Consider the following 144,179-nt stretch of genomic DNA (forward strand, 5'->3'; position numbering starts at 1 on the left):
TATTGTATTGTTAGCTTACATATTACACAAAGCCAGAGAAATTCTTTGTGAATAGAGCAAGAGAAATTTGTGAAGTCAGAGAAATTTCTCTGGGTTGACTACAGTAGAGGCGTTGGTGAAGTTGGCATTGATAGAGAGAGATTTGTTGATGGCGTTTAAGGTGCCATGTTTGAAGACAGTTGATGTTAGAAATTTTGATAAAGTTTGAATTCATTTTGAGTTTTTAGATTATGAATTTGGTTACTTGAAATTGTGGATTGAAATTGAATGTGTGATTTGATCACAGTGGGAGAGTGATTTGGCTAGAGAAAATCAACAAATTTCTCTGGCCATCACACAGAGAAAATTAACACATAAAAGTAATAGATACAATTTTCTCTGGTTTGGTTAAATATAGAGAAAATTATGAGTAAATCGGAGAATATTAGTCAAATATACAGAGAAAATTGTGAACAAATCACAGAGTTATTTGTGAGCAAATAAACAAAATTCAACCTTAGAGAAATTTCAAAACATAAAAAATAAAAAAAATTGAACAAAATCTTAATATTTGACTAGTTTGAAATTTCAAATTTCTAGAGAAATTTCAAATTTCTCTGGTTTGAAATTTCAAATTTCTTTGGTTTGAAATTTCTTTGGATGGAAATTTCTCTAGTTTGAAATTTCTCTAGATCAATTTGAGGGACCTTAGATATTATGAAAATATTAAATGTCCTTTATACTATAAAATCTTAATATTAGGGATCCTAAAAAAAAATCCCCTTAAAAAAACTCCTTAGCGTAATATTTTAATATAACACACAAAAAAACTCCTTAGCGTAACACTCTAATGTAACACACAAAAACGCTTTAGTATAACACTCTAATGTAACACAAAAAAAAATTCTTAGTGTATTTTTCTTAAATGTAACACTCTAATATAATATTTTAAAAAAACTCATTAGTGTAACACTCTAATGTAACACACAGAAACTCCTTAGTGTAACATTCTAATGTAACACACAAAAACTTCTTAGCCCTCGTTTGGCATAAGTTAAACAGGGACTTTTTGGCTAAAATAGTTACGAAAAGAAAAAATAAGTTTTCTAGCCAAATAAAACAAATTGTCACATTCAAACCATAATCATTTCATTTTTTCTCTCACAAAAATCAAAAAAGTCAAAAAGCCTATCACAAACGAAACTTTTTAGCCCCAATCTAAAATAACCAAAAAGTCAACCCATATTCCAAAAGTAACAACACTTCAATGTAACATTCCAAAAAAAATCATTAGTGTAATACTTTAATGTAACATACAAAAAAAACTTTTTGATATATTTTTTTTCAAATGTAACGCTCTAATGTAACACAAAAACAAAAACAAAAACAATTTCTTAGTGTACTTTTTCTAAACGTAACACTCCAATGTAACATTGAAAAATAAAAAAGAATGTGAGATTTTTCAAACCATTCCAAAAGGAGAACAAATATTCCTTAATAAGTTTTGGATAAATGTATAATTTCAAACTGTGAGGGTTATGTTTGGAAAAAGTAAACTAAGATTTTTTTTTTTTTGTGTTTTTGTGTGTTATATTGGAGTATGTCTTAGAGTATTACGTTTGAGATTATACTTATTGGAGTGTTACGTTTGAGAAAAATACACTAAAGAATTTTTATTTTTATTTTTTTTGAGTTACATTGGAGCGTTACGTTTGGGAAAAGTACACCAAAGAGTTTTTTTTAAATGTTACGTTGTTACGTTTGGGAAAAGTATGCCAATAAATTTTTTAGTGTGTTAAGTGTTACATTAGAGTGTTAGGCTTTTGTTTGTAATGTGAGATTTGTTTTAGTGGAAAAATCCAAAACTTCTATAATACAAATTTGCCTAAATGTGTAATTTACATTTTAAGAAACGCACTTTTATTCCTAAAAAATTAAATCCAAACATGTAAGTGACTACCCTTTAATGTAATTTCTACTTTAATAGGACCTTTAACTTCATAAAATAAAAATAAAAAAACTCTAAACAATTCATAAAATCAATTTTTTAAACTTATAAGTCCTCAAAAATAAATTCCAAAAACTTTGGGTGTGTTTGGTTTATGTTTTGAGATAAATTTTCAAAAAAAAAAATTGGGAGAGAGAATTTAGAAATTTTTTAATTTGTTTGGTTATATATTTTGAAAATAGTTTTGGAATTTAGAAATTTGGGATGATTTAATATTTTGTTATAGTTGAGTAGATATGTATAAAAGAAAAAAATTATTAAGAATGAGAGAGGAAAGAAAAAAAATGATTAATTAATATGTACTAAAAAAAATAATTTTAAATTTTTTTTGAAAAAAATTTACAACTAAACACGTTTTTAAAAATTTCTTCCAAAAATATATTTCAAAACACCAAACGCACCCTTCATTTTTCTTTTTAATTATAAATTGCAGCACAAAGTTTTCTAATCAATATTAACGAGTGTGCGACATATTGTGTCCTAATCAATATTACGCGCTTCTTGCTGCGCGCTCGGCGAAGCTTCCAAAGTCCAAACTCTCTCTCTCTCTCTTTCTCTCTCTCTCTCTCTCTCTCTCTCTCTATATATATATATCTCTTGGAACGTAGACGCTGTCAAACAAGTGACAAAAAATTTGGTGGACTTGGGTCTAGTCGTTGGAATTTGTGTGTCTGTATGAGCATTTTCTGATCAAAACTTTTTGAGGCCTTTCTGGGTTTCTGAATCTGATCACCCATACAATTAATCAGTCAAGATGGATGAGAGAAAGAAAGGAACGCCATCAATGGGGGTGATTTTCTGTGCTCTGTTCTTGACTGCAACGTTTCAAGTTTGTTTCTCGGCTGCCAAACAGCTTCAAAGTAACATGACGAGGGAGACCCAATCGCCCAATAGTTTTGGATCCTCCTTGCTTTTTCCTGTTCAAGGAGATGTCTATCCAAATGGGTATGTGTTGCTCAATCATTTTGAGTTCCATTCAATACGCTTAGTTGAATTTGTGTGTATTTATTACATAAACATTGTATAATCTTTATGTAGATTTTATGTTTGGTAATTAATTAAATTGTTGGGATTTCTGGGATTGTGTAGTTTGTCTGGAATAGCTTCTTTTTTTTCCTCATCATTTTGTCTATATATTTGTTTTCTCAATTTCTTAGAAAATTTTATGACCCATTTGTTCCATGTACAAATTATTTTGCTGCTTAAAAAAAATATTTGCATTCAAGCTTTTGGATTTGGTACGATTTTGGCATAATTACTTGAAGGTTGTTACAAGATTCCCAGAGTTAGAAAAGGGTTGCCACTAGTCTTGTCTAGTAGATAGATTGCTCGAAAAATCTATCTACTAGACAAGATAGGAATGGAGATTCATATTTCAGTTAGATTTTCCCAAGTTTATGGACATGAAGAAGCTTTTAGAATTGAGTAAACATTGCTTTAGTCATGTAAGACTATAATTAATTGATCCATATGTTTTTCTTTTTTTTACACCATTGTTATACTAAACTAGAATAGCTGATTGTTTTTCTTTATGCTAACATGAATGATTATCTATGTACCCGCCAATTCATTATCAAGTTGTATTGATTAGTGGATAATTCATTATTTAATTAATCTTGATATGATTCCTTTGAAATATCCAGTTGATATTTCCCAGAATTGTATCTCCCCGCAATTGATTTTCTATGTACATTTTTGATTGATTGATTGATTGAAATTCATGAAATTTTCATTATAATGCCTTTTTCTATCATCAATCCAAATATGCAGGTTCTTTTATGCCACCATATATATAGGGAACCCACCCAAGCCCTACTATCTTGATATTGACACCGGCAGTGATCTTACTTGGGTCCAATGTGCAGCTGCACCAAATGCCAAATTGCTTAAGGTAACAATTTTTGTTTTTTTATTACTATAAATACCCAAATAACTGTTCTTCATCCTTTGCTCATCGTTTCTCTCTCTGTTTCTCTCCGTGCGCACACACATACTTCTAAATGCAGTCCCCTAACAAGCCATACAAGCCAAACAATAACGCATTGCTCTGCAAGGACCCATTATGTCCCTTTGTTGACCAACCAACATGCAAGGCACCAAATGATCAATGTGACTACGAGGTTGAGTATGCTGACTCTGGTTCATCTCTTGGTGTGCTGGTTCGGGACTCCTTTGCCCTAAAACTCACAAATGGTTCTGCTTATAAACCCTCTATGGCCTTTGGGTATGTAATATGTGTTTTTTGTTTGTTCCCCTGACCTGAATAAACCTTTATTTGAAATTTGTTGTCAACAAATATTTAATGGGTGAAACATGTCTGCTAAAAGCTTTTATACTCAGTGCTTTTCGGTTCAGTTTAATTAGCACTTTGGGACTTATGTTTATTAAAATGAGTTGTCAAAATTTTGTATTGCTTAAAGCCTCATAACAAAATATTCATTACTTCGACTTAATTTATTTGTCATGTATCTGATCCACTCATTTCTTATCTGCAGATGTGGATACGATCAAGAGTTTTCAGGTCCATTTCCTCCTCCTTATGTAGACGGAGTGCTCGGCCTTGCCAAAGGCAAATCGAACGTCGTGTCACAGCTACGCAGTTTTGGCCTAGTAAGGAATGTGATTGGCCATTGTTTCAGTGGGCAAGGGAAAGGATATCTCTCCTTTGGAGATGATCTCTTGCCTTCTGGACTTGTCTGGGCACCAATGTTGCCCAATTCCTTGTGAGTTAGCACTCCCATAAAACTACTCTTGGCACATATTTCTTTAGATTGCCCTACTAATGATTTATTTCAGGAACCACTATGTGTTAGGACCAGTGGACCTCCTCTTCGGTCAGAAGGCTTCCGGTGCCAAGGGTCTTTCTGTAATTTTTGACAGCGGGAGTACCTACACTTACCTCAATCCCCAAGCTTACCAAGCCACACTTTCCTTGGTGAGTTGGTATTTGGTAACTGGGCTGTTTGCTGCAGCTTATAAAGGCTGCTACTAGGTTTTTTTTGTTTGGGAGTCTGTGCTAGAACGTTTAGTGCAGTTTCTGCTTATAGCTTAGAAGGTAGAAATAGTTTAAATAAGTTGGGAAAAAAAAAATGATTATTTGAAAGTTGTGTAAGAGGTGCTTTTAACTTCTACTTACTGAATATCAATTTCAACTTGAGAAAAACTGCACCAAACAGTCCCGACAAATACAGCTTTCCTTCTTTGTGAGAAACTAATCAGTGATAGTGTCTTCAGATAAAGACAGCATTATTGGGGAAGCAGTTGAGTGCAGTAAAGGATGGAAACCTCCCGGTCTGTTGGAAAGGTGCAAAACCGTTTCAATCCATTGATGCTGTCAAGAACTACTTCAGTCCCTTGGTATTGAGCTTTAAAAATGCCAAGAATGTCGGTTTTGTAATCCCACCTGAAGCTTATCTCCTTGTCACTGTGAGCACCTCTTGAGACCGTTTTACTCATTATTTTGGAACAAAATAGAACAAATTGTACTTTAAGGCTGTGCTTAGATCAAGGATTTGAGGAAGGTTTTGGAGAGGGAATGGAAATATGAAGGGAAACGTGAATGAAATACAAGCTATATTTTTGCCACATTCCTTTCTCTCTCCAAATCTCTCTTTAAATCCTAGATCCAAAACACAGCCTAAAGATGATACTAAACAAGCTGTTCCTGTGCAGTCTAAAGGCAACGTGTGCTTGGGTATATTGAATGGAGCGGATGCAAAATTGGGAAATTCAAATATAATTGGAGGTACGAAAAATACAAAAAGAACAAATTTCCGATACATGAAAGTTTATTTACTCAGTACAACCCTCAATTTATATATTTTTTTGGCATTTCACAGATATTTCGTTTCAAGACAAATTGGTGGTTTATGACAACGAGAGACAGATGATTGGATGGACTCCTTCTAACTGCAATAAGCTTCCCAAGCCTTGAACTGTTTTTTTTTTTGGGGGGGGGGGGGGGGTAGTTATCCTTCTTTTCAATATGAGTTTAGAGCGTTCATTTAGTTGAAATTATTTTTTCTTGGTTGCCATTATAATAAAGGTTGTTTCTCGGCTTTGGGCAGCCGTGTTGAGTATATTAACAGATCATTGGCCTCCATTTAGATGCTTCCAGAGAAGAGGCTGAAAAAATAAAAGGCTATCAAGGCAATACAGATGCTTGTTACAAGAAAACGCTCATATATGATGATCGCCTTGATGACTTTTTCCTGTAATCAACTTAGTGAATATGAGAAATAAGATTGATCATCAGGGTTCTATATAAGAGTTACATTTGAAGTTAACTGACTGAGATCGATGAATTTGCATACTTTTTTTGTAGGACTAGATAACATTAGGACTCTTTGTTCTCTGTTGTCATTCATTTTTAGCTGGGAATCATTTCCAGCTGCTTCTCTCTCTCTCTCTGTGTTGATTTCTGTTTTGTGCAAGCTGGGAGAGGCAAATAGAGAAGGGAGTGTTCTGGTGAAAAAAAAAGAAATTTGAAGCAAGTGTGGGGGGACATTAGTGTCATTTCCGTTGTTGACAACATATATTGTACTGTAGTCCTTTGCATAGAGCAGTTTGCATGACTTTGCGAGTTTATAAATGATTGAATCTCCTCTGCCATCCCCTAGTCGTGTGATTTGGAATAGTCTCATCTATAACAAATTAGAACTTGATCGTTTGCTTTATCAAGTGATGTTCAATCTCTTCAATTGAGCTTTTTTATTGAAGTTCTTCTACTTGTACAGAAATTAATCACAGAATCAGACATAATTCTCTTACACGGTTGTCTACATTGAAGTTGTCCTAAGATGCGTAATGCATATAACAAACTTTGGTTTGGTGCTAAAGTAACAGTGAGGACTTGTTTGATTGGTAGAATTAATAGTAAAAAGATTAATAATTTATATAATTAATGTAGGATTAGATATCCAATTAGATTAGTTGGATAAATACTTTTCTCCTGTCCACCTTTGTTTTGCAATGGACATGAAATATATAATCTTAATTATATGTTTTTATTGCATTATCAGTTGTGGGATTAAAAAATTAGTCAATTTTGTTAAATAGAATGTCCATTGAAATCTAATTTGAATAACAAAAATTACAACCAAACATTGAACTGTGAGTTTTATGAATTAATAATTTCAATCATATGTTATAATATGTCTAATCAAACAGTCTTGAATGTATTTTTTATTTTGTGTCTAGATTGGTCAGAATTACGAGAAGTTATGACAAAATCTTATTAATTTTATAATTTAACCAATTAGTCTGAACTTTTGTTTAATCTTTTTCATTCAATAGTCCCCAATATGGGAATACCATGTGAATGAATTATTTATCTAAACTCTAATTTTCTTAATCAAATATAAAATAATGTATTTATTGATTTCCAAATAATAGCCCCAAACAAAAGCGACCTTAGCAACTAGTATTTATCATGGGCCTTTTTGTTTGGAACATCAGGAAACGTTCAGAGTTGAAGCTGGGCCAGGCCCAGCTTTGAATTACAAGTGTTCCCAAGTCCAATAGGCCTAGCCGATGTTGGGCCAGACCAACCGTTGGTTGACGACTCCACCCTGTTTGGTTTTAAAACTTTAATATTATTTTTAAATTTTTTATTTTTCGTATGTCTAAACTTTTATTTCACTTTTTTTACATTATAATTAATTATTTTTACTTTTTTAGATCTATTTAATCCAAATACATTTAAAATTAAAATACTTACGAAAAAATTTATAAAAAAAAATAAAATTGCTAGATACAAAAAACTACTAAAAGTTAAATATATTTTTTGTATTTAGTATAAATAAATAAATTTCTTCATAAATATTTTATTTTTGAAAATGCATTAGCTTAGTGTATCAAAAAGTAATAATATGATATTAAAATACGAATTTTTTTTGCTAAAGACAATACGAAAAACAAAAAATTCAAAAACAAAATGACAATCTAAAATGACCCAATTTAAATCCAACACGATTTCCACCCCATATGGAAGTTCTTTCAGCATGCAAATGCTTCTTTCTTGCTATCCACAGAATAGCAAATTGGTGTTGTTGCAAACTGTGACAGGCTTCCCAAGTCCTGAAAATCTCTTTCATTTTCTTACCTCCACATGAAAACTCAGCTGAGGGCATTCTCACCGGGTTTTTCTCTTTGCTTCGTTTTCTACAGCATCGATCATGAAGGGATTTCTAAGCCTCATCTTTGGAGAGCCTTCTTCTGCAACTCATGGTTTGGGAAAAGAATAAGCTGGGCAGCAAAAGGAGCTCAAAATAAAAAATCAAAAATAGCATAATGCAATTATACATGACAAATACATACAATTGTTCAGTTATAGGAGGTTCATGAGAGTTTTTTGTTCTACTGTCACAGTAGGACATGTACATCAAGGGTATATCCCAAATACAAAGGCAATACAAATTTTATAAGAGGATGTCTATGTTATACAGTCACTTGGTTCCATTCTCACTACAAGTTAGCTGCACAATCTTAGCTTCCAACAAGTTCATCTCCATTGTTGTTGGTTGCACAAAATAACCGAGGACCACAGACCTCTTCGAGACATGAATGGTTATCATTCTGAATTCACTGTACAGGAATGCATTCGACCTACATAATACCTGTGAGACATGCCAAAAGGGAAGATCATCAGATGGATCACACTTGCGCATAATCTATTTAGTTAAGATTGTTTCTCATCAGATAGAAGCATATACACCATTTCCTCACTATTCCAGAAAACAATGATTATTCAGATATACCAAGCATGCATGGAATGGAAGAAAGATGACTGCCACAAAGAAACAATTATGGTGGCCTATTTACTCACTCACTATATGGTGCCTCAGTTTCATGGTTTTTTAATTCTACAAGAACGCAAATTAAGGTTGACTACACATTTTCTGCAGCAACAATTCATATATACATTCTTTACTCTTTGTTTTTCTTTGTTTCTTTTTTGGGGTTCCTTTCAGGTACACATACAAAAGACAGGAAAATGCTCAACTGCACTCAGATCATCAATAAGGTACACAGTAACTGTTAAAATTTACATCACCTACCACCCATTTACCATCACCTACCACCACCTACTCCTCACCTACTCCTCACCTACTACACTCACCCTCTCCTATATAATGAGCCACTCACTATTTGTAATACACACAACATTCATCAATCAATAATATATATATTTTTTAACATGGTATCAGAGCAAGGTTGAGAAGCTAATAATTCTGCTTCACCGGCGGGCGGCAGCCTCGCCTTGGCCGCCCGCCGGACCTCTACTGGTTGCGTTTATCCACTAGCACTAGTACATCTCCGATGAGCAACACATCCTCATCCTGCCACCCCAGGCTCTTCGTCGCCGACCTCGCCCTTGGGGTTTCCCTCTGCCTTCAGGGACTCTGGGTGCTTCAGACCGTCCTCCCCCCCAGAAAATCAACACCAGCTGCTATGGCAATACTTCTCCATTTCATATTCCTTCTTCGCCTGTGGTGTTGCAGTGGAGCTCGTAACCTTTGGGCTGTAAACATGCTTTATCTCACCACGGCTTCTGGTAATGATCTCATCTAAAATCTCTCTATCCTCTGCAAATGAAGCTCTTGCACCTAGCTCTGTCTCTGTAGCAAGAGTGAATGGTAAAGCCGGTGCCTCTTCATACTCCGCCGCATCTAAATCTTGAAGTTGTGCTCCTTTGAAAAACTTGGGAAGAAAATATTGTCTTACAGGAACCAAAAGCATGATCATCAGAGGGAATAAAAGCCCTGCGATTGGAACCCATGTGATCCCAAAACAAATAAGCAAGTACGTTGTTTGGAATATTGTAAATGTCACGCTTGTCTTGAATGGCACAGTTTCCACAAAGGTGGTGTGGTACTCCTCGAGAACTTTGAATCTTCTGCTTGGAGCAGTGAATAGTAATAATATTCTTTCCCAAAACTGGTTACCAGGTAAACTTTCAATTGCCATAAAGGCAAAGTATCCCCAGAGCACTGAGGTTGGAATCATCTTGAGGAAAGGCATGGCAGCAACACATCCTGCCACCATTGTGGCTTGAAGCAAGTTACTAACACGCTGTTCTTTGAGAATGGTACCCACGTTTCAGTATCTTTACAACCAAACCTCTCTCTTTTTGTCTCCCCACCATCATTGCATCCACCTCCCCACTTTCCTTTCCTTTCTTTTTATTTTCTTTTCTTTATTCTCCACTCCCAAAAACATTATCATCCACGTTGCTCCACTTTTTCTCTTTTCTTTTATTTTTTTATTTATTTATTTATTTTATTAAACAAAAAAAAAAAAAAAAAAAAAAAAACAAACAAACACGGAGGAAGAAGACGAACTGCAAAATTTTATTCATATCGGGCCTCACCCCGATCATCATTTTACACAAAAAAAAAAAAAAAAAAAAAAAAAAAAAAATACAAACAAAACAACCACACCCACAGTGGGATTTTTCTTTTCCCTTCTCTATTCTACTGCAGGTCTCTTCTTCTTACTTTTATCTTGGGTGTCCCGTGCCAGTCCGGTCTCCGTGTTTCCTTGTCCACTGAGCACGTTCACTCCCCCATACTCCTCCACTGCAGCATATGGAGGACCTCCAAATCGGAACATCACGGTGGCCTTCCGCTTCAGCTCCTTGTTTTCTGCCCTTAGCACGCTTATCTCTGCTCGCGCATCCTTATACATGCGTTGGAGCAGAGCCAGCTGGGAGTTTAAATGTTGCACCTCATTTGTTCTACTCTGCAGCCGGTTCGACAAATTTGTAACCGCAGTCATGGTTTCCACACATGACTTCAATGTATACTGATTGGCTTCCACATCCGACTGCACTGCCATTCTTTGCTCCACAGACCGCATCGGAAAGTTCAGCGGAGCAAACTCCGGGGCACTTGGTTGAGGTTCCAGTGCCACCGCTCCAGTTATCTCTCTTGTTGACTCATTGAGGTCGGGAAAGAGGGTGAGCAGACCGCGGGAAGATGAAGCCATTTTTCTGGGCAACAGCGTGTTACCGAGTGTTACAGAGTATCTCTCTCAGCAAAGGACGAGTTTTTCAGGGGATTTTCAGAAGTTTTTTTGTCTGCCTCCGCCTCAGCATCCACCTTGGTTAAATAGCCAAGGCAGCCACGCGTATCGCGCGCCCCTTGCGCCAGACGACAAACGGGCGCGCCAGCCAAGACGACAAACTCACGTGCCTCGCCATCATGTCCGGCACACCTTTTGATAAATTGGGCACGCTTTTTGATGGCACGCCTTTTGACAGATTGGGCACACCTTTTGAGGGTGCGCCTTTTTCAACGGTCCGACATGACCCTATAAACTGTCCCGACATTTGATTCCGGTTAGCATCCAGTGTCCTCTACACCGTTATGACACCGCCATCCAGTGTCCTCTACAACGTTATGACACCACCATCCAGTGTCCTCTACAACGTTATGACACAACCATCCAGTGTCCTCTACATCGTTATGACACAACCTTCCAGTGTCTTCATCAACGGTCTGACACGACCATACAGTGTCTCCTATCCTTTTTTTTATTATTTTTTTACTTTTATGTATTTTATTATTTTGTTCCTCTCTCCAAACTCAAGTTGGTTAGTTTCTATCCTCCTTGAGTTTGCGGGGGACTGTTAAAATTTACATCACCTACCACCCATTTACCATCACCTACCACCACCTACTCCTCACCTACTCCTCACCTACTACACTCACCCTCTCCTATATAATGAGCCACTCACTATTTGTAATACACACAACATTCATCAATCAATAATATATATATTTTTTAACAGTAACCCCAATGGATATCACAAGGAAATTCCTTTATGCCTCAAATACAAACACATTGTGAGGTTCCAAGTCCACACGGCTAACATTTTGGTTCCATAAAATTACAATTATTCTCACGATGTCTGGAACTTCAAAGAAGTTCGAACTAGAACCAAAACTTGGGCTTCCCATGAGCTAGTTCGAGAGAAGGCATCAAAGTGAAACAATTTGATTGAAGCTCATAGATATCAGAACTGTTGGATACGAGCCCAAAATAATTAAGATGTCTCAAATTGAAGTCATTTTTCATACATGTTAACAGAGATTCAATTCAGTAAACAATTAAGCCATAGAACATTGACTCAAGATTCATAGGTGTCTAGGTACAGGTAATTTATCATGTTAAGATCAAATTAAAATACCACCTGACATAGGAGCCCAGTGACTCCCCAGACAAGAAACAAAGGTGGTGAATTAGTGGTTACATCTGTAGCCATATATGCATTTCAATACAAAATTGAAAGGGAATGAAATGGATAAATTTGCTTATGAAACAAGTTAATTTAATAGAAATGTCTAAACAACCTTTCATGTATTCGACAGCTCAGAAAATATCAATTTTATTTTCACCAACATTTGCAAAACTATAAAAGCATAATTATTGTCCATTTGCTAGGGAAGCCATGAATGTGGACTCACCTATGCATCAGAATCTCCACTCCAGCATGTTAGAAGGCATGATTTGAGAACTACATATCATAAACCAGAGAATATTAGCCATAAGGAAAATATATGTAAAAAGAAGGGCAAATTACATATACCTTCCTCGAGGTTTAGCTAAATTACAGATACCCTCCTGAGATTTCGGAAATTACAGATACCCCCTGAGGTTTATATTTTCATGACAAATTACCCCCTGAGGTTTATATTTACATAATAATTTGTCCCCTAATTTGTTATGCAAATAGTACATTCAGGGGGATATCTGTAATTTTTCAAACCTCAGGGGGATATTTGTAATTTTGCTAAACCTCGAGGGGGGTATATGTAATTTGCCATTATATAAATAAAAATTAAAAAAAAAAAAAAAGAAGGCAACAAAGTCCCAGCAGAAAAGATGGCGTGGAATTGTAGATGAAACTGCCATGACACATCAAGCCTCAAAATAAACTTCATGTCACATAATCCAAGGATTACAAATGTGACCTTGAAGCCAAAGTCATTTAGAAGTCACAACAACTGATGATTAAATGCAGACAAATGGCACAGATTGAGAAGTATTATATTGCAGTTAACATTTCAGCAGGACACAGTACAGTACTGTCAAAAATGGAATGCCAAAACTCAAGGAACAAAATGAAGTTAATAATATAAAAGATGATACTTATGAGGCTTTTTTTTTTTTTTTTTTTCTCAAAAGCAATGAAGAATTTTATTAAGCATAAGCAAGCAAAAAGAGAGGACAAGGAGTCCTCGTACAAGGAAAGAAATCAAAACAAAAATCGGGAAATAACAAGAAAAATCCAATCACCAAGGATGGCAAATAGCAGCCTAATCCCTAGAAATCAAGAAAAATGGAACTCCTTTAAAAGGAAGAGACACAAAAGCCCAAAACGAAGCCAAATATCCCGCCTTATCCCATAGAGATTCTGCATCTGACTCCTTTCCATCAAAGATCCGTACATTTCTCTCTAGCCAAATAGACCAAAAGATAGCTAAAACAATACAAGACCACGATGTTTGGGCTCTCTTATTGCAACCCAACCGTTCAAACCTAACAAGAAGCATGTGTGTGCACTCCCTCGGAGCAACCCACTAATCATCACACAGACCGAAAAGACGCTGCCATAATAAAAGGGCCACCAGACAATGGAGAAATAAATGATCCAGTCTTCTCATTATAAGAAATCATAATCTGTAAATTTTCACCAAGCACTTGCACTTTTAAAGTTTCATTGGCCTTGTTTCAGCTAAATTTCTTGATCTCCCAAAGATAAACTGGCAATGATCCACATCAAAATGTTTCTCCATTAAAATTAGGACACTGAACGTATTAACATGCTGCTGAGAAACCCAAACCAAACAAACCGAAACATAATTATGTTATGACCATATATGTTATATTATATGTACCCAACAGTCATTAATTTTTTTTAAATGAAGCGGGCTAACAGACAGGCTTTTCAGGTGGCCTCTCACAGGCTAACAAGTTGGGCTAACAGGCAGGACTGAGTCCAACAAGCAGGCCCAGGTCTAAGCCTAAGTACCATTCAGGTTAGTCCAACCTGCCTTGGGCTGGGTTGCAGGCCTCCGGACCGAACGATTACTCTTACTAACAACTTAAGTTTTTAGGACTAGTAGTGATCTAACAGAGAAAAATATCACAAAGACCATACACATTATAACTCTGGGCAAAGAAAAGATGCAATAGAAGAAACGCACGACATTGTAAAAAAATCCCACAATAAACATGTGAGACATGGCTACATCGTAAATCAGACGTGGCAACATACAATATTAGAAAGCATTGACATTATACAAAATCCATAGATAGAAAACAAACAAAAGAAATAGCACCTTCACATGGCAAATCTTCGTAATAGCCTCAACATGAAGGTTTTGAAGTTCTTCAAGAGAAGTGATATCGAGACCAGAAATATCATCTCCCTGAAATGAAGGAATTTTTTCTTTGGAATTATTGTTCATATAGAAAGAATTTCATAACTACTTGGGCTGACTGAGGAAACTGCAGGAATTTAGAGCTAACAGGAAAATTTGAATGTTTTGGTATAATTTTGGTAAGTTCAAAAATTGTGTACATGTACATAAATACTAAATACATTTCAAACTGAAGGTTATGTAATTGGATAAAAATGCTGAAAAAGTTGAGTAAATACATATAAAAATTCCAAATATTTTTTAACAGGAGTTCATGTCATATAATCACAAAACCTGGAAGGCACATACCTTCAATCTCAAAACCAAACTTTCTAGTTCTTTGCACCTTCTCCTTTCTCTGTGGTAATTAGCTTTTAATTCTTCAAATGTACTCTTCTCATCCATGTTTCCACATTTGTTATCTTGTTCATATGGTTTTTTGGAAACACCATTAGATGAAGAAAATCTATTTCCAACTACTGTTTGCAAATTGTTAGAAACATGATCCCCCTGTGAAGAAATGTCCTCATAATTCATGCCAGACTTCCTCATCTCTGCAACTAGCACCCACATATTGGCCAGCTCATTTTCCAGATCTTCTTCACGACACTTTGCTTCATTAAGTCTTTTCCGCAGCTCATCTGCTATTTCATCACTCTCAGATAATGCAGTTACCAAAGAAGTTTCTTTTTGGTATCTTGTGTTAAGTTCATGCTGCAACTCCCCCACCAATACATTGTCGGGTTTTCTTGAGCATGCATCAGGTTGAGCATCATTGCCACTATTTTTCTTCACATCAAATGAAGCAGATCTTTGAAAGGAGTTAGATATACAACAAGCCTCCTTTGCAGCAGCCAGATCAGCAGTCAGTTTAGCATTTTGGTAAGTAAGTTTTGTCACTTCTTCAGCCAAGTTACGCAACTCAACTGCTGCATCTGCAGCCAGCTCTTTTGCATAGGAAGCTTCCTCAGTCAGTTTTTCGCAGTGAATTTCAAGCTTGTCCTTTTCTTCAGTTATTTTCACCTTTTCTTGGCTCAGTGTCTCTATTTCAGCAGCCTAAGTCAAAATAATGAAAAGTATACTCATCTTTAGAAGCATAACATCACAACGATGTAGTACCACAACAATTACCAAAATGATAAGATAATGCTCAGGACAGAAACAAGTAATAGACATCCATAGCAGCGAAGGACAAGAAATGGAAAAGAAAAATAACCTGCATAAGTAGCTGGGAATGCAAAGTAGTATCACTATTGCACTCTTTGGACTCCTCTTGGGAGAATATTCTATTCAAACTCATAACACTTGTAGGAGTACTTTCATCAATACAAGTTTCCCCATATCTCCTCTCCAAAAAGTCCTCAGCACAAGTATTGTGTCTGGTGACTCCAATGTCTGCAGGGTGTTGTAGACAGCCATACGTTTTCTCTGGTAATAAAGAATCAAGCTGTTGCCTCAGTAGAAGAATCGTTTCTTGCATCTCAGCATTCTCTGATACCTTGTTAAAGCAACACAACTTTGTCAGAACATTAAAAAATGTAATAATTTAAGAAGATATCATGCAGCAGTACTGTTTACCTTCAATTGTAGTTGTTCTTGGAGTATTCTATTATCAGCTGTTTTAATCTTGATTAGCCATCCCACAACAAAATGATCAAATTAGTACAAATGTTTTCCATTTGATAGCAAAATATTTTGCATCAAACAAGTTCGTAGATTAAACATACCTCGAGATCGAAAGTTTTTTCGTTTAGCTGAGTAGTAAGTTTGGACAAAGCCTACATCAGAATGAATAGAAAGCATATTTGATTCAGTAATAAGAACAAACCACAATGCAGAGATGATAGAGAAAGAGAGAGTTCACTTACATTACTAGTAGCTCCTAATGATTAGAAAAACCAACAATGAAAATTTATCAATTTATAATTTCTTACTTGAGCAACAGAAAATTTTCATTCCAAATGAACTCTTTCTTGCATTAATTAACTGCATAAAATTACCTGAGACATTTCGATGCTATTTGAAGCATGCCGAGTCATCTCTACTGACCCAACCATACGGTGCTCTAGCACTCGTATTTGGAGTTTTTTTTCTTTAATTTCATCCTTCAGTTTCTGCATTTGCTCCTGTATGATAATTACAAGCACCAAGAGGTGAATATTAACATCAATCACATTTACGCATTCTTTCTTAGAGTGAGGAACTCTTAAGAGGTGACTAACCTGAAGTTGTGAGTCTTCAGGGTTGCTAACTGCTTGCTCTGACAGTCTTTTCAGAGAACTAGTACACAGTGCCACTTCCCCAGCTAACATTTTCACCTGCTCACGGAGAAGATCCATTTGATCGATAATTGTTGTCCCAGTCTGCAAAGAAATCATTCAGCATTCAAGTTAAATTCTAGCTTGAAGCCAATACTCTTAAAAGATTCAACTTCTATTAAACCAATAATTTGGATAGGAAGGGGAACTAAGGAACATTAGCAGTGCAGGTTATGCAGAATCTGCAACATTACTAGTTTTCCTGGCATTAGATCGCTTTTGACATTTTTCTAAATTTCAAACATCTGTACACTTCAAACAAATCACAGTAAAGAAATCCATTCCAAAGCAAATTTAATATTAATATACTATGGACTTTCTGATAGTTTTAAAAAATATATATAAATTTCAGGATTACAGTCCTATGAAGGTACAAGATAATCTTACACTGGAGGCCAATTAAAACCTTTCAGCTATGGTTCTATCCCCCAAAAAAAACTACTGCACCAAAAATTAATTTGGGATTCGAAGTGGATTTTTGTAACCCTATTCATTTATAAATGATTACTTTGAAGGAAGAATATATCTGCCAAAAAAGGAAAGGAGAAAGCATGACTATTATGCCTCTATTCTTGGAGTTACTGAAAAAGATCCAATTGCTACAAAGAGACTAATGAAGAATGGGGTAGGAGAGAGAGAGAGAGAGAGACGCTCAATCAGCCACAGCTGATAATACCCAATAATATTATAACCAAAACTCTAGGAAACATAGGTGCGGATACGGATGCGGGTGCAGGTACGTTACAGGTACACCAATACAAAAAACCAAAAAAAACAAAGTGTGGGTACGGTCCAGTACATCTATAAAAAAATGGGAGATGTGGTCAAAACCCCTTCATAATAAAATTTTAATGTATTAAGGACAAGCACAAAAAAATTTCCATGCAAAGTCCAGGATATACCACTATTACCAAAATATCTTTATTGACTAGTTTAATATTTTTAACTTTAAAATGATATAACTTTTGATCTAGATACCAGTTTTTAATAAAATTAGTATTTTTAGAATCCTTCATCAAAATCTATTAAACAAGATGCAGGTTGACTATAAATTCTTTAAATTAAAAAAAATAATTACCATCAAAATTAACTTATACAGCAACATTTTACTTTTTTTGACATTAACATTTTACTCAGTTTCACAGTAAAATGTTACCGACTACTAGAGTAACACTTTACTGTCTTCTTGAACATGGCATCAGTACCAAAAAACAGAGCACAAACTGAAGGAAATTTTACGAGTTCTTTCACTACAAGTTCATAAACAAATCAACAACAAACAACAATTCAACCAAACTCTCCTTAATCACACGGATTTCTACACCCACCACCACTTTCATCAAAACCCAACCAAGACCCAAACCCAGACCCACTTTCACTGCAACGGTCGGCATGAAACGTTCTTCCTCTGCTGTTTCCTCACGGAACTCTTCTTATTTTTCTTCTTCTTCTTCGTTTTGGTTCATGAATTTTTGGAATTGGATTTTGATTCAAGTCATGGATTGGGTCTTGCAAGAGGATTTCCATTTTAATAGAACCACCTGTGAAGAGTAAGATTCCGAAGCAGTGGGAATAGCTTCTTCAATCTCATTCAAATCTCTCACGTATATATGGAAGGGTAAGATTATCAAAAAAGAAATAGAAAATTGTTTCTGTATCCTCCATCAAGTATGAGCCTCCAGGGAAGGGGGTTTATGAAAGAAAAATTTATGGGTTGTCCTTTTCACCAAAGAAGGGCCCAATAGAGGGTTTTTGGCCAAATTTCCTATAGAAAATTGTTTCTGTATCCTCCATCAAATATGAGCCTCCAGGTGTGGGGGTTTATGAAAGAAAAACTTATGAGCTGTCCTTTGCATCAAAGAAGGGCCCAATAGAGGGGTTTTTGCCAAATATCCCTAAAAAGAATGTATATTTTATAAATTATATTAGTACATGACATTTAATAATTAAAAAATCAAAGGTAAAAAATAATTAAAGTATATTTATAACTGTTAAAAAAAGAATTCTAAGTGCTTTTTAATTTTTGATAATTGGAGAAATACCCTATATTTTTAAATTTTAAAAAAGTATGCACAACATAATTATTCAAGTAAAATTTAAAAAATAAAAATACATGCATGTCCTATAGTACCCATAGAAGTACCCAACCTATACCCAGGCCGTACCCATCCCGTACTCATGTCATTTCCAAGTCGTACCCATCCCATACCCAAAGTATTTCACGTACTAGATACATATTTTGCGTACCCAGTATGCATGCAGTCATACTGGTACTTGTATGGCAATATTTTTGGAGTAACCATGCTTAGCCAAAACTACATATTACAATGCCAAAAGGCTAATATTTATAGGCCAAAGCCTTAAATTAATATAGGAAACTAAACCTAGTATAATTTGAAAACATAATAAAAAATATCCAAACCAAATATTCATTTTTAATCCTAGTTAAATAATGATATTACCAATTACATTTATGGGACCAAAAAGTCTTTAGCCCCACAAGTTCGCCCTGGGCTTCCAAATCAGATAACAGGCTTCCAACCAATCAAGGAATGCACCATCAATTCTTCCCCGTTCAAAAAAACTCGACTCTGGCAAGTTAGAAGCACATCCAAGAATACCGTCTGAAGGAGGAACATGCCAAATCAACAATGAATTTTTCTTCAACTTGACAATGTGTGAATTGGTGGCACAAATAAGATTGTACTTTGTGTTGACATATTATAATCACCGAAAGGCACTTAGCATATTATATTAGCCGAAAGTCTCTAGGATCTGTAATCATTTTTACGCACTCAGGGATTATCTTGTAATTGTCTTCTTTGTAAACCCTAAATCTTCATTTATAAATAAGGGGTGATATCTCATCATACCCTAAGCTGGTTACCCAAGCTTCATGGTATCAGAGCATCACCTCCAGGGCTAGGGTTCAAAGCATACCTAGTTGGATCATCTGCTGAATCGATCTTCTGCCATCATCATCATTCCGCTTCGTCTTCGTCTCTGCCATCATCATCATCCCGCAGTTCGTCACTCGTCTTCATCAATCGCAGTTCATCCCGCAGTTCGTCGCTCGTCTTCATCAATCGCAGTTCGTCGATCTTCATCGCAGTTCGTCGCTCGTCGATCTTCTCCCGCAGTTCGTCGCTCGTCTCAGCCCTCGTCCTTGTCGTCCTCACCCTCGTCCTCGTCGTCCTCTGATCTAGGTATATATATATATATATCCTGATATAGATATATCACTATAGTCTGATATATATATTTATATATAAATAGATGTATATATAAATAACTCAACATAAAAAAAATAAAAAAAAAATAAAAAAAAAAATAAAAAAAAAAATCAAATTAAAAAAAAAATCAAATAAAAAAAAAATAATAATAAAATAAAATAAATAAAAAAAAACAAAAGAAAAAAAAAAAAACAAAAAACAAAACAAAACAAAAAAAAAAAAAAAAAAATGGTTTCTTAATTTTGTACTTTGTATGTCTTTATAGTGATCATTGTGCCTGTTATCTCACTACCACCTTCCGGGTTTGTGATTTCCACTAATTTGTTGCGGGTTTGGTAGTATTGTATCCATGACAGATTCCACTAGTGTGTCCTCTTCGTCTCAAACACCAAAAAGTGAGAGTCTCATTCTACCTACTACCATGATTGAGAACCCCAACCCTAGTCTGAAAATCACCACCTCTCTATTTAATGGTCAGAACTACCTAGCATGGTCTCAAAGTTTGACTTTGTTTTTAAAGAGCAGAGGGAAGATGGGGTATGTTGATGGCAGGATACAGGCACCTAGTACCACTGACTCAAGTTATGACCAATGGGAGATTAACAACTCTTTGATTATGAGTTGGCTTATCCATTCGATGGTTCCAGAACTTGGTGAGGGCTACTTGTCTATGGAGACTGCCCAGGACATTTGGGAGGCTGTGGCTGTTACCTATTCCCGCAAAGGAAATTTTTCACAGGCATTTGAGTTGCGTCGCTCTATTGAGAGCACACTTCAGGGGGAGCAGACTGTTCTTCAGTACTTCACTTTCCTCACCAACGGCTGGAAACGCCTTGACCACCTGGAAGACTATAAGCCCGTTTGCCCTACTGATTCTATCGGGTACAAGAAGTTCATCGCACGGGAACGGGTCTTTAAATTTTTGGCTGGCCTAAATATGGAGTATGATCCAGTTAGGGGTCGAGTTCTGAGTATGGACACTCTTCCTTCACTGCAAGAGGCATTTGCCTATGTCCAAAATGAGGAGAGTCGTCGGTCTGCTATGATGTCCCCTGTCTCTACTGACCGTTCCGCATTACTGTCTACTCCTCGAGATAGCCTCAGCCTGCCTCCTCCGTCTGCTGCTAAGGAGTCTGTGTTCTGTGATTATTGCAAAAAGCCGCGGCATACTCGTGAGACATGTTGGAAGCTTCATGGGACTCCATCTGGGGGTCGAAATGATCGGTCGGGTTCTCGAGGAGGTCGGTCAGGCCACTCTCGAGGACGTGGTTCCTATTCCCGGGCTCATCAGTCGAGTGCCGTTGATACCCTTGATTCTAATTCCCCTTCTGCTACCCAAGCTTCTGATACTGAGCTGGAGGATGCTTTGCGCCAATTGTTGGACCGCCGATCTTCTACTGCTCTCAGTACCGCTTCCTCGTCCTTTGCCCGCTCAGGTAACTTAGTCCCTTCTCCTTGTGCTTTCCTGTGTCATACATCTTTGCCTTGGATTATTGATTCTGGTGCCTCAGATCATATGTCTGGCTCCTCTGATCTTTTCTCTGCCTATAAGCCCTCTTCAGGTCAGGACAAAGTTAGGATTGCCGATGGAACTGTTTCTTCTATTTCTGGAAAAGGTTTAGTCCAAGTCACTCCTACCATGCATCTATCTTCTGTTCTCCATGTTCCCAAGTTTTCTGTTAATCTGTTATCCTTAAGTCGTCTTACCCAGGATTTGAATTGTTGTGTGACGTTTTTTCCTGATCATTGTCTTTTTCAGGACCTTGTCACGGGGAGGACGATTGGCAGTGGTAGTGCAGAAAATGGTCTCTACTTCCTAGATCAACCGGACAAACTTGCTTATTCTTCCACCCCGTCTTCTCCTACCCCCGCTGATGTATGGCTGTGGCATCGACGTCTTGGGCATCCCTCATTTCATTTACTTAAGCATTTATTTCCTTCTAGTTTCGCAAATCATCATGTGTCTGACTTTCTTTGTGAGTCTTGTCAACTTGGAAAACAACATCGAGCTTCTTTTGCTCCCAGTTTGAATAAAAGCTTAGTTCCTTTTTCATTAATACACTCTGATGTTTGGGGTCCCTCTCGTGTTCTGTCTGTGAAAGGTCATCGCTGGTTTGTTACATTTATTGATGATTTTTCTCGTACTACTTGGGTGTATCTCATGAAAGATAAGAGTGAAGTTTTCTCTGTGTTTCGCACTTTTCATAAGATGATTTGTACTCAGTTTGGGGCCACTATCAAAATATTTCGTTCTGATAATGGCGGGGAATACATAGATTCTGGGTTAGGACAATATTTCTCTACTCATGGCATTATCCATCAGACCTCTTGTACCAATACCCCTCAACAAAATGGGGTGGCCGAACGCAAGAATCGGCATCTTCTTGACATGGCTCGGTGCATGTGTTTTTTTATGAACGTGCCTCGACCCTATTGGGGCGACGCCGTTCTCACCGCTGCCTATCTTATTAATCGTCTCCCTACCCAGGTTTTGGACAAACAGGCTCCGCTTCACGTCCTCCTCGGTTCTCAGTCCTTGTTTTCTATTCCTCCCAAAATATTTGGTTGTGTCTGTTTTGTCCATAATCACTCTCCCTCTCGTGGTAAGTTGGACCCTCGCTCCCTCAAGTGTGTTTTCCTTGGTTATTCTCCTACTCAAAAGGGGTATAAATGTTACCACCCTTCTTCTCGTAAGTGGTTTGTGTCCATGGATGTCACTTTCTTTGAGTCCCAGTCCTATTTTTTGTCCTCTCCGGTGTCCCCGACCTCCCTTCCGGGGGAGCCTTGGTATGAAGTGAGTCCTGTGCCTCCTATGGTAGAAGTCAGTCCTGTGCCTCCTATGATAGAACCAGTTGTTCTTGCACCACCTGGAACTATAGAACCCACACCACCTGGAACTATAGAACCCACTGTCACCAAGAATAAGGATGGACATGTTTATATCCGGGACATCGACAGAAAACAAGTTAACTGGATACACGGGACCGTTTCTGCTACTCCACTGTCATCTCCTGCTTCTGATGAGAGTCTAGGTAATTTTGAATCTCGTGAGTCCATTGATCTTGATGTTCCTATTGCCAAAAGAAAGGGTGTGAGATCTTGTACTCAACATCCTATCTCACAGTTTGTATCATACTCTCATTTGTCATCCTCATATAAAGCATTTGTGTCAAATATTTCCTCTGTTAGCATTCCTAACCATTTTCAGGATGCTCTTGCTATCTCTGAGTGGAAACTAGCCATGATTGAGGAAATGAAAGCACTTAGGAAGAATGGCACTTGGGAATTGACCGAGTTACCTACGGGCAAACGACCTGTGGGCTGTAAATGGGTATATACTGTGAAACACAAAGCAGATGGGTCTATTGAGCGTTACAAGGCAAGACTTGTGGCAAAAGGGTTCACTCAGACATATGGCATTGATTATCAGGAGACCTTCGCACCCGTGGCTAAAATGAATTCAGTCAGAGTACTTCTTTCTCTAGCAGCTAATCTAGATTGGCCGCTTTATCAGTTTGATGTCAAGAATGCTTTTCTCCATGGTGACCTCGAAGAAGAAGTATATATGGACATTCCTCCGGGTTTTGAGAATCATCAAACAGAAGGGAAAGTATGCAAACTTCGGAAGTCGTTATATGGTCTCAAACAGTCTCCAAGGGCTTGGTTTGAGAGATTCACTCAGGCTATGATTAAATTTGGCTTCAAACAAAGTCAGGCAGATCACACATTATTTGTGAAACATTCCTCATGCGGTAAGACTACAGCACTTATTGTTTATGTAGATGACATAGTTCTTACAGGCAATGATAGTGGGGAAATACCTCTGTTGAAGAAATATTTAGCCAAAGAGTTTGAAATCAAAGACTTGGGAAGCTTGAAGTATTTTCTGGGAATTGAAGTTGCTCGCTCTAAGGATGGGATATTTATCTCACAGAGAAAATATGTGCTTGACCTGTTGAAGGAAACTGGGATGCTTGGCTGCAAGGCATGTGCCACCCCACTGGAACCCAATCAGAAATTGGGGGATGATGAAGGAGGAGAAATTGTGGATAGGGGGAGCTATCAACGTTTAGTGGGTAAGCTCATTTACCTATCTTACTCACGTCCTGATATTGCTGTTGCTGTCAGTATAGTTAGTCAGTTTATGCATGCTCCTCATCAGATTCACTTTGAGGCTGTCATGAGAATCTTGAGGTATTTGAAGTCTGCTCCTGGTAAGGGTCTGTATTTTTCAAAGTATGATCATCTTCGTGTAGAAGCCTATACAGATGCTGACTGGGCTGGGTCAGTAACTGATAGGAGATCAACTTCAGGGTATTGCACATTTGTCGGCGGCAACCTAGTTACTTGGAGGAGTAAGAAACAGAATGTGGTTGCCAGGTCAAGTGCAGAAGCTGAGTTTAGAGCTATGGCACAAGGTGTGTGTGAACTTTTATGGATCAAATTATTGTTGAGTGATCTAGGTATTGCTCAGACGGACTCCATGCGGTTATACTGTGATAATAAGGCCGCCATCAACATTGCTCACAATCCCGTTCAACATGACAGGACAAAACATGTTGAGATTGATCGCCACTTCATTAAGGAGAAACTCACTAGTGGTACCATTTGTACTCCTTTTGTTCAGTCTGGTGAACAACTTGCTGACATTCTCACCAAGGGAATTGGGAATAAACCGTTTCATGACATATTAGGCAAGCTGGGCATGACAGATATCTTCGCACCAGCTTGAGGGGGAGTGTTGACATATTATAATCACCGAAAGGCACTTAGCATATTATATTAGCCGAAAGTCTCTAGGATCTGTAATCATTTTTACGCACTCAGGGATTATCTTGTAATTGTCTTCTTTGTAAACCCTAAATCTTCATTTATAAATAAGGGGTGATATCTCATCATACCCTAAGCTGGTTACCCAAGCTTCACTTTGTATTGTCGTTGATGAAGAAGTGGGTATTGGTGCGTCCAGTGTGAACAACATCGAGATCCCATATCCATGTACAATCCAAGAGAATATGACAAGGTTAAAAGGAAGAACATTTCACAATATCATCTCGTTGAGCTTGCCAATGTTGAATGTTATGCGCACTATTTATCAACCTTAAGCTTTGTGTGGTTATCCATGCCACTAGGGTCGGCTCTGACTTTTCTAGAGCCCAAAACGAACCCTAAATATGGGGCCTTTCATATATATTTTAGGGGGGAAAAAATTGATCAAAAGATTATATATCGAATATTGTTTTAAATTTCTGCATTTAATAGTGCTCACAAAAAGACTATTAAAATTTACTTAAATATATAACAAAGTTTATAATAATAATAAAAACTAAGATATAAGTTGGAGTACCAAATAAAAAGTAAACTAAGTCTTCTATTCTTTGTTTCTTTTTTTCCTTTTTTTTTTCCATGTCCAAAATTATACTTTCTAGGAATAGTGACATATTTGATATAAACCAAACCAAACCAAGCCAAGCCTTGAGTCCCATCAAAACTGTAAGAATTTATGTATTATTGATTGATATTGATGTGTTACAAGATTAATTAATTACAATTCCTATACAATCTATATATAGAAGAAAATGTGGTAGTAGGTGTAGTGGAGGTGATAGTGGGTTAGGTGAAGTGGAGTGTGTGGTGAAGTGGAGGTAGGTGAAGTGGAGTGTGTAGTGGAGTAGGTGAAGGTAAAGATGGGAAATTCTAACAGCCCCCCGCAAACTCAAGGAGGAGAGAAACGAACCAACTTGAGTTTGGAGAGAGTAACAAAACAAGAAAATACATAAAAATAAAAAAGGATAGGAGACACTGTATGGTCGTGTCAGACCGTTGGTGAAGACACTGGATGGTGGTGTCAGACCGTTGTAGAGGACACTGTATGGTGGTGTCATAACGGTGTAGAGGACACTGGATGGCGGTGTCAGACCGATGTAGAAGACAGTTTATGGGGTCATGTCGGACCGTTGTAGCAGACAATGCTGTGACAGTTGTTGTGACAGTTTACGGAGTCTTGTTGGACCCTTGTAGAAACTAACCGGAATCAATGTCGGGACAGTTTACAGAGTCTTGTCGGACCCTTGTAGAAACTAACCGGAATCAATGTCGGGACAGTTTACAGAGTCTTGTCGGACCCTTGTAGAAACTAACCGGAATCTATGTCGGGACAGTTTACAGAGTCTTGTCGGACCCTTATAAAGTCGCACCCTCAAAAGGTGTGCCCAATCTATCAAAAGGCGTGCCCAATTCATCAAAAGGTGTGCCGGACATGATGGCGAGGCACGTGGGCGCCTTGGCTTGCGTGCCCGTTTGTCGGCTGGTGATAAGAGGCGCGCGATGCGCGTGGCTGCCTCGGCTATAAGACAGAGGCTGAGGCTGAAGCAGATAAAAGCTGCGAAAAATCTCGGAAAAAAACAAAAACTCCTCTTCATTTTGCTGAGAGAGATAGTCCGTAACACTCTGTTTTCTGAGAGAGATTCTGTAACACTCTGTGGCCCAGAAAAATGGCTTCATCTTCCCGGAGTCTGCTCACTCTCTTTCCCGACCTCAATGAGTCAACAAGAGAGACAACTGGTGCGGTGGCACTGGAACCTCAACCAAGCGCACCAGGGTTTGCTCCGTTGAACTTTCCTATGCGGTCGGTGGAGCAAAAAATGGCAGTGCAGTCGGATGTGGAGGCCAATCAGTATACTTTGAAGGCATGTGTGGAAAGCATGACGGCGGTCACAAATTTGTCGAACCGGCTGCAAAGTAGGACAAATGAGGTGCAGCATTTAAACTCCCAACTGGCTCTGCTCCAACGCATGTATAAGGATGCGCGAGCAGAGATAAGCGTGCTAAGGGCAGAAAACAAGGAGCTGAAGCGGAAGGCCACCGTGATGTTCCGGTTTGGAGGTCCGCCATATGCTGCAGTGGAGGAGCAAGGAGGAGTGAATGTGCTTGGTGGATTAGGAAGCACAGAGGCAGCACCATCAAGGACCGCCCAGGACGGAGGCAAGAAGAAAAGACCGGCGGCAGAGTAGAGAAGTAAAAAACCCGCCTGCTTTTTTTTTTTTTTTTTTTTTTTTTTTTTTTTGGATGTAAAAGTGTGATCGGGGTGGATCCCCTGAGATGAATAAAAGGACGTTGAGTTTGGTGTGCAGTGCATCTACGTCGTTGTATTTGTATTATTTTTTTTTTTTTTTTTTTTTTTGGGTGAAAAAAAGAATAATAATAAGAGATAAAATGAAGTGGGGGATAAAGGTGAAGAAAAAATTTCGGAAGGTTAAAGTAATAAAAAATAAAATAAGGGAAAGAAGGTGATGGGTGTGCAAAACAGTGTGTGGTTCGTGTCCTTAGCAAAAGAGGGAATAAAATAAATATAAAAAACTATGAGTGGGGAACAAGAGTGGGTGGAAAGAAGGAAATAAAAGAAAAACATAAAGAAATGGAGTGGGTGTGGCGTATGATAATACTGTGTAAGAATGACATGGATCCAATAATTTAATTAATGGATAAAGCAGCAACTAAAGGTGGTGAAAAAAAAAAATAATAATAATAATAAAAGAAAGGTGCACATGGGTTGGTTGGAAAGTAGAAAAGGAGAATAGGAAAAGAAAAAGAAACGAAAAGAGGGAGACAAATCTGCTGTGGTTATATGGGTTTATGCAAAAGTGGTGGATGTGGGTCGGACACTTGACCTCTCAGCCCTTGGATCATACGAAGAGCTTTACAGAAATCTGGCCAACTTGTTTGGCATAGAAAGATCAGAGATGTTGAGCCAGGCATGCTCACTTTGGACTATCTTCCGCATGCTCACTTTGGACTATCTTCCGCAGATCTCCACTTCAACAAACTTCACTCGGGTCTGTTTCCCCTTGGATCGCAGCGACTTGATTATGCTGTCCAATCACCTAGAGTTCCCATTGGCAACCTTACGGACAATCCAAAGGACAACAAGAATTTATCTTGCTGGCTCACCATGGGAATTTCTACCCAAAATTCAAAGAAAGATAACGAAACAAAGACACCTATGTTCTTGCTATTTGGCCAGCCCATTCTAACAGAACAGCAGATCTCTCAGAGCTGCTCATCTGATGAGAATCCAGAGAAGACACCAAATTTTTCTGATGGATCGGGATCAGCGGTTCTCCAGAATGGTCCACCGGAGAGTGCATCTGATGATGGATCGCCCTGGTACAAAGATCACCAAAAATCTGAGTTTGGATTGGAGACTGGTCACTGTAATGTGTTTACAGCAGAGTCCTGTGGGGAGTGGCGGTAGTGGCGAGCAAGATGAGAAGGGAAAGGGTTCGACGGCTGAGGGTGTGGTGAATTCGGGTGCTTTGATTTGCTTCCACCTCCGAGGGAGGTTGCGAGACCGGAAACACACAACGGCACCGTCAGTTGGCGAACCCAGATCGGATCCATTTGAAGAGAAGAATGGTGTAGAAAATTCTAGCGGCATAGGTTGAGGTCCGGCGGGCGGCCAAGGCAAGGTTGCCGCCCGCCGGTGAAGCGAAAAATACTAATTTCTTAACCTTGCTCTGATACCATGTAAGAATTTATGTATTATTGATTGATATTGATGTGTTACAAGATTAATTAATTACAATTCCTATACAATCTATATATAGAAGAAAATGTGGTAGTAGGTGTAGTGGAGGTGATAGTGGGTTAGGTGAAGTGGAGTGTGTGGTGAAGTGGAGGTAGGTGAAGTGGAGTGTGTAGTGGAGTAGGTGAAGGTAAAGATGGGAAATTCTAACAAAAACATATTTGATATAGTTTATCAAAAATTATTAACATCATCATAATGATAACTTAATCCTCAATCATTACAAATCAAATAATCAATGAAAGGAAACATAAAAAATAATAAAAATATGTAATTGTAATAGACAATATATATAGTCAATGATCAAATAAATATTTAATCAAACAAAAATTAGAATTCATCTCTATAACAGAGTTTGTATCTTGAAACCCAACTTTATATTACAAATTTAAGACTTTCCATCATAGTTGAACAAATTAAAAAACAAAACAAAAAAAATATAAAAAAATCAATACATAAAAAGCTAAGAAATATGATAGTTCTTCAATTAGTTTTTTAAAAAAAATTTAGACGAATACTTCTAATTCTCGTTGCTAACAGAAACCAACTGGTAAAAACATGATTTTATTATATGTTTGTAACTACATCTCAAATGCATTTAAAATATAAATTGAGGCCTCAAAATGTAGGACCTTTTTGTAGAAAATTTAATGTATAAAGAGAAATAGAGAATTGTATAGATATTGATTGTATTATTGATAGATATATTGAATGTTACAATGATTCCTATATATAGAAGAGTAGGTGGTAGTAGGTGGTAGATGGAGTAGGTAAAGTGGAGGTGGTAGTGGTGTAGTGGGTTAGGTTTAGTGGAGTAGGTGAGGTGGTAGTGGTGTAGTGGGTTAGGTTTAGTGGGTGAAGTAGGTGATAGGTTTTAACAGCCCCCCGCAAACTCAAGGGGAATAGGAACTAACCAACTTGAGTTTGGAGAGAGTAACAAAACAAGAAAAATACATAAAAATAAAAGAGGATAGGTGACACTGTATGGTCGTGTCAGACCATTGGTGAAGACACTGGATGGTGGTGTCATAACGTTGTAGAGGACACGGTATGGGGGTGTCATAACGTTGTAGAGGACACTGTATGGGGGTGTCATAACGTTGTAGAGGACACTGTATGGTGGTGTCAAACCGATGTAGAAGACAGTTTATGGGGTCATGTCGGACCGTTGTAGCAGACAATGTTGTGACAGTTGTTGTGACAGTTTACAGAGTCTTGCTGGACCCTTGTAGAAACTAACCGGAATCAATGTCGGGACAGTTTATAGAGTCTTGTCGGACCCATAAAGGAGCTAACCGGAATCAATGTCGGGACAGTTTACAGAGTCTTGTCGGACCCATGAAGGAGCTAACCGGAATCAATGTCGGGACAGTTTACAGAGTCTTGTCGGACCCATGAAGGAGCTAACCGGAATCAATGTCGGGACAGTTTACAGAGTCTTGTCGGACCCATGTAGAAGACAGTTTATGGGGTCATGTCGGACCGCTGTAGAAGACTGTTTACGGGGTCATGTCGGACCGGTGTAGAAGACACTGTATGAGTGTGTATATAGGCTGCCCAAAAGATATACATGTAGATATATATATCGAGCCCGCAAAAGTCGCGCCCTCAAAAGGCGCGCCCACTTTATCAAAAGATGTGCCCGACAGAAATCATCGAGCGGCGAGCCATCAAAAGGCGCGCCAGACACGCGGCGATGCACGTGACCGACAGAACGCGTGTCGGCCTCTTCGTCAGGGTCTTTATAAACCGAAGCGGAGGCTGAGGCTTGGAAGCATAACAAACCAGTTGAAACCTCTGCATTCTCAGAGAGCTTGTCGCGAAGAGCTGCAAATCTTGAAACACTCTGTAACCAACCCTGTCTGACAGTACCAATCGGTAATCGCTGCTTCTCTGAAACACTTAGCAACCCAAAAACATGGCCTCTTCTTCCCATCCAGCTACCCAGAACATGGCCTCTTCTTCCCGTGGTCTGCTTACTCTCTTTCCCGACCTCAACGAGTCCACAAGAGAGATAACCGGTGCGGTTGCCCTTGAACCTCAACCAAACGCCCCTGAGTTTGCTCCGTTGACCTTTCCTGTGCGGTCTGTGGAGCAAAGAATGGCAGCGCAATCAGATATTGAGGCGAATCAGTATACTCTGAAGTCATGTGTGGAAACCATGACTGCAGTCACAAACTTGTCGCACCGGCTGCAGAGCAGAACAAATGAGGTGCAACAGTTAAACTCCCAGCTGGCTCTGCTCCAACGCATGTATAAGGATGCGCGAGCAGAGATAAGTGTGCTAAAGACAGAAAACAAGGAGCTGAAGCGGAAGGCCACCGTGATGTTCCGATTTGGAGGTCCGCCATATGCTGCAGTGGAGGAGCAGGGAGTAGTGATCGTGCCCAGTGGAGTGGGTGCAGGAAACACAGAGGCAGCACCGGCAAGGGCCGCCCAGGACGGAGGCAAGAAAAAGCGACCCGCAGCAGAGTAGAGAAGCAAAATCCCGCCTGTGGATGTGGTTGTTTTGTGTGTGTTTTTTTTTTGTTTTTTTTTTTGGTGTAAAATGCTGATCGGGGTTGATCCCCGGCATGAAGAAATGACAAGTTTGTAAAATGTTTTTTTTTTTTTTTTTTTTTTGTTGTTTTTTTTTTTTTTTTTGGGAGTGTTGTGTTGAAAAAATAAAAATAAAATGAAAGAAAACAAGGGAGAAAGAAAATAGATAAAAAAATATGTATAGATGAATTATATGAAAAATATCAGGGTGATTGTTTCAAAAATAAAGTGGGGGTATGTAAAAAGGAGGAAAAGTGATTTGGAAAAAATAAATAAAAAATAAGTGATTTTAAAATCAAATGGAGGAGAGTTTGAGTAATAGAATATAATAAAAAGAGATATATATATATATATAAAGTAAAGAAGGTGGGGAACAACATGATAAGGGTGTATTTTAAAATGATAAATAAAAGAAAGTTGAAGACAACATGATACCGGTGTGTATGAATGTGATAATGAGAGTGAAACAAACTTGGTGAGTGTGATTAAATAAATAAAAGAAGAATGGGTGTGCTTTCCTTAGTGCTCCTCTCTCTGCCTTCAAAGTCGAGATTGGTCTCTCCAAACGAAGGCTCAACATTCAAATCATTGTAGTCCTCTGAAAAGGTTCTAACCATGTGCCACAAAATTGGCCCCACCATTATTTGCCTGATAGATAGATGGCTGGAAGCCCTTGACAACACCAGCACCACATATGGACAAATGCATACACACACAATCACAGCGCTGGCACCACCGATGAGTATGGTGGATAGCCTCCTGTGGGCCATCTCTAACACCTCATCATCTCTATAACCAGATACTGATATTAAACAGAATGTTAATATAAATATCAGCAGCCCATAATCGTATCTTGCTTTCATTCTTGGAAAAAATCTTATGAATGTCACTACTGCAGCTAGTATGAAGACGAAAAGCCCAAGTAGTATGGGCTCACATATTTCTCCAGAAAAAACTAGCAATTCGATGAGCTCCAACGCCAAGAGTACCAGCAAGCAGTGTTGCAAAACCCCTATTTACACCCCTTCCAAGTGTTGCACCCACAGAGAAGTCAAAGACAACAACAATAGTAAGAACAGCCCACATTGCAGAGACACCAAAACCATCATAGAGAGGGTCACAGTAGTAGAACTAAAAGGTTGAGAAGGTGGTGTAGAGAGAAACCGAAGAGAGAGTTGCCGAGAGAGAGAGGTTGGCCTCTTCATCTCAGAGAGAGATGAGAATGGTTGATCTTTGTATGTAGAGAAGTCGCCTCTGGTGGCGGCGAACTGGAAGCTATATGTATTGATAGAGATGACAGCGGAATAGGTTGAGGTCCGGCGGGCGGCTAAGGTGAGGTTGCCGCCCGCCGGGGAAGCGAAAATACTAGGTTCTAAACCTGCTCTGATACCATGTAGAAAATTTAATGTATAAAGAGAAATAGAGAATTGTATAGATATTGATTGTATTATTGATAGATATATTGAATGTTACAATGATTCCTATATATAGAAGAGTAGGTGGTAGTAGGTGGTAGATGGAGTAGGTAAAGTGGAGGTGGTAGTGGTGTAGTGGGTTAGGTTTAGTGGAGTAGGTGAGGTGGTAGTGGTGTAGTGGGTTAGGTTTAGGGGGTGAAGTAGGTGATAGGTTTTAACACTTTTTATTCAGATTGGGCCTCTTCTTATAAGAAACTTTAGATCTTTCTAAATCAAGTAGGCCTTTTTTTTCTAAACCAATACAATACCTACTATAGTTTTGGGGCCTTTTTTTTGGGCATTTTTTGGGGGCCCAAAGCAGCTGCTTTGTGGGATTTGCCCCAAAGCTGGCCCTACATGCCACATAATAAGGCTCAGGATGTGTCTCAACCTTCAAACACAACTTCCTTATGGCTTCCTCAAATAACATCACTAAAAACATTTGTTTTATTAAGAGGGAAAGGGAAAAAAACAAAAGGGCACCACAATGGGGGCACATCTCATATGCTAGGGATGAGGGAAGGTGTAAAGCGAAGTCCCACATTGCCGGGATACAAAGGGAATGTGCAATGCATAAGCGTGAGGGCACTCTCATCTCACAAGTTAGCTTTTGGGGTTGAGTTCTACCCAAGACAATGTCACAATTTCATGATATAACTTTGTAATCACTCTTTATGTCTCCCTACTATGTAACTTCATTACATTGTTTCACTGCACTTTCTCATTAGGCTTCTCTTTATGTCTTACAATACCACCTTTCAATTTACGCCCTCTAACAACCTTAAGCTTTTGAAGGAGTTGGTTGCAAACATCCTCATTCAATGGAAATTCTCCACCCATCAGACCTCCACGTAAAATAAAATAAAAAAAAAAAGAAAGAAAAAGAAGAAGAGAGAGCATAACTTGATTAGGAATGTTCCCATGAACAGTTCAGACAAGCTGTTCAAAAGCCATATACAACACCCAGTAGGAGTAAATGGAGCTAACAGAACAAACTCTCATTAATATAAAACAACCTGCAACCATCACAGTACCCCCTTAGTATCACCATCTCCCTTATAGCATCATACTATTCCATGTAACTAAATATTGAAAAGAGGACCAAAACCCTCTCCACCTGTTACCAGTTGACAGCTAAGAAATAATTATAGGTTCTGAAATTCATGTAACTTCATAATTCTCACCCCAAATGAGAATTTACCTTGTGCTTTTCCCGAAAGGTATTGTGATCAAATATGAATGCTTGGAGAACAAACATAGGAAACATCCCCACCGTATTGCTGCTAAACATGTTCATAGAGAAATAGCAGCCGAATAATCATGAAAGCAGGAAATAACTGCCAGACGAAAAAGAAAAGGGACAAACTGTTCTAAGAAAGTAAAAACACCATGTGAAGGACTGGCCAGAATAAAATAAAAGTATGTGAATGGCATGTTGTGTATTCAGCGCTAATGGTAATGAGCTTAAAAAAAATATCATCAGTGGAGTTCAAATGAGAAGAAAGCTCACATGAAAAAATGTAGTCTATCAAAAAATCAAAGTACAAACACAAGACATAAAAAATAATAAAAAACAAACAAACAAACAAATTAGCTGCTTGGCTTCTTTTTGCATAATTAGCTCCATGCAGTAGGCATTAATTAACTACTAGTACACAGACCATGAAGCAGTCTCTCACCGGCAGTAGATGACGACCTCCAACTGTAGCACTAAACAAGTCGCCAGCTTGGGTTCTTTCCGGAAGAGAGTCAACGGCCGAAGGTTCATCCCCCCTCCTACTAATTGATTTTCTCCTTACATCTTTATTATCAGTAAACATGACTCTATTTTGCGATGGTTTTGGACGGGATGCTGGTGACCCACTTGCAGAACTCCCACTCTCACTACCAGGTGATAAGCCAACCAGATTCTCAGGCTTCTGCAAAATAGAGTGATCTATTGAAAATTGATACATTTTGATGAGTGAGGTCATAAAAAAATTAATTCGCCTTTTGCAATAGAAAGTGACTACCTATATTATGGAGCAAGTGAAGAAAAAAATAATAATCACTTTTAATTTTTTATGAACAAGAATATCCTGAAAATAAAGTCATCTTACCAGAATTTACCTTTCACCAAATCCTTTAGTTCAAACTCTTGAATTGTTTGGTGCAAATGAAGAGTGAAAATTACATTAAAGTCGAAGGCAATTTGACGTAGAACAGAGAGAGAAAAAGAAAGGGAAGAACGGAAGAACACAGGAAGGTGAGAGAGGAAAAACACAACAGCTACAACCCTAATCACATAAACGTTATCAATCTTATTAATCAACTCTGAATAATACCATGCCAAACATCTTTATGTATAAGGTAAAAACCCTAATAGAAAAAGAAAGCTAGAATCCTTAAAATATTAATAAATCAAATAAATAAAAATACCAGGGACATAAAATTTTAAAATTGTAAATAAGCTTCCTTGCCAAAGTTGCTGCACACAAGCATGAACATTAAGCTCTATGTTCCGTATCACTCTCCTCGCTTAAGAAAAAGAACCTGATCTTTAGTTCCCTTTTAAGTATTGAACTCGTCTACGCCAGCGAATCAAGTACTTCGAATAAGCTTGTTGCTTTATTTTCTTTCAAATCCAACCAATCTTGATTCCCAAGTTGTTGACGGGATTCACCAGGCATGGATTGAATTTGCAAAAAAATTCCTCAACATCAACAAAATCAATCTAGTCTAACTTCATCAAAAAATCAGTGGTAAGGGATCAATAGGAAGCTTTTCTTTTGGTAAAACCCATTTTTACATGGCCTTTCAATTATTATTTCCTTACCTTTGGAATTTTCTATCAAATACACATCATTGTTCTCTCACTTGGGAACTTCAAGATCAATAAATTCCATTTGATCCTTGCAATCCCATTATGGAATTCATTAAGTATTCCCTCAAAAGTAAGCCAACATCTTGTCTGAAGTCCCCTTTAATGGACGAGATTCCCTTTGCCTTTAGGCAATCCAATCTTCAGTGTGTAAGGCGGAAGCCCTTTGTCACGAATCACGATGCTCCGGATTTCTCATCAAAAGGGACCTTGCCTCCTAGCCATTAGTTAGCCTACAACAATTTGTCTAATATTGCTTGGATATGACTTGTTGAATATAGGAATTAGAGTATATAGAATCTTTTTATTTTTAGTATTTGTAAAAAATAACTGATGTATTATTATTGATTGATATCTTATTGATGTCTATTACAAATGATTCCTTATATAGATGTAGGTGTAGTGGATGGTGGTAGTGGGTTAGGTTTAGTGGAGTAGGTGGTGGTAGTGGTGTAGTGGGTTAGGTTTAGTGGAGTAGGTGAGGTGGTAGTGATGGTAGGTGATGGTAAATTCTAACAGCCCCCCGCAAACTCAAGGAGGATAGAAACTAACCAACTTGAGTTTGAAGAGAGGAACAAAACAAGAAAATACATAAAAATAAAAAAGGATAGGAGACACTGTATGGTCGTGTCAGACCATTGGTGAAGACACTGTATGGTGGTGTCATAACGGGATAGAGGACACTGTATGGGGGTGTCATAACCATGTAGAGGACAGTTTAGGGGGTCATGTCGGACCGTTGTAGAAGACAGTTTATGGGGTCATGTCGGACCGGTGTAGAAGACAGTTTACGGGGTCATGTCGGACCGTTGTAGCAGACACTATTGTGACAGTTGTGGTGACAGTTTACGGAGTCTTGCTGGACCCTTGTAGAAACTAACCGGAATCAATGTCGGGACAGTTTACAGAGTCTTGTCGGACCCGTGTAGAAACTAACCGGAATCTATGTCGGGACAGTTTACAGAGTCTTGTCGGACCCTTGTAGAAACTAACCGGAATCTATGTCGGGACAGTTTACAGAGTCTTGTCGGACCCCTTAAAAAATCGCATCCTCAAAAGGTGCGCTCAATATTTTTAAAAAGGCGTGCCATCAAAAGGCGTGCCCAATTTATCAAAAAGTGCGCCGGACATGATGGCGAGGCACGTGAGTGTCTTGGTTGGCGTGCCCGTTTGTCGTTTGGCGTCAAGTGGCGCGCGATACGCGTGGCTGCCCTGTCGTCATGGTCTTTATAAGCGGAGGCTAAGGCTGAGGCAGAGGCGGAGACAAAAAAACTTGCGAGAGATATTCTGAGAGAGATTTCGAAGAGAGATATTCTGTAATACTCTGTTGTCTGAGAGAGATTTTTGAGAGAGATACTCTGTAACACTCTGTGGCCCAGAAAATGGCTTCATCTTCCCGGAGTCTGCTCACTCTCTTTCCCGACCTCAACGAGTCAACAAGAGAGAGAACTGGTGCGGTGGCACTGGAACCTCAACCAAGCGCCCCGGAGTTTGCTCCGTTGAACTTTCCGATGCGGTCGGTGGAGCAAAGAATGGCAGTGCAGTCGGATGTGGAGGCCAATCAGTATACTCTGAAGGCATGTGTGGAAAGCATGACGGCGGTCACAAACTTGTCGAACCGGCTGCAGAGTAGGACAAATGAGGTGCAGCATTTAAACTCCCAGCTGGCTCTGCTCCAACGCATGTATAAGGATGCGCGAGCAGAGATAAGCGTGCTAAGGGCAGAAAACAAGGAGCTGAAGCGGAAGGCCACCGTGATGTTCCGTTTTGGAGGTCCTCCATATGCTGTAGTGGAGGAGCAGGGGGGAGTGAACGTGCTCGGTGGACTAGGAAGCACGGAGGCAGCACCGTCAAGGACCGCCCAGGACGGAGGCAAAAAGAAGAGACCTGCAGCAGAGTAGAGAAGAAAAACCCACTGTGGGTGTGGGTGTGTTTTTTTTTTTTTTTTTTTTTTTTTTTTTTTGGTAAAATGGTGATCGAGGTTGATCCCCAATATGAATAAAATATGGTGTGTTGTGCAAATATGGAACTTGGTTTTTTTTTTTTTTTTTTTTTTTGGTAATAAGAATAAGAAGATGAACCAAGGCATGGACAGCATCATTATGGCAAGTGGAGAAGGTTGGAAAAGGGAAGAGAAAAAATAAAGAAAGGTAAAGTGATTTTTAAAAAAAAGGTAAATGGATGTATGTGCGGTGGAAAAGTGAGGCACTCATCTTATTAAAATATAGAAAGTGGTGGAAAAGTGAGGCACTCATCTTATTAAAATATAGAAAGTGGGAGTGTGTGGCAGATTAAATATATAAATAAAAAACGTCTGCAGATGGACAGTCAATCAGTGGGCTTTGAGGCATGGGTGATCAAAAGCTGGTTGATGAGAGATGTGTATACAGTCAATGATATCCCCATCTGGACCCTTAATGCTTTTAAGGGGAGGTTTGTTCAAGCGGCTTAGGTGCTTCTCGACCTCATGCTTCTGCCTGTAAACAGGCAACCTAAACATGCGCTCATAGGCTCCTCCTTGGTACACAGCCATCTTCTTCATCAGCTCGAGTCTTGTCTTCTGGTATGAGTGGCTCCCGGTGGAGATCAAACGGCGGCGTTATACATACGCTCGGCGCAGTACAACCCAGAAAAAAAAAAAAAACTTTAAACCCGAGGGTTTCCAAGTCAGGCTTCGCAGCCCGAATCGCATTCGCGAACTGAATCGTCCCGGCCAAAACAATCTGTTTGTGGATAAACGAATCGAAATTAAGCTGGACTGTTTCGATCAAGCGATTCACATTGATTTTGATATCGACGAAGACATAGAGGCAAGGGATCGAAGTGTTGTCAATGGGGACGAGGCAGCTGTGGCCGTAGTGAATGAGGAGGTCGGCGGAGAGTGCGGCGGCGGAGAGATCGTCGACGCAACAAGCGCCGTAGGTGACGTCGCCGAGGATGAAGCAGGATTCGACGGCGGCGAAGGAAGTTGCTGTTGTTGATAGTTCTGTATCAGGGTTTTGAGGTGGTGGTGGTGAGAGCTCTGCTTCTGCCTTGTTCTCCATTTTCAGTCGCAGTTGGGAGGGAGAGCGAGAGAGAGAGAGAAAAGGCATGTGTAGAGGTCCGGCGGGCGGCCAAGGCGAGGTTGCCGCCCGCCGGTGAAGCAGAATTACTAGCTTCTTAACCTTGCTCTGATACCATGTAAAAAATAACTGATGTATTATTATTGATTGATATCTTATTGATGTCTATTACAAATGATTCCTTATATAGATGTAGGTGTAGTGGATGGTGGTAGTGGGTTAGGTTTAGTGGAGTAGGTGGTGGTAGTGGTGTAGTGGGTTAGGTTTAGTGGAGTAGGTGAGGTGGTAGTGATGGTAGGTGATGGTAAATTCTAACAGTATTGTGTATACAATCCGTGATTATGTCAATCACTAATTTTGTCAATCACTGATTTAGTGCCTTGTTAATATCATTTCCTAAATTATACCATGAATCTATTATATATCATGGCTTCTACCTCATTCATAGGTAAGCCAAATAATTCTTTTCATTCTTTTTGGTATCATCCTTCAACAGCCTCATCTCTCCCTAAGCCTCCGACAGTCTACCCACCCTTTCTCTTTCACTCGCCCAGCCTGCCCGACTCACCTAGAACCCCCGACAGCCCCTACCTCTATTACCCCTATCGAGGCTATAGCAGGTGGTCTTTAGTGCTTCAGCTACCCCTCTAGGGTGGTCTGTGGCCTCTTTTTCTCTTCTTAGGTGTTGTGCTAATGTATTAAGCACCTTTTTCTACTCTTTTGTTCCTTTGGTCTACCGAGTTTATTCGGTAGCATTTATTTGGATAAACCGTTGAGTTTTTTCCAACTTCTTAATTTTTTCTAGACTGTGTCGCTGTGTCTTTATGTATTTCTCAACCCCTATTATCCCACCATAACTGATCTATCCCTTGTTGTTGCATTTGATGTACCCATAAAACTTGTCCCAGTGAGTTCTGATTTTTCTCTTTCTCATCACACTCTTGTTCACCATATTACGAGTGTGGTGTTCAATGGGAATAATTTTACTGCTTAGGGCCGCTCCCTTAAACTCTATTTAGGGAGAAAGGAAAAGGCCCATTGGCTCTCATCTTCTACCCAGCCTACAGCGACAGATCCTACACATGCCCAATGGGATATAGATAATTGCACTATTCTGGGATGGATGTTCAACTTCATGGAGGACCGTATTTAGCACATGTTTCTCTATTGCGACATGATTTCGAGTCTTTGGTGTGCCTTGTCTCAGGTGTGTGCCCATGCTGGACATTGTTCGTGCCTCCTAGTCTGCTTTGGGTTTCTCTGTGTCAGAGTTCTTTGATACCTTTAGGCTTGTTGGGAGGAATTGGCTCAATATGATCCCTTGACTGAGTTACCAGCAGACGTTGCCGCTCGTGTCCGCCTTGCCCTCCAGCACATTTACTAGTTTTTGATGGGTTTAAACTCTGAGTTTAAATCTCTTCGAACTCAGATTTTAAACACATCACCCATACCATCCCTCTATGAGGCCTTCGCCACCATTGACAGTGATGAGTGTCGCCGGCATCTGGTTCAACCTACCACTACTCCAGTGACTCCTATCTTATCTGACCATATGGCCCTTGCCGTAAACTCCGGTGATGGAGACAAGTGGCAGCGTAGTACTAGTCTATAAACGGCGTAGCATAGATGCTTCTAAGGATCAAGTTTTGATTTGGCATGTGTTGGATGATGTCGGGCCCACTTGGGAACTTGAATAAATTAATTTGAGTCTTTTCTCTATTTATATTTATGTTTTAGGGTTAAGGGTATTTTTGTAATTTGCTGAATTTCTGAAGTGGGTCTCAGTAAAGGGTCGTTGGGTTGACCCATGGGTCTTGGTATTGGTTTAATATGTTTGTGAGTCTTATTTGATATTAAATAAGTTTTAGAAGTCAAAGATTTTATAGTAGTTTTAGTAGTTTCCTATTTTGGTCCTAGTTGGTTAAGGAAGTCTTCTAGTCCAATATAAAGCAATCCATTGCTTCTAATAAATAATCTGCTGGAAATTGTGTTCGTGTATAGAATATGATAGTGGTGTTGGTTGTAGATAGTGGCATGTATAGAATATGATAGTGGTGTTGGTGGTAGATAGTGGCATGTATAGAATATGATAGTGGTAATATATAATATGTAAGTGGCATATAATGGGTTATGATGATATTTGTAATATCTCCTATATAAGGAGTGTCATTTGGTCTTGTAAGATAAGAAGTTTTGAATATAACAGAAATATATTCCTTCTTCCTCATATTTTTCGGAGTTCTTCTTCTTCATATTTTCTAAGTTGGTATCAGAGCAACAAAAAACACAACAGCCCTAAAACCGTCATAGCCATGTCGGAAGTCACGTCCGGAACCACTTCAACCCCTGCCGCTGCCATTCCGGTGAAAACGTCCAACTCTCACTCTGTCCAAATCACCACCATCCGCCTAAATGGTGATAATTTTCTCCGCTGGTCACAATCTGTCCGGATGTATATCCGTGGGCAAGGAAAGATCGGTTACATCACTGGTGACAAGAAGGCTCCTGCTGTTAATGATCCGCTGTTCGACAATTGGGACGCTGAAAACTCCATGGTTATGACATGGTTGGTCAATTCCATGGAGGAGGATATAAGCTCTAATTACATGTGCTATACTACTGCACAAGAATTGTGGGATAATGTTAGTCAGATGTATTCTGACCTAGGAAATCAATCTCAAGTTTTCGAATTAACTTTGAAGTTGGGAGAGATTCGTCAAGGAGATGATTCCGTCACCAAATATTTCAATTCGTTGAAAAGGTTGTGGCAGGATCTTGACATCTTCAACACATACGAATGGAAATCGGTTGACGACTGCAACCACCACAAGAAAACTGTGGAAGACAGCCGTATTTACAAGTTTCTTGCCGGCCTCAACATTGAGTTCGATGAAGTGCGAGGAAGAATTATTGGCAGACCTCCTCTCCCATCCATTGGCGAAGTATTTGCCGAAGTCAGAAGGGAAGAGAGCCGAAGGAGCGTCATGCTTAAGAAAAAAGGTAATGGTGAATCAATTGAAATTTCTGCTTTAATTAGCGATGCTGCGGCCAACAAGGCTGCAAATTACCAGCGCAGGTTTGATGATAAGCCACGGGTCTGGTGTGATTTTTGCAACAAGCCTCGCCATACACGCGAAACGTGTTGGAGGATTCATGGCAAACCTGTCAACTGGAAAAGCAGCAAACAAGGAGAGAAGAATCGTGGCTGTCCTACCGCTAATGAAGCCGATTCAGGTCCCTTCAACAAAGAGCAGATTGATCAACTCTTAAAGCTGATAAAATCCAACTCCTCAACCGGTACTCCTAGTGTTTTGTTGGCACAAACAGGTAGAAATCCTAAAGCCTTCTCTTGCCTAAACTTCTCTCCGTGGATCATAGATTCCGGTGCCTCCGATCACATGACTAGTTTTTCCCATTTATTTAGTACCTATTTCCCTTGTTCTGGTCATGACAAAATCAGAATAGCCGATGGTAGTTTTTCACCTATTGCAGGAAAAGGATTTATTAAACGAACTGAGAAAATTAATCTCAATGTTGTTCTTCACGTCCCCAACTTAGCCTGTAACCTTTTGTCTGTCAGTAAACTATCTAAGGATTCTAATTGTCGTGTTACATTTTTTGAATCCCATTGTGAATTTCAGGACCAGAACTCGGGGATGATGATTGGGCGTGCTAGGATGCTTGAAGGTCTTTACTACTTTGATGAAGTACCTGTTAGTAATAAAAAAGCTCAGAGCTTTAATAGTACCAGTTCAATCTCTGTTCGAGAAAAAATAATACTATGGCACTATAGGCTAGGACATCCTAGTTTTCTTTATCTGAAACATTTATTTCCAGAATTATTTAAAGGGATTGATTGTTCTTCTTTTCATTGTGAAAGTTGCATTTTTGCAAAATTTCATCGCTCTACTTATTTGCCAAAACCTTACCAGGCTTCAAAACCTTTTTATTTGATTCATAGTGATGTTTGGGGCCCTTCTAAAATCACTACTCTTTCTGGTAAAAGATGGTTTGTTACATTTATTGATGACCATACCCGCTTATGTTGGATTTATTTGATGAATAAAAAATCTGACGTGAAAAATTTATTCACAAATTTTTACAATATGATTGAAAACCAATTTCAAACCAAAATTGGTATTTTACATTCTGATAATGGAACAGAATATTTCAATGAGCAGTTGGGTGAGTTTTTGGAAAAAAAGGGGATTTTTCATCAATCTACATGTCGGGATACCCCTCAACAAAATGGCATTGCAGAACGAAAAAATAAACATCTACTTGAAGTAGCACGTGCTATAATGTTTTACATGCATGTTCCTAAATATTTATGGGGTGAAGCAATTTTAACAGCCTCTTATTTGATAAACAGGATGCCTACAAAGGTGTTAACATACAAAACACCTTTTGATTGTCTCAAAACTTTTTTTCCTGACACGAGGTTGTTTTCTGATTTACCCGCCAAAGTTTTTGGATGTACTGCCTATGTTCATGTTCCCAGTCAATTTCGTTCAAAACTTGACCCCCGTGCTATAAAATGTGTTTTTTTGGGTTATTCCTCAAACAAAAAGGGGTATAAGTGCTTCGATCCTCAAAACAAGAAATTTCATGTAAGTATGGATGTGTCATTTGTGGAAACAAAATCCTATTTCCCCAACACTTCTCTTCAGGGGGAGACAAGTGGAGTAGAAGACCGTTTTTGGGATATTTCTATCCCGCTCCCCAATGTCATTTATCCTACACAAAAACCACATCTGTCTGATAATGATCACTTAGGAGAACCAAGTTCTATGGTGCCTAGTCAAGAAGATTCTTGTTTAGGGAGAGAAGTACTACAAAATGATATAAATCCTGAGCTTCAGGTTTATACTAGGAAGCGATTTCATCTGAGGAATAATGACCCGAATGTCCATCCTAATGACCCGAATGTCCACCCGAGTTCTGGCATCGAAATTTTAGGTAATCCTATTCCTTCTATTTCCGACCTTGATGTACCTATAGCAATTAGGAAAGGTGTCCGAAATTGCATTAAACATCCTATTGCAAATTACCTCTCCTATCAAAGACTGTCTAAAAACCATAGAGCTTTCACATCTAGGATTTCACACTTGTTTGTTCCAAAGAATATACAGGAAGCATTGGATGATCCGAATTGGAAATTAGCAGTCATGGAGGAGATGAATGCTTTAAGGAGAAGTGGTACTTGGGAGATAGTTGATCTACCCAAAGACAAGAAAACAGTTGGGTGTAAATGGGTGTTTACGATAAAATGTAACGCAGATGGAAGCGTTGAGAGATACAAGGCGAGACTGGTAGCTAAAGGCTTCACTCAAACTTATGGGATCGACTATCAGGAGACGTTTGCTCCTGTTGCTAAAATAAATTCCATCAGAGTACTGTTATCTCTTGCAGTAAATTCAGATTGGCCTCTACATCAACTTGACATTAAAAATGCATTTCTCAATGGTGATCTTGAAGAGGAGGTGTTCATGAGCCTACCGCCGGGATTTGAGCAGAGACTTGGAAGTGACAGAGTATGCAGATTGAACAAGTCATTATACGGACTCAAACAATCACCAAGAGCGTGGTTTGAACGCTTTGGGAAGGCAGTTATCAGTTGTGGCTTCTCGCAGAGTCAAGCAGATCACACAATATTTTATAAACATTCAAAAAACAGTAAAATTGCAATTTTGATTGTTTATGTTGATGACATCATTTTAACTGGTAATGATGAAGCAGAGTTAGCAGCTCTCAAAGAGAAACTCGCAAAAGAATTTCACATTAAGGATCTGGGAGCCCTCAAGTATTTCCTCGGAATGGAATTTGCAAGATCCAAGGAAGGTATATTCGTTAATCAGAGAAAATATGTTCTTGATCTCCTTGGAGAAACAGGTATGCTTGGTTGTAAGATGGCGGAGACTCCGATCGAGCCTAACTTGAAGTTACAAGCTGCTAAGGCTGAAGAAGTCAAAGAGAGAGAACAATATCAGCGACTTGTAGGGAAATTGATTTACTTGTCTCATACGCGGCCTGATATTGCCTTTGCAGTCAGCATGGTAAGTCAGTTCATGCACTCACCAGGGGCAGAGCACTTTGAGGCCGTTTATAAGATCTTAAGATATTTGAAAGGAACTCCAAGGAGAGGCTTACTATTCAAGAAACATGGACATCTTCAAGTTGAAGTATACACAGATGCAGACTGGGCAGGAAGTGTTACAGACAGGAGATCAACATCCGGATACTGCTCCTTTGTAGGTGGGAACCTAGTTACATGGCGGAGTAAAAAACAGAATGTGGTAGCTAGAAGTAGTGCAGAAGCAGAGTTCAGAGCTGTTGCCCATGGAATCTGTGAAGTAATGTGGATTAAAAGAATTCTTGAAGAATTAAAGCTTTCTCACCCGACACCTATGAAGGTCTATTGTGACAACAAAGCAGCTATATCTATAGCTCATAATCCAGTTCTACATGATCGCACAAAACATATAGAAGTGGATAAACATTTCATCAAGGAGAAAATCAATGCTGGCATAATCTGTATGACCTACCTTCCAACAGGTGAACAATTAGCTGATGTGCTAACGAAGGGACTACACAAGAAGCAATTTGATAAGCTGACTAGCAAGCTGGCTATGGAAGATATCTTCAAACCAGCTTGAGGGGGAGTGCTGGAAATTGTGTTCGTGTATAGAATATGATAGTGGTGTTGGTTGTAGATAGTGGCATGTATAGAATATGATAGTGGTGTTGGTGGTAGATAGTGGCATGTATAGAATATGATAGTGGTAATATATAATATGTAAGTGGCATATAATGGGTTATGATGATGTTTGTAATATCTCCTATATAAGGAGTGTCATTTGGTCTTGTAAGATAAGAAGTTTTGAATATAACAGAAATATATTCCTTCTTCCTCATATTTTTCGGAGTTCTTCTTCTTCATATTTTCTAAGTTAATCAATAAGAATTTATACAAGTTTCAGAGCTATGAGCCTCTTTAGGGTTTGTGTGATGCAACCCAACCCTAGGTGTGATGCCTAAAGGATTCTATGAGTGATTCCTAGTCTTCTTCATCTTTTCTCTTTTCCTATTGCCTCTGTTCATAGATTACCACTTGCAGCCCATAAACAGTTAGCTTAAACTTGCTTCAAACTTGCGTGTGATGCATCATCTGGTTCTCGGGGTTCTACTAGTTTAGTTACTTGTCGTCATTGTGGGGCTCCTAATCATGTCAAGGCTCACTGCTTCAAATTTCGTCCTGAGTTTGAGGTTACGATCTTCTCACCCTCGTGGTTCTAGCACACCTCGCACTGCTGCTTTAGTGGATGCCACTCTTGCTTCTAGGTCTCCTAGTATCCCTACTTTACAGCAGTTACAGACTCATATTGGCCAGCTTCAGACTCAGCTTGGGACTTTTATCACTACTTCTTCTGGCCCATCATCCTCTACTACTGCTACTCTCGCTACAAGTACTTCTACTGCTTTTAATGTTTAATCTACTAGTCCCTCATGGGTTTTGGATTCTAGGGCTAATGATTATATAATGGGTGACTTTCCCTTTCTTTCATCTCCAGTTTCTACTACTATAGACCAATATGTTTGTCTTGTTGATGGGACTTTATCCTTTGTTTATCATACGAGTCTAGTGTCTTTATCTCTAGATATTACTGTATTCTTTGTTATGCACGTTCCTAATTTCGCATATAATCTACTATCAATTAGTCAGCTTGCCAAGACCTTCAATTGTTCTGTTAATTTTCTTGCCTCCTTCGTGTCTCTTACAGGACCTGAGTTCGAAGAGGATTTTTGACAGAGGATATGAGCGTGGACTTTACTACTTTAGGGATCCACTGGACCAACTTTCTTCTACTTTAGCTAGTTTTTAGGCTTCTGTTTTGTCTGCTTCTATATCTTGTGTTTTTAATGTTCGAACTTTAGAATTGTGACATGCACGCATGGGTCATGTCAATTTTCAATATTTAACGTCAATTTTTTCCTTTATTAAATAAAGGCTACAAAGGTTTTAAGTTTTATTGTGTGGTTTGTGAATTATCTAAACATACTCATACCAATTACATACCTCATATGACTCGTGCCCCTAGTGTTTTTGACCTTATACATTCCGATATTTGGGGTCCAACTCCTGTCCCTGCTTTTTCTAGCTATAGATATTATGTCACCTTTATTAATGACCACATTAGATGCACTTGGGTATATTTGCTTCATCGTAAGTCTGACGTGTTTCCCATTTTTTGTCCAATTTTTGCAAATGGTTAACACTCAGTTTTGTACAATTGTTAGGAATATCCGTTTTGATAATGGTGGGGAATATATTTCTAATGCATTTCGTTCCTATATTAATCAGACCGGTATTCTTCAACAACTCACGTGTCCATAGACTCCTGAGCAAAATGGTGCTGCTGAACATAAAACCGTCATGTCATGTCTGTTGTGAGGTGTCTTCTTCGTCGTATGAGTGTCCCTAAATCCTACTGCCATATGGTTGTCTTCACTGATGTCTACCTTATTAATAGGACCCCTAGTCGTGTGTTGCAAGGTCTTACCTTGTTTCATGTCCTTATACCCCCCACACTACTCTATTTCCTATCCTACCTCGTGTCTTTGGGTGTACCTGTTTTGTTCAAGATCGAAGTCCCACTCGCACAAAGTTAGATGACAAGTTTATTCATTGTGTCTTCTTGGGGTATTCTTCCATGTCTAAACGGTATAGGTATTTTGATCCTGTGTCTAGTCTCATTAGCCCCCCCTTGCCGCCTCGCCAATCTTTGGGTCAGGTACTACTCTAGTAATCATTCCTATAAGCCTTAAACTAAACATCACACCTAAAGTTTGACTACATAAAACAATTTCAAAGTGGCTTTAAAATAGCTTTGAAATTTCTCTAAAACTAAATAAAACCCAAAAATAAAAGCCCTATTACATAACTTGACCCATATATGATGATGATCCACGGGCGTACAACCCATGTCCAAAAAATCTAAAATTACCAAAATACCCCTACGCTGTAAAACTAAATAAATCATATAGAAAACTAAATTGAGTAATACCTAGCCTAAGTAGTCATATAATATAAGACTCCACTAAAACAAAACCTAATTGTACATTGATCCAATTGATCACAATTGAGTTTTATTTGAACGAACCAATTTCCGAACTTAGCTGTTCTTATATTTTGATTTTTCTTACTCTTCCCACAGACAGCATCACAAAGTCATCCTCCAACTTTCAAAATTAAATTTGATAGGGAAACAAAGACATTTGAAAAGGAAGCAGTGAAACAAGCTAACAGATCCATGATTTCTACTTCATATTATTTTCTAGCAACCTAAAATCCACAGACAATCCAATTGCAAAATGCAAAGCAAGTTGCAAAAGAATGTAGAGGGAGAAATGTAAGAGAATTTACTTTTAGTTTAAACCAGCCAAGCATTCCTCGCCTTCTATTTCTTCTGTAATCTTTAACCAGGTCATCTAGATTAGCGACGTCACTTCTTCCATCTGCTGAAATTTCAGAAACATGACTTCCAGCATCATCATCAATCATATATTCTCGTTTTCTATCTGGCAGATATGCTAGCTGCATCAACAATGGGGTCAAATGTAGGCAAGGATGGCATGGTTATCACTACAAACTTGGCAAAGATAAGAAATCTAAATTATAAAGTAACAGCTTCATAAAATTAAAAATCCAGGCATTGCATACAGTATTGCCTTGCAGGCTATCAAGAAACTTCTGTCAGCCTAAACTGAGCTTATATCAATATATCAGGTACCTCATCTTCCCCAAAAGAATGCCTTCGTATATGGCCAGCCTTTTCAGGAATATTTGACTGCATTGTGTTTTTTGTCGAAACTAAGATTAGTTTAGTTAGTCTCTGAATTCTTCCCATCAAAGCAGCTTTGGCCTGCTCCTCCTCTTCCAATCTTGACTGTAACTTGACCTGCCCAGCTTCTAACTGCAACTTAATAAAGCAACACATTAGAAAGAAATCTAGCAGCACATAAAACTACTTCAATGAATAAAACATACAGAGCTAAAAATTACTTTTTTTCTTCGACAGAGGCAAATAAATAACTATCCCTAAATTCTACCTTCTAATTGCTAAGTATCAGCAATCATGCATCAATTTTTAAATTAAACATGATATATTCTATAGCATCAGCAGAACATAGACAAATAGAGTAGCAATCACTACTAATGGAGTGTTTATTAGGGGTGTTGACTGGGTCAGATCGGACCGGTTTCACTATCAACTTGCCACCCAACCAACCATCACGGGTGGGAGAATTTAACATCCGATTACGACCACAGACAATTCGAAATAGCAAGCATCAGGCCTTACGGTTTGTCAGTCGGAATCGGTCGAATTTTTGGGTGATTTTTCCATCAACAGCTTATCCTCCTCTCGCGCATAAACAAATATACATACAGACAGATTTGTGAAAGACAAAGAAAGTGAGAAGAGGGTTGTGGTATGTTGTTCACATTCATAGCTTTTCGATCTAATCCAAGAGCATCACAACAGAGTGATCTGGATAATGGTCGTTAATGACCGAATGGATCTAGATGCAATAAACCATCAAAATCGAAGAGGGGTTGAAAGAGAGTGTGTTTGGAGAGAGAGAGAGAGGGCTATTACAGTTTTGCAAGAAGAAACGAAGAGTAAACAGCAGACAAACAACAATACAAAAAACATGTATATATATGATATATCCCAAACACCATGTATATCATAACATCATGTATGATGATGTGACTATAATCAAATATATTAAATATATATATATAATGTTAATGTAAATTGTAAAAGTAAATACTACCACCCACTATACCACTCCACCTCCACTTCACCTACTCCACCACTCCACCTCCACTTCACATCTCCATCTCCTATATAATGTACATACAATACATCAAAACATACAACAATCAATAATACATCAATATATACATAATTGATTCTCTCTCTCTTTCTCTATACATTAATTTTTTACATATAATTATAATTAATCACATGTATCCATGTATTGAAAATATCAATCTGACTGTGTTATAGGGTTAGGCACTAGACTACCTTACTATTGGTCAAATATTTATTAAGTTGTCAAAACGAAAGGGAAAGGAAAGGGAAAAGAAAGGTCCGTCATTTTTTTTTGGAGCCATGTGCTACTTTTTTTGTAATTGATACAGAGGCTCAAAGTTTTGATTATTATTATCACGTGAAGAAGAGTAAAGATATTTAATTCCTATAAGCCTATTAGACTATTTTTCGGGCGGTTCAGATTTAGTCAGTTCCCAAGGAACACAACCATCAGCTGACTGAAAAATTGATAAATTTTACATACAAGGACCGAGCCGACCGTGGAGGCTTTTCGAAACCGACCATAATCATTCGGGTCAGTTCGGATTGGTCGGTTTTATCAGGTGATTCGGTTTTTTGAACACCCCTAGTGTTTATGATATATCTAGGCTTATCATGACTGTCATATTTGTATGTGGAACTCTGCTAACTCTTGGTGCCCATACCAATATTAAAAGATAAATAGAAATAAGCATTAAGTTTATCGATTTGCAAATTTACAATAAAAAACAAAAAATACAAAAGATAATATCCAACCATATGGAACAGCGCAAACCTGAAGCTTTAAATTAACCAAATCTTCCTGGTTAGATGCCATCGTATACGGATTCTCTATCATACCCCGCTTCAATTGCTGAAGCTCTTGTTTTAAACAGGAAATTTCCTTCTGATACTTTTTAATGAGAGACTTATCATCCATAATCTAATAGAGCAAACATTAGAGACATTAGATAGAGAGGTAGACCCTGGAAAATTTCCCATTGTTGGTAAATATTTAACACAAACAGTGATTACAAGCCACCTTATTCTGAGAAGCCTTGATTTCCACATGTTTGCTCCGATGGGCAAACTTCAGTGTATTGTGTGTTTCTTCACTATTGCTAGAGGCAGGTGTCACGGTGCAAATAAGCTACAGGTTCAAATAAGAAAGAAGATTTTAAAGCAAAGCATCAAAAGCAATTCCAGAAAAACAAATTAACAAATGAAACTATAGTGAATCAAATGAAAATTACCATAATGATAGCTAACTTGACAGCTATATCATTTATTTTCCCAAGTGAAACTACTGACCATCTAACCAACATTACTTTTTTTTATGGGGTGGGGTCGGGATGGGGGGTGAAACACAACATGTGTGCAGAGTGCTTTGTAGAAGTCCCCTACTATTAAAATATAACTTACAGAAACACGCCCATGGCCACTGAGGGACGATTGCAACAAACGAGTGAGTTTTGAATCTCGATAAGGAACGTGAGTAGCCTTCTCATCTGTTAATTTAGATATCACCTGAAATTAGACATAATCACAAACACAGATTTTGCTGATCAGAAATGGCAATCAAGTAAATGATAACTTAGACTTAGAAAATATGAGGAAGAAGAATTCCGAAAATATGAGGAAGAAGGAATATATTTATGTTATATTCAAAACTTCTTATCTTACAAGACCAAATGACACTCCTTATATAGGAGATATTACAAACATCATTATAACCCATTATATGCCACTTACATATTATATATTACCACTATCTACCACTATCATATTATATACATGCCACTATCTGCCACCAACACCACTATCATATTCTATACATGCCACTATCTGCCACCAACACCACTATCATATTATATACATGCCACTATCTTATTATATTAACACAAATTTCCAGCACTCCCCCTCAAGCTGGTTTGAAAATATCATCCATAGCCAGCTTGCTAGTCAGCTTATCAAATTGCTTCTTGTGTAGTCCCTTCGTTAGCACATCAGCTAATTGTTCACCTGTTGGAAGGTAGGTCATACAGATTATGCCAGCATTGATTTTCTCCTTGATGAAATGTTTATCCACTTCTATATGTTTTGTGCGATCATGTAGAACTGGATTATGAGCTATAGATATAGCTGCTTTGTTGTCATAATAGACCTTCATAGGTGTCGGGTGAGAAAGCTTTAATTCTTCAAGAATTCTTTTAATCCACATTACTTCACAGATTCCATGGGCAACAGCTCTGAACTCTGCTTCTGCACTACTTCTAACTACCACATTCTGTTTTTTACTCCGCCATGTAACTAGGTTCCCACCTACAAAGGAGCAGTATCCGGATGTTGATCTCCTGTCTGTAACACTTCCTGCCCAGTCTGTATCTGTGTATACTTCAACTTGAAGATGTCCATGTTTCTTGAACAGTAAGCCTCTCCCTGGAGTTCCTTTCAAATATCTTAAGATCTTATAAACGGCCTCAAAGTGCTCTGCCCCTGGTGAGTGCATGAACTGACTTACTATGCTGACTGCAAAGGCAATATCAGGCCGCGTATGAGACAAGTAAATCAATTTCCCTACAAGTCGCTGATATTGTTCCCTCTCTTTGACTTCTTCAGCCTTAGCAGCTTGTAACTTCAAGTTAGGCTCGATCGGAGTCTCCACCATCTTACAACCAAGCATACCTGTTTCTCCAAGGAGATCAAGAACATATTTTCTCTGATTAACGAATATACCTTCCTTGGATCTTGCAAATTCCATTCCGAGGAAATACTTGAGGGCTCCCAGATCCTTAATGTGAAATTCTTTTGCGAGTTTCTCTTTGAGGGCTGCTAACTCTGCTTTATCATTACCAGTTAAAATGATGTCATCAACATAAACAATCAAAATTGCAATTTTACTGTCTTTTGAATGTTCATAAAATATTGTGTGATCTGCTTGACTCTGCGAGAAGCCACAACTGATAACTGCCTTCCCAAAGCGTTCAAACCACGCTCTTGGTGATTGTTTGAGTCCGTATAATGACTTGTTCAATCTGCATACTCTGTCGCTTCCAAGTCTCTGCTCAAATCCCGGCGGTAGGCTCATGAACACCTCCTCTTCAAGATCACCATTGAGAAATGCATTTTTAATGTCAAGTTGATGTAGAGGCCAATCTGAATTTACTGCAAGAGATAACAGTACTCTGATGGAATTTATTTTAGCAACAGGAGCAAACGTCTCCTGATAGTCGATCCCATAAGTTTGAGTGAAGCCTTTAGCCACCAGTCTCGCCTTGTATCTCTCAACGCTTCCATCTGCGTTACATTTTATCGTAAACACCCATTTACACCCAACTGTTTTCTTGTCTTTGGGTAGATCAACTATCTCCCAAGTACCACTTCTCCTTAAAGCATTCATCTCCTCCATGACTGCTAATTTCCAATTCGGATCATCCAATGCTTCCTGTATATTCCTTGGAACAAACAAGTTGGAAATCCTAGATGTGAAAGCTCTATGGTTTTTAGACAGTCTTTGATAGGAGAGGTAATTTGCAATAGGATGTTTAATGCCATTTCGGACACCTTTCCTAATTGCTATAGGAACATCAAGGTCGGAAATAGAAGGAATAGGATTACCCAAAATTTCGATGCCAGAACTCGGGTGGACATTCGGGTCATTAGGATGGACATTCGGGTCATTATTCCTCAGATGAAATCGCTTCCTAGTATAAACCTGAAGCTCAGAATTTAGATCATTTTGTAGTACTTCTCCCCCTAAACAAGAATCTTCTTGACTAGGCACCATAGAACTTGGTTCTCCTAAGTGAGCATTATCAGACAGATGTAGTTTTTGTGTAGGATAAATGACATTGGGGAGCGGGATAGAAATATCCCAAAAATGATCTTCTACTCCACTTGTCTCCCCCTGAAGAGAAGTGTTGGGGAAATAAGATTTTGTTTCCACAAATGGCACATCCATACTCACAAGAAATTTCTTGGTTTGAGAATCGAAACACTTATACCCTTTTTGTTTGAGGAATAACCCAAAAAAACACATTTTATAGCACGAGGGTCAAGTTTTGAACGAAATTGAATGGGAACATGAACATAGGCAGTACATCCAAAAACTTTGGCGGGTAAATCAGAAAACAACCTCGTGTCAGGAAAAAAAGTTTTGAGACAATCAAAAGGTGTTTTGTATATTAACACCTTTGTAGGCATCCTGTTTATCAAATAAGAGGCTGTTAAAATTGATTCACCCCATAAATATTTAAGAACATGCATGTAAAACATTATAGCACGTGCTACTTCAAGTAAATGTTTATTTTTTCGTTCTGCAATGCCATTTTGTTGAGGAGTATCCCGACATGTAGATTGATGAAAAATCCCCTTTTTTTTCCAAAAACTCACCCAACTACTCATTGAAATATTCTATTCCATTATCAGAATGTAAAATACCAATTTTGGTTTGAAATTGGTTTTCAATCATATTGTAAAAATTTGTGAATAAATTTTTCACGTCAGATTTTTTATTCATCAAATAAATCCAACATAAGCGGGTATGGTCATCAATAAATGTAACAAACCATCTTTTACCAAAAAGAGTAGTGATTTTAGAAGGGCCCCAAACATCACTATGAATCAAATAAAAAGGTTTGGAAGCCTGGTAAGGTTTTGGCAAATAAGTAGAGCGATGAAATTTTGCAAAAATGCAACTTTCACAATGAAAAGAAGAACAATCAATCCCTTTAAATAATTCTGGAAATAAATGTTTCAGATAAAGAAAACTAGGATGTCCTAGCCTATAGTGCCATAGCATTATTTTTTCTCGAACAGAGATTGAACTAGTACTATTAAAGCTCTGAGCTTTTTTATTACTAACAGGTACTTCATCAAAGTAGTAAAGACCTTCAAGCATCCTAGCACGCCCAATCATCATCCCCGAGTTCTGGTCCTGAAATTCACAATGGGATTCAAAAAATGTAACACGACAATTAGAATCCTTAGATAGTTTACTGACAGACAAAAGGTTACAGGCTAAGTTGGGGACGTGAAGAACAGCATTGAGATCAATTTTCTCAGTTAGTTTAATAAATCCTTTTCCTGCTGTTAGAATTTACCATCACCTACCACCACTACCACCTCACCTACTCCACTAAACCTAACCCACTACACCACTACCACCTCACCTACTCCACTAAACCTAACCCACTACACCACTACCACCATCCACTACACCTACATCTATATAAGGAACCATTTGTAATAGACAGAATAAATAAATATAAAAATCAATAATACATGAATTTTAACTTGGTATCAGAGCAAGGTTAACAACCTAGTCATTCTGCTTCACCGGCGGGCGGTAGCCTCGCCTTGGCCGCCCGCCGGACCTCTACACATACCTTCCATCCGCTGCCACGAATCCCATAACTGAATCATCGGAATAGTCGCCGTCGTCCACGGCTTCACCGGCGAGTCGAGCTGGCTCATTCAACTCACCTCCGTCCTCTTCGCCAAGTCCGGCTTCGCCACTTGCGCCATCTTCTTCTTCCATGCACACAGCATGTTTGCCTGCCCTTTGTTGATGAGGTCAAGGATGCAAGGACACCCAATACACAAGAAAATGGAAGAGATATGGCAACCGCGCTGGCACCCATTTTTTCCAACCAGAAGCTGCTCAAGAAAACAAAAGTAGGCAAGCATGCTGACAATGACGAAAACAGGCACTTCCTGCCAAACCCTGTATCCATTAATTTCCATCTGCGGGGTTCTATTTACTCCAGTACTTGGATTTCGAACACTTCGAATCCGTAAAAGTGTGACTGGTAAGTTTTGAACCTCTTGCCTGCACACATCACAGATCTTGTTACCTTTGATGCTACACCATTTCACAGCACATTCTTGGTGAGCCAATGCAAGTTCGCCTTTACAGCTGCACCTCCATCAGAAGGATCTGCAAAACCTTTGGCCTAACCATGGTTCTCTTTTTTTCATCTCTCTTTCCTTCTCTCACTCTCTCGGCAGCTTTAACAAAAACAAATAAAATAAAATAACAATAAAATAAAATAAACAATACCCACACATCCGACTGCACACTGCTCCACGTTCCCACCAAACCTGTATATTATGCACACTGCACATTGATTTCTCACTTTAAACTGTCTCTTTTCCTTTCTTTTTATTTTACTATTTCAATCCCCTACTTTTTTGTCTTTCCAATCACGCCAGTGTCTGCCTCCACTCAAGCACACCCCACTTTCTCTTCTTATTCTTATTATTATTATACAAAACCAACACCGACAGTCCACTTTCTCTTCTTATTTTATTATTTACTATTTCAATCCACTACCTTTTTGTCTATTTTTTTTTTATTTTTTTATATCCCCTTTATTCGCTCACCGATTCCCACGCCTTCTGATATTTCCACTCTTTCTTTTATTTCCTTTCCCAAACAAAAATAAATAAATAAATAAATAAATAAATTAAAAAAAAAAAAAAAAAAAAAACAACACAGAGGAAGAAGACGAACTTATTTTATTCATGTCGGGCTCACCCCGATCACCATTTTACACCAAAAAAAAAAAAAAAAAAAAAAAAAAAAAAAACCAAACCAACACAAATCGGCACAGTGGGATTTTTCTTCTCTACTCTGCTGTAGGTCTCTTCTTCTTGCCTCCGTCTTGGACGGCCCTTGCCGGTGTTGCCTCCGTGTTTCCTTGTCCACTGAGCACGTTCACTCCCCCATACTCCTCCACTGCAGCATATGGAGGACCTCCAAATCGGAACATCACGGTGGCCTTCCGCTTCAGCTCCTTATTTTCTGTCTTTAACACACTTATCTCTGCTCGCACATCCTTATACATGCGTTGGAGCAGAGCCAGCTGGGAGTTTAATTGTTGCACCTCATTTGTCCTGCTCTGCAGCCGGTGCGACAAGTTTGTGACCGCCGTCATGGTTTCCACACATGACTTCAGAGTATACTGATTGGCCTCAATATCAGTTTGCACCGCCATTTTTTGCTCCACCGACCGCATCGGAAAGTTCAATGGAGCAAAACCAGAGGTGTTTGGTTGAGGTTCACCGGCCATCGCACCAGTTATTTCTCTTGTGGACTCGTTCAGTTCTGGAAAGAGCGTGAGCAGACCACGGGAAGAGGAGGCCATGTTCTGGGTAGCTGGACGGGAAGAAGAGGCCATGTTGCTGAGTGTTTCAGAGACGGGTTGGTTACAGAGTATTACAGAGTTTCTCAGCAAAGGAAGAGTTTGTTTCAGAGAATTTTCAGAAGTTTTTTGTCTGCCTCAGCCTCAGCCTCCGTCTTGGTTAAATAGCCGAGGCAGCCACGCGCATCGCGCGCCTCTTGCCACCAGACGACAAAACGGGCGCGCAAGCCAAGGCGCCCACGTGCCTCGCCATCATGTCCGGCACACCTTTTGATGAATTAGGCACGCCTTTTGATGGCACGCCTTTTGACAAAATTGGGCACACCTTTTGAGGGTGCAACTTCTACAACGGTCCGACATGACCCTATAAACTGTCCCGACATTAATTCCGGTTAGCTCCTTTATGGGTCCGACAAGACTCTGTAAACTGTCCCGACATAGATTCCGGTTAGTTTCTACAAGGGTCCGACAAGACTCTGTAAACTGTCCCGACATAGATTCCGGTTAGTTTCTACAAGGGTCCGACAAGACTCTGTAAACTGTCCCGACATTGATTCCGGTTAGTTTCTACAGGGTCCGACAAGACTCTGTAAACTGTCCCGACATTGATTCCGGTTAGTTTCTACAAGGGTCCGACAAGACTCTGTAAACTGTCCCGCCATTGATTCCGGTTAGTTTCTACAAGGGTCCAGCAAGACTCCGTAAACTGTCACAACAACTGTCACCACACTGTCTGCTACAACGGTCCGACATGACCCCATAAACTGTCTTCTACACCGTTATGACACCACCATACAGTGTCCTCTACATGGTTATGACACCCCCATACAGTGTCCTCTACAACGTTATGACACCACCATCCAGTGTCTTCACCAATGGTCTGACACGACCATACAGTGTCACCTATCCTCTTTTATTTTTATGTATTTTCTTGTTTTGTTCCTCTCTTCAAACTCAAGTTGGTTAGTTTCTATCCTCCTTGAGTTTGCGGGGGGCTGTTAGAATTTACCATCACCTACCACCACTACCACCTCACCTACTCCACTAAACCTAACCCACTACACCACTACCACCTCACCTACTCCACTAAACCTAACCCACTACACCACTACCACCATCCACTACACCTACATCTATATAAGGAACCATTTGTAATAGACATACACCACTACCACCATCCACTACACCTACATCTATATAAGGAACCATTTGTAATAGACAGAATAAATAAATATATAAATCAATAATACATGAATTTTAACTCCTGCAATAGGTGAAAAACTACCATCGGCTATTCTGATTTTGTCATGACCAGAACAAGGGAAATAGGTACTAAATAAATGGAAAAAACTAGTCATGTGATCGGAGGCACCGGAATCTATGATCCACGGAGAGAAGTTTAGGCAAGAGAAGGCTTTAGGATTTCTACTTGTTTGTGCCAACAAAACACTAGGAGTACCGGATGAGGAGTTGGATTTTATCAGCTTTAAGAGTTGATCAATCTGCTCTTTGTTGAAGGGACCTGAATCGGCTTCATTAGCGGTAGGAAAGCCACGATTCTTCTCTCCTTGTTTGCTGCTTTTCCAGTTGACAGGTTTGTCATGGATCTTCCAACACGTTTCGTGTGTATGGCGAGGCTTGTTGCAAAAATCACACCAGACCCGTGGCTTATCATCAAACCTGCGCTGGTAATTTGCAGCCTTGTTGGCCGCAACATCGCTAATTAAAGCAGAAATTTCAATTGATTCACCAGTACCTTTTTTCTTAAGCATGACGCTCCTTCGGCTCTCTTCCCTTCTGACTTCGGCAAATACTTCGCCAATGGATGGGAGAGGAGGTCTGCCAATAATTCTTCCTCGCACTTCATCGAACTCAATGTTGAGGCCGGCAAGAAACTTGTAAATACGGCTGTCTTCCACAGTTTTCTTGTGGTGGTTGCAGTCGTCAACCGATTTTCATTCGTATGTGTTGAAGATGTCAAGATCCTGCCACAACCTTTTCAACGAATTGAAATATTTGGTGACGGAATCATCTCCTTGACGAATCTCTCACAACTTCAAAGTTAATTCGAAAACTTGAGATTGATTTCCTACGTCAGAATACATCTGACTAACATTATCCCACAATTCTTGTGCAGTAGTATAGCACATGTAATTAGAGCTTGTATCCTCCTCCATGGAATTGACCAACCATGTCATAACCATGGAGTTTTCAGCGTCCCAACTGTCGAACAGCGGATCATTAACAGCAGGAGCCTTCTTGTCACCAGTGATGTAACCGATCTTTCCTTGCCCACGGATATACATCCGGACAGATTGTGACCAGCGGAGAAAATTATCACCATTTAGGCGGATGGTGGTGATTTGGACAGAGTGAGAGTTGGACGTTTTCACCGGAATGGCAGCGGCAGGGGTTGAAGTGGTTTCGGACGTGACTTCCGACATGACTATGACGGTTTTAGGGCTGCTGTATTTTTTGTTGCTCTGATACCAACTTAGAAAATATGAGGAAGAAGAACTCCGAAAATATGAGGAAGAAGGAATATATTTCTGTTATATTCAAAACTTCTTATCTTACAAGACCAAATGACACTCCTTATATAGGAGATATTACAAACATCATTATAACCCATTATATGCCACTTTCATATTATATATTACCACTATCTACCACTATCATATTATATACATGCCACTATCTTATTATATTAACACAAATTTCCAGCACTTAGTAATTATAGGAATTGGGAAGTTAAGCAAATTAAAAATCTCTGGGTTTATGGTACAGCACTTTGCACAAAAATATACCCAGATGATCCAGTCTATGCCACGAAAAGGATCTACAGTTCAACAACATTACTGCAATAAGTATTAGATTGCCTAAACCCCTTTAGAACATATAACTAAGAAAAGATGCAAGAACCAAGAGCAATTCACTATAACTCAAGTCTAATATCTCAATCTACAAAAACTTTGAAAGATCTGTGTTAGTAATCATGAAAATCGAAACACAATGCCAAACCACAACAGAGAAACCAAGTATGTCTGAATATCAAAGAGAAGGGGAAAGGAGGAAATAGCAATATCTTACGGTGCCAAGGGTAAGTAAGCTTTTATTAATGTATGAACCCTCTTTTCTTCGCAAGCCAGTCGTCTCCGTTTTGGAACTTTCGGATCCAGCCAAGTCAATCAAATTCTGTAAAGGAAAGTTGTAAACATGTGTAAACGGCATTTTCAAATCAACAAAATAATTTAAGGGCATTCAAAAATGTTACTACAACGTAAAAAACACTGAAGTCCCCTTGGTAACACAAATAAATAAAAAGGATGAGCAGAATTTACCAACTGTGACAAGGTCACGTCTTCCCCTTGATTTTCCCCACGTGGACTACTTTCAATAGTCTGTAGATAAATATACTTGTCAGACCAGATAAAAGTCATGAATTGAATACAAGGATCACAGCCATTCAAGAAACATTCATCAGTCTAAGAACATAAGCCGTCATGGCTTGGTAAGCTAATTAACATATTTCAAAAGAAAAAAAAAATGATCAACATGTGACAATTTACGCTTCAATATCCTAAATTTTCACATTAAAACTTTTGAGAGAGAGAGAGTACAAAGGAAGCATTAGGCATCCTTCCTAACTAGAAAGAGAACATACAAGAATAACAATCAGAAGAAAGGGAAAAATAACATTTTAGTGGGACATCGTCACAGTCAGGATCACAAGTGGTAGCAATGTCCTCTACAATGGATAAAGTGGACTCTGCAACCCTAAATTTGCCAAGAAAGTCCGCCTCGGGAGTCTGGAGTCATCTTAAGGTCCAGTAGTTGCAGTCTAAGCCCATGATTTCACAAAGTAGATGATAATCCGACATAAAGCAGTCTTTTTGAAGGCACATGACCATCCTCAGAAGATCAACCTACTATTTGGGTCAGGCTATGCCACCTTGTGAGCCTTTGTGCGTTTCAGATCTTTCTACTCGAGTCCGGAACATAGATTTTGTTTGCTGCTCTAGTAATTAGTTTGAGGTTTAGGCATTTAAACAGTGGTCACATAAATCCCTCACCCAAAGAATCACTAATGTCACCGTCTGCTATCATTATATTAACCCATGCACATGGAATGCTAGTTTTTTATAGAGAAAGAGAACAAAGGTGGAAAAACTAAAGAACAAAGCATGACATCACACGGATAAGCAGAGAAGGTAGGCCACTGTAAGGAAAATGATATCAAAAACTCTATCATAGAGAAGTTTATGCCACATAGTGCTTGATTCTACAGTGATTTCTGCTCACAGTTGTAAGTTTGTTGAGTCCAACAACTAAAATTGGTATGGCAATCTACCTTTCAGTCCTCAGATTATAGCCTCACATAGGGACTGACTGTTACATGGCCTTGGGTAGAACTCACCCCAAAAGTTAGCTATTAAGGTGAGGGTGCCCTCACACTTGTATGCTTAATATTACTTTAGTACTCAGGTGATGTGGGACTTTGCTTCACACACATGGCAGCATGTTAAAGCCAAAGCTGAAGAAGCTTTTTATGTTCATCAAATGGAAAGAAACCAGTAGGATCGTTTGAGCAAAACAGAGTGGGATCACATTGGAATTGTATACCATGGGCACCAACTCTTCAATGTAAGTTGGGCAACCAATAGGAAAAGTAGAAGGAAGTTGGCCACTGCCATATGCATGCTAAATTGAACCAAGAGCATTGAATCCAACTTATCGTAAATATGAAAAGACATACCCCCTCTCTCCCTGAATTATCTTATTTTTAACCATGAGCCTTAAAATTCAACCTATAGAAACCACACCGCACCTGATGCAGGACGATTAGGGACAGCCACAACAGTGGGCTTTGGGGCTGATTTTACACTGTTTAGAGGCTGTTTTAGGGTGCCGTGAACAGGCTGCAAGAATTGAAGAAAGAAAGAAAGGAGGAGAAGAAAATAGGTCTAGGAATCACTCCTAGAATCCCTTAGTATCACACCTAGGGTTTGATTGCATCACACAACCCATAAAGAAGCTTCAAAGCTCTCAACTTTTTATAAAAATATCAACTCCCTCAATTATAAGCATTACAAGGCTTTATATAGGAGTAGGAGACTTCTTAAACCAACTAGAACCAAAAAAGGAAACTACTATAAGATCTTAGACTTCCAAAACTAACTTTAGACCAAATAAGAAACATAAATAAAACTCAATTAAATAACTTAACCCACAAAACGAAATAAGAAACATAAATAAAACTCAATTAAATAACTTGACCCACAAAATGACCCATAAGCGACCCATACAACCCATGTCAGCAAATATAAAATTACCAAAATACCCCTATCCTTAAAAATCATAGAAAAAATAAAAATAATAATAAAATAAGACTCTGATAATACTAGAAACATAATTATAGAAGATTTCTATCAGTTCCTCTATGAAATCATGCCAATGTCCAAGTATCATCACATCTCAGATTTCCTTCAAGATCAGCCGAGATCAACAGTCAAATGTTCAACTTCTTAAATTAGTATATCTTTTACTGCTGCAATGTACGTGAATCTTTTCCACTTGCCTTCCAGTGAAAACATAATTACATAAAACAATTTTCCTGAGATTCAATTTGGGACTACATTCCTCCCCCCTTTGATCTCTCAATACTGTTAAAGGACTTCATTCACAGACAAAAATTCAACTCAAACTGTTCGCTGAACTCTATAACCAAAACCCCCGACTCATAAAGCTCGAGACAGTTACAATGATCATTGGGCCTACATCTTACTGAATTCTTCAATGCCCGACATCACAAAAGATATGCCTGATATTTGATGCAAACTAATTAAGTTTAGAGGGGAAACAAGTTTGCAACACAGGAATTTCATTGATAAATAACTACGAGATACAGGACAGAAAACAAAGAATTATGCTAGTATCTAAGACATGTTTGAAACTATATTGTTTGAAAACAGAAATAATTTAACACAGAGTAAGACGTATTTGAAACTTAATCCCAAGGAAACAGAATAGTTACCAAGGTGAATATAGTATGGCTCCGACTGCTAAGTAAATTAAAATTATTAGAACCAACATGCCTATGCTCTGCAACAAGAGAGAAATGACATGTTAAATGGTAAGCAATGAACAACGGACAAATATACAGAGCATTGGGTGAAGAACCAGAAGGAAACCAAAAACAAGCATCAATCTCAGGAAATAATCACAATTGAATCCAAACAAATAACAAGGGCGGGAATATGCATATTGTTAGGTGCCCAAATGCCTCAAAAGCTTAAGCTATTAGAAAATGGACTGAACAATGTATACCAAGCTCGAACACACTCCCTCACATGCAACCACTCTTGCATGTGGACAGACAAACTAAGAGCCTGTTTGATAAAATTGAAAAATCACTTGGTACCTATTAAGCACCAACACTTAAAAACAAGTGTCGTATTTGTGTCGGACAAACGGACACTTTGGGGACATGTATGGGACACACCACATGGTGTGTCCCCTTATTTAATTAATTTATTTTCAGCAGACACGCCGGGGACACTTTGGGGACACAATAGGGACATATCAAGTTGTCTTTTCCCCCATTTTATTTAGTGCTTTTGATGAATGTTTATTATTTTTTTCTTAGATTTAAATACTTAATAGATCATCCATAAAAAAAATATATAAACTATAAGTGTTAATTTAAAAGTGCTTTTAAAATAAAATAAAAAGATAGAACTAGAGTTAGTTTTTGTTAATATTGATTGTTTTTAGATGTAATATTAGTCGAGATAGCAAATAAAAATATATGAAAACATTTTATTTCCATGTCCCCACCGTGTCCATGTCTAGGTCCCCATTTTTTTGAAATCGCCGTGTCCCGTGTCCGCATCCATATCTATGTCCGTGCTTCTTAGCTTGGTACTATTTGAACTTGAAGTACTAAATTCAATTTATTGTTTGATAAGCACTTAAAACTGAAGCCTTAGAAACATAACTTCACAATTCTATCCTTACTTTTGTAGTTTCGTTCTTTTTTAAGGATATATGTTTATATGACATATATTCGTGAAATCCCTGGGTCAGGGGTGGAGGGGTGGTCAAAGGGACAATTCTATAGTTTGGATAAGATTTTAAATCTTCCTTCACTGGTCATGTTTAGTGTTCAGTGACAGGTTAACTTCATTTGACCTAGAAGTTGAACCTCTTCAAAAAAAACACTTATTCTCTTAAGCGGTGGCACTTACTTGTTATCAAATGCACTTGATTTAAGTGTGTACTGTTTAAAAGTGCTTAGTTGCGTTATCAAACAGGTCCTAACATACAAACCAAATTGAATGAGGTATGCAAACACACACGGAACAAAGTTAACATTAAAACATAATGGGGGAACAAACACATAAGACAAGAATGGTTGCTTAATGTAAAATAAGTTTTCCTAAAAAATTTCTTCAAAGAGAGAACAGCTTAGTACAAGTCCTTATACCTTCACCAGATGCTATCAAAGAAAGAGCATGAGCAGGAGACAAAACAACTTCCTCTTTGATTCCTTCTACATAAGTTCCCTGCCAATACCAGCATTACATTCCACATACTTAAACAAGAATTCAATAACTTGGCAATTCTAGGGGTTTTTTTCCTTCATGAAGGTTGTCTTAAAAGGGAGGTATATTTATTTGTATGGGATCAATAACATATATCCTTGGCTGAAGATAAAGTCAAGGAAAAGATCTTGAACTGGAATAGAAGTACATGCTTTAAGCTAAAGAAAAGAACAAGAGCCACTGGCAACATGTTCTTTCAATGAGACAAAAACAAGAACAAAGTTGATATAGGATTGCAAGAAGATTTCTGAATGAAATATATTCTGAAGCACTTAATTAAGGTGGATTTTAAAAGGCGCATGCAAAGGCGCAATGAGGCACAGCCTTGCGCTTCGAACAGGTCAAGGCTAGGCGCAATACGCAAGGCACAACTTAGGCGCTGAGGCGAGGGCTTTTTTCGAGGCGCAAGGCATGAACTTCATGGGATTTACCTATTTTTCTACTCCAACTGTTACATGCTTTTTTTGTGGGCATACCTACCTGGATTCAAAACTGTCAAAAAAGAGCAGAATGTGATAAAAGATTGAATGTTATGATTTATATCTTTTGTTGGATATTATATATTTAGTTTTTAGAAGATTGAATGTTATGTTTAAAGAATATCGGAAATAGTTATGATTTTTGAAATTCTATATATATTTGTTATGTTGAAAATTTTTCCTATTTTATAATTTTGCTTTCCTTCTACTGTAAGATTTATGTGTACTTGTATATGTTTACATCAGTTTCTATAACCCTAAATCTATGACTGAAAAAGGAAATACAAATACACCACAATCTTTCCTAATGCCTAATTCCTAATATATACAATCATGTCGTGCGTGCCATATATACAATATGTTCTATTCTCACATCTACTACTTGCGCTTCGCTTTGGTGAGGCGCGAGGCAAGCGCCTAGGCTATAGGAGACTTTATCGCCACAATGTGCCTAGAGCCTTTTAAAACACGGGAGACTTACGTGTAGGTTCTAATAAGTAGACTTATTGTCTAATAGGTCCTATGATAATTAGTAGCATTTTTTATCAAACAGTATTAAAAAACGTCACTAATTGTTAATTTTCAGCAATAGTTTGAAAATTGACACAAAAAAATGTCACCAATTATAAGTTTTAGCGACAGTTTAAAAAAATCACTAATTTTTAACTTTCAGTGACAATTTGAAAATTTTGTCACAAAAAAAGTCACTAATTGTAAGTTTTAGCGACAATTTATAAAAATCGTTGACAAAAAAAAGTCACTAATTATTAATTTTTAGCGACATGTGTAAAAAATCGTCACAAAAAATTATTTTTAACGACAATTTTACTAGGACTTGTTTTCAATAAGACTTTATGGGAATTAAGTCCAACTATTAGGACCTATTGGTAGTTTACCCTTAAAACACTGGGTGGATTAACTTAAAAATAAAACAACAACAGGGAACACCACCATAAATTTGCAAACTAAAGGTGAATAATGCTTAAATAATGCTTCGAATGAGCATCTTTTAGCTTGTCCTTCACATGGGCACTTCATTGATCTTCACTCTAAACTTTATTATGCTTCTTGAATTTTTCTTTTGTTTTCTTTTGTGGATCAAAAAATTCTTCCATATTCACCCAACATCAGTCAAAAGTAGAATTCTCTACGCTACTTTGCAAGTAGCAATTTCTAGAAATCTCATCTCCTTGATATTGATTCTCATAATTCGATGAAATAACTTTACAAATTCATAAGGTTTAAGTCCACCATAAACTTGAAAGTTGACAAAGATAACATCCTCCGGCCAATACACAAATATGAACAACTACATAGGCATTGTGGAAACAAAACTTTAAGCTCCGGCCAACAACTCAGCAAAGCAACACAAGATAGCATCACAAACTCTTACAGCAATTCTGAAAATTTTTAATACTTGTCTCCTGAGAAAAGGAAAAAAAAGAAGGGTGGAACAAATTGACGAAAAAATGTATTCCTAAAACAAACTAACATTTGCTTTAAATGTGACGGAAGGTAGACAAAAGTGAAACCTGCAATCATGAGCATCAAAAAACAAACCTGAACATCCTCTCGTATTCGTAGATTCTGGCCCGTGGGATCAAGCAAGTCATTGATGACCTAAGGAAACGAAATATATATATAAGCTTGAAAAAAAACATCCGACGGAAATCATGCAAATATATATATACACATTAGTCATTTTGAGACTTCAGACAGGAAAGTAATATGCACCATTTTAGACCACTACATTCACAATGGAAATTTTACAGGCAATATATTTTGACAAATAAAATCATTTACTGAAGTAATATAAATTTTACTAATTTCATATCATAGATGAAACCAGTAAAAGTTAGCTGCAAATTTATTAAAAGTATTCACCACGAAAACTATTGTTATATTATGAGCAATGAAAACTGGTTATAAACATAATTGAACGATTTGTAAAATAATTGTCCTAAAATAATAGCACAAGGAAGAACCGCAACAGACTTAAAATGAATAAAAGAGTGAGAACAAGAAATGGGCTTATCTAATGTCAAGCAACTTTAGCAATCCAGCAAAAATAAACAGAAGAACAGCCACTAAGAGTTATTGAAAAGGAACTAAAGAGGACATAACGGCAGGCAAGCATCAAGTTTAGGCCCACACTCTGGTACAATTCAACAGATCTGTTTCGTTGATTTTATTAAGCCCAAGCAACCACAGAGCCCAAGTCTACGCCCAGCTCATTGCAACCTAGCAATCAACTATATTTTGTAGAACTCATGGTAGGGTTAAAGGTCTATCTTAGTAGGAAATTTATTCAGGAGACCTTTTAGAATGGTTCAATTTTAAATTTCTTGTAGATCAAGTAATATCTACTTGGTGATAATGCCTTTGTTTAGAGTATCATTTGTTGTACAAGTATTCAATTGGTGATGAAGCACAAAGGATAGTGAATTTTGTTATTTTCTACTAGTTCATTGTGAGAGCAATCCCCCTTTCCTTTAAAGGACAAGGCTTAAGTTATCCGTCTAAGCAACACTAAAAACATAGCAGACATCAGCCTTTCTCAAAGCAGTCAGAATACTTTATTTCCACAGCTTCACTTTTATCACAGATCAGCTAGGTCTTAGTTCACCAAACTGCACCGGAAACATATTGAATTTAGGCTATGTTGACTGGCAGTAATCTTGAGGGATAATGGGAATGTGATTATGAGTTTTATGATTCCACCGTTTGGATGTGGTTTGAATGGGAATGTGGTTCTTGATTTACCATTCCAGGTGGAATTAGTTTCCTAAAGTAAGGGGGAATCTGAAACCCCCATTTCCTCCCAGAGTAATCTCACATTCCTATGTATAAAAAGGTCAAACTAAACATTTGAATGAGATCTTTTTTTAAAAAAAAATCCTAGATAAGATTCCTGAATTATCCAAACACTTCAATGAGACTACCCAGCTACCAAATTACTAGGAATGAGATTCCTAGTAATGAGATAGCCATTCATGGTCTTTGATTCCTGCCATTCAAGCATAGACTCAGAGCAGAACTTTCCACCGGAGCACAATTCAAGATTGATTGCTCCTAGAAGACAACCTCATCCCCAGAACAAGAAAATATAAAATCATGCAAAACAGAGTCAACATGAAGCTGACCTCATTATAGATTTCCAAATAAGAAACACGCAGGAGGAACTCTCGCCCTGGAGTCTGTAACATCAAGTATTATCAAGGTTATTCAGAAAACTCAAAAAATTAATCGAAATATTATCAAGTATATGTTAAATGTAATCAATTACCTCCTGTATAATTCCAAAGACATCCTTCACTGCCAACGGAATGATTCCAGGTGACTTTTGCTCCCCCTAAATGCAAACACCAAACAATGTTGAATTGCTAGTTTCTAAAAGTTAAAAACAAATAAATAAATAAGAGAAAATTCATGAACATTACAAGAAGCTCCTTCCAAAACTAGGGCAGCAAAAACTGCTAAAAGAGGAACTAAATGCTACAAGCAGCAAAAGCACAAACTCAACCCACAAAAACTCTGCTGCAGTTGGAAATCTAGACATGTGCATGCCATATAAAAGAAACATCAAAGACAATACACAAACAAAAGAAACATAAAACGTGAACCAAATAAGAGAGAAAAAATATGTACAAGACACTAAGCATTGGGTTCTTTTATATGCCAGGATTGAATTAATCAAAAGGGAACAGGTCAAGACTTGTTAAATTTGGCATGGAATAGCAAACGATGAGTATCAAATTGAAATAACAAAATAGAAGAAGAAGATTATAGAAGTCTTACCTAGAGTATGTTGGATAGCTTGATATACATTGTTGGGCCAATTTCTAAAAACTTAGGTAGCGTTTGGTTGTGTTTTGTAATTATGATTTGAGAGTATGAGTCGTATTTTGAGTTTGTGGGGTTTGGAATTATGATTTGAGTGTAGAAAATTTGTTTGGTGAAGAGTTTTGAAAATAGTTTTGTAAAGAGTTTTGATTTGAGTAGGGAATTGTTGATGTGACATTTGATATTTGATACAAAAACTTATAACTCATAACTAAACATACAACTCAAAATTATTTTAAAGCACATAAAAAATTTTAAAAATTTCAAAAAATGTTTTTTTCGATTATATAAAAATTAACATATCAATTGCCCAAAAAAAAAAAAAAAAAAAAAAAAAATCACTATTCCGGTCAACCAGCCGGTCAACCGACTGGACATCCCGTTAGACCAAATTTTGAAAAAAAAATTTGAAAAACGAGTCTATCAAAATAGAAAACCGCGCCTCAAACAAGGTGTTTTCTGCAGAGTTTTGAAAACATCATTTGAGAACTCTAACCAAACACCATACTTGAATTAAGGTGTGGAATCGTGATTTGAAATCACAAGCAAACAGAGCCTTAAGCTTTTGGGATTAGCGGTGATCTAACATGATATCATGATATTGGAGCTTTGATTATGAGTGGTCTTAGGGTTCAAATCTCTTTATTTGCATTTGTTCTCTGTTTGCATTCTACTTCTCTCAATGTATGGATGTTTGCATCTCCACACACAAGACCGGTTGCACATGAAGGGAGGTGTGGAAAGTTTGACATACATTGTTGGGCCAATTTCCTAACATCCTAAGATCTTAAGCTTTTGGAAAAATTGGTGATCTGACATAGCAATATTGTTATAATGACCACATTTTTAACCATTTTATATGGTATCATTGCATTGGTTTAAAGGGCCCCACCAGTCATGCCTGATACCAATGCAACAATGACACGTGAGATGGTAAACACTTTAAGGTACACAAATGTGGTCATTGTGACATTATTGCTAGGAGAGTCTTGAATTTCTAAAACTCATGCAAACACAGCCTGAAGTTTCTAAAGCTCAATCCACTGAATTAAAAAACTACAAAGATTTCTATATAAACTGGGTTTTACCTAACATTATAAGACCCACGTACATTTGCGTACAGCAAATCTTGAGATCACCAAAATATCGTTACTCATAAAACCAAATCAAACTGTACCAGCGACATACTGAATGGAAAAATACATAATAAACATTCAACCTAAAATTTTGACTAGATAAGGTCCGAAGTATTCTCCAGTCTTTTCTTGTTATCATGGTCCACATCCGTCAATGAAGTGACATTTTCCATCTTGCCTTAATGTAGTTTTGTGAACAGACATTTAGTTGGAAAAATCAAAAAAGTTTTTCTTTTTGATTTCAAAATTATTCTCTCAAGCAGATTATTGCATCAGCTTGTAATATTTTAGAGAAGTTTTCCAGTTAATTGGCAGTGCCCTGAGCCATGTTGCATCCAAAATGACATCAATCCTCAAGGACAATAAATATATTTGCAAGCAGTCAAATCTCAGACATCATACAGGTTGCATCCCAAAGATGTAGAGGTATGTGAGCCATAAGCTAGATGAGAAACTACAAGCTACACAAGAAATGAGGCTACAGATGATCTTGTCATAGATCTCCACAAAAGCATAAAGATCCCTCAATCAAGTCATAATAATCAAATTGTTGAAACCAAATCTCAGACAAACAATTTTTTCTAAAACTCATGTTAAATATATTCTTGGACCAGCCAATGTGTGGCACTTAGTTTGTCAGATGGCTTTTATTAATGCTCAGCCCCAAGCTTGGTTTCACATCAAAAATCCTCCTATTAATTATATAAATTTGGGAGGAATAAGTTGCCCTTTCTCCTTTTACTGTCTAGTGCACACATCCTTTTTGGGTGAGGGAAACAAGCACCAAACGTAAAACTAGTACAGCAACTTACATGCATTGTATGAGTCTTCCCACTGCTAGTGACACCGTATGCAAATACAGTACCTGCAAAATACATTGTTGACCATAGAATGAATACATTGTTGACATTGTGGCAAATGTTACTATGGTTTAGTGATTTTCCATTATCAGTTGAACTAGTATGAGGTGTCATCATAAATTTATAGATCCCCCAAGAAGATCTAGAATTAATATCAAGCATAATTCCAGCAGAAATGGATGAAGTTATACAAGAAAGCACTAATGGATAGCTCTTTTCAACCAAAAAAAACAACACTTAGGGAGAAAAAAGTTTTCAGAAAAGGACCACAAAGACAGTGGATACTATTAAGAGATTATCATGGTAAGGAAAAATAACATAAGGGATTGGGGAATGATGAGAATGTGTTTATAAGAAAGGGAATAGAGAGGAACTGCAGTGCAGAGACCAAAAAGTCATCCAGTACACAAGCATATTTTTGCAACAAATCCTATAAGTGAGGATGTCAACATCACAAGATGAGATGCTAAGGGTTGATAGGAATATGACTCATGTCCCAAGATCCACAACCTTAAAAGGGGAAGGGTTTTGAGGGATTGGGGGGGGGGGGGGGGGGGGGGGGGGGGAAGTTGTTCAGAGCAACTGAAATGCAAAGAGTTTTATGTTCAATGGTCATCCCTTGCAAAAACAAGATCATCATACAACAAAAGGCTATGCCTGATGCATGTTCACATCAGATTAGATGATAGGACCTGTGAAGAAAAGTAATTACCGTTAATTCCTTGCATGGCACCATTGACAACCTGCTGAGCAGCAACATCATAAACATGACGAGTAGTTGTTGCTGGACCAAACACTCTATCTGCAGCCAAAGATATATGATATTGTTCATGGAAATCAAGGAGAACACCAACACTAATTACTGTCATGAAGAAAAAGTTAATAAATAAAATATACCCAAAGCATTCTAAACTTTAAAAACTCATTTCCACACAAGTACATCTTTTGAAAAGCAGAAGGTTTTCAAAATTCAGTGAGCAAATTGTTCTTCTCAACCCTGCAAGGACTTAAAATAGGAAAAATTATAGTAACAAAGGACTTGTAGCATGTGTGGGCCTCATTACCGAAGCTCGAAGAGCTTAACAGATAATGATGCATCACAAGCAAGCATCACATGAGTCAGGAAAATTTGAGGCATGGAATTGCAAGTTAGGTATACAATTCACAAAAGATGGTGAAAATTACATAATTTTCTAGTTGAATAATGAAAAATAAAGATCCACGACCTGTTGAGTACATCATGAGAGAACCAAAAGCTCGTGGTGAAGGACAATGAGATCAAAATTATCAGAATTCACAATATAATCACATGTATTTACCTATATTGCAAAAGAAAACCTTATCGGTGGTGAACAATTACTATGTGTCACACCAATCAGGGAGTGCATATCATGCTAAAATGTGCCAAGGCATCAGATTCTTCTATACTCAAATTGTTAAGACACCGGAACATTGCTAAATTGTTAAATTCTTAACATTATTTTCATCGCTAATAACGGTGAAAGGAAGTGTGTATAACATAATTGTCCTGCTTCATGATCAAAGATGAACAAGAAAGTTACGCAATAAAAAATCAATTCCTCTCGTTCATTTATGGGAAATTTGGCTATAAATCCCCTTTACCTTCCTTTCGTTGTTAAAAGGACTAAGAAAAAAATTATACTTTCTAAACCCCTTCATAATTATAAAGTCTTACATAAAGGACAAAACTTATTATTTAAATATTTTATTAGACTATTATACCCTCAACTAAATTTTCCCATCTTCTCCACCCACTCTCTCCCCACCTTCTTTGTCTCTCTCCTCCCTCTCTCCCTTCTCTAGCTCCTTCAAGCTTCAGATTTGGAAGCTCAGCTACTGCCTCTGGAACTCCTGCGTCGATCTCGCCAACGCCGCCGGCGTCTGATCCTCTTCCGCCACTCCCTCCGACAAACACGCCAAGCTCCACCACGTCTCCGCTGATTTGCTCTTCTTATGTATATGTGTATGTATGTATTTATATATATGTGTGTGCATGTATTGTTGACATATTATAATCACCGAAAGGCACTTAGCATATTATATTAGCCGAAAGTCTCTAAGATTTGTAATCATTTTTTACGCACTCAGGGATCATCTTGTAATTGTCTTCTTTGTAAACCCTAAATCTTCATTTATAAATAAGGGGTGATATCTCATCATACCCTAAGCTGGTTACCCAAGCTTCATGGTATCAGAGCATCACCTCCAGGGCTAGGGTTCAAAGCATACCTAGTTGGATCATCTGCTGAATCGATCTTCTGCCATCATCATCATTCCGCTTCTTCTTCGTCTCTGCCATCATCATCATTCCGCTTCTTCAGCCCTCATCATCATCTACTTCGTCTTCGTCTCAGCCCGTCGATCTTCTCCCGCAGTTCGTCGCTCGCCTTCATCAATCGCAGTTCGTCGATCTTCATCACAGTTCGTCGCTCGTCGATCTTCTCCCGCAGTTCGTCGCTCGTCTCAGCCCTCGTCCTCGTCGTCCTCTGATCTCAAACCAAGGTGCATATAATATATATATATATATCCTGATATATATATATATAACTATAGCCTGATATATATTTATATATAAATACATGTATATATAAATAACTCAACATATAAAAAAAAACAAAAAAAACAAAAAAAAAAAAACAAAAACAAAAAAAAAACAAAAAAAAACAAAAAAAAAAAAAACAAAAAACAAAAACAAAAACAAACACAAAAAAAAAAAAAAAAAACAAAAAAAAACAAAACAAAAAAAAAAATGGTTTCTTAATTTTGTATTTTGTATGTCTTTATAGTGATCATTGTGCTTGTTATCTCACTACCACCTTCCGGGTTTGTGATTTCCACTAATTTGTTGCGGGTTTGGTAGTATTGTATCCATGACAGATTCCACTAGTGTGTCCCCTTCATCTCAAACACCAAAAAGTGAGAGTCTCATTCTACCTACTACCATGACTGAGAACCCCAATCCTAGTCTGAAAATCACCACCTCTCTATTTAATGGTCAGAACTACCTAGCATGGTCTCAAAGTTTGACTTTGTTTTTAAAGAGCAGAGGGAAGATGGGGTATGTTGATGGCAGGATACAGGCACCTAGTACCACTGACTCAGGTTATGACCAATGGGAGATTAACAACTCTTTGATTATGAGTTGGCTTATCCATTCGATGGTTCCAGAACTTGGTGAGGGCTACTTGTCTATGGAGACTGCCCAGGACATTTGGGAGGCTGTGGCTGTTACCTATTCCCACAAAGGAAATTTTTCACAGGCATTTGAGTTGCGTCGCTCTATTGAGAGCACACTTCAGGGGGAGCAGACTGTTCTTCAGTACTTCACTTTCCTCACCAACGGCTGGAAACGCCTTGACCACCTGGAAGACTATAAGCCTGTTTGCCCTACTGATTCTATCGGGTACAAGAAGTTCATCGCACGGGAACGGGTCTTTAAATTTTTGGCTGGCCTAAATATGGAGTATGATCCAGTTAGGGGTCGAGTTCTGAGTATGGACACTCTTCCTTCATTGCAAGAGGCATTTGCCTATGTCCAAAATGAGGAGAGTCGTCGGTCTGCTATGATGTCCCCTGTCTCTACTGACCGTTCCGCATTACTGTCCACTCCTCGAGATAGCCTCAGCCTGCCTCCTCCGTCTACTGCTAAGGAGTCTGTATTCTGTGATTATTGCAAAAAGCCGCGGCATACTCGCGAGACATGTTGGAAGCTTCATGGGACTCCATCTGGGGGTCGAAGTGATCGGTCGGATTCTCGAGGCGGTCGGTCAGGCCACTCTCGAGGACGTGGTTCCTATTCCCGGGCTCATCAGTCTAGTGCCGTTGATACCCTTGATTCTAATTCCACTTCTGCTACCCACGCTTCTGATACTGAGCTGGAGGATGCTTTGCGCCAATTGTTGGACCGCAGATCTTCTACTGCTCTCAGTCCCGCTTCCTCGTCCTTTGCCCGCTCAGGTAACTTAGTACCTTCTCCTTGTGCTTTCCTGTGTCATACATCTTTGCCTTGGATTATTGATTCTGGTGCCTCAGATCATATGTCTGGCTCCTCTGATCTTTTCTCTGCCTATAAGCCTTCTTCAGGTCAGGACAAAGTTAGGATTGCCGATGGAACTTGCTGGAAATTGTGTTCATGCATATAATATGATAGTGGTGTTGGTGGTAGATAGTGGCATGTATAGAATATGATAGTGGTGTTGGTGGTAGATAGTGGTGTGTATAGAATATGATAGTGGTGTTGGTTGTAGATAGTGGCATGTATAGAATATGATAGTGGTGTTGGTGGTAGATAGTGGCATGTATAGAATATGATAGTGGTAATATATAATATGTAAGTGGCATATAATGGGTTATGATGATGTTTGTAATATCTCCTATATAAGGAGTGTCATTTGGTCTTGTAATATAAGAAGTTTTGAATATAACAGAAATATATTCCTTCTTCCTCATATTTTTCGGAGTTCTTCTTCTTCATATTTTCTAAGTTGGTATCAGAGCAACAAAAAACACAGCAGCCCTAAAACCGTCATAGCCATGTCGGAAGTCACGTCCGGAACCACTTCAACCCCTGCCGCTGCCATTCCGGTGAAAACGTCCAACTCTCACTCTGTCCAAATCACCACCATCCGCCTAAATGGTGATAATTTTCTCCGCTGGTCACAATCTGTCCGGATGTATATCCGTGGGCAAGGAAAGATCGGTTACATCACTGGTGACAAGAAGGCTCCTGCTGTTAATGATCCGCTGTTCGACAATTGGGACGCTGAAAACTCCATGGTTATGACATGGTTGGTCAATTCCATGGAGGAGGATATAAGCTCTAATTACATGTGCTATACTACTGCACAAGAATTGTGGGATAATGTTAGTCAGATGTATTCTGACCTAGGAAATCAATCTCAAGTTTTCGAATTAACTTTGAAGTTGGGAGAGATTCGTCAAGGAGATGATTCCGTCACCAAATATTTCAATTCGTTGAAAAGGTTGTGGCAGGATCTTGACATCTTCAACACATACGAATGGAAATCGGTTGACGACTGCAACCACCACAAGAAAACTGTGGAAGACAGCCGTATTTACAAGTTTCTTGCCGGCCTCAACATTGAGTTTGATGAAGTGCGAGGAAGAATTATTGGCAGACCTCCTCTCCCATCCATTGGCGAAGTATTTGCCGAAGTCAGAAGGGAAGAGAGCCGAAGGAGCGTCATGCTTAAGAAAAAAGGTAATGGTGAATCAATTGAAATTTCTGCTTTAATTAGCGATGCTGCGGCCAACAAGGCTGCAAATTACCAGCGCAGGTTTGATGATAAGCCACGGGTCTGGTGTGATTTTTGCAACAAGCCTCGCCATACACGCGAAACGTGTTGGAGGATTCATGGCAAACCTGTCAACTGGAAAAGCAGCAAACAAGGAGAGAAGAATCGTGGCTGTCCTACCGCTAATGAAGCCGATTCAGGTCCCTTCAACAAAGAGCAGATTGATCAACTCTTAAAGCTGATAAAATCCAACTCCTCAACCGGTACTCCTAGTGTTTTGTTGGCACAAACAGGTAGAAATCCTAAAGCCTTCTCTTGCCTAAACTTCTCTCCGTGGATCATAGATTCCGGTGCCTCCGATCACATGACTAGTTTTTCCCATTTATTTAGTACCTATTTCCCTTGTTCTGGTCATGACAAAATCAGAATAGCCGATGGTAGTTTTTCACCTATTGCAGGAAAAGGATTTATTAAACTAACTGAGAAAATTAATCTCAATGCTGTTCTTCACGTCCCCAACTTAGCCTGTAACCTTTTGTCTGTCAGTAAACTATCTAAGGATTCTAATTGTCGTGTTACATTTTTTGAATCCCATTGTGAATTTCAGGACCAGAACTCGGGGATGATGATTGGGCGTGCTAGGATGCTTGAAGGTCTTTACTACTTTGATGAAGTACCTGTTAGTAATAAAAAAGCTCAGAGCTTTAATAGTACCAGTTCAATCTCTGTTCGAGAAAAAATAATGCTATGGCACTATAGGCTAGGACATCCTAGTTTTCTTTATCTGAAACATTTATTTCCAGAATTCTTTAAAGGGATTGATTGTTCTTCTTTTCATTGTGAAAGTTGCATTTTTTGCAAAATTTCATCGCTCTACTTATTTGCCAAAACCTTACCAGGCTTCAAAACCTTTTTATTTGATTCATAGTGATGTTTGGGGCCCTTCTAAAATCACTACTCTTTCTGGTAAAAGATGGTTTGTTACATTTATTGATGACCATACCCGCTTATGTTGGATTTATTTGATGAATAAAAAATCTGACGTGAAAAATTTATTCACAAATTTTTACAATATGATTGAAAACCAATTTCAAACCAAAATTGGTATTTTACATTCTGATAATGGAACAGAATATTTCAATGAGCAGTTGGGTGAGTTTTTGGAAAAAAAGGGGATTTTTCATCAATCTACATGTCGGGATACCCCTCAACAAAATGGCATTGCAGAACGAAAAAATAAACATCTACTTGAAGTAGCACGTGCTATAATGTTTTACATGCATGTTCCTAAATATTTATGGGGTGAAGCAATTTTAACAGCCTCTTATTTGATAAACAGGATGCCTACAAAGGTGTTAACATACAAAACACCTTTTGATTGTCTCAAAACTTTTTTTCCTGACACGAGGTTGTTTTCTGATTTACCCGCCAAAGTTTTTGGATGTACTGCCTATGTTCATGTTCCCAGTCAATTTCGTTCAAAACTTGACCCCCGTGCTATAAAATGTGTTTTTTTGGGTTATTCCTCAAACAAAAAGGGGTATAAGTGCTTCGATCCTCAAAACAAGAAATTTCATGTAAGTATGGATGTGTCATTTGTGGAAACAAAATCCTATTTCCCCAACACTTCTCTTCAGGGGGAGACAAGTGGAGTAGAAGACCGTTTTTGGGATATTTCTATCCCGCTCCCCAATGTCATTTATCCTACACAAAAACCACATCTGTCTGATAATGATCACTTAGGAGAACCAAGTTCTATGGTGCCTAGTCAAGAAGATTCTTGTTTAGGGAGAGAAGTACTACAAAATGATATAAATCCTGAGCTTCAGGTTTATACTAGGAAGCGATTTCATCTGAGGAATAATGACCCGAATGTCCATCCTAATGACCCGAATGTCCACCCGAGTTCTGGCATCGAAATTTTAGGTAATCCTATTCCTTCTATTTCCGACCTTGATGTACCTATAGCAATTAGGAAAGGTGTCCGAAATTGCATTAAACATCCTATTGCAAATTACCTCTCCTATCAAAGACTGTCTAAAAATCATAGAGCTTTCACATCTAGGATTTCACACTTGTTTGTTCCAAGGAATATACAGGAAGCATTGGATGATCCGAATTGGAAATTAGCAGTCATGGAGGAGATGAATGCTTTAAGGAGAAGTGGTACTTGGGAGATAGTTGATCTACCCAAAGACAAGAAAACAGTTGGGTGTAAATGGGTGTTTACGATAAAATGTAACGCAGATGGAAGCGTTGAGAGATACAAGGCGAGACTGGTAGCTAAAGGCTTCACTCAAACTTATGGGATCGACTATCAGGAGACGTTTGCTCCTGTTGCTAAAATAAATTCCATCAGAGTACTGTTATCTCTTGCAGTAAATTCAGATTGGCCTCTACATCAACTTGACATTAAAAATGCATTTCTCAATGGTGATCTTGAAGAGGAGGTGTTCATGAGCCTACCGCCGGGATTTGAGCAGAGACTTGGAAGTGACAGAGTATGCAGATTGAACAAGTCATTATACGGACTCAAACAATCACCAAGAGCGTGGTTTGAACGCTTTGGGAAGGCAGTTATCAGTTGTGGCTTCTCGCAGAGTCAAGCAGATCACACAATATTTTATAAACATTCAAAAAACAGTAAAATTGCAATTTTGATTGTTTATGTTGATGACATCATTTTAACTGGTAATGATGAAGCAGAGTTAGCAGCTCTCAAAGAGAAACTCGCAAAAGAATTTCACATTAAGGATCTGGGAGCCCTCAAGTATTTCCTCGGAATGGAATTTGCAAGATCCAAGGAAGGTATATTCGTTAATCAGAGAAAATATGTTCTTGATCTCCTTGGAGAAACAGGTATGCTTGGTTGTAAGATGGCGGAGACTCCGATCGAGCCTAACTTGAAGTTACAAGCTGCTAAGGCTGAAGAAGTCAAAGAGAGAGAACAATATCAGCGACTTGTAGGGAAATTGATTTACTTGTCTCATACGCGGCCTGATATTGCCTTTGCAGTCAGCATGGTAAGTCAGTTCATGCACTCACCAGGGGCAGAGCACTTTGAGGCCGTTTATAAGATCTTAAGATATTTGAAAGGAACTCCAGGGAGAGGCTTACTATTCAAGAAACATGGACATCTTCAAGTTGAAGTATACACAGATGCAGACTGGGCAGGAAGTGTTACAGACAGGAGATCAACATCCGGATACTGCTCCTTTGTAGGTGGGAACCTAGTTACATGGCGGAGTAAAAAACAGAATGTGGTAGCTAGAAGTAGTGCAGAAGCAGAGTTCAGAGCTGTTGCCCATGGAATCTGTGAAGTAATGTGGATTAAAAGAATTCTTGAAGAATTAAAGCTTTCTCACCCGACACCTATGAAGGTCTATTGTGACAACAAAGCAGCTATATCTATAGCTCATAATCCAGTTCTACATGATCGCACAAAACATATAGAAGTGGATAAACATTTCATCAAGGAGAAAATCAATGCTGGCATAATCTGTATGACCTACCTTCCAACAGGTGAACAATTAGCTGATGTGCTAACGAAGGGACTACACAAGAAGCAATTTGATAAGCTGACTAGCAAGCTGGCTATGGAAGATATCTTCAAACCAGCTTGAGGGGGAGTGCTGGAAATTGTGTTCATGCATATAATATGATAGTGGTGTTGGTGGTAGATAGTGGCATGTATAGAATATGATAGTGGTGTTGGTGGTAGATAGTGGTGTGTATAGAATATGATAGTGGTGTTGGTTGTAGATAGTGGCATGTATAGAATATGATAGTGGTGTTGGTGGTAGATAGTGGCATGTATAGAATATGATAGTGGTAATATATAATATGTAAGTGGCATATAATGGGTTATGATGATGTTTGTAATATCTCCTATATAAGGAGTGTCATTTGGTCTTGTAATATAAGAAGTTTTGAATATAACAGAAATATATTCCTTCTTCCTCATATTTTTCGGAGTTCTTCTTCTTCATATTTTCTAAGTGAACTGTTTCTTCTATTTCTGGAAAAGGTTTAGTCCAAGTCACTCCTACCATGCATCTATCTTCTGTTCTCCATGTTCCCAAGTTTTCTGTTAATCTGTTATCCTTAAGTCGTCTTACCCAGGATTTGAATTGTTGTGTGACGTTTTTTCCTGATCATTGTCTTTTTCAGGACCTTGTCACGGGGAGGACGATTGGCAGTGGTAGTGCAGAAAATGGTCTCTACTTCCTAGATCAACCGGACAAACTTGCTTATTCTTCCACCCCGTCTTCTCCTACACCCGCTGATGTCTGGCTGTGGCATCGGCGTCTTGGGCATCCCTCCTTTCATTTACTTAAGCATTTATTTCCTTCTAGTTTCGCAAATCATCATGTATTTGACTTTCTTTGTGAGTCTTGTCAACTTGGAAAACAACATAGAGCTTCTTTTGCTCCCAGTTTGAATAAAAGCTTAGTTCCTTTTTCCTTAATACACTCTGATGTTTGGGGTCCCTCTCGTGTTCTGTCTGTGAAAGGTCATCGCTGGTTTGTTACATTTATTGATGATTTTTCTCGTGCTACTTGGGTGTATCTCATGAAAGATAAGAGTGAAGTTTTCTCTGTGTTTCGCACTTTTCATAAGATGATTTGTACTCAGTTTGGGGCCACTATCAAAATATTTCGTTCTGATAATGGCGGGGAATACATAGATTCTGGGTTAGGACAATATTTCTCTACTCATGGCATTATCCATCAGACCTCTTGTACCAATACCCCTCAACAAAATGGGGTGGCCGAACGCAAGAATCGGCATCTTCTTGACATGGCTCGGTGCATGTGTTTTTTTATGAACGTGCCTCGACCCTATTGGGGTGACGCCGTTCTCACCGCTGCCTATCTTATTAATCGTCTCCCTACCCAGGTTTTGGACAAACAGGCTCCGCTTCACGTCCTCCTCGATTCTCAGTCCTTGTTTTCTATTCCTCCCAAAATATTTGGTTGTGTCTGTTTTGTCCATAATCACTCTCCCTCTCGTGGTAAGTTGGACCCTCGCTCCCTCAAGTGTGTTTTCCTTGGTTATTCTCCTACTCAAAAGGGGTATAAATGTTACCACCCTTCTTCTCGTAAGTGGTTTGTGTCCATGGATGTCACTTTCTTTGAGTCCCAGTCCTATTTCTTGTCCTCTCCGGTGTCCCCGTCCTCCCTTCCGGGGGAGCCTTGGTATGAAGTGAGTCCTGTGCCTCCTATGGTAGAAGTGAGTCCTGTGCCTCCTATGGTAGAAGTGAGTCCTGTGCCTCCTATGATAGAACCAGTTGTTCTTGCACCACCCTCTTCTACTGGAACTATAGAACCCACTGTCACCAAGAATAAGGATGAGCCTTGGTATGAAGTGAGTCCTGTGCCTCCTATGGTAGAAGTGAGTCCTGTGCCTCCTATGGTAGAAGTGAGTCCTGTGCCTCCTATGATAGAACCAGTTGTTCTTGCACCACCCTCTTCTACTGGAACTATAGAACCCACTGTCACCAAGAATAAGGATGGACATGTTTATATCCGGGACATCGACAGAAAACAAGTTAACTGGATACACGGGACCGTTTCTGCTACTCCACTGCCATCTCCTGCTTCTGATGAGAGTCTAGGTAATTTTGAATCTCGTGAGTCCATTGATCTTGATGTTCCTATTGCCAAAAGAAAGGGTGTGAGATCTTGTACTCAACATCCTATCTCACAGTTTGTATCATACTCTCATTTGTCATCCTCATATAGAGCATTTGTGTCCAATATTTCCTCTGTTAGCATTCCTAACCATTTTCAGGATGCTCTTGCTATCTCTGAGTGGAAACTAGCCATGATTGAGGAAATGAAAGCACTTAGGAAGAATGGCACTTGGGAATTGACTGAGTTATCTACGGGCAAACGACCTGTGGGCTGTAAATGGGTATATACTGTGAAACACAAAGCAGATGGGTCTATTGAGCGTTACAAGGCAAGACTTGTGGCAAAAGGGTTCACTCAGACATATGGCATTGATTATCAGGAGACCTTCGCACCCGTGGCTAAAATGAATTCAGTCAGAGTACTTCTTTCTCTAGCAGCTAATCTAGATTGGCCGCTTTATCAGTTTGATGTCAAGAATGCTTTTCTCCATGGTGACCTCGAAGAAGAAGTATATATGGACATTCCTCCGGGTTTTGAGAATCATCAAACAGAAGGGAAAGTATGCAAACTTCGGAAGTCATTATATGGTCTCAAACAGTCTCCAAGGGCTTGGTTTGAGAGATTCACTCAGGCTATGTTTAAATATGGCTTCAAACAAAGTCAGGCAGATCACACATTATTTGTGAAACATTCCTCATGCGGTAAGACTACAGCACTTATTGTTTATGTAGATGACATAGTTCTTACAGGCAATGATAGTGGGGAAATACCTCTGTTGAAGAAATATTTAGCCAAAGAGTTTGAAATCAAAGACTTGGGAAGCTTGAAGTATTTTTTGGGAATTGAAGTTGCTCGCTCTAAGGATGGGATATTTATCTCACAGAAAAAATATGTGCTTGACCTGTTGAAGGAAACTGGGATGCTTGGCTGCAAGGCATGTGCCACCCCACTGGAACCCAATCAGAAATTGGGGGATGATGAAGGAGGAGAAGTTGTGGATAGGGGGAGCTATCAACGTTTAGTTGGTAAGCTCATTTACCTATCTCACTCCCGTCCTGATATTGCTGTTGTTGTCAGTGTAGTTAGTCAGTTTATGCATGCTCCTCATCAGATTCACTTTGAGGCTGTCATGAGAATCTTGAGGTATTTGAAGTCTGCTCCTGGTAAGGGTCTGTTTTTTTTCAAAGTATGATCATCTTCGTGTAGAAGCCTATACAGATGCTGACTGGGCTGGGTCAGTAACTGATAGGAGATCAACTTCAGGGTATTGCACATTTGTCGGCGGCAACCTAGTTACTTGGAGGAGTAAGAAACAGAATGTGGTTGCCAGGTCAAGTGCAGAAGCTGAGTTTAGAGCTATGGCACAAGGTGTGTGTGAACTTTTATGGATCAAATTATTGTTGAGTGATCTAGGTATTGCTCAGACGAACTCCATGCGGTTATACTGTGATAATAAGGCCGCCATCAACATTGCTCACAATCCCGTTCAACATGACAGGACAAAACATGTTGAGATTGATCGCCACTTCATTAAGGAGAAACTCACTAGTGGTACCATTTGTACTCCTTTTGTTCAGTCTGGTGAACAACTTGCTGACATTCTCACCAAGGGAATTGGGAATAAACCGTTTCATGACATATTAGGCAAGCTGGGCATGAAAGATATCTTCGCACCAGCTTGAGGGGGAGTGTTGACATATTATAATCACCGAAAGGCACTTAGCATATTATATTAGCCGAAAGTCTCTAAGATTTGTAATCATTTTTTACGCACTCAGGGATCATCTTGTAATTGTCTTCTTTGTAAACCCTAAATCTTCATTTATAAATAAGGGGTGATATCTCATCATACCCTAAGCTGGTTACCCAAGCTTCATGTATGTATATATGACTCATACATACATATGTATATGTATATATATCGGTAAGTTAGTGTATGTATGTATATTACGTGATATTTTTTTTAAACATAGATCTGAGTTTTGAATATATATGTATATATATATATATATATATATTTGTGTATATGAGTGTTGTTGAACACATGTATTCTTTGAAATCAAAAGATAGAGAGATATTTGGATGTGTTCTCTGAAATGGTCACCTCAATCAGATTATGATTATGTTGATATTTGGATGTTTTTGTTTAGTTTTTGATCTGTGTGTTTTGTGGTTATATATCCTTGTAATATAGATTTATGTTTTTACTAATTTTTGAACTGACCTGTTCATACTCAGCTTGTTCAATGGATGATCGATCTATTAAAATGGATGATCTATTCAATTTCTCTCTATTTCTCTCTTTCTGATAAGAATCTCTCTAATAAGAATTTCACATAGAAATTTTACTAATCAGAGTAAAGTTTACTCTGAATCAGAGTAAAATTTTACTCTGGTTAAAAAATGTTGATTTGCTTAAAAATATAAAATTTTACTTTGAATCATAGTAAACTTTACTCTGATTCAGAGTAAAATTTTACTTTGAATCAAAGTAAAGTTTACTATGATTCAAAGTAAAACTTTACTCTGAATTTTTACTTTGGTTAAAAAACATGTTGATTTTCTCAGCAACCAAACTATATTTGGTTTTCTTGTTATGTTTCTGTGATTTTCTCAGCAACCAAACACACAAGGTTATTAATACATGATACTTAATGTGATTCAAAGTGGATACTCTCATTAAATCATAGTAAAATTGTACTTTCAGAATAAAATTTTACTATGAATCAGAGTAAAAGTAAAATTTTACTCTGGTTAAAACCATGTTGATTTACTTAATGATATAAAATTTTACTTTGAATCATAGTAAATTTTACTCTGATTCAGAGAAAAATTGTACTTTCAAAGTAAAAATTTACTCTGAATCATAGTAAAATTTTACTCTAATTCAAAGTAAAATTGTACTTTCAGAGTAAAGTTTTACTCTGAATCAGAATAAAATTTTACTCTTGTTAAAAACATGTTGATTTGCTTAACAATATAAAATTTTACTTTGAATCATAGTAAATTTTACTCTAAAATATACTGTGAAGATGGCTTAATAGAAGAGCTAATATATGAGGGTAATATAGTAAAAGAAACAAGTTTTAAAATATTAAGAATTTTAAAAGTACCTATATAATTCTTGTCCTTTTGAAAAACAAATTAGATAGTGAGCGATCTATCACCAAATCCCCCTTCATTTATTAAACACCCCCGCTGGGTAAGCAAATCGAATTGCAAAACAATCAATGTCCTCCATAAATAACAAAACCAAGTTAATGCCATTCACACAAACAGACACAAATACATACATATATATATATATATATATAGAGAGAGAGAGAGAGAGAGAGGAAGAGAGATAGAAAGAGTTCCAACTAACCAAAACCATAAGCAATGTTAGAATTGAACTCATTCCGAACCGTGTAGTCCCCATCTGCATACCAAGCAATCTCGTCCCCTTTGTTAATCTCCCTAACACTGCTCAAAATAACAATTTCCAAGCCATTAAAAAACCAATCGAGCAAAAATTAAGTCTATCCACAGTCAACAGACTCTCCGTAACTCACATTCATACAAACAGTCAAATAAGAAGACAAAGTGTGTACCTGAGAGGACGAAACCTGACAGTGACAGTCACATTCTCCTTGGTTTTGCTCGCATCTGGGCGGTCAAAGGCCGGAGTAGCAGGGCTCGCCGGAGAAATCGGAGGTTTGGAAGGACGCTTAGAAGAAGACGAAGAAGACGCCGAGGAAGGAGTCGAGGGCCGAGCTCCGCCGCCTTTCGCCGCCGTCGGAGGGGGTGGTGCCGGCGGCTTTCTTGAGCGGAAGGGAGATATGGAGGATCGGAGAGACCTCGAGGTGGAAGACATTGGTGGGAGGGAGAGTTGAGGCGGAGAAGCGTAGAGAGAGAGAAATGGGAGGGGGGTCTCACATGCCGGCCATGGCTTTGCTTGCTTTGCCGCCTTTGGTCCCTCCAAAACCAGCTTTTTTATTTTCAATCGGTTCTTTGAAAATGAGCAGCTTATAGTCAAATGTGGCAAAATGAGTAGCAATAGTCAAATGTGGCGGGTTAAAGATTCGAGCGGTCTCACTGTTGTAATTTTGAAAACTTTCAGGGTCGGTTTTGCAAAAATATTTGATTTATTTATGGATGATTCCATTTTCACACCACTAACACTCCCGCTCTCAGTACACACTATTAATAGATGGTAATTTTATTTTTTAAAAATACTAGAGATCTTAAAAATTTTATCAAAAATTCTATCAAATGTCTCACATGTGTGGATCTCACACCAATGTTAAACATTTGATAGGAATTTTGATAGAATTTTTTGAATTTCTAACATTAATCTTTATTTTCATACACTTAATTACCTCATTACACACATTTAAGGACACCTAATTACCTTGGTGCAGACACTTAATGAAATATTATTTTAATAACAATTATACCCTAAACTAAAATGACCATAATAAACATCCATTAGCACTCATAATATTATATAAAAGGCAGTGGCTTTTGTTCTAGTCCAAGATCGAACTGGACCGTGCTGTTGGGTCCGTGGGGGCCCACCACAGGTCCCGTTTTGATAATTTGAACCATTCAATGTGTAGAACTCGTCGAGTACTATATGCCTGTAAAAAATCACATTCGTCGAATATCGATAGCTATGTGAACAAAATAGTTTTTTATCAACCATTAATTGTTTCACCGTCCATTTTTTTTTATACAAAACTGATTTGATCACATAGCTATTGATATCCGATCAACGTGATTTTTTATAAACATATAGTACTCGACGAGTTCTACACATTGAACGGTTCGGATTATCAAAACGAGCCCAAAAAAATGGCCCGATGGGCCGAATTGGACAGGTCCCGTCTTGATTTCAACTTGAGACAAGCTGGACCCTATATAAAAATATTCTCTGTACACATCTTTTAAAAACAAAAATAAAAAAATATCAATGTGCACCTTTTGAGTAAAAAAAAATTAAACCTTAGTTTTTCTACTGTTGTCACTTTACTTACTACACAATCCATACTTGTAACGGCCCCAAAATGCATGTCACAATTAATCTTATTTAATTATGTATTAATATGAATTAATTTGAGAATATTTGTTTGTATTGGGAAAATATATGTTGGGGCTATGACTTCGGAACTGAAATTAATGACCTTAATGGGTTCAGAAACAAAAATTGAGCATATGGATATGCTAATGGGAATTTTTAGAGCCATTTAGGAAGTTTAGTTGAAAATTGATTTCGTCTGATTCGTTAAGTTATGTTTGATTGGCCTAAATAGATTTATATGGTATGTGATACATATTGAGCTCATCCTTATCATTTGAGATCAAATTTTCGAGAAATAGAGAAAGATCCTTCTAGATAAAGAAAGAGAGAGTTCAAAGAAAAGAAGAAAAAAGATGAGAAAGACAAGCAAGATTTCCATAACCGTTAGGTAAGAATCTTCCTCAAATGTCTTGAAAGAGGGTTGATACACTTATGATCTCATAGTAGTGAAGCTGAATTAAGAGGAAATCATGTCTAATTGAGAGTGTTGTATTGTATTTTAACCTAGAAATCATATGAGCATACATGGCAAGAATTGAGAAAATTGGTTCATATGTATGACATGCATGGCATGAAGTTATGAAATTCGTATTTATAAATCATGTTTCTTGCATGATTGCCATATTTGGGGAGACAACTCCGTGGATTTGAGAAATGGAACTCTTATATGCATATTTATGCTTTTTACCAACTTAAAGCAAGTTGTGAGCTTTTACATGGAGATTTGAATTTTGTTTTGAAGTTATGATTTTTATTTGAAGTTAGAAATGGGAAATTCAAGTTGTTTTCAAGTGTTTTGGGTCTTAATTTTCATGAATTTGGGGTTGGTTTTGTAAAAGAATAAGTTCCAACACTTGAGCAGATTTTTGGACTGGAATTGCACCCAGACCACTCGAGCAGCCAAGCTTGGTTTGGCCAAAGTTGCACACTGTAGTTCACCCACACGTGCGACCTAAGCCACCACACAAGCGGCCAAACCACCGCACATGCGGCCAAATAGGACACTTTTTCTAGTTTTGTTTTCTTGCCATTTTCTGACTTCCGGGCCTTTGTTTATAGGGTTTTCACATGAAATTTACATCCATTAGCATCTCGTAAGCATCATAGAAATTAAAGGAAGCAAACAAATGAGTAACGGAAAATTGAAAAGAACCGACTAAATGAATAAGAGTTTATGTAAGAAACAGCAAGCCCTATTGGTCACTTGAATGTGTATAATGAGAATATATGTGTTATGGTGTGCGCATTGTGATTATAGGTCGCAAGTCGAGGATGGCACAATCGTTTCTGGAAACCACTGTGAGTAACAACTTTTATGTAATTTTGATTGATGTGATATGCTCTGTTAAACATTCTTTCCTTAAATAAATGAACGATTGTCTATTCTTCTAAAATGTAATGTGACTTCCTTATGTTCACGTGGCCCTTAGCTGGGGGTAACAATACCGTGGTTTATGTTTATATGTTCACGTGGCCCTCACCTAGGGGTAACAATACCATGGCTATATGTGCACAGAAATCTCTGACATGGATGTAGTGGAACCACCGTACTGTTATGCTAAGAGAAGTACTGACATAACTGTTTATAAGTACTGACATGACTATCTACAAGTAGTGGTATGACTGTTTACATGACCTGATAAGATATGCTATAAAGTTCTGATTCAAGAATCACTGATGACCTGAAATGTTTGAATTAGTGATTTGGGACTTCATTCATTAACCATTTACCTTCTTGTTATTCACTGGGCTTTAGCTCACTGTTTTTATGTATATGTATAGGTGCGCATTCTAGAGGGCAAGTCTAGAAGGAGTCTTTAGCCGAGCCACCGTTTGAAGCCTACCAAGTTGTTTTGAGTTCCTCTAAGTTGGGGCCAGGCCTGAAAGGCCGTTGTCAAGCTTTTGACCTTGATGTACACTTTTGATACGTGTAAATGGCATGCATCGATATGTGGGTAAATTAACGTTTATATGTATATGTGTTCGTTCATATTAGTCCATATAGATGCACAGCTCGTTAGACCATTGGTATTTTTGTATAATGCTTCTGCTAGCCCCGATTATTGTTGATTGCACAGGAAGGCCTTCGGTAATCTCATATTACTGGCCAGTTACGACACTAAACTTATCGGGGCGGGTTTGGGTCGTGACAATACTCCTCTATTGCTTGCAAAGCAATACTCTCATAAACAACTCTCATATTGCTTTAATCTCTAAATTTATACTCTATTAGTGATGAAAATGTTAGTTTTTCATGCATAACTCTTTTTTTTTCCTTCATTTCACGGTTTTCAGTCGAACATTATTTCATTATATTTGAACATCAACTGACAAAATTTTTTTTGTTCAGAACAAATTTGTCAAACTAATCACTTTTATTCGGAAGTTAAGTTTCGAATTAAATGTATAATCTTGTAAAACCAGTGCCAAAATTCCCCAAACCGAAAAACATAAAAGAATTTTTGTTTTTTTTTTTAAATAAGGGTTTTATGGCAATGGAGTGCACAAAGATCTAGAAATAGTAAATGAAATAACAAAATGGTAAATGTAATAACAAAATGAAAATATGTCTCATCTTTAACAATATTTTGGAAGGTTTTCAATGGTGTTTTTAATGGAGGTTCAATGAAGGACTTTGTCTTCACTTCACTTCACACTATGGTCTTGAATGGTTTTTAAGTGGGTTTACAATGGGTCTATAAATTTAAAAGCAAAGTCACTCAACAAGTGTGTGGAAATGAGGGTTGAATAGTGTGTGTACAATGATTATGAGTGAAGAGTATAATTGTAACTTTTTGTGTGGATTGAGAAAACTAATTAATAATCAAATTAATAAGTGTGTGTACTAAGAGAAGATTTGTACTGAGGTAATTACATGTGTGGAAATAGAATTTCCCCACATTTAATGAAATAATATTTTAATGACAATTATATCCTAAATTAGAATGACTATAATGGACATTTACCAATACCTATAATATTATATGAAAATATTCTCTGTACACACCTTTGAAAAATAAAAAAATCTCAGTGTAGACCTTTTGACTAAAAAAAGCTAAACCCTCGTTTTCCCCCCCCCATTGTTGTTACTTTGCTTGCTATATACTCTATACTCCTCTATTGCTTGCAAAACAATACTCTCATAACAACTCTTATATTGCTTTAATATGTACGTTTATACTCTATTATTTATATTATTTCTTATTAGTTCCACAATTTTTGCTTGATTTTGTTATGGAAGAGTTGCAAAATAATGGAAGTTCAAACTTAAGCAAATATCTGTCTGGTGACAGCAAAATCAATGATGAACAGGTTAGTTTTATCGTGCACAATTTTTTTTTTCTTTTCACGATTTTCACTCAGACAACTAGTGTTGAATTATTGCAATATATTTGAACATTAACTACTTAATCATTTAATTTATTTCAACACACTAAGACCGAAAATAAGAGATTATTTTGATAATTGAATATCGATTTGCAATTAATTTTTTGATATTTATCAATCGAATTTGGTAATTTATCTCGACTATAAAGTGACGAATTATATTGTTTAATTCGGCTTTACACTGTCGAATTTTATTGTTTTATTCGGCTCTGTACTGCCAACTCAAATTTTCTTTTTCCCCCTGGTCTGATTCTATGCACTGAACAAACTGAGATTCAATATGATATTATGGTGGGTTATACCAGTCATTTTACAGCAAAACAGGTAACCTTTAACATAAATGTCGTAAGTTCATAATTTTTATTAGCTAATTTGTTTAGTTTGTTCTTATGAAAACTATGTGACATTATATACAGGTTTTCGACAATAAGGATGATTTCCTTACTTGGGTACGTGATGTTGGAAGGACCAATGGCTTTGTTATTATTATTAGGACGTTAGACTATGGTACCGGTCGCAAGAGATCAAGAATTTATCTTGCTTGTGAGTGGAATGGCAAGTATAGATCGCGTAATAAGTTGAAAGATAGCTCGAAATACTTGTTGAGACAAACAAGTACGAATGTTCATTTGATTTGAGGGAATACAAGTTGAAAACAAACGATGAATGGAGATTGAATGTAGTTTATGAACTGCATAATCATCTAGCAGCGGAGCATCTGCAAGGACATTCATATGCTAGGAGATTGTCAACTAATAAGAAGTCACTATTAGTAGATATGTCAAAGAGCCTAGTAAGACCAAAAGAGATACTCATTACACTTAAATAGAGGGATGCCCTTAATATGAGCACAATGAAGACAGTTTACAATGTACAACATTGATGTAGGGTTCTACATAAAGCTGGTAGTCCCAGATACAACAACTGTAGGATAAATTAGCGAAACATAAGTATATCGAGTGTCATCGATATGAGGAAGGCTCTATGACTGTTACGAACTTGTTTTGGGCACATCCAGTGAGTTTGGATTTGCTTCGTATATTCCCTCGTGTGTTGATTATGGATTGCACATATAAGATTAATAGATATCGGCTTCCTCTTCTTGAAATTGTGGGAGTGATATCAACTCATATGACATTCTCCGTGGCTTTCACATACTTACAAACTGAGCGGGTTGATAATTATGCATAGGCGTTACAAACATTACGTGATCTTATGGACAACAGTATTTTACCTGAAGTTATTTGTCACGACCCAAACCCGGCCCTATGGGTTTAGCACCGTAACCGGCCAGTAATCCGAGATTACCGAAGGCCTGCAGAACAGTAATACAGTAAAACAGAGTACAGGGCCTGGCGGAAGCCAATACAGTAAATAAATAGTGTCCATTGAGCTGTGACGGTCTGTATGCAAAAAAGCTTTTCATACATTTATACATAAACAGTATAGAACAGTATACACAATATTTACAATCATTCAGACTAGGGACTCGACCCTAGATAACAGTACAGTAACACTCGGTCTATACAGAACAGTAAAACAGTACAGAAGGGGGAAAAACAAACAAAACACCCCCAAGCCATAGCATGGCATCTCGGAACCTCGCAGTGAGGCACAAAGGCTGGCTTGACAAAACTGGAGTAACCCTGACGCCTCTAGCTGCGGTCTGGTGCCGGTACACCTACATATATTTATGAGCAGTGAGCTAAAGCCCAGTGAATAACATAAAGCGTAAAGGGGTTTAGAATGAATGTCCTTACAGTAATGAAAACAGTTCAATTCAATCAGTATTTCAGTTGTTCAGTACAGTAAACAGTCATATGTGGTACATCCATTAGCATAACAGTGACAGTAGGTCTTAAAAGACCGAACAGTAATGATGGCCATCAGTCAGTAAACAGTAGTGGTTCCACGAGGGAACCGACAGAGATCTCTGTAACAGTAACAGTAACAGTAAACAGTAGGTACTAAGGATGCCACAGTACAGTTCAGAAATAAAGGACATACATTCATTCAGTAATACCAGTTCAGTAAACAGTTCAGTTCAATATTCAAAAGATATCAGTTGAACATATCTTTACACAATTGTTACTCACAGAGTTCTGGGCTACAGTATGCTAGAGCGTGTCTCCCCAGTTGCCAACCCTACACAGTTCACAGGTTGAACACACTAAGCTACACAGTTGGGAAATATCATAACTTAATCCCTAATTTGCCTTGGTGTGTTCTACAACGATATCCTCATCTAAATGTCTTAAACTAGGCCTAAGAATGCCTAGGATGGGATGACGATGCAAAAATACACTTAGAAAACATTTCGCAAACTTTGCTGAAAATAGGGGCTTCGCTCGAGCGAGACTTTCTCCGCTCGAGCGTAAGTCCAAAATCAAAGGCTTCGCTCGAGCGAGGAATCCTTCGCTCGAGCGGTCTGCAAAACAGTAAAAGTACTGGATGCTGAGATTTTACGCGCGATGGTCGCTCGATGGTCGCTCGAGCGGAGCCCTGGACAAAGGTGCTCGCTCGAGCGGGGAATCCTTCGCTCGAGCGAGGAAGCCAAATCTGGAATTTCCAGATCTGCCTCCCAAGCTCAAACCAAGCATTCTACCACTCCAAACTCGACCTCTTGGGCCCAAATTCTGGAAAACATAACTAAATTCAATGTATAACAAGTTTCAAAGCTCAATTTGTGAATTCAAGCCCCAAAGGTGAGTCAATTAAAACCACATTCAAACCCATTTTCAAGAACAACATTCAAACATGCATGAATGAGTTTTAAACCAAATTGAAGCTCCAAAGCTTGCTCAAATGAGCTCATTTCTTTCCAAAACCAGATGAAAACATGGTCTATAACAACAATATGAGCATGCATGTACTAATGCCCATGTAATCAACCTCAAAATGCAATAATACTAACATGCATGCAAGAGATGAGCTTCAATCCAACATGTATGCACCAAAACATGGCTTAACTCTACAATTAAAGCATGAATTGTGCAAGAATGAACTCAAGAACAACAATAAGAAGATGAATGTCCTACCTTAGTCTTGTATTCAAGGTCTAGGAGCTCAAAGTAGCAATCACACTTCAATTCTCAAACAATTCCAAGCAATTCAAGATGAAAACCAACTCCTCAAGTCTCTCTCTCTCTAAGGTCGGTTGAGGCAAGAAGAGGAGAAGAAATGTTTGGTTTGATCACATACGTGGAGTGTAAAAGGCTCAAGAGGTGTGATGTGGTGGCCACTAAGTGGCGGAACGGTAATTAAGTCCAACTCTTCAATTAGCTTTATTTAATCTCATTTAATCATACCTAATCAATTTTCAGATACTTATACCATAAAATCACATTAAATATGAGGGTCACGGAACATCAATCGGTTTCTAGTTCGGCCGCCGATAAGGCCTTCAATTAGCAGTTTAAACATATAAACATGAACAGATAATCAGACAATCAAACAGATAGAATGCAATTAACTAACATATACTCAGTCAATTCAGTTTCAATTTCAGTCAGTCAGTTCAGTATTTCATTCAGTTCGATTATCAGTCAGTTATCAGTCATTATCAGTTTCGTTTAACAGTAATCGGTCAGTCATTAATCAGTAAACAGTATGAGGGTTGTTACATTATTGCCACAGATAGAGAGCTTGCCTTGATGAATGCCATTGACAACACATTTCTGAATAATCGACATTTGTTATGTCGTTGGCATATTAATAAGAATATATTGGCGAAATGCAAGAAAATGTTTGAGACAAAATAAAAATGGGAGAAGTTTAATATTGCATGGAACTATTTAGTATTGGCATTGACTGAAGAAGAGTACAATGATCACCTTGTAATATTGCATAAGGATTTCAATAACTATTCTGAGGCAATCAAGTATGTTACCATGAGTTGGTTGACTTTGTATAAAGAAAGATTCATTACGGTACATACAGACATGTGTATACATTTTGGCAATGTTACAACCAATCAGTAATATTTTTTTTTATTTTCTTATAAATCATATATTATTTTTAATTATTATGCTTGACTATTTTTTGTTTGCATCCACATCAACAGGGTTGAGAGTGCTCATGCTAGATTGAAAAGGCAATTAGGTTCAAGTCAAACGACATTTGAGATTTCATTTGAAAAAATACATTGTTTACTTGAGTTGCAACACATTCAAGTACAAGCGTCATTCAAGAAGAGCTTGACTGTTGTGCAACATCAATTCAAATCTTCTCAATTCAAAGAGCTTTGGGGTAATGTGTCAATTTGTGCATTGGAGTACGTGTTGGGAGAGAGTAAAAGAGCACATTCAGTTGAAATTGATGTTGCAGCACGTGGATGTGTTCTTAGCACACACATGGTTTACCTTGTGCTCACGAGATTACAGATTACATGAGACAAGGTCGTCCTATTCCACTCGGTAGTATACATATACATTGGATGCGACTTAATATTTGTGTGCACAATCCGATGGTTAACAAATTGGTATTGACTTGTATCCCAGAATTTAAGATGATTTTGAAGCAATTCAATGAGTCTGATATTGCCACGCAATTAGATATGTTGAAAAAGTTTAAGGAAATTGCAAATACAACGAGCAGCTTCCTTATTGAGCCTGATGTGAAGCCTAATCCATGTCAAGGACATAAGAAAGTTGATATATCTTGCCGTCACGACCCGTGTGCATTTGAGTTGGTTGACGATGACCATGATTGTGATAACCCTGCTCCGTATTATGCTAATTAATGTTAATTATAATTATGATTATGTGTTTAATATGATTTTGGGTGCCATTTATATGATTATATGTGGTTTTGGCTTTATATTTGTTCACCATAGGAAAATCTGTTCAACTTACTGTTATAAACTGAAATTTTAAGGCCTTATTGGCCACAGAAACCGAAATTGACTATGCCATTAAGATTGGCGTAATTTTTATAGCCTATGGTGAAATTTAATTGAAAACTGATTTGGAACGAAATAATTAGATTCAGAATGATTAAATTAGGCTCAATTACTTAGCCTTAATCAATTTGATTAGGCTAACATATACATAAGTGGCATATTTACATTTTTAGCATGGTTTTTGAGCTCATTTCACACATTTGGCTGAGATTACACTCTAGAGAGAGAGAGTGCCGAATTTAGAGAAAGAGGAGCTCAAGATAGAGAATAGATCAAGGAGCTTGGTGAACTTGAAGATTAACTCAAGAATTAGCTATAATTTGGAAGATTTGAGCTCCTAGGTGAGTAAATTCATGGGTTTGAGTTTATGACTTTGTGAATTCAAGATTAAATAGTAATCAAGAACATGAGTTGAATTGATCATGATGAGATTGAAGGTTATATGTACATGCATGAAGAGAATTGCCATGAATTTGCATAATGTAACATGTAACATGTCAATTATGAGAAATTGAGAGTTGAATCATACATGCAAGCATGGTTTTGTTGAGTTTCATGAGTATAAACATCACTTGTGCCATTTGAAGTGATATTGGAGTTTATATTACACATACATGTCTAATTCATTAAGTTGTGGAGTTTGATTATTTGTATAGTGAAGTTAATCATGAAGCTATGTGTTTTGTTAAGATGATTTGAGAATTGGATAATAGTTTTGAACAATTGGCCTCAAATCTCCTATTCTCTCATGTTATGTATTGATTCCCCATGTTTTGGTGCCCAAAATTCGAGTTTTGGGCCTTTGAATGTCAAGTCTGAGCTTCAAGAACAATTTTGGAAATTCTAGAATTTGGCATGTCCGCTCGAGCGGGGAAGGCGCTGCTTAAGCGTGAAATGTTAGTTCCCAGAACTTTTGCAGACATTGACGACCGCTCGAGCGGGGAGAGTCACGCTTGAGCATCAGTCATATGTTTCAACTCTCAGCTCGAGCATCCGAAGTCATGCTCAAGTGCAAAAATGAGACAACCAGTACCTTGCAGACAAAAGGGGTCTGCTCGAGCAACGGAAGCTGCGCTCTAGCATTGTAACATTTCACGCTTAAGCAGCGCCTTCCCCGCTCGAGCGGACATGCCAAATTCTAGAATTTCCAAATTTTGAAAGTGGTTTCATGTTTCGTTTTCCGTTCTCTTTCATTTCTAAGCACTCTTAGGCATACATTGAGCATTGTAAATAAATCAAAAAGATAAGAAAGAGGCCTAAGAGGAATGTATAAGTTAGGAACAGATTGAATAGCTTGTGATCCAATAATGTGTTATGTATTGTGTAGGGTCAAGCACAAGGGCGAATCCATCGGCAGAACACTATGAGTAATATCTTAGTAAAGATATTTTTAAGTATGCTATTTGTTTACTTGCTTACTCCTATTTGAATTTCATAAGTCTGTTAGTTTGAATTATGGACAAATATTCGTTATGCCAAATGATTGGGCCAAAGGCTTTTTGATATGAATAAATGGGCCAAAGGCCGTTAGACATGAATGTTTGGGCCAAAGGCCGTTAGACATGAATGATCGGGCCGAAGGCCGTCAGATATGAATGAATTGGGCCGAGGTCGTTTGATACGTCTGGATCTGTAGTCACTTAATACACTAGATAGAAACGTGAATTGGGCCCAAGGCCGTTTGATGTATTTGTTTCGAATTCCATTCATGTACCTTTTTTAATTAATATTATTCGCTGGGCTTTTGCTCACTTTCATTCATGTGTCTGTAGGTGAGCCAAAAGATGTCCAAACCCAGCCTTAGTGAAGTGTGTGACAGACAGTAAAAGTTTTGAGGAGTCAGCCCTTACGTCTCATGCACGAGACTTGTTTTCGCCCTTTTGTTCTTTTGTTATATTTTTGCTATGTTGGCGAAAACGTTAGATCATCTTTGTATATGAGTTTTGTTTGGCTGACTGTGTAATTGAAAGTTCCTGGATATAGATTAACTCTATGAGTATGTGTGAGTTATTATGAAATACTTTTGGAATGATTTTGCTATACTAGGTAAGCACAGCTCTATGGACAAAGTTTTAAGTTTGCTTCTGTTTTTGCCCCTTAACTCTGTTGAAATATATCTAATCTGGTTTAAGGCCGTAGGTAATCTCTTGATTACTGGCTAGTTATGACCTTAATCCATGGGGGCGGGTTCGGGTCATGACAATGATAGCCAGAGCACATTAGCTTCGAATCAATCAAAGAAAAAAAGAGCTTCAAAAATGAATGAAAATAAGTAGAATGTGAAGACAAAGACATATGGTATGAGAACAGGTTTACCGAGTGCATATGCTGGTGACTTCCCGTCTATGTTAAAACAATTTATAAAGTTGATGAAGGATGTAGATGGTGATGAGAATTGTGGTTTAGAGCTATTGTGGGTTTACCTGGTCTTGGAAAGAATAATTGGGTTCAAGTTAGGCATGATTTGCTACATTAATTGAATGGTCCTAGAGATGAATATGTCGTACTATACGGGTTACATGAGAGGTTGAGGAGCTGACACACATCCTATCATATTTTGAAGATAACCCATGCTTTGATCGTTGGATGACTATGCTTGACATAGGGCATGTGATTGCATCATTTTATGATGTAGTCTTGTACCACTTTTCATTGCAACAGTGTCGTACTTTCTTACCTTTGAGATCACCATCAGTAACCCCAACTGATCATCACGAGATTGCCATTGGATTTGTTAATGGAAATCATTTTGTGTAGGTATAATGTACGAAACTTACCTACCATTGTTGTTTAATAATTGTGTATTTGCAAATTTGATGTATTTGGTAAATATATGTAACTTTTTATTATTATATTAATCTGGTTAAATTCTCATTGGATGTTCGTGGAGGTATTTTTGGAGGCCGGTCATCCAGTTCCTCCAATTACTGTGCTTTGGCAAGTTCACCATCACCTTTTTGCATTAGAATGGGAGAATGCATATGTTAGTCGCATTCAAAAATTCAAAGACAACATAGGACCTAATGTAGCTACTCAAGAGACATTTGATATAGTTGACATTGACTGATGTATTACAGAGCAGTTCTAGGATATTTAAAAGATTTAAGACATTAGTTTGTATGATTTATACTACCACAGAGTTATGAAATGGATATTATTTTGTCATTGGATTTTGTAATGGCCATTTTTGATGGAATAACATATGAGTTATAGTTGTCTTATGTATCAAATGGATATCATATTATTTACATTGTCGGAACACAAAACGCAATGAAAATAATATTAACCAAGTGCAATTATTGTTAAAGAGTACTTATAATAGCAAAAGTATCGAAAAAGAGAAAATAATATTAACTAGCAGTTCAATCCATCCACATCATCACAAAATACATGTCTCGTTCTACATAATGCAAAGAGTAATAATAATATTAAAGAGTATCACTGATAAATACCTACTACTAAATCCACCAAAGTATCCCGAAAGTACATAATCCAAAAATAATAATAATATTCATCTTCTTGTACATCCACCAACACCATCACAAAATATGTAATGTAACATTATGAACTACTCTCAACTACATGATTAGCGAGTGTAATGTGCTCCAAAACGATGTGCGGTAGAAGAGCTGGGTGCAGATTGACCCTGAGCGAATGTTTTGGGCGCAGCTTCACCAATGTGCTGATTTTGCAGAAGTTGTTCAATTGCATAGTAAAGCCTATCAGGATGTTGAACACTGTCCTCATAGCTTGCCTCAATGAAAGGATAAGTAATCTGATATATTTGTGACATGCGCTGCATTACGAGAACAAATACAACATTATATACATTGTCTGAACAATTTATATACATAATTTGTAATGTAAATGAAAAAGATAATACTCGTGTGTCTTGGCTATGATATTGATAATGATGAATATTCGGGTCCACCTGAGAACGACGCGTTGGGTTTTGAACACGCATATGGGTAATAGTTTGGTACCAATCCATGTAACCAGGAACGCAATCCCAATGCTGTCATATTCCTCTGCTCAGATAACACAGAGTTGTCCCATGCCTTCCAAATGATGTCTAAGTATGCATACAAAACATTGTAGCGTGGAGCAGTGGCTTCTCAAGAAGCACACATATGGCCAAATAGTGGATTAAGGATTATCTGCACTCTGCCAAGCTGTCGCAAAAACTCTATCAGGGTGATACGGTTCAACTATTTCCAAACACTTTACGCAACCGTGGTAGAATGTAATTTGGTGACACGGATGGACATCTCTACAAACTTTGATACGAATCCCAAATAACCTACAAACAATAACAAGTATAGTGTAACACCCTACTATTTCATACATGAATCCATTACAACCAATATAACAATTTACTCCAAAAGCCATCCTGTTCACTGAACTCAGATTTAAATTTACAATTTCCTTGTTTACATGTCCATGAAACCTTGTACCCAACTCCAAGTTGAACAAACAAAATGACAATTACAAAAGAAGAACCCTTTGGGTATACAAGACAACAACAAAATAGATCTAACAATCCTAGTACAAAACTATAAGTCTTTACAGCAAAATATTCTCAACTGTCAATCCCCACACGGCTTACTTTAAGTCACCACTATAGTTGAACAACATTATTTCCGGAAAAACAAAATAGGGGTGAGCTATATGCGCAGTAGGAATACATTTAACCAAGTATTTAATTACTTGAGTAAACTTGTGGCATCATTGAGACAAAATAATCTAAGGAGTTATGTACACAGGTTGCCTTCTTCAATTATGTAAATATCATGACACAACAATCACATTATGGGTCCTCACAACAAAACAATTAAACAATCACATCAATGGAAAGCAAACCATGAGTCCTATGTAAGAGTCCAGCACAAGTTGCTTTAGTTTCAAAAACCATCCTCACATTTGCCGACTATTATGCAGCGGGAAATGGGCTCCTCAAGAAAACCATCCGTTTTTCCACTTTCGTAACTATTATACGGTGGGACTGTGTAGACACCCTAAAATATTTTTCCCACATTCGTCCAGTGATAAGCCTAGACAGGGCATTTGGGCACTTTTTTAAACTTCCCGCACAGGTACCAACATAACACCACACTTTCAAAACTGACTCTTAACCGGACTCATGCACAATTATCAATTCAATCACATTTTTCCATTCCATCAACAAGCATCCAACATCAAAATAGATGAAACACCACATAATATTCAAAGAATAATAACATCCAAACCACAATTCCTTTACTATATCAATATCTACATCTTTTATATCTTTATTATTCACAATGTTTCATGAATCAAAGGAAATTCCATTCAATTTAGTGTTTTCTACTCAAATTGAGAATTTAGGGTTTTACCAAATTTGGGGATTTTTCTCCTTCATCATAGATATGGATTTCAATAACATTTACATACATGTTTTGAAATAGGAGTTAAGAAATTTCAAGCCAAAGTTAAGTAAAATGGTTTGGTTATGTAAAACATAGGTTTAATCCAACAATATTCTCAAATTAGCTCATAAGTCACAACAATACCATGAAATCTCTTCAAAATAAAGAAATACTAAGGTAAAAGTATCCCTACCTCAAGATTGGAAGCTAAGGATGAAGACCCATCTTGAAACTCCAATGAAATTGAAAAACAATCGGTAAAACTCTTGATCCATGGTTGTTCTTCAACCTTTTTGAAAGATTTGGGGTGAATCTTTGGTAAAAAGTAGAGAAATCAAGAGTTTGGAAGGTTAGGGTTTCGTGTTTGGAGGATGGAAGGAGAAAAGAGGGAGAAAAATAAAGTTTTTAGGCTAAAAAGTCACTTTATAATGTCTGTTAGCGACCTGGTCGCTCGAGCAAAGGAAGCTTGGCTCGAGCATGGAAAAGAAACTCCCAGAATCTCTGAAAATCGCGCAGTTCGCTTGAGCGAGCATGCTTCCAGCACAGAAACTCAAAATTCAAACAGGTATAACTCTCGTTCGGACTCCGTTTTAGGTCGTTCTTGTGCCCAAATTGAAGCCTCGGAAACAAGCTTTCCAATGGTTCTGGCTTTATATTCAAATTCAAAGTATAGAAGGATAAAAGGGCAAAAGAGTGAAGGTTGGTCAAAAATAAAAACTCAAACTTAGGGCTTTTGATCTAATCTTGCCTAAACACTTTATTGAGGCGTCAATCAAGGTTCCAAATATCACCTAAGGATCCTCAATTATAATATTTAAAGTTGACTTGTCGGCTCATCAATGCCAAGAGTCCGACAACCATACAAGTTTTAAGGTGATGGGCACCAATTTACACCAATTCGATATGAATTAGAATCCAAGTCATTACAATCTCCCCACCTTAGGAAATTTCATCCTCGAAATTAGACAATTCAAGAATTAGAGTTTCGAACAACCAAAATGAAATGGATACTAAAATTAATACTTACTCCAACTAATCATGAACAATCTCTACTCAATCACAAGTCTCTAGAAGAGTTTCCCAATGCAACGAATTTCACGAGTTGGACAAGAAACAACTCTCAATTGGTTTACACTCACCACACCAAAAAATCTAACTCGAAAACTAAAGAAAACTTCCATATTTCAATCCCACACTAATATTCTGATAACACCCAAATAATACGAACGACAACTCCAAAGTGGTGAACCTCTTTTTCAACTCATTCACATGATTATCTTTAACAAGCTACAAGAATTCATCAATTCCATGAAACACAAAGTCAAGTGAAGGCATCATTAATATATCCTACAGTCATATCTCAAACAAACTTAACCTCAAAAAAATAATTTTCAGTTGACTATCAACGTAGAACCTTAGGAGACTAAGCTTTCACCTTACATTCACACCCCAAGAAGCAACTATCGGTCTCTCGGCAACAAATTTTCCAAACAATTACATTACATCATAACCCAAGTCCCCAATCCCTTTTCATAAGAAGAAAAGATTTTAATAAATGTTTTATCTACCAATCATGGCCTTCAACAAAGCACAACTCAACGAAACCAAGAACTTCAAACCTTGTGCTTGCAACACAACTGGTATTATGCCTTCTCATTACTTATTTGTGATTTTAAAATATTTAATAACCAAAAAGAAAAAGAACATCCGAAAACATATTTTCTGACCTTTGAATTCTAAAAAAAAATCATTCATGGTAGAAGACTTTATATGAAAATGTTTCAATTGCATACAAATGATTTGTAAAAGTACTAGGTTTTAAGAAAAGATATGTTTATTTATTTTAAGGTTGTTAAGAATCATACACACCATAAGACTCAATATTCATTGTTCATAATTGTTTCACATTTATTAGCTGGTTCATCCATCATAATATATTCCCAATTCTATTCTCTAGCATATTTCGACTGGTGACTCTCAACCGTCACCCAACCAATAATCCTATCACTATAGTGATGCCACAAATTTCTTTATAGTTATGTAAACAATAACCACACATAACAACACGAATAGACTAAACATCATGAGTTTGGGGAAATCACATCCCATTTACAACCACTACCAAAATCCACCAATTACTCTTTATTTATTTTGTATTTGCATCATAATTTTCACCATTAACCCCACTTTGGGGAATCACACACTATCAACTAAAAACAATTACCAATCAATTTTCACGACTTGTCACTCCCTTAAGTGACACACACATACACTAACACCATAATTACTAACACCATGTAAAGAAAAAAAAAATTGTCAGCCTATACTTGTATAGTACACCGCATTCTTTAAAGTTAATGCCATGATATTTACTTCCAAGGTTAAGACAGGGCTCCCCACCATACTAAGATTATGATGTCCTAGGAGGTCAAACCCATATTCAACACCTTTTTTATAACCGACTTACTCCATAACGAACACTCTCACCATTAATGATGGTACTACACCTCCAATTTAAAATTCTAACAAAATCATACTTTCAGTACTTTAGTCCAATCACTACTACAGCTGCTCCACCCCTGAAGATAATTTAACTCAGAAGGTCATTCACCGTGGCTTACCCAATGAAATTAAAATATATTTCTCACAATTGCTCAAGTCACTAAACAATAACACCAACTATCATATTAAACCTTTCATTAAAAGCGTATACAACTCAAGATGAAAAGGGTACACCAGCAAATACTCATTCACTTTAAAGAATTTCCAGGTCAATAATAGTCACTCCAACACATTTCCCATAACTAACCAAATTACAAAGGCACTTCGTACCGTTTTATTTCCTGACAAGGAGTCCACCGAATAACTTCCTATAAGATGATACCTTCACAAACGTCATGGAATAAAGTTGAATTAAGGGATCACCCTCTAGTAGGCATAACTATATATCATATAATTAAGAAAATCACTCACCACTAAAGGTCAAATACATCCAAAGTAAACTCAATAATCGTATTCGATCAACCTACCAACAACACAATTTCTCACCACTCTTGTAACAAAATAAAGGATCAATATAAGGAGTTCACAGCTTTTACTTCAAGGATACGAAACAATTTTTATAACAAAAGGGCAAGGGCTACAATATAACTCCCATTTCTATTGCATGAAAACAACATCATCATACACACTAAACTTAACCCAAAATACTCACGTACACTTCTTATATTCACAATTTCTATCCTTTAAGTAAGAGTGATGCTAGGAATTAACACTAATCACTAGCAGTGGACCAAACACAAATTTTCATGGAAAATACTTACTCACCAACTCCTTTCCACACGACAGTTAATCAACTTACCACCAATAACTACCAACAACCTCCACAACTTATCAACATCAAGTTAACTAGTTTTACTCCTACATGGTGTTCACCAAGGAAATAGTCTAACCAAGAAATATACAAAATACCGTCACCAACAAATACTTCCAATTAAAACTAAAGGTAAAGAATCATCCTCTTTTACCAAGGGAAACCGAGTACCCTTGAATACGAGCTAACTCCAAACATTCAAGATGGGACAAACATAAAACCAAGCACAATGGTAATGCTACACTAACCCACTAGCAACCTGAAATCTCCTCCATGCTCACAGTATAACAGAAAACTAAGTCAAAAGCTTAAGCTCCCAAAAGAAAAATTAAGATAACTCTTACTCGAGGAAATCTCCACATTTGCATCCCAACTAGTGATTAACTTAACATAACTTAACCTTACAGATGAGATACAGCCACCAAAGTTTATCTTTACCTCAATATTAGAAGCTATGTCATTGCAAACACTTCTAAACCCAATCAAAGTACTTACGTACACCTTTAGCCATGACGAAACTTTTATCTCATAGTCAAAAGCAACCACAGAAGAATTAACATCAATGATTCTCAAACCATCAGGCACAAATTTTTATGAGGGCACACCAATCCGACTACACCAATCTATCTAACACACTTTAGTCATACACTCCATTGAAACATAATAGCCTCCCAAGTTAACTCCAAGAGCTTCTTCAAAGAATATTTATTATACCATCATGACCTCCGATATAATAACTACACCACTTAATTGACAATACTCTTTTCTACTCAAGCACTCCAATAATCAAACATCGAGACCAATTACTTATGCACTACACCATAATTTCTAGAGTGCAACCAATTCTAGAACTCAATAGCTCAATCGTTAATAACAAATCACTAGCCCTCAAGTCACTGTCTCCATTATCAGAGATTCAACACCATTATTACAACCTCTTTCACTTATTATCCACAATCTATTTTACCTCAAAATTCTACATTTAACTCACTTTCTAAAAAAAAATTTCTTCCGGATTCCAAATTAGCCAAATTCCCAATCAATTAGTCTCTGTTCACCCATCATAATCCCTACCGTGCCATAACCACTCACACTGCCACAAAGGATTCAAAAGTACTACTGCCTCTCTAGACATGCCAACCACCACCAGGCCAAATCTATGCCAACTCACAACCAATGCTAACACCTAACCTATGTGACACACACCAAGGTGCCCCACTCAAGATTTCCATGCTCTACACACCACCCAAACAAGCATTTACACAAATATGTACTTTCACATAAGACCATCCACATTGCCATGCCGTCACATAAAACATATATAGGTTACCCTCCTAAGATACTAGCCAGTCCCATGGCAATCAAGGACCTGCAAGTGGAAAAAGCATTGATCAAATGTCTTTCCAAAAGGATCTCGATGAGTGCAACGGATAGAAGCTATACCTCAGAAGTCAACCCCATACACATATAACCACATATATACACAAGACACACAAGTCACGTAAACATCCCATCCTAGCCTAGAAACCCCATTGTGACAAAAGTCACTTCCCACAAGCCTAAGGTATTCGAACCTAATGCACTGACACCAATTTGAAACGCCCTACTATTTCATACATGAATCCATTGCAACCAATATAACAATTTACTCCAAAAGCCATCATGTTCACTGAACTAAGATTTAAATTTACAATGTTATTGTTTACATGTCCATGAAACCTTATACCCAACTCCAAGTTGAACAAACAAAATGACAATTACAAAAGAAGAACCCTTTGGGTATACAAGACAACAACAAAATAGATCTAACAATCCTAGTACAAAACTATAAGTCTTTACAGCGAAATATTCTCAACTGTCAATCCCCACATGGCTTACTTTAAGTCACCACTGTAGTTGAACAACATTATTTCCTGAAAAACAAAATAGGGGTGAGCTATATGCCCAGTAGGAATACATTTAACCAAGTATTTAATTACTTGAGTAAACTTGTGGCATCATTGAGACAAAATAATCTAAGGAGTTATGTACACAGGTTACCTTCTTCAATTATGTAAATATCATGACACAACAATCACATTATGGGTCCTCACAACAAAACAATTAAACAATCACATCAATGGAAAACAAACCATGAGTCCTATGTAAGAGTCCAGCACAAGTTGCTTTAGTTTCAAAAACCATCCTCACATTTGCTGACTATTATGCAGCGGGAAGTGGGCTCCTCAAGAAAACCATCCGTTTTTCCACTTTCGTAGCTATTATACGGCGGGACTGTGTAGACACCCTAAAATATTTTTCCCACATTCGTCCAGTGATAAGCCTAGACAGGGCATTTGGGAACCTTTTTAAACTCCTTGCGCAGGTACCAACATAACACCACACTTTTAAAACTGACTCTTACCCAGACTCATGCCCAATTATCAATTCAATCACATTTTTCCATTCCATCAACAAGTATCCAACATCACAATAGATGAAACACCACATAATATTCAAAGAAAAATAACATCCAAACCACAATTCCTTTACTATATCAATATTTACGTCTTTTATCTCTTTATTATTCACAATGTTCCATGAATCAAAGGAAATTCCATTCAATTTAGTGTTTTCTACTCAAATTGAAAATTCAGGATTTTACCAAATCTGGGGTTTTTCTTCTTCATCATAGATATGGGTTTCAACAACATTTATATACATGTTTTGAAATAGGAGTTAAGAAATTTCAAGCAAAAGTTAAGTAAAATGGTTTGTTTATGTAAAACATGTGTTTAATCCAACAATATTCTCAAATTAGCTCATAAGTCACAACAATACCATGAAATCTCTTCAAAATAAAGAAATACTAGGGTAAAAGTATCCCTACCTCAAGATTGAAAGCTAAGGATGAAGACCCATCTTGAAAATCCAATGAAATTACAAAACAATTGGTAAAAGTCTTGATCCATGCTTGTTCTTCAATCTTCTTGAAAGATTTGGGGTGAATCTTTGGTAAAAAGTAGAGAAATCAAGAGTTTGGAAGGTTGGGGTTTCGTGTTTGGAGGATGGAAGGAGAAGAGAGGGAGAAAAATAAAGTTTTTGGGCCAAAATGTCACTTTATAATGTTTATTAGCGACTTGGTCGCTCGAGCGAAGGAAGCTTGGCTCGAGCATAGAAAAGAAGCTCCCAGAATCTTTGAAAATCGTGTAGTTCGCTCAAGCGAAGAAAATCTCGCTCGAGCGAGCATGCTTCCAGCACAGAAATTCAAAATTCAAACAAGTATAACTCTCTCGTTCGGACTCTGTTTTAAGTCGTTCTTTTGCCCAAATTGAAGCCCCGAAAACAAGATTTGCAATGGTTTTGGTCTCATATTCAAATTTAAAGTATGGAAGGAGAAAAGGTCAAAAGTGTGAAGGTTGGTCAAAAACTCAAACTCAAACTTGGGGCTTTTGATTTAATCTTGCCTAAACACTTTGTTAAGGCTTCAATCAGGGTTCCAAACATCACCCAAGGATCCTCAATTATAATATTTAAAGTTCACTTGTTGGCCCATCAATGCTAAGAGTCCGACAACCATACAAGTTTTAAGGTGACGGGCACCAATTTACACCAATCCGATATGAATTAGAATCCAAGTCATTACATATAAGATATAACAACTGTAAAATTTGCATGAAATAGAGTTTTAATTTTGGAAGACTTCTTAACTTACATTGTGTACACCCAACCTACAAGCTCCTCTCGAAAAGCCTGCAATTGTGTGTCTTCACCAGACTGTCTCCACGAAGTCCAATGGTAAACATGTGGCATCTCTTATGTGTAATTCATATTCAGGTGTGGTCAGAATCCACGAAAGTGCTCATAAATCCATCCTTCAAGTAGTGTCTTGTAACCGGCTATCTGTTTTACACCAGACCTGTTAGCGTACCCAAACTGTCTGTATAAGTATGCCAATGTAGTAGCACCCTAAGCATACGAAGGTACGATCATGAAATCGGACAACAAACTCAAATAAACAACAGGGACCCTAGTACCAATCTTGTCACTGAAAATTGTACAACCCAACACAAAAAGCAAGTATGCTCTACCTGCATATGGAATTGTTTCCATTGAATCATTGTTTGTAACATTATGAAAGTGTGCCCTCAACCACTCAAGCCTCACTGAATTGCCTCCAGTACTAGACATCTCATATCTGACCTCTTGCTCATTAATTCCTAAGGTATTAACAACTAATGCAATGGTCAACTTACGTACGCTAATAGATTTGCCTACAATGAGAAACCCAAGGATAGTGGCGACATCGTCCAATGTAATAGTCATCTCTCCAATAGTCAAATGGAATGTGTTTGTCTTTGGTTGCTATCTCTCAACAAAACTAGGCACAACAATTTTGTTGACAAGGTGGTGCGTGCAACGAGCTAAGTGTGCAAGTCCTGACAACTCCACAATGTTTACAAATGTAGCATTGTTTCCTTGTTCCCACTACGGCCACGAACGAGTCTTAGACAAGTGATTATGACACTTCAAGGGCTCCCTAGGGTCATCAACAATGTTAGCATCATCACCACTAGGGTTATCATCTATAGCAATATCATCTATAACTAGTACATCGTGTATAGGATCATCATCCATGGCAATGTGTGTATCATCATCATGAACTTGAGCTCGTCCACGTCTACGTCCATGTCCAGCATTTTCTAGTTCACAGAGTCTTCTATTTGAAGCTATTACTGATCGATGTTGACTGGGACCGACATCCATCTGCATAAGGAAAATTGTTCTTATCAACTTAATATAACATTTATGGTGAAAACACTCTAATAAAAATACAATGAAACAATCAAATTGTAGTTATCAACCAATATAGCAATAACATTAGAGGTTAGACTAGGGTGTGTTCTGTAGTTACATGAAATTTGAGTTCAAATATCACTAGTACAATAAAATAAAATTGTTGGAAAAGAGGAACCAAAAGGGGAAAAAAGACCTAAAAGAATAAAATGGTAGCATGAATTTAAGTGAATAATACTTGCTTCCATGTCAGTGCACCACCATAGATTTGCTTCAACTCCCATTCCCTAAATCAAACTCTCAACAACACTCCAATCCTGTGATCCTTTAAACATGAAAGAACCTAAGATCCATCCAATCATGGTGTGTAACTTGGTCTAAATATATATGTAAAAAAATTACATATCATTTAGAACTGTAGTGTCAAAACAAGTTACATAGTTCGAAACTGTACTGTCAAAAAAATTCACAAAATTCGGAAATACAAAACCGAAATAATTTGTTAAATTCAGAATACAACCATCGATTTTTTTTTTTATTCGAAACTAACCTGTCGACTTTGTACATATTATTTGGAAGTAGATTTCTGAAAAACATACATAATCTCGAAAAACCAGGGCTGAATGCGCAAAATGGCAAAAGTTGGAAGAAAATATGAGGGTTTTATAGTAATGGAGTACACAAATATCTAGAAATAATAAATGCAATAACAAAATGGTAAATGCAATAATAAAATGGAATAATGCCTCACCTTTAACAATGCAATGAACTCTCTTCAATGGTGTTGTCAATGGAGGTCTTCAATGGGGTCTTCAATGGAATGGAGGTCTTCAATAGAGGAGTTTGGTTCTTCAATGTGGGTCGTTAGTTTGACTGTGTTCTTCACTTTGACTACAAATGTCCAAACCATGGGCTATAATGGATCTTCACTTTCACTACAAATTTCCAAACCGTGGGCAACAATATTCCAAACCGTAGTAATAGTAGTGTGTCGAAGGATGGACAAGTGTGTGGAAGGAGGTTTGAGGGGGTGTGTGTACAATGGTATGAGTAAAGGGTATAATTGATACATTTAATGTGTGGATTGATAAAACTAATTAATAATTAAATTAAAAAGTGTGTGCATTGTGAAATGATGTGGATTGAGATAATTAGGTGTGTGGAAATAGAATTTCCCTTAATAGATTATATTTATATTCCAATAATATCCTCCAATGAAATAACCATTAAGGACAACAAGAGATGTATTCTACCCATTAAAAAATTTCATATTTAAAAATACAAAATACTTTTCACACACCATCATTCCTATAAGGTTTAGAGTTTTAACATATAAACATTGTATTTCTTCATTATCTTCACCATTAACATACACTTACGATATCATTCATTATTAATTGGCTCACTTCATTCTATTCTCCATTATACTTATTTTTCAAACTTAAAACATTATTGCCTTTGAAAATTTAGGGTTTAAGAACATTAAAATCAATTAGTCTTAATGGTTTGCACATCATAGATGACATTAAGATGGTTGATTCCAACATAAACATTAAATGTTGATGTGAACATTGAAAAGGATAGTTTATGATTTAGTTTTTTAGTTTTTTTATTTATTTATCTCGTACTTATGTTGAGAAGATGAGTTTGTTCATCGTGTTCGGATACCCAAAGTTGAAATTTTACATAATGTTCGATTATTTATATTTGAACAAAATAATTTTGTTCAAATTATTAAGATTGACCATATATTAAATGTTCATACATAAAAAATTGAACATTTTAAGTTAGTTCGATTAAAATAAATTTAACTTTTATTCATTGTTCATATATAAATTTTTGAACACATTAAGTTTTTTCAACTCTGTATTTATGAACATTACTAAATTGATGAATTTGAATTGACAACGATAGATGAGAGTTCAAGAACGACAATGAAGATCAACACCGATGAAAATGGAGGCCTAATGAAACACTCTGCCGGTGATCTGAATGACGAGATGACGAGATGAGACAGAACTTCAACACCAACTATGAAAATCAACAACGGCGAAAATAGAGGCCGGATGAAACCTCCAATAGCGATGGCGATCAAGACCGACGAAGATGGTTTTTGTTGGTCTCTGTTATGAAGATTGTGGGATTTTTGTTGTGTGTAGTGGTGATGAAGAGTTTTTGGGGTGTGTAATGATGTGTATTCAAATAGTTAGTGGTGTGTTAATAAAAGGTTAGTAATGGAAAGTTAAAGTATGAACTAATATATTTTTAAACCCTAAAAATTATTTTGTGTGTATATTATGTAATGGTGTGTAAATATAATCACCCTTTAATTATATCTTATATCTTGAGTAAATTGCATTGACATCCCCTGAGGTTTGCTTTGACTACATTAATACCTTGACTTTTTGGAAATTGTGTCCTCCTTCCTGAGGTTTAAAGTTGCATTACATATTGCCCCCTCCATTAGTTGACTGTTAGGTTAACTAATAGATTTCACTGATGTCACAGCTCAATTTTTTTATATTCTAATTTTGCCCTCACTGTATTTCTCTTCTCATGTTCATTGTATTTCTTTTCTCTTTTAAACATAGCAACCAATGCCACTCAAGACAACCACCATTACCTCATACATCCTCCTCTATTACCCCATTTCCTCCTTCCTACCATTTATCACACCATTACTACAAATATCACAATTTTTTTTTATCTACATGAAAAATAGTTCTTTGCAACAATAAATCAAGCAGGTAACATGCATACCTTCACTACCATCAAGCATATAATTGTAACAAGCCCGCGGAGGGGGACCCCGCTGCTACAGTTCGGACTCGCGATTTTTGTTGTCGCGGTTCTTAATATGAACCAAAGAGTCCAAATCTGGCAAATCGTTTTGAGAAACAGATTTTTGAAAAAGTAGTGCCAAACATGGACTGCTTTGCCAGATACAGAGTCGCCACCTAAAAATTTTAAAATGGGGGAATTTAGGAAACCCTAATTCGGTGCCGAAGGCCACATGTCCGTCATCACCGGAGTTGTCTCGGCTCGGGAGCTTGGGTACGATCGGGGAAGGTCAGCTATGAGCACCCCCTTTCGCCCGGTCCGAAGACCGGCCTCTACTAACCATGATATCTGATTTTGAAAACTTTATGTGTTCTTATTCCGGTTGTTAGCCTAGAATTACTATGTTATGCGCACAGCAAACAAGTATAGACCAAATCGCCTAAATTGGAACAAAACATTTCATGTTTGTTTTGAAAATGGTTTGCTACTCGCAAGTAGGCTAAAATGCAGGTTTTGCCACCCTCAAGTGGGCTTTTAGAAAAGATGGTTTTGCCACTATCTAGTGGGCTTTAAAATTCACAGTTTTAATGTGTTATCCCAATTTAAGCAATTCGACCTCCACCCACAGGCATTCAAGCAGTTATATCACATAAGCAGCTAGCCTCATGGTAATCATACTGTCATGGCAACACTCACACGCATGCGATATGCTAAAGCATAAAAGCTTACCTAGTACTCCGAGCCAAAACAGAAACTAGTCAGTAATCATATGCATGATCCTAGTTCATGTTAGAAATGGCTAATGCAACACATGCAAAGATGCAATCTAAACAGGCTCGGCTAACCCTAAAATGGCATATGAAATGCTACAAGTAACATGTATTCAATTTGGAATTGAAAAGTACAATGTAGTTTGTATGATGTACCGAGCCCGGTGCATGTCAACAAATGCATGAATGCACGCATGCATAGCATAAGGTATGCTAAAATAAATGTGCCCTAATCTACCATCATAAGCAGGTAAATAAAAGGGAAGAAAGAAGTGGGGGTTGGAAGACATGCACACCACGCACACACACTTATTACAGACACGCCCTCACTCGGAGGGACCAAAATAATAATATAGCCCAAATAATTATTACAAAACTTCCAGTCTAATCAAAAAAAAAGGTGCCAAGGGAAGATGGCCGCAGCCCCCGCCTCGGGATGCGTGAATAATGCACGTTCGATCCAACTTGCCCGGAAACTCGTTGCCATAGCACTACTGCCTCTGTTTTCACTGCCTTTTCTTCTCTGAAAACTTGTCAAAGTCCCAGAGAACCTTCTATGAGCATTGCAGAACATCATCGGCTGAGAGGAATGGCCACCGGCCGTGTACAATATCCATCGGCCGGAGATAAAGCTATCGGCACTGAATAAATGGCCGGTCGGCACTGAATGTTGCCGATCGGCAGAAACTTCCTGCAGAAGACAGTTTTGACAGCAACAAAGGACAGACAGTGTATGGCATGAAATTCCAAGCAAATGTGTGCACCAACACATCCCTTATCATGCTTTTGACTCAAAGGGGGATGTTCCTTGATTCTCGGACCACCAATTGCGCATTTCGATGCGTAATGGCCAAAGAGTCAAGTATGCATTTCAATGTCAAATGCAATGCACACAAAACATACAAGAGACCCAACCTCAATCATGGTTGGTCAAGAGGCGAGGCAATGCACAACAATGCACATGCGACCTAAGCATGCAAGCAAACATACAAACATGCAATATAACTACATGGCACACACAATGCTAACAACATAACATGCACAACACATTGAAACATGGCATACACAATGCGAGATGGACTTACACCAATGTGAGTGGACCTCGGCCGCACCCACATCAGTGGCCATAAGATGAAAATGAAGTGCCTCGAAATGCGTGCACACGGGCACGCAAACCGAGGCAATGGCATATGCAATGCAATGGCTAAAATGGCATATAGAATGCAACATGGACTTATACTAACATGAGAGAGCCTCAGCCACACTCACATAAGAGGCCGATGGATGAAAATGAAGTGCCTCGAAATACGTGCACACTGGCACGCAAACCGAGGCAATGGCATATGCAATGCAATGGCACGAAAAATGATATGCAAACATGCCAATGGGATTTCAGCACTGAAATGTGGGGGAAAACAGCCCCGAAATGAGGCGAAAACACACCCGATGCATGGAATAGTCCCGAAACATGGACTCTTGGCACCCGAAATGGCTTACAGCTATACAAAGCATGCACAATATGGACATGGAGCATGAAGGCAGAAGCAAGACAGCTCTGAGACAAGCATTTTTACAGTTTATGACATGGCCAAACAGCAAGCAAAGATAGGGCTAAAATGGCATACAAAAACGGCCCTAAACATGAGATTATGAAGCAACTCACAGCTGCTGACCCCAAACATGTTAGGGCCCTTCAACAACATTGAAGAGGGGCCACAAATAAGCCACTTTACAGAACTGTAAAAACCTTAAAAACAAACATAGATATGGCTAAGCTCTTATGCAAGAAAAAGGGCCAAAAGGTGGCCAAAGAGGCAAGTGGTATGTGCACAGCCCAAACTGAAAAATTCCCTTCTACAACATTGAAGAGGGACCAAAAATAAGCATATTTACAGAACTGTAAAAAGGCCAAAAACAGAAGCATGATAGGCTGCCAAAGCATACAAAAATGGGGACCAAAGAGAGGATATAATGGCAAGTATAACATGGAGGTCCCAAACAGTGTTGAGCCCTTCTTCAATGTTGAAGAGGGGCTCAAAATAAGCCTATTTTCAGTTTACATCAGGCTCTAAAACAGATCACACGCAAGCCAAAAATTCTATGCAAGATTATGGCATTCAAGGAGGATATTGAAGCAAGTGCAAGCTACTGTCCTCAAACAGCAAGAGGTCCTCAATCAAACATGAAGAGGACCTCAAAATATGATGATTTACAGTTTGGGTCGGAGCCCAAAAATGCAAGCAACTATGGCGTAGATATGAAGCAAGAAAAGACTAGAAAAGGGAAGAGGAGGACTCACCCTTGAAGACCAGCAAACCAGCATCTCTTGGACCAAGTTTAGGTGCTCCTAAGCTCTGGAGAACAGCCTCAAGCTGCTGGAATGGGCGTTGGATGCCTTGTGCTATGAGTTGATGAAGAAATGGCCCAAGAACAAGGGTGTTTGATGGTTGAATGGGAGAGATATAGTGAGAGATGAAGGGATATATGTATGTATATATCAGATATATCTATATATCTCTAGTTTTTTGTTCCAAAAATCCAACCTCAACAATGGAGGAGGAGAGGCCCCTTATATAGGCAATACTAAGCTTCTAAGGCAAGCTTCAAAGGGTCAAAGGGGTTTAAAGGGGAGGTCAAGGCTTATTGGAGAAGCTTGGACAGCTGGTAGGCTTCTTGAGGAAGCCAAGATAAGGGGTCAAGGCTTCCTCAAGAAGCCTTGAGCAAAGGGTGCAAAAGAGGGGTCCAAAGGTAGTCAAGGGTTCAAAATAGCAATATATATGCACGGGGGAGTGTGCTGGTGCATTCCAACTGGCACAGCTGGGATGCACCAGGCTTGGAGGGTGCAAATGGTGCAAACCGGCCAGAAAATTTGGTCGTCGGCCAAAATAAAGTGCCGGTCGGCATAATAGATTGCCGATAGATGATTCCAATGTCAAAAAATGGCCGGTGGGTATCCAAATTGAAGCCCCGGAAGTTAGCTTTCCAATGGCGCAAACCTTGCATTAAAATTCGTTCTGTGCAAAAAGTTATGCTTGTTTTGGTGAAGGCTGCTCAGTTTCGGCTCAACCGGGATGATGCCCAACTTCAACCAATCATATCTCCGCCCTCCGGACTTGGATTTAAGAGATTCTTGAGTGCAAAATGAAGCCCCGAAAGTAAGCTTTCCAACGGTGGTGGCCTCATAGCTAAAATCCAAGTATGCAGATTAATAAGCCCGATTCAGCGAGGACTGCTCGACTCTCTTCTACCCGGATTCATGCCGAACTTCTCCCAAACTAGTTTTCTCCTCTCCTTTCCTCTCTTCTTCAACTCCAAACCCCTAAAAAAGTGTTTTGAAAGATTTGCCTCTCTTCTTGCCGAAGAAACTGAATCTTTGCCCTGCACATCTCTCAACACTGAGCAAACCATCAGTAGTGCCCAAGTCTTAAGGGCGGTCAAAAATGGGGTGTCTACAATAATATATGTATACAACCAACCAACAAAATCAGATTTTAGTAGAGACAATAATTATTGCAATAAAGAAAACGAGCAAATAGACAAATAAAAAAATAAACAAAAACCATAAAAAGTGAGTTACTGGTCAATCTAGTTAATCATTATAGTGTAATAGACAACCCTAATTTAATAAAACCCCCATCTAGTGCCCAAATTCCATTGCCTAGATCTTTATTTCTCTATGACCACCATCGCCGAACCATGCCACCACTCCCACCCCTCAAAAATACGAGATTTCACAGACCCAACCTTCCATTCTTCTTCCTATTTCACTTCTTATTTGTGTTGTTTCTATGTTTATATATGTACATATATCAATGTTATATATATGGTTGCTCACACAGTAAGCAAACTATTGCTAACATGTAAACAATTAAACCATTTATTACAGATTTCCACCACAAACATGATATTTTCGATGTTGTATTGATGTCTTCTATTTTAGGGTTTTAGTGACATCGTTAATGGTGGCTATTGGGAGTGACCTACAATGGTTTTTTTTTTTTCTAATTTTTTTTTATGCTGATGTGTTGCTTATGGTAGTGATCATAATCGTCGATGGGTGTAGTGGTGGGGGTTGATCGGAGACAAGGATCATAAATGAAGGATTGAAAAAAAGAAGCAATCTGTTTTAGGCATATGAGAGCCAGAGTGGAAGTAGGTGAGCTAAGACCAATAATGTAAATTCATGTTTTTAGGTGAGGGTAAAAATGTAATTTCATGTGTTTTATTGTCTTCGTTAATAGACAAACATTAACAGGGGAGGTCAGTGTAATTTTCAAAATGTGAGGAGGGAATTTGTATTAAACCTAACCTCAAGGGGTGTTAGTGTAATTTACCCTAATTTCTTTATTCAATTTTCTTGTTAGAGTAGTGAAATTTTATAATTGGAAGGGTTAATATGAAACAAAAGTGTTCTTTGATGATTTTTTTAGCACTCATTTTAAAACTAATTTATTGACTAAAAATAAGTTTATGAAAGTAGGGTTGTGTAAAATATCACCCAATCTGCTAAAACCGTATCAATCTGCATCAATTCGTACCGCTTTATTCGCTAATCGCGGATTAAACTTTAAAATTTATAATCTGCCTTCCAAACCGCTCCTCTCAACTATAGTTAATACATATATATTTTTAATCGCCAACGAAATATCAAAGTAAAAATGAGTATAAGAGAAATTTAAGATGTAAAATTTACTACAAATTAATGTTATATATATGAAACATATTATGTAAAATTAGTTTGTGTTATATATAAAAAAAATATTATACAAATTAGTGTTATATATTATGCAAATGTTTGATAATTGATTAGAATATTTTTCAATCCGTCAATCCATCCAAAACCGCAATGTGCTAATTCACCAGTTCGCTATTCAATTTGTAATTTTACTCTCAAACCGGCTGAACCGCACCGCGCACAATCCTATACGAAAGTGATTACTTAAATAAATTAGTTTATTTAGTATATTATTAGTTTTTTACTTTTTTAATTATTTTTGAAAAATAAATATTTTTTATTTTTATTATTTTTTGTGACGTCATGAATCTAGTAATGTAATCTTATTAGATGGTGATAAGTGATATCACCATTTAATACCATGTGGTATAGATGTTCACGGACCCATCCGACTTGTTAAAACTAATCAATCCTACTCAATTCATCCGCTTTTATGCGGTTTTGATAATATATGCGGACAAATGGAGGTGGATATTTTCCAAATCTATCTATGTTCAGATGAATGGTGGATGAGAAGTAACCCGACCCAACCCGATTTGATCCATCAACCTCCCTTAAAAAACTAATATTATGTTTTTATGCTTTGTATGCCAAAAAATAGCCTTTTATTTATTAATAACATTAATTATCTATGAAATATAAAATTTGGACTTTTATTTTTATTATAAAAAATAAAGAATAAAAACTTGGAAAAATTACCTACCAGTGAGAGCATTAGAAAATTGTTACAAAATTATGAAAAGTATATGACTTTAACTATTAATGTGTATAAAGTTCACTATTTATTTCTAATTTTTTAAAAAAAATTTACACTAGATTAAAATTTTTCCTATAAACTTTTGGACCCAAACAAGGCCCAAAATAATTTTTAAGAAAAACATTCTAAATTTTTTAAAATGTCTACAATAATATAGTCCAAACCATCAAATCAATCGATCTAAGTTTAGATGGATGACAGATGTGAGGCCACTCGATCCAAGCTTATCCACGAGTCCCCCTACCACGTTGTTATAATATTATCATATAATATCAATAAAAATAATATCATTTGTGTCATAGTTATACTAAGGTTAGTTTGGGAATAAGCTATTTTGTAACGCCCTCAAAAAAACAACATTAAACCCATCAATAAAGATATGCATTGATATGTAAAAGTTCCACATTCTTCCATTTATCAGAGTTCCATTACAAAAGTATTACATGTTAACAACAAAAGCAAATGCCCTATGGGCTTACAGCTTTCCAAGTTAACACTTGGTTACAACAAAAGAGTACTAACTCATTTACACATTAAGCCCTTGGCTTGAATTTACATGTAATACATCAAAAAGTAAAACGACAAAAGTATGTCCGCCTCTAGCCTCCCAAGCTATGTCCTTGGAGGTGGCATGATACCTGTACCTGAAAATGATATTCCCATATAGGGTGAGCCACAGCCCAGTAGAAATACACTAAACCAACCATGAACAATGACTAAAAGATTAGCAATTGATAGATGGCCAACACTGATACATTCACATAAATCACATATTTATGTCATACGACTTATGAGTCCAAGTTACTTTTCATTTTCCCTTTTTCAACAGATAGGCATATAAGCTCTATCCACATTCTCAACAGATATGTATAAAAACTATATCCCACATTCACAGACAAGCATATAAGCTGTATCCACATTTCACAAAGATAAGCATATGAGCTCTATCTTCACTTCTCTAGACAAGCATATGAGCTGTATCTAGGGAGTTCATCCCCTATCTTCTCCCAATACTATCCGGTTTAGAGGTACATCCCCTATCTTCCCCTAAACCGCGGCGTACATCCCCAATCTCTTCCTCTACACATAACGTATACAAACACATTGGTTCTATATACGCTCACTCAATACATACAGTTAATGTATCCTATCAACAGTCAAATTCCATGACACATTCCATTGATTAGTTTCCGTTTGCCTAATCATCATGCATTGTCTACAACAATCACGACTATCCTCCACCGATAGCCCAAAGCAGTTATCTCTAAACAGAAAATAAATGCACAATGGATATTCAATCAACATTTCATTTCCTTATTTCTCACAATTAATTATCCCAATTAATCAAACAATGTAATTAGGTCATTATCCATAATTAACATTACAACCCTTAGGTCCCTTTTTCATCATTGACTCAACATTTATTCCATTTCTCTATACCAAACATGCATCTAGGTTTATTATGAATAATATCCCAACTTTTGTAAAATAACACAAAAGCCCCAAACTTTCACCAAATTACCAAACCAACCCCAACATCTCAAAATACTAATATTTAAAGACAAAACCCATAGAGAGGAGTAGGATATCCCCACCTCAAAGTTTGAGCTCCAAAGGAGATGAAGACCAAAACCCAACGTGCTCCAAATCCCAAAATTTTTAGATTAAAAAGTAGCCCTCGACGATCAACAACTTTTTTGTAAAGGCCAAAGATGAGCAAATCACTCCTACTAGATCAAAACCTAGAGAGAATGTTGAGTTCTAGAGTGAGAGGCTCAACAATGGTGTTTTTGGAAAAGTAGGAGAGAGAAAAGAAAGTGAAAAAGTGATTTGAAAAGTCAAAACATGTAACTTAAACCCAGTCTCCCCGCTCGAGCGTCCAACTCCCCGCTCGAGCGTCACTCACAGACTCCCGCTCGAGCGTCAACCATCCCGCTCGAGCGGCGGATGCACACTCCCAGAACTTTTTACAGAACCAGGTCTCCGCTCGAGCGGCACTCACACAACCCCGCTCGAGCGGCCAACCATACGCTCGAGCGTCCAACACTGCACAGGAAATACTGGATGGGTGCAATTCCCGCTTGAGCGCCAACACCCCCGCTCGAGCGGACAGGTCAAAATCTGGGCAACTAGTTTTGGTTTCTAAACTCAACCCACCTATAACAAACCTGCCCAACACATCCTATAACTCATATACAAAGTAAGAAAGGATGTAAACAAGATAATAATCAACTACTAGCATCCACGGACACATGTCCGGATCACTGTACAACAAGGGTAAACCCGGGATCGCTATATATTTTAATAACTTTTTTGCTAAAAAATTAGGTTAAAAAAAGAAATTCTACTTACACCACCAAATAAAGTCCTTACACCCATTTTCTTTTTACACCATTCCTAAAAAATTGAAATTTTATTTTCTTCTCATTGCACTTATTACAATGGCCAATTTACCTATCTTCTCAGACCCAAACCCTGCCCTTATTCCAATCATCATCTCCGACACCACTCCGACGAACCCCTCGCCTCACCGCCGTCTTCTCTCTTATTAACCCAACCATACCTTTCACCTTCTCTCTCGTCGTGTTTCTCAAGCGTTGCCTCCATCTACTACGAACATGAGAGAGAGAGAGAGAGAGAGAGATCTGGTCTAGATCAGCATATTTGTAAAAAACAATAAAGAAGAAAAAGAAAAGAAAAAGATGGCAATGCAAGAGGGTAGATGACTTGGGTTGTGATAGCGATAGTAGGCGGCGACAAGGTTGTTTGTGACGAAGTAGTGGTGTTGTTCGCAATGGGACGACGAAAAGCGGAGCTGAGTTGCAATGGTGAGGTGGGAGAAGAAACTGGTTCATGATGGAGGTGGGGCTGGGTTGTAACGTCCCGAAAATAATGATATTCAATATGCATTATAACTCTCGAATATGCGTACGGAAGCTCACCAATATCAATTAGTTAATATCGAAAACATTTTCAGAACTATTATTCATTCATTTGTCTCTTTAAAATATTATGAATCTATAGCATGTGACAGATATATAGAAACAAAAGTAAATGAATATAAGTTCATACCCTAATGGTTACACATTTTCAAGACATCGCTTAGTTACAACAAAAGTGGATTGTAGCTCAATACAGGAAAAGCTCTAGATTTGTACAAAATATATTTACAAAACAAAATAAGCGTCCCGCTTTAATTTCCTCCCAAGCTATCTCCTTGGTGGAGGCATACCATCAGTACCTGGAAATTTGTTTCCATGTAGGGTGAGCAAAAGCCCAGTAGATATGAGTTTAATGATCAATATGATACATAACAAAGCCATAGGGTGAATGCATATATGCCAAGTTCAATTCACAATTGGTAAACCATTGCCTCAAAATAGAAAATAGGGCAGCAAATACACACACTGAGAATCTATAGGTACGTGTCTGCAAGTAGACTATATGAGTATTATCAAAATATATTTTACCGGTACTAACCGGAGGGATTAACACCTAACCACGCGAGTTTTTGGACTTTCACCAAGGACACAAAGGCCAACATAAATAACCATAACCACACCCCTTAATCAGATTCACTACAGTATTCACCAATTTTTCTTCAAAATAATACTTTTCAATGCATAGTTATAAAACCAATGCTCAAATGAAATGCATGAGTGAATGGGTTTTAGTTAACCTAGTTCTCATACAATTGCTACAATAATCAATGCTATCCTTCACTAATAGTCCAAATAGATATCTCTATTTAATATTTCAACAGACAAAACAACTCACTATCTCATATTTTCAATATATCCCAACATATTATTAACAATCACATGTTCAAACTCCATTTCCCCATTCAAACAGGAATCGTAATATCCTTTCAATTTTCATCAATCACCCAGGTTCCCAACACAGCAAAACTCAAAGATTTTGAGAAAAAAAAAAATAGAGGTTTCTCATTTCAAAAGCTATTTCTTCCATCTCCCAAAACCACTCATCCTTCCAACAACATTATTGAGAAAAACATTTCAAAACCCCTCTTTTTGTCAACCCAATAATGCTTTAGTCAATCCAAAATATTCCAAAGTGCTACTCAAATCAAATAGCACATAACGAAGCTAAATATCATGCAAATCGTTAAAGTAATCCCTACCTCGCAAGTAAGAAGAAGAAGGGAAGAACAGCCCAAAAGTGACCACGACAAAAACCCAAGCTTCTCAGATCAAAATGACCCCCTCCTCACACTCTACCTTTAATCCCAAAGCAAGATTATGAAGAAATTCATGGATTGCAGTAGATCGGAAAACTTATAGAAGAAATCTAGAGAGAGATGAGAGAAAAGAGGAAAAAGATATTTGTAGAGAGGGAAAGAGAAATCAAAAAAATGAGTAACAAGTGACTTTTCCTGCAACTTTATACAAATAGACCACTCGAGTGAACAAAACACTGCTCAAGCATTATATACAACACATAGCTCGAGTGACCAAAACTAGGCTCGAGCGAAGAAACCAAACTCCCAGAAGATTATCCCTGCAGAACAGACCACTTGAGCGAACAAAACACTGCTCGAGCGAAGAATGCCTTATTTCTAGAAGTTTAGACTGCAAACTCATAAACTGAGAGAAAAGAAAAACCGTTCGAGCAACCAAAACACCAGTTGAGCAAACTTAAATTTAGATAGGTAAACCTCCCTAGAAAACTCAAAAGCCAACATATTTCAACATATTCAAACAAATCAAATTCTCAACTCCCAAGATAAACCTTAAGATGAAAATAGATGACAATAACATCAACATGTGCAAAACCCAAAAATGAAGAGTATAAAAGGATCAGGTCTTAGAATGGGCTGCTATATGGGTTGCGCTGGTGGAGTGAGTTACCAATGGGTTGAAGGGGAAAAGTCATCCTTGGTAGAGAAGTCGTCAAAGATTGAAGCTAAGGTTGCCGGAGATGGAAGTTGGGGTTGCTAACAATAGTGAAGTGGTGGTTGCAATGGAGATCATAGTGAAAAAGTGGGTGCTTTAGAAATTGGGGTTGGGGTTTTGAGGGATTGTTTGGTAAATTTAAATAAAGATAAAATTGTAATAGAAAAAAATTTATGAGTGTAAAGAAATAAAATGCTTGTGTAAGTAAAATTACTCGACAAAAAATTAGTATGTTTGGAATGTTTTTTTGATTTTTTACGAAAAAATTGTACAAAAAGTAAAGAGAAAAGATAATTTATGACTTTTTTGTGGTCTAAAGTTAACATGGGGCAGAGTTGGGCTGGACCAACTTGCAAAATTGGTGTATAAATTTAGGAAAACTACGTGTCAGTGGTGATGTGAAGAAATTATTACATATGTATACAAAAAATTTATAATTGTATTCACTAATACTGATAAAAAATTATTATTAATCTGTAATTATTTTTCAAATTCTACATTGTTCTGAAATTCTCTCTATTTTGCTTGTTGGCTAAGCCTAACGACTTGACAAATGTCAAAAAAATCATCAACCCAAGCCCTACACTCGGGGCCTAACTTAGGGCTCTTTTGGGAACTTGCTTATTTTAGTTGATTTTTTGGTCATTTTAGCCTAGCTAAAAAAATTATATTTGGGATGATAGTTGATTTTTTATTTTATTTTATTTTATAGTTGATATGATGGTTGTGAAAGAAAAAGTGAAATGATTATGACTTGAATATGACATTTTGTCTTATTGGTTATTTTAACTTATTTTGTCTTTATTGACTATTTTAGCCAAAAAAGCCACCAACCCAGCTTTCTAAACAACCCCTCACCAGGTCCTTGACCTGGCCCGTACTAGTGGCCACGTACACATGCATGACCTACAACTCGCTTATGGCCTTCACTACGACCTTGAGCTCTCCCCCTACTGGCACTACTATTGCCCTCACCATGATCTACAAGCTGGCCACTACCCTTGCCCCTGCCATGGCCTTGTCCACGGCTTCTACTGTGGCTGTAGTGTGAACAATGGCGTAGACCAGTTCTGTTAGTAATAGGCGCCCATTTGGCATGACCATTTGAATTTGAATTTGAATCTTATCCAAATAGGTTTTGAAATTGAATTCAAACCTATTTAGGGTAACCACTCAGGATACAGATATTATCTCCATTAACTGATATGGATAGATAATAATAACACATTATATATCTGGTATATGGGTTATGGGTGATTAAGAGAGAAACAACGTATGATCTGAGTTTTACCCATATACTGACTCTCTCCCAAAAACAACGATCAAGTCATTTGCACTGTGATTTGTGTGGGTGATATTCATTCTGTAATATCACCTCACTGCTGGGTTGGTTTATCAGATTCTGGAAGCACGTGATTTACCCACGAGGTTCTATCATCTAAAGGTATGATCTAAATATTTTATCCGCTGCATTTTTTATACTTTGATTTACATTGGTATCAGAGCCATAAATATGGGTATTTTCGTGCTTATTTTTATGCATTAAAATATGTGTATATTTTTTATATAAATATATATACATGATATATGCATGAATATTAATGGAGGAGGAAGATGAAGTGCACGATTTTTTGCATTTTAACTCCATTAGATTGAGAGAGTGATATACCTCATTTTTATGTTGTTTAAATGTCATTTTTAATGCCATAAATGGTTTTATTTTGAAAAAAGGAGTCCGGCAGTACAAAAATCGGACCAGAAAACACCCTGGATGGCGGCGCGTGGTCTGCACGCGCCACCTGACGCCGTGAGCTGCTCTCACGCGCTGCCACGCGCACACACACGCCAGCTGCCCTGCCGATGCGCCTGCACGTACCCTCACGCGCGCGTCAGCGGCGCTGTCCACGCGCGCGCCCTCCGCGCCACGCATCCGCGCCGTGCTCCGAGCCACGGGTTGAGCCGCGCACCAAGCCACGCTTTGAGCCACGGGCCGAGTCGCGCGCCGAGCCGCGCTCTGAGCCGCGTGCTGAGCCGGGCTCGCTGAGCTACGCCGTTTTCCTCCGCCGGCTCGGCTGGCTTGGCTACTGATGTATTAGGCGCTGTTTGTTTTGTTTTTAATTCTGAATCGCGTTAAATTGCCATAATTAATTCGTTATAGCTTTGTTTTTAAGCATGGTTGGTACCGTTAGACTCAGAATTAAATTTTTTATCTTCTGTAAAATTTTGAAAATTTTATAAAAATAAAAAATATTTTTCCTGAAATAATAATTCATTATTTCTAGTTTAAAATGCATCTGGTGTTGCATGATTAAGTTTCTGGGGCTGAATTTTTTATTGTAGACTACTGTTATGGTTTAATGTTTACTGGTATAATTGTAGCATTTTACCAGATTCTGGAATATTTATTTCTAATTTTATGTGTGTTTATTAGTTATTTAAAATTTCAGAAAAATTCCAGAAAATTTCAGGATGATGTACTTTCTGTTATGGCATAATTTGAATATTTAATACAGCATATTATTTTTTTTTAGAGTTTCTAATATGTTGTAATTAGAAAAGCATGATTAGTTATTTATTTATTTAATTGAATTCCATTATTAAATGAATATAGCATGAGTTATTCGTAAATTTACATTAAGATGCTATTGTATGGAATTTATCATTCTTTGACATGCCATAGTCAGTGGGAGATTGTTCGGTTGAGAGAAATCTTTGTAGATTTACTCCCGAAAACCAATATTTTGCGCATAAATTAAATTAAATTTTGGATAATTGTCACCTGTGGCGCAAGAGATGATTACGAGCATAGCGGATTTTCGATCTTGCGACTTGTGTAATATTGTCACTATTTAATTTAGATTTTTGTGGCAAAATTATATTATGCTAATCAAATTAATCCCAATGCGAATTTCTCTCTAAATTGACTTAGCTTATGGAAGTCAATTGGTTGACCTAGACTTAGTAAAGATGTTCAAATGTGAACAATCTAATCCCATTCTTTAGATGAGCAAAAGTCTTGAAGACTTTAGGTCAAGTCTTAATTGAGCCAAAGTAAGGAAACATGACTCAAAGTCGCCGTGGTTTTGTCGCCTTGTTTGGCATAATAAAAACTAATGTGTGCGCTATGGTTAGCGGCACGCTATGTAGTTTTGGTTGGCGAGTTTTGGAGTTATGAAATTAGTAAGCCCTCAATAGATCTGTATATGATCTTGACTATTGAGCTACGCGGATTGACTTTGTAATTTGACTTGTAAATAATGTTACATCATTGGATGAAGTAACATTCATGAGTCACGTCATCCAAGAAATGCGAGCTTAAATAAATTAGTCATTAAGTGTAAGACGAGTAGCCAGTTTGAGCAGTGTTTTGCTCTCTACCCAATTATTGGGAGTGGATGGAGCAAAAATTTCATGCACTATAATAGTGTGCATTGAAATATCACGTGAAGTTAAAAAATTAGCGCTTAGAAGCTGCAAAATCTATTAACACTAAGTGAAAAGATTAGCGCTTAGTGGCTGCAAAATCTATTAGCATTGCCGACTTGTCCTAGTCTGGACACTTACTGTTTCCACACTTGAGTGTGAGACATGAGGAGGGGCTTCTTTGTATGATTCCTTAGCTAGGCTAACGTTTTGAATAACGTTTACCACTAAGCGCAAACGTTGCAGCATAGTAATGAAAAGGTCAAGGCTGATAAGGTTGTTATAACTCTAAGAATTTGACGCATCGCTTGTAAGAGCATTGTGTTGAATTAGACTCTTTGGCCTAATTCGCGCATAAGTTACTTCAGGGGCTGTCATAGTTGATAGCTTATTCTCTCATTCTTGTGGATAGTAGAATTAATTGCAAGTAACTATGAAGCGAGAAACAGAGATGGCAAGAGGAGTGTCGTCATCTTTCAACTAGATGCAGTAAAGTGTATGGAGAATAAAATTGACTTGAAGGTGCAGGGGATTAGCACTTACTAGTTAAATTTGCGACTTAGGCGCACTTGATATCTCCATGACATCCTTTTTATGATCTAGTGAATATGACTTAGTAGTTGGGCATAAACCTTTAAAACTTGTCTTCGAGAACTCACACAGTAAGATGATTGGAATTAGTTTATGACATTGGTTATGAACCAGTGGCTTATTATACTTAATCACATTAATGAGATGATGACACGATGGTTTGAGTAGGCCTTCTTGGGCCCACTCGCTTATGACATCCTGCTCTCATGTGAATGTGTAACTTTGTTCGCAATAGGTGCGCACAAGTAAGTAGGAAAGCCGTAGAAGGTCATTTGTTTTGGCACATTTAGTCCACTATGATATTTGTGACTAGATATGTGCAAGGGTATGATAGCTAAGCCTCAATCTCGACACATTTATAGATTACGATACGCATCTGAGTCAAGACTATTTGATCTCCCATAAGTCAAAAGTTTTGAGATGATTTTTGACATTGCACATATGAGGTTGAGATCAATTAGATAACAGCTTTCATGCTTTTAGTTTTGACCAAGGTGGCGAGTATCTATTTGAGTTATTTTTAGAAAACTCTGTGAAGAGAGATGGATGCTTAGAAAATTGATTATTCCTAGTACTCAACAACACAATGGTGTAGTAGAGATAAGGAATTAAATATTGTTAATGTTAGGTGGATAATGGTGCAAGATGTTTCCCAATTAGAAATTGTACTAGTTTGTTGCCTATATCCCTAACTAAGAGCCCTCCATATCATTTTTTACACTCCAATTTTGAGTAATAGGTTAGTGGAGAGCCATCTATGGGCGATCTATAACCGTTAAGCAGCTTATCTTTATTTTACTTCTCATAAGATTGTGAAGTTAAGACCTAGGGTTCTATAGCGCATTATTGTATGCTGTCTTGTAAACACAAAAGGTCGTGTGGCGCATTATTGTATGCGGTCATGCGAACCTTCCGGGTCATGTGCATATAGGTAAGCAGCTTTGTGGTAGTGTAACTAAGTCACATAAAGTTTTATTAGTAAAGGTGACATGAATAGAGTTTTTGGAACTCTATAAGATAGAGAATTCAAAGCATAGCGCTCTATGTAGCCTAGTTGAGAATGGAAAGAAATTTCCAATATCCTAGGGACAGTGGGAACGATGTGCCTACTAATGGATTACTCCATTAGAGAAGAATACTCTACATTCTTAGTTGTGTGGTAGCAAATGTGAAAATTTTCCACGTCATCACTGGGTGATTGAGAGGGAAACATTCATGATTGCTCCGCAAGATGATAAAGAGCCTAGGATAATGCCTAAGGCTCTAGTCCCCTATTTTTAGAAAGTGGATCAATGTTGCGCAGTTTAAGACAAAGTCTTTGAGGATTAACCTTTTTATAATTTGGTTGACTTTCCATTATGACGCAAAACTGTTATATAGTTATGCGTAATTTGGATAGTCATTGTTGAGGCATAAGGTTCGCTAGATACCGAAAAGTCGCACCATTGAGGAAAGTGTAGACCATGAGAAGACTTCCTCCTGGGGAGTGAGGTTATTTTGACTTCCTCCTTGACTTCTTCCTGGGGAGTGAGGTTATTTTGACTTAGGCTATGATTGACATAAGTTCGGAACATTGATTTGTGGACATTGTGACCCAACTTCTTGTTGGAGAATTGGATAAGTAGATCCGTAGGAATTTACCTTATGTTTTTGTGGTGAAAAGTTAGGAGCGCAAAAAGGTTGCTAGTTCCAATAAATCTTTTACAGCCTAAAACAGTTATCCAAATAGTGGTTCTTAGATTTCGTCAAGCCATGATAGGCCAACGATGATCGATGAAGACCACTGAGGCATGATCAATGGTCCAAAAGAAGTTTTTCCTTACTTAGTCATTATGAGCCAGGAATTTATAAGGTTGTCGCCACCTAGGGTGGGCAGTCCTCTATTTTAGATATGATGGACATGGTTGATGTAATTTATATGCTCGGATGTACGATCCTTAGGGATTGCTTTGGGAGAATTCATGTTTTGTCTTCGATGACTTACATAAGGAATATCCTAGAACGATTCTAGATGCAAAATTACAAACCCATTGACTTACCTATCGGTAAAAGCCAGAGCCTTAGCTATTAAGTGAATCCTCGGATTGTCTTTGGGAGAAACAGATGACCTATATTCCTTGATCTTTTCTTTGTTGTGGGAGCCTAAAGTACGCTATGTGGGCGTATTCGGCATGATAAGTGTTATCTTTGGTAAATGGTCAACTGAGTTGTTTAGACATTGACCTTGCTCATTAGACTGTGGATAAAATGCTTTACTAGTAGTATATTAATTTGCTCATTGTAAGATTCAATGCACTAGTTGGGCGCATCTGTGCTAGTTGGGCGCACTAAGAATGAACGCAAATTGGTCACCAAAATATCTTTAGAGAGGTTATTGCGCAAGAGGTAGTGATCTTAAATTACTTCATGTGAGGCGCACATGGTGGATTCCGTTGTATATACTTATCGCAAGAGGTGCTGATAAGGCTTATGTTTGGAATCTATAATTGCGCAAGCTATAGTCAATTTTTTTTAAAATCGATCACTTATTTTGAGATGATGGGATGTTGACACTATTATGGTTTGTGTCATAATGATTAGCAGATGATGATGTCAGCAAGCAAGATTGGCTCACTCACACGAACAATCGCCCTTGGCGCTTGGGAGCGAGCAAGGATGAGACTGGTGGTTTATTTTTATTTGGAGCCAAGAGAGGCTTAAATCATCCACTATGTATGTCGCCTTGGTTATAACCAAGATGAGGTCGTGTTAAGGACCAAACATGGATGTTAGTACCCACTTTCCATGTTGTGCCTGTTATGATTAGCCAGATGCGAGATCTCATTTGGCGCCTAGAAGGCGAGCAAATAGAGAATTCGGGTTAGGCGCTAGAAAGCGACTAGACTAATATCTATACGGTGTATCGAGTATGACGTCACTCTTTATGGAAGAGTTACTCCACCATAGCATGTATTCATACTATATGTGCTTAGCAACCGAGTAATGAGGTGAGAGAATGGATCCCTGCTTCCTCACCGTGTGAGTCTTACGTGTCATTATTGATATGACTTCACTATGTACCCTTTTGTGACTTTTGACTATGTCATAAGGTAAGGGGTTGATGTTCTGTTACTTTGGTATGTTGCCTGCGGTCATGTATGATTCGGCCTTAAGGGACATCACTGGGAAAGCGGTCAATTCTAAACTAAATGGCATGAGGGCAAAGGGAAGATCATCTAGTATTACACCACCGTTGTATATTCACTGCTGGCAACTCACATCGCTCTGTATGAAAAGCGAATTGAGTGTGAATATATTGCAAGAATTGAGAGGGTCAAACATGCTCTTTTTGAGGGATTAGAGATGTTTTTTGGACCGGTGTAATTAGATGAGTCTGGGGTATATGAGACACAATCTCTGTTCTTTTTGGGTTAATGTCTCTATACTGACTCATATTGAGTTTCTAGTATAGAGCTTCCACATGCAGGTGTTCTCAGCGATCGCACGGTGCATTGGCTAGTATGAGATTGTTCATTTTTTGGGAGATTGAGATAGAGATGTAACAGTGTCATGCCAACTCATGTGCGAGTGGGAGATGTTAGTAATGGGCGCCCATGTGGCATGACCATTTGAATTTGAATTTGAATATTATCCAAATAGGTTTTGAAATTGAATTCAAACCTATTTAGGGTAACCACTCAGGATACATATATTATCTCCATTAAATGATATGGATAGATAATAATAACACATTATATATCTGGTATATGGGTTATGGGTGATTAAGAGAGAAACAACGTATGATCTGAGTTTTAACCATATACTGAGTCTCTCCCAAAAACAACGATCAAGTCATTTGCACTGTGATTTGTGTGGGTGATATTCATTCTGTAATATCACTTCACTGCTGGGTTGGTTTATCAGATTCTGAAAGCACGTGATTTACCCACGAGGTTCTATCATCTAAAGGTATGATCTAAATATTTTATCCGCTGCATTTTTTATACTTTGATTTACAAGTTCAATATCCAAGTGTGAGAGCCTCGTCTATGCTATCATCAGAGCTGCTGTCATCTAGGCTGTAAGGTGTATCAAAGCCGCTTGGGGAACCAGGAGCAAAAGGAGGAAGGTTATCCTCATCAATGAAGTGAGATCAAAGGTAGTTTGGGGAGTATCAGTGAAGTTTCAGGCAAAAATGGACTGAGTTCGAATGTTTTCACTTCTTTTTATAACTATCAGAAGATGAAACCCGATATTGCTAGATCAATCACCGAATGATTTCTTAACCGACCAGATAAATATTTTACAACACAAATAAAAGTTATAAGGGAGGCCTCCTTTGCATGGGTAAGCGCATTTTGTGTACAAATAGTCTATGTTTCATCCAGAAAAGGGAAAAATGATGTGTTTAAGTTTGCTATAGCCTCGAAGTTTCAGTGTGTGTTCGATATTTTAAGAAAACGAAGGTTTGTGGATCATCTATTCGTAAAGAGTTATTAATATAAGCAAAAGAGACTTCACAAAAGGAGATTATAACTGAATTGTCATACAAGAGTTTCTTTGTGTAATACTTTAGTGATTATGCAGTATCATAACAGCTATACAAGTGCGTTTTCATTTCGTAAAACAAACGAAAATGTACATTAAAAAAGTGAAGTTGTTTTTGGGTCAAGCTAAGCTACGGTTGCCGCCATAGAGTGGTTTAGAAGGTAGTCAAATCTGCCGGGTTCGTTATTATCACTATCATCATTGCTCCCACTGTCAGGGTTATCATTAGCATTATTAGGGAGGTTACGACCATCGTCGTTATCGTCATCGTCGTCGTCGTCGCTGCTAATGACAACTACCTCAAAAATAGGAGGCTGGTGGATCTCATCATCCTGCAAGGGCAAATCACTGGTCAAAAGACAAAAGGTGTGATTAAATAAAAAAGTTAACTTTGAGTGTCAAAGGGAGGACCTCATCAGGAAGATTTGGGAAATGCAGAGGCAAAAGACCTCATTCGCGTCTGCGACCTCGATCTTTGCCTTCACCAGGACCTTGGCTTGGCCCTTAACAACATCCACGAGCATGTACACAGCTTGCTGCTCATCCTTGAGCTCTCCTACGACCCCGAGCTCTCTCCTACGGCCTCAGTCGTGGCCTCTAGCATGCATCATTGCGTACGCCAGCTCCAAGTCCATGTTCTCCATAATTACAAGGACAAAAGCCTCTTTGACACTATTACCGGAGGAAGAGCCACTGTTGTTCGACATATTTGGTTCGTCAAAGTCAATAGGAAACCTAGGAAGAAAATGAAGAAAATCATCGCCGTCCATAGGTGGTGGTAAAAAATGGCCTAGAGGAGTGTGGGGAATGTTTTCAGACGAGAAATGCAAGGAAGTCAAATGGTCGCACATTTTTATAAACTTCTGAGTTACAAAGTACCCTTTCTGCCCCTAGAGTCGCTCGACTAATCTGGCTGGCCGAAAAGTCATACGACCAATTGACTTATTATTTGGCCAGTTAGGATTTTATAGATGGACAGTATATTTTATACAGAAACTCAAAAATACATAGTTGTTGTCCTTATCATCTTTTGAGGCACAATCATTCAAAGTCTTCAGCAGAATATGGCTCAGAAATCGATGTTCCCCGTCATAAGAATAAAGTCATCCTGGCACCGTCTTTATTTAGAATCATACGATGATCTCCAAAGTTTTGTTTTGTACGCCCATCTCCGAAATTGTGAGGTATATCTTTTATATTTCTTTCTTGCATATATTACATGTTGTATGTGTTGCATCGCATTTTTTATCCTGTTGTTTTCCCTCATTTTCGCGTGAAATGCGTCTAGGCCTGTTTTCTTGAGGCTACGACCTCTCTTTTCATGTCCTTCTCTCATGTTACGGCATGTTTGAAATGTGTTTTGGGGTTCACCTTTGTTGACTACCGGTCAGGATTGGAATTCCCTATTGCTGTGACTGTCGGTCATGTACGAGTTTGGCTTCAACCACTCTTCTTCCTCTCACGTCGCGGAGTGTTTTAAGTGTGTTTTGGGGTTCACCTTTGTAGATTGCTGGTTAGGATTGGAGTTCCCTATCACTATGACAGCTGGTCATGTGCGAGTTTTGGCTACAGCCACCCTTCATTCTCTCACATTGCGGTGTGTTTGGAGTGTGTTTTCGGGTTCACCTTTGTTGACTGTTGGCCAGGATTAGAGTTCCTTATCGCTGTGACTACTGGTCATGTGCGAGTTTAATTTCGGCCACTCTTCTTCCTCTCACATCACAATGTGTTTGGAGTGTGTTTTGGGGTTCCCTTTGTTGGCTATCGATCAAGATTGAAGTTCCCTATCGCTGTGGCTACCGGTCACGTGTGAGTTTGGCTTCGGCCACCCTTATTCTTCACATGTCGTGGCGTGTTTGGAGTGTGTTTCAACGTTCACCATTGTTGACTATTGATCAAGATTAGAGTTTCCTATCGTTGTGACTGTCGGTCACATTCGAGTTTGGCTTCAACCACCCTTCTTCCTCTCACGTCATGGTGTGTTTGGAGTATGTTTTGGGGTTTACCTTCGTTGACTGCCTGTCAGGATTGGAGTTTCCTATCACTATGACTGCCAGTCATGTTCGAGTTTGGCTTTGGCTACCCTTCTTCCTCTCGCATCGCGGTGTGTTTGGAGTGTGTTTAGGGGTTCACCTTTGTTGACTGCGGGTCAGGATTGGAATTCCCTATCACTGTGACTATCGCTCATATGTAAGTTTGGCTACGGCCACCCTTCATCCTCTTACATTGCGGCGTGTTTGGAGTGTGTTTCGGGACTCACTTTTGTTGACTGCCAGTTAAGATTAGAGTTTCGTATCGTTGTGACTGTTGGTCACATGCGAGTTTGGCTTCAGCTATCCTTTCTCCTCTTATGTTGCGGTGTGTTTGAAGTGTGTTTTGGGGTTCACTTTTGTTAATTGCCGGTCGGGATTGGAGTTTCCTATTGCTGTGACTGTCGGTCGCATGTGAGTTTTGGTTGTGGCATCCTTTCCTTCTCTCACGCCGTGGCTTGTTTGGAGTTCCCTTTTTATTATAACTGCCGGTCATATGTGAGTTTTGGCTGCGAACTTTTTCTTTTTCTTCATTTGCATGAAGCGCGTTTGGATTGTATCTTGAGGCTTGCCTCGTCCATTACCATCTTTGTAGCTTTATCATCATTCCATCGCATCGTATTCAATTGCATTCGCATAATCAAACTTTTCAAAATTTGGTTATATGATAAACGTAAGCCCAACTTTCAAGTAACCGATTGCACATAGAGTGTAAGTCCAGCTTTTCAAATGAATTTCGAGTATGTCATTTGCATCCTACCCCTAAACTATGCTGGTTTGATTCCCTGCAAAGGGATACATAGGTAACCCTCAAGTTCAACCAATTTTGTTTGCTTGCCTAAAGTCTTACGGCCTTGTTAAAAGGGTCGTATTCGGGTTTTGGCATTCACTCACGTCATAAAATGACGCATCAAGCTTTGTCAAAGAAGGGCAACTGTAGACATCCTATTTTGACCTGCCTTAAGACTTAGGCGCTCTTTTTCAAACACCCGGTGATGAAAGTTGAGATGTGCTACTCTTACGAATTCTTCAGCAAGAAGTCTGAACTCTAGCTTAAATTCCAACTTTACGCTCATTTTGGCCAAAACATGTTAGACCAAATTAAAACCCTTTTTCAAAATACATTTGGTAGCATAGTTTCAAACATTTCTACAATGTCCCAAGGCTTGCTTTTTAAACTCCAAAACGTTGTCTTTTTCAATGGATCAAGTGAAGGATATAGTGGGAATGAATGGAAATGGTGAAATCCTCTAAAATACTTGTTTCTCCTTTCAAATCATGCTAGCTTCACCCTATTGATCTAGCGATGTATTTTTCATCTGGCCGTAAAACAACTCACGGCCGGATGAAAAATATAGTCAGTCGGATGAATAATGGTACAGCTGGCTGAAATATCTAGGTATAGAGCATTTTTAGGAATTTTGGCTTTTTTTTTTGACTTTTCCATAAATATCTTAGATACTTTGACCCCTAAAGTCTATAAAGACACGACCAAGCTTCTTTCTCAAGGGTTACAAAATTTTCAAAGGCCAAAACACTTATTTTTTAGAGCTCATCACCCTACCTCTCTTTCAACCTCCATTTTTCACACACCAACCACCCAAACTCCATTAAAGCTTAACTCCAAGCTTCTTGCTAAGGATTCAGAGAACTCTAATCCATTTCTAAAGGACCTTAAGGGTGCCAAAAAGGAGTTTGACATTCAAGAAGCTTACTATCTTTTAAGAGGTGAAACTTTTGAACTTTTATCACTTTCTACCTCGCTTTCTTCATCTTTAAGCTCTTAATTTCATTATTAGCTTGTTGTAATCATGTGATAATTCCTCATGGATATGGAGGGAAGTATAAAGTAGCCACCCATCCATTTAGTTGATTGTTTATTTCCTTTTCTACATTTTTGTACTCTTTTCTTGCTTTATAGAGGTATAATTCATTGTCGTTGTACATAGATATATAAAATGGAACCTTGTGGATGTGGTTAGAAGTTAGAAAGTAGCCACCCATCCACAAGTTTGATTGTGTAGTGTAATTTCTTTCTTTTTATTCATTTTCTCGCCATCTTTCTAATCATCCAAGCATGTTGGTTCATATGCTTCAATCCATACTCAATTCCAATGAGTAGTTGTGGTTGTGGCATGGAGCTAGTTGGATGAGTCTTAGGATTTAGTGTTGGGAGAGTTGTTGAATTTCATTTTGCTGTTGGTCTTTGGAAGTAAAGTAAGAGGTTTTGGGTAAAAAATGTTGAAAACTCTTTTCTTAATCTATGTTGAACATAGAAAGTGATGGAATCATCCTTATTGCATGGGTGGAAGAGGAGTGTTCAATATTCTTTGATGAATCTCTTACTTTAAAAGCAAAACTTTCACAAAGAAATAGTGGGCATTAATCTACTCTCTCAAATTAATAATATGAATCTGGGTATTAATTTGCCCTTATTCACAAAGAGATGATTGTAGGTACTCATTAATTTATTGGTCTTGAATATCTTCCAACCTCAATCTCTATTTCATGTGGCAAATTGTTGTAAATATCTGTTGTGTATAGTCTTTTGTGTTTTAATTAAGGGTTGAGGCATATTTACCTCTTCCTTGAGTGTTTTTTGCAAGAGAAAGTAGTAAAAAGGATGAGCACCTCTTAGAAGATGTATTTTACTTCTAATTTGGTTTTACTGCACAAAACAGAGTTTGTCTCAAAGGTTATACCCGACCAGATCTCTTTCCAGGATAAATTTTGTCCCTAGACAGAATAGAGCAAAACAAGGCAGTTTCTAGAAAGTACTCTTCTAGGCATTTGTGGCTGCTGTTTATAGTTTTCTTTTCATTTATTATGATTTGTTAGAGTCAACTTAATTTGGCTAAATCAATTCATTTGTAGTAATAAACTCCCAATCCCACATCTTCAATTCATTCAACTGTTGTAATAACTTCCAACTCCACGTATTCTATTTATTCATTGTTGTAATAACTCCCAACCCCATGTCTTTCTATCCCTTTTCATTTTTATGCTTTCCATATATGTCGTAAATCATCATTTTTTATTTATCATATTCATGACTAGCATCCATTTTCCATGCATTTGGGTTCAGTACATTTCCATTTGTGGGATTTATCATTTCTAAATGATTATATACGTTGTCTCATGCCTTGAAATGACACACATGTCATGTGTTAGTAGCCGGACCTCTAGGTATATTTTTGTATATATATTGCAATAGCTATTTGTATATAAAATCATGCATATAATTGGTCAACTGATCAACCATCACATGATGTAATCATAGGAAATAATTTTCAACGATTATATAGCCTTTGTACTTGTAGACACCCTATTTTTAACCGACCTTAAGACTTGGGCACTCTACCCATAGCTTCCGATGATGATACAGAAGGTCGTTCCAAGCAACAAGTAAAAGATAGGGAAGAAAATCAAACCCGCCCTATACTCAATTTTGGCCAAATCATTTTCTGGACTCTCAAACCTATTTTCAAAATATTTTTAAGACAATCGGTACATTTTCATTCATTTTGGAAAATATAGGCAATATTTTTCAAAAATGTTTTGATCTACTTTCCCAAAAAAGATAATTTAGAAAGCCAAAATGAATGGGAAAACATGGGAAACTTTTCACGAAAACTACTCGGATAAGCTTGGCTTCGCCAAATATCTTGTCTACAATACACCAAACTTTTTTCACCTGTAGATGCGTACCTGGATCTCTTTCTACACTACCGAACATTTCTCAAGCAACGTACCGAACAATTTTGATCCATGGACGTGTCTTCGGGTCTTTTCTAGCTCCACCGGGCAAATTTCTAAGGAAATACGCTGGACTACTCTAAAGTGGCCGGGCAAGTCTTATCCAGTGTATGCTATTCTGGTGTCAGCCGAGCAATTTTCTTGTGAGGTGTTCAAAGGATATTAGAATATGCCAACTAGATCCATGGGATCTAGAGGCATATTTCAAACCTTAAATGCCTATAAAATCACTACCCTTTTTAGAGGATAAGGGTTCCAATTTTCAAACTTTCTAAGACTTAATTTCTTAATCCTTAATTACTCCCTCTAACATTTAAATAAATTATACAAAGAGAAAGAGACACATAGAGAGAGAGAGAGAGTTTTGGTGAGAGTTTTGGACTATTTTCTACTTACCTTTGCTTGGATTGTCACGCCCCAAGCTCCGTGACAACGCCGCACACTCATTTAAGTGAGCATGCAAGGCTAAGAATCCAACACATAACCAACAATGTAAAATACTCAAATTAAATCCTTAAATATCATAATGCTAAAAACCATACAAATAGATAATTCTTATCATATGAAATTGTCCACCAAGTCCACTAATAAAAATAATAATAATAATAATAATGATCCAAATACTCAAATCATAGTCCTACTCTCGGTACTCCCACAAGTAAAAACCCTGCACAGCTCTACTCCTCAGAATCTGAAAAATAAAATAAGGGTAAGCTAGACAGCCCAGTAAATAACCAACCATCACTATTAGCTGGATCAAGTATACAAAAAAAATAGTCGATAACCAATAGATATATTTTTTGCTACCATTCAATAAATGAATAATTATTTTGTAAGATGGTTTCGTAGTTGAAAATAAACAGTGTAGCAATACATTTTAATTGAAAAGACAATGAGGTAATTCGATGAAATTTCGTTATTCAAAATTGATGGTTCGATATTCAAATGGTTCAATGATGCAATTCACAAAACCCAAGTCTTGGTGACTACGGTCACTTAGCCCGTGACAAGGCCCAGAACCACACATAGGCCGGTGGTAAAGCCCCAAAAGAAACTAGTTTCTGTGCCAATAAATAACCCCCATTGGCTAGGGTCCAAATCATAGTCAGACTAGAGTGATGTTCAAAATTCAAACAATACACAACTTTCAAATAAAACATTCGATATTTTCAGAATAAATGTTTAGTACAATTTTCAAAATAGTTTCATCAAATATTCAAATAATTTTCATAATAATATTCGATGTTGTTTTATACTTGACCCATATTTTATTTTAAGAGAACATGAAGGATATAAATAAATATTTGTGATTTTAAACGATTCGATAGGAATAAAAATGAACCAACAGTGATAGAGGGTTACTTACCTCAAACGCTTAGAAATAACACTCCAACACCAACTCCAAACACCCAATTTCACCACTTCAATCACACAAACCTATTAAATAAAACTTCAAATAAATTAATATTTTTTTACATGTTACAAACACTCACAAAAGCACCACTATATTAGATTAATGTATTACTTTAATATTCAAGAGATCAAACCATTCAACCCAACTTTATAGCCAAACACACCTTTACCCATGATACAAAACTCCATTGTTTCTATTACCCATCCAAAGTTACACTTACACATTGCACCCAATTCTCAAAACCTAAGTAGGCACCTATAGATCTTCCAAATCTCCTTAATGCATTGATTGTTAAATTCCTCAACATAAACTTAATAATTAACAGTAAAGACAGATTTTACCTTAACCAATGGGTGTCCCAAAAATCACCAACGTGCTGCCTTCAATCCCTATTGTAGCCTCACTTGAACCTCTCTTCTCTTTTTCTTTTCTTTTTTTCTTTTACCTTCTCAAACCCTAGCCGCCTATGGAGCAATTCATAGCCTCTGTTTTGTTTGTTTTCCAAGACTTAAAGCCACAATAGGTGGGCATATTAACCTAATTTCACAAAGTTACAAAATTACCCATCTAAGTAATAGGAAATATAATGCCATATCATAACTAATTCTTTGATATTAATAAATGACCCATATAAATTAATTTAATTACTAATCTATCCAATAAAATAATCCTACACACAACTTGGGTTTTACATGGATGGCTTGGAGTTAAAAGACCTTTATTGATGAGAGGGAGCTTGGTCAGAGTTAGGATTGCAAACGAACCAAGCTGAGTTGAACTTTTGAATGTTCAAGCTCGTTTATTAAGAATTAGTCGAGCTCGAGCTCGGCTCGTCAAATATTTATTGAACTCAAACTCGGCTTGAGCTCGCTCGATTACATAAACAAGTTGAGTTTGAGCTTGAATTTTTTTTTAATTAATTAACTAATTAAGATAAAAAAAAATACAAAATTATGAGTAAAATATATAATATTACTTATATTAATAATAAATTTTATCAATTAAATATTTAAATTTACACAAATACCAAACATAGATAAAAAATAAAACAGATTATTAAAAATTTATTTATTTTTATGCTCACAAGCTTTATCGAGCCGAGCTTAGGGCTACTCGAGCTCGACTTGATTAATAAACGAGCTTAAAAATCGAGTTTGAGCTCATTCATTTAGTAAACGAGTCAAGCTCAAATGAGCTTTAAACGAGCCGAGCTCGAGTTGTTCATGAACAACTTGGTTCATTTGCAGCCCTAGTCAAAGTTTGTGATCAGTTTGGGCTCTATTTCTGCTATTCTAGAGGTAATCCCTACTTCCATTTCAATTTTAAGTCTATCTTTACTCTTTTTTTTCTTCTTCTTCTTTAGTTTGGGAGATTTGTTCGTGGAATTGCTACTAACATAACTGACTTCTCTCTTTCCCCTCTTTTCTGTAGTTAGTAGAGGCCTGTATAGCGGCTTTGGCCAAGCCTGAATTGCTTTCTTTTTGATTTTATGGGTTAAAAACCTGTACATGATTTTCTCTATGACAATATGGAGTTTCTTTCTTTCCGAACCTATTTTACATGAATTTGAGTGGTTTACACTTTTTTTCATTAGTAGGAGGATGAGAATCTCCCACCTCTCATTAGATTTTTCCCTTTTCTACCATTCTTGCCAGTTCTAATGATATAGAAGCTTGGATATGGCTTCCGCCGCGAGAATAGGTTGGATCTCCCCTCTCACCACCGTTTCTCATGGATTTGGGTAGCTCATACTTATTTTCATCCGCAAGAGGAAAAGAACCTCCCTATTCTCGTTGGAGTTTCCTTTATTTCTATCTCACAATTTTCTTAGCTTCCATTCATTGTATTACTGCGTGTGTTGGGACGAGTCTCTCTTCTCCTTACCTTTACTTCTAATAATTTAGACTTGTTTTTATTGTCATCATAATCCCATGATTAGCGTGAGAATATGCACCCAGGCTTGGACATTATTTTCAAATTAAAACTATGTGTTATGCGCTTTGTTAATATCAATATCATTTTGATAGTGTCCAAAGCCCTTAGGATTCATTGTGTGTGGATTTTACATTAGATATCGCATCTAGGATCATGCATTATCTATTTTCTGTTTTTGCTTGACTAGAGTACTCAGTGAGCATTTCTATTATTTTCTTTACATATCATTTAACTTAACATCTAGGATCATGCACTGCTTTCTAACCTTTTACACTCTTGGCATGGTGCAGAGAAGTACTAAGTGAGCCTCTTTCATCTTTGTATCCTGTTTGTGATTGCTTCTTATTATGTCTAGCATGCTACCATGAGGCTATGTGCTTATTTGCTATATCCCTTTGATTGCTCATTGTATGGAGGTCTCTTCGTGGGGCGGATGTCTCAATTTTTTATGAGATTTTTGCTTTCTAACCCTCTTTTCTAAAAAAATAACGAGAGATTAGAATATTCCAAAATAGGAGATTTGTTCTATATTTGTTTGCTCCACGTAGTAAATATAGTAATAATAATTGGGTTATATGATAATATTATGTTAATAATTTCCACATCATGAATTAGTAGAGGCCGATTCATGACCTTTCCCCATCATATCTAAGTTCCTAAGCTAAGACACTTTGGTTATGACAAATCATGGCCTTTGGGTACGAGTCATGGCTTTCCTAGTTTTCCCTAAAAGACTAGGTGGCTACTCTAAGTCTGATGATGTAGTCCATTTTTGGCATCTCTTATGATTAGTGGAATTTCTACAGATTTGCTAGATTTGGACTCTCATTTTGTTTCATATTGCACTCGTGGAAACAGACTGAGGGCTCAAACTGTCGGGCACACTCGGACCCCCTGTCCAGGAGATCCCATAGTACTCAAACGATACACTCTGTTATCTTTACAAATAACAATAAATTAGTTGAAATCTTAAAGCTAAAAATGGTTGTTACACATTACAACATTAACTTCATCCACAGCAAATGTGGTGAGAAAGCAATCTCTCAAACCGAGCGCGAAACTACACTAAATATTAAAGAAATTAGTATTCAAAAAGAAATTCAAAAAGAGCAACACGAAAGAAGTAAAAATTTATATAGTGACGATCCCTTAAAATTTTGGCACAAAGATCAAAGTATAGCTAAATTAGACTTAATCGACCCTAATAAAATAATTAAACTAAAATAAATGGTATATACTTATAATGATATAGAGAAGTTCATAAAAGAGATAGAAGATCTTAAATGAAAAGGACTAATTTAGAGAAATTAATAGTCCACATAGTAGTCCAGCTTTTATGGTTAGAAATCATGCTGAAATTAAAAGAGGAAAAGCTAGAATGGTAATAAATTACAAAAAATTAAATGATAATACTAACAGAGATGGTTATTTTAGTCCAAATAAGTAAGTCATTTTTGATAGAATACAGGATACCTCCTTATTCTCTAAAATTGACTGTAACAGTGGATACTAACAAATCAAAATAGATAAAAAAATATACCACTAACAGCCTTTAATGCGCTACAAGGACACTAGAATGGCTTGTAATGCCATTTGGATTAAAAAATGCACCTCAAATATTCAAAAAAATAATGGATGACATCTTTATGGAACTAAATAATATTTGTCTTGTATATATAGATGATATTTTTATTTTCTCTAGATCTATAGAACAACATAAAATGAATATCACAATAATAATAGAAAAATGTGAGGAATATGGAATAGTCTTAGGTGAAAAGAAATGTGTGTATGAGCAAACAGAAATAGAATTTTTAGGATTTGAAATCAAGGCATGGTCAATAAAAATGCGAAGTTATGTTCTCGAAAAAATTAATAAATTTTCAGATAAAATCACGTATAGAAAATAATTAGAAAGATTTTTAGAATATTTGACTTATGCTTCAGATTTTATAAAAGATTTGGTTAAAATAAGAAAACCATTCCGATAAAGAAATTAAAAAATTATGAGAGTTGAACAACTCAGCCGACTCCACATTAGTAAAATTCTTAAAAGAAAAGTGTAAAAATTTGCCTATTCTAACTCTTCCTAATGAAAATGATGAGCCAATACTAGAAATAGATGCAAGTAACAATCACTTGAGTACAATATTAAAAATAAAAGAAAATAGTCAGTATGTAGGTATTGTTGTGAAGTTTTAATAAAGCTAAATGTAATTATCCCACTATGGAAAGAGAATATTAGCCATAATAAAAAGAATAGAAAAGTTTTTAATATTTTAGTACCAAAATTGTTTTTAATAAGAACTTATTGCAATGGCCTGCTAGGCTTCATAAATAAGAATTTATCTAACATGCAGGTGCAAGAAAAGCTTTTACGATGCCAACTCTGGTTAAAACAGTTTACCTTTGATATAGAACATATTAATGGTAGTAAAAATAATTTAGCAGATAGTCTAACTCAAGAACTTACAGATGACCTCCACATCCACAAGACTCACACCACTAGAGAAGGAAACACTCTTGGCAGAGACTCAAGAAGTGCTGGACTTTGTCACACAAGACAGCGCTGATATTATCAGAAAATTACAACCAATAGAAAAGAGCCGTTTCGTGAACGAGCTCATTAGGACTACCCATTTAGTTGTTAAACCTTTTTTAAGATTAGAAATATCAAAGTTATTTCTTCAGCTCCCTTATGATATCCAAAATAAAATAAGAGAATGTACTGTCATTAAGCTATTTCTGAAATGGTACTTAGAAAGCGTCACCAATTTGGGAACTTAGTGGTGTTACTTTAATAGAAGCATAGCAGTGTACAGTTATCGAATATTAAAATTTCACTTATTCCTGACAAGATCATCACCCCAAAAGATTCTCTAGTTCAAATGTGGAAGTTGGGAATAGTTAATACATTCGACATTCCACCTCACCTTCAGAGTACCACGTTTTCTAAATTGACTAAATTTCAACAATTCATGTTCAAAAGAATATATGAAGTCTACAAAGAATATCCAAGCATGACACCCATTACATTTATTGCCGCACAAATAGAGGTAAATGATGGACATCTAAATGCAGATTATTATTTGATAAAGATAAAATATAAGAATGACGTGATCCCCTATAAATGTGATTAGTTCAAAGATTAGGAAAAACCTTTTATAATTGATCCAACAGAAGCAAAGGCAAAGGGATTTTTCATAATATCCCACGAAGCTACAAAATTAGCAAGGGTTGGATTTAAATTAGTTCATTATGGAAGAACCACCTTTGCAATAACACCATCATTGGAGGAAAAAATAATTGTTCTAGGATTGCCTTATGCATTTGTATATGATTACTTGGAACAAGTTGATTCCGGAACATATTCATCCTGAAAGAGGATGTAACTTTTTGGAAAAGTATCTGATGGATCAAGATCTAGAAGGTTGGGATGCAATGTTTGAAGAATAAGATGAGAATTATGATTTTAGTGATGTCATGGGTGATGAGGGGGTATGAAATCTAGAGAATGCAATAGATTGACAAAATTATGGGCAGATTTGCAAAACCAAGGGCTGACTGGTCTACACACAGATGTGACCACTCCATTAGCTTGTCTTTTTTTCATAAATAACATGTGATCATTTGACCATAACCACCTGTTTGTCTTTTGTTTGTCTTCTATCAACAATAAAATATAATATGTAAAATACTTTATATTTATAGATTAGGTTGAAATCTAGACTTGAAGTCAAGAAGTGCCTATATTAAAACCTTATGGGAGAGCAAAAAAGGGACACAGGTTACTTAGAGTATACTTGAAACTAAGAAAGAAGTTTGGATCTCAGGCCTTTTTAGAGCAAACAATACTCTAACAATCTAACAGTCTACATGCACCCATTTCCTTGTAAATTTCCTGTTCAATAAATAATAATAAAAAATTCTTTTCAAAAAAGAGTGTGTTACTTTTATATGAGAGGTCATTGATCTTAGGTCTCTTACATAACCAAAGAAACAACTTCTTAAGTTACAATCTAAGGTAGAAATTGAAACAGATCTGTGCTGAGCCTGATTTAAGGTAGGAAAGGTTGAGGTTAGCCACCTCTATAAACTGGAAGCTTGTCAACGTCAGAGCCTTTCGCCGACTATGTTCAGGTAACAGTCAAAATCTTTATATATTGTTGTTATTTTAGAAGCATAGTGGGCCTAAAATCAAAATATTTTAAAAATATAAGTAACAAGTTTTTATGAGTATTTATCAGCATTTTTATGTTTAATATTTGTTTTTAGATCGTAATCATTACTAGTACTAATAGTAAACTGTAAACAACGTTGTAATTTTTTACAAAATGTACTAAAT

At 37.6% G+C, this 144,179-nt stretch overlaps 2 protein-coding genes and 1 long non-coding RNA gene across 3 annotated transcripts; 1 reads left to right on the plus strand and 2 right to left on the minus strand.

The window, feature by feature from the left end:
• Positions 1-2,433: 2,433 nt before the first annotated feature.
• Positions 2,434-6,273, plus strand: LOC114290277 (aspartic proteinase Asp1). The gene is made up of 8 exons (XM_028234151.2): positions 2,434-2,932; positions 3,758-3,878; positions 3,994-4,211; positions 4,483-4,710; positions 4,784-4,922; positions 5,222-5,413; positions 5,660-5,732; positions 5,827-6,273. The coding sequence occupies exons 1-8, from the start codon at positions 2,742-2,744 to the stop codon at positions 5,919-5,921; spliced, it is 1,257 nt and encodes a 418-aa protein (XP_028089952.1). The 5' UTR covers positions 2,434-2,741; the 3' UTR covers positions 5,922-6,273.
• Positions 6,274-8,257: 1,984 nt separating this feature from the next.
• Positions 8,258-85,309, minus strand: LOC114290278 (P-loop containing nucleoside triphosphate hydrolases superfamily protein). Its single transcript, XM_082921120.1, has 26 exons — positions 84,893-85,309; positions 84,667-84,764; positions 71,103-71,192; positions 70,343-70,395; positions 67,838-67,903; positions 67,695-67,748; positions 66,112-66,171; positions 63,955-64,033; positions 62,503-62,570; positions 59,810-59,869; positions 59,559-59,663; positions 50,746-50,850; positions 50,366-50,473; positions 50,120-50,266; positions 48,256-48,438; positions 47,889-48,059; positions 34,222-34,461; positions 16,638-16,778; positions 16,416-16,541; positions 16,143-16,193; positions 15,994-16,041; positions 15,632-15,913; positions 14,725-15,471; positions 14,335-14,424; positions 12,457-12,506; positions 8,258-8,604 (listed from the first exon to the last, which is right to left on the minus strand). The coding sequence occupies exons 1-25, from the start codon at positions 85,153-85,155 to the stop codon at positions 12,486-12,488; spliced, it is 3,456 nt and encodes a 1,151-aa protein (XP_082777246.1). The 5' UTR covers positions 85,156-85,309; the 3' UTR covers positions 8,258-8,604; positions 12,457-12,485.
• Positions 85,310-136,907: 51,598 nt separating this feature from the next.
• On the minus strand, positions 136,908-138,486 carry LOC145822832 (uncharacterized). Its single transcript, XR_014364621.1, has 3 exons — positions 138,241-138,486; positions 137,852-137,922; positions 136,908-137,176 (listed from the first exon to the last, which is right to left on the minus strand). It is a non-coding gene; the product is annotated as an uncharacterized LOC145822832 (long non-coding RNA).
• Between the last annotated feature and the right edge of the window lie 5,693 nt (positions 138,487-144,179).

This window comes from Camellia sinensis, chromosome 3 (genome assembly GCF_055761805.1).
Source record: "Camellia sinensis isolate YWXY chromosome 3, ASM5576180v1, whole genome shotgun sequence".
Classification (NCBI taxonomy): Eukaryota; Viridiplantae; Streptophyta; class Magnoliopsida; order Ericales; family Theaceae; genus Camellia; species Camellia sinensis.

Excerpts from the sequence above, each read along its gene's own strand:
- LOC114290277 (XM_028234151.2), top strand. The coding sequence starts at position 2,742 with ATGGATGAGAGAAAGAAAGGAACGCCATCAATGGGGGTGATTTTCTGT. Across the intron at positions 3,879-3,993 it reads CAAATGCCAAATTGCTTAAG|TCCCCTAACAAGCCATACAA; the intron begins GTAACAATTTTT and ends TTCTAAATGCAG. Across the intron at positions 5,414-5,659 it reads AAGCTTATCTCCTTGTCACT|TCTAAAGGCAACGTGTGCTT; the intron begins GTGAGCACCTCT and ends GTTCCTGTGCAG.
- LOC114290278 (XM_082921120.1), bottom strand. The coding sequence starts at position 85,155 with ATGTCTTCCACCTCGAGGTCTCTCCGATCCTCCATATCTCCCTTCCGC. Across the intron at positions 59,870-62,502 it reads GCCATACTATATTCACCTTG|ACTATTGAAAGTAGTCCACG; the intron begins GTAACTATTCTG and ends ATTTATCTACAG. Across the intron at positions 50,474-50,745 it reads GTGGCCATGGGCGTGTTTCT|CTTATTTGCACCGTGACACC; the intron begins GTAAGTTATATT and ends TTGAACCTGTAG.